We start from the raw sequence: 141,641 nt of genomic DNA on the forward strand, positions 1-141,641 counted from the left end.
TGAGCTCAGTTCAGTCACTCAGTTGCGTCCAACTCTTTGCAACCCCATGGACTACAGCACTCCAGGCCTCCCTGTCCATCACCAACTCCCAGAGCTTATCCAAACTCGTGTCCATTGAGTCAGTGATGCCATCCAACCATCTCATCCTCTGTCGTCCCCTTCTCCTGCCTTCAATCTTTCCCAGCATCAGGGTCTTTTCCAACAAGTCAGTTCTTCGCATCAAGTGGCCCAAGTATTGGAGTTTCAGCATCAGTCCTTCCAATGAATATTCAGGACTGATTTCCTTTAGGATGGAGTGGTTGGATCTTCTTGCTGTCCAAGGGACTCTCAAGAGCCTTCTCCAACACCATGGTTCAAAAGCACCAATTCTTTGGTGCTAAGCTTTCTTTATAGTCCAACTCTCACATCCATACATGACTACTGGAAAAACCACAGCTTTGACTAGATGGACCTTTGTTGGCAAAGTAATGTCTCTGCTTTTTAATATGCTGTCTAGGTTGGTCATAACTTTTCTTCCAAGGAGCAAGCGTCTTTTAATTTCATGGCTGCAATCACCATCTGCAGTGATTTTGGAGCCCCCCAAAATAAAGTCTGTCACTGTTTCCCCATCTATTTGCCATGAAGTGATGGGACCGGATGCCATGATCTTAGTTTTCTGAATGTTGAGGTTTAAGGCAACTTTTTCACTCTCCTCTTTCATTTTCATCAAGAGGCTCTTGAGTTCGTCTTCGCTTTCTGCCGTAAGTGTGGTGTCATCTGTATATGTGAGGTTATTGATATTTCTCCTGGCAATCTTGATTCCAGCTTATGCTTCATACAGCTGAGCATTTCTGATTATATACTCTACATATAAGTTAAACAAGCAGGGTGACAATATACAGCCTTGATGTACTCCTTTCCCTATTTGGAACCAGTCTGTTGTTTCAACAGATTTAGGTGAAGAGCTAAGCAATCTGGGAAAAGGGTTTATTTCAGGAACGGCAGAGTTTGGGGGAGGCAGTGGGAGGCTTTGTATCAGAATGGGGGCTCTGCTAGTACTGGAGCAGAATCAGAGAAGCGGGAAGGACTGCCTTCTTTACTCTGGGAGATGAACAGGCTGAAGGAAACGGCATCTCGTGGCTCAGGGAGAGCCCAAGGAAGCCCCCAAGGAACGACAATGATCACACGTGTCTGTGAGAAAGAAGGACTTGGAGCAAGGGAATCCATATAGTTTGGCTAGATGATAGAAAGGTAGGGACCCAAAGTGGAGGAGAACCCAGAATCAAGGAGAGGCCCAGAGGATGCTGAGCTGTCTCTGCGGGTATCAGCCTGAGGCGCCGGCAGCTGAGGACTGCATCTGAAGGATGAAGGAGGAGGCAGCAGTCCCAGACTGAGTAATGCCTGCCTCCACGTTGGCCCAGGAAAAGCCCGAGACATTCATGGTTGTCAGTGCATCCGCCTGGACGGGACTAAGTTTTACTGCATCAGCACCAAGAGGGCTCCGGAGAGAAATCAAGATTGGTCCTAGAAAAACAAAGAAGTGACATTTGTTGACACACTTGAATTTACAGCCTGTAAAGCATATACCTGTCTTATTGCCCCACCTCACACTATGAGTGGATTCCTGCTAGAACATTCAGTTCTCTGCACACCCACCCACCCTACGCATGCACGTGTGTGCACACACCCCGCCCCCCCCGAGGAGGGTCTCTTTCTTAGCTCATGTGATTGGCAGAAAATGCCCCCCCCCCCATATGTCCCTGTCCTAATTCCAAGGACCTGTGATATGTTACATGATGGGCAAAGGAAGGTTCATCTCAGCTGAGGCTGCTGGGGGCAGACGGATCCCATGGGCAGGGCAGGAACAAACCTTCACTTTCCTGGGCCTCTTCAGTCTTTTCCAAGGTGGGACCGATCCCCCACCTCCACCCCCTGGCCAGGGGTGGGGAGTGCAAGCCAGGGGCTCCTGCCTATGAAGGCTCTAATGTGGGCTGGGAGCAGGAAAAGGGGGTGGGGAGGGCCCCCGAAGTTCCCAGAGAACATCACACCTCGTAAAGCAGCGCGAGCCGGAGCGCAGAGAGGGACAGCCCGCCCAACTTTCATCTCCTGTCAATAAAGCATTATCAGCGCTGAGCTGGGTTTTTGGCTCTTAATTCCAGATGTGGCCCAAGGCCCATCCCCAGCAGGCTTCTTCCCTCCCCACCCCACCCTCCTCCCACAGAGGCCCCTCGGGGTGATGCTGCTCTGGGGAAAGGAGAGGGACAACAGGCCTTTCGGGAGCCCAGTCTGGGGGTGCAGGAGCCAGGTTAGCCAAGCCAGGCTGGCGGAAGGTCACGCACATGGAGATGCCCACTCCTGAGACAGAGAGGGCATGGTGGTGCCCACCGAGGGCCTGCCTGTCCCTGTTGAGACATGTGACGGGCACACCGTGCCCTCAGTGTTGGGACACCTGGACCCCAGCCTGGCCTTGACCTGAGCGGTGACCTTGGGCTAGTTAGTTTCCCTTTTTTGGTCTCAGTAGTCTTGGTAAAATGAGGCACTTACTCTAGTTTCTTCTGTTAATCCGTCAATAAGTATGTATTAAGCCCATGGTGCATGCTGGGTTCTCTTTAATCTTGGGAAATGTGGGGTAGACAGAGAGAAGGGCTCCTGTTCTTGTAAAGCTCCCATTCTTTTGGGAAGAAGCAGTAAATCCCAAGTAAACAAACGCAGGAGTGAAATACCTGGACTGTGACAAATGCTGTAAGAAAGGAAATAGGATGCTATGTTGGAGGAAATCTTATGTGCAGGACCTTTGTTGGGAAGGCGTGGTGATGCCTCCCTGGAGAGCAGATGTTTGAGTGAAGCTAAATGGGAAGATGAAGAGGAAAAGCATTCCAGGAAGATGGAACAGCAAATGCAAAGTCTCCGGAGGGAGCAAGCTTGGAGCACTGCAGGAACAGGAAAGTCATTGTAGCTGGCATGGAGTTGGTGAGGGAGAGAGGGCTGTTGAGGGCTGTCTGATAGTTAGGGACAGATTTCCTAGTATTAAATAGGATCAGGTCAGGTGCATGGCAAAGATGTCCAGAAGAATGTAGCTTGGGGCTGGTGTGACACTCTACAGTGTCACATCCCCAGCTCCTTCCGTGTTGCTTCTTTACATTCTCAGCATGTGCCTTCCTCCTCATGATACAAGATGACTGCCTGAGCTCCAGACATCAAGTCCAGTTTCCAGTTATCCAGAAGAAGGAAGGAAACAAAGGAAGGTAGCCTTTCTCCTGTTTGGGACTCTTCCTGTTGTTGAACACAGCATTTCTGCTTACATCTTGATAGTAGGAAGGCTAGGAAGTCCCTGTTTATTCCAGGTAGTTCTATGCCCAGCTAAGAATCAAGGGTTATATTACTAAAGAGGAAAGAGAGAGTAAGTATTGAGGTGGACACCTGACAACTCTGCTACTGCCTACAGGGTAGGGAGTTCTCATTCAGAACCTACCTCCTGGTTCCACCACTCAGAGCCACAAACGGTTAGAAACTAATCACTTACCTCATAAACCTAGTCTTCCCCATCTCAAGAATTGGCATCACTCTCTAGTCAGTTGCCCAAGTCATACATCTGACAACTCTTCCCTCATCTCCAGCAAAGAGCCACATACAACATATCACCAAAGTCTGCCGACTCGACCCCCCAAATATTCCTGAATCTCTCCTCCCTCTCCATCTCCCCAAGTCACTATCTTAACTAAAGGCCTGTCTCTTCCTTGGTCCACTGGGGTAGCCTTGAAACTGGTTTTTCTTCTTCCACATGGTCAGTTCTGCACAGAGCAGCCATCATCATCAGTCTAAAAGTCACTGCTCTGTCTAAAGTCCTTCAGTGGCTTTCTGGATAAAAATAATGAAGTCCCAGATCTATGACCAGGCTTTTATCTTATCTTGTTTCATCTCCCCTCTCTTTCTCTCTCCCTCCTTCCCTCCTTCTGTTTGACTGTCTGTCTTTCTCTCTCCTCCTGTCACACTGACTTCTCTGAAGTCATCAAACGTTCCAGGCTCCTTCCTGTCACAGGGCCTTTGCACATGCAGGTCCTTCTGCCAGGAATGCTTGCCCCGCCTCTTTTCTCACCTGATTCGATCCTGTGGAAGAGGGCTTTCCTTCTACCCAGTCCTAGACAATGTTATTTGCTCCCTCCTTGCCCTGTGTATCTCACACATGATATTTATCACAATTGCAATTAATTGTTCCATGTCTGCTCTCCTGCCAGAACATCCACTCCTGCATGGGGGGAAATGTATCAGGCTCATAAAGAGGGTGTGTAGTAAATGGTTCGATGCCTACATTGAACTTCTCCGTCAATTCCCTGCACCCCACCATGCACTAATGGACACCTCTCAACCCTGAAGAGGGATGTGCAGACATCTGGGAATTGAGAGACCGTTCATGTTAACGGTGGGGCTCATACGGGCTGCTCATTGCAAAGTAAAGCCTGTGGCTCCTTGAAGAGGCCTTAATGGTTTCACAAAGTGCTGGGTTCTCAGCCACACACACATGGTGGAGCCCATCTCTGGGTGTCAGCAACGGGCTTAAACCTCACTCGAGAACTCCAGCAGGCAGAATTCCAGCAGGGGAGAGGAGGGAAGGGGAGGGACTGGGAACTAAGGAGAAGGGGTCTCTGCAGAGTCTGAAGGAAGCCAGGGCGAAGAAGCAAGACTCTTGAACTTTTAAATTATTTTTCACTGAAGCTTTGATTTGATCAGCTGGGCTGATGGGCTGCAGACCAGGAGACCCCAGCTGAGGACTCACCCATGCAGCACTCTAATGCCTCATTGAGGCTGTTGCTCCTCCTCTCTGGACCTGTCTCAGCTTATCCATCTGTGAAAAGGGGGTGGCTGAACTAGAAGACTCTGAGAGCCCTTCCAATGAACTCTCATGTTGATAAAGCTATGAGCTCTTGCCTGTCTCTGAAACAGGTAGGGACATATTTAGATGTGAATCCTACTACTAGTCAGGATGGACCAGGCTATGTTATGGTAACTGACAGACCCACCCAGCTCAGCAGCTTGGTGGAATACCCTTCTCACCCTCACTCCCCAAAACTTTGTTGTGTGTTAGCAGAAGCTTCTGGAACAGGTGGCCTGCTAGGTTCCAAGGCGGAGGATAGAAAGATGAGGAAGTAATGCTGGTTCTAACTGCCTCTGTCTGGCAGGGATGCCCAGAGACTTTGTTCAGAGTCCACTGACCCAGGGAGTCCCGGGGGCCTGCCTCAGCTGCAAGGGATTCTGGGAGATTGGAAGGACCACTTGGAATATTTGGTGGATTCCCACCATTTCTGACACCCTCTGTGATGTGATGTCAGGGGTGAGAAAGACCTCTGTACTCTTAAGCCTGTGTTGCAACACGTGAGCATCGAGCACCTTCCTGGTTTGTGTCCTGGAGCTGGGCTTCATCTACGCCCTCCCCTTGGCTCACACTCATCTCAGCTGACACATAGAGACCCTGATCTCTCTTCTATGACAGCCCCCGCTGGCTGGGCAACTGGCTCCTCAGAAACATCTGGAATCCTTTCCCAGTGGGAGACACGGAACTGGCCACAGATGGTGTCTCGCCAATTCTGGGGCATCCTCTGTATGACAAAGAGAACATCTGTTCTCCCTTTGTCTGGAGTATGGTTAAGGTGAAGGAAAGACGAGAGTGGTCTTTCAACTGAAGAAAACATTTGGTTTATTGATCTGGCTACGTCTGTCATTCTTTCTCCTGCCACACTCTCCGTCCACCTTTCCATTTAGTTATTCAGTCATTTCACACAGACGCTGGATGAGTTTAGAATTTTGTTTTTGCTCAGTTGCTCAGTTGTGTCTGACTCTTTGAGACCTCATGGGCTGCAGCACGCCAGCCTTCCCTGTCCTTCACTATCTCCCGGAGTTTGCTCAGATTCATGGCCATTGAGTAGGTGATGCTATCTAACCATCTCATCCTCTGTCGTCCCCTTCTCCTCCGGCCTTCAATCCTTCCCAGCATCAGGGTCTTTTCCAATAAGTTGCATCTTTGCATCAAGTGGCCAAACTATAGGAGTTTCAGCTTCAGCATCAGTCCTTCCAATGAATATTCAGGACTGATTTCCTTTAGGATTGACCGGTTTGATCTCCTCGCAGTCCAAGGGACCCTCAAGAGTCTTCTCCAAAACCACAATTTGAAGGCATCCATTCTTCGGTGCTCAGCATTCTTTATGGTCCAGCTGTCATGTCTATACATGACTACTGGGAAAAAACCATAGTTTTGACTATATGGCTTTTGGTCAGCAAATTGATGTCTTTGCTTTTTAACATGCTATCAATGTTTCTCATAGCTTTCCTTCCAAGTAGCAAGCTTGAATATGACTTTAGAATATGAAGCCCCTAAGATGTGCAGAGTATTGTTGAGCACACAGGAGGACCATGCAGGGGCCTTGCCTTGGCAGCCAGTCTAACTGGCTTTACCATCACGATGACAAGGATGCTGAAGACAATGGTCGCAGCTGCTGTGTCCTGAGTGGCTCTGTCACCAGGCGCTGTGTGCCCTGCTGAGTGCCTAACAGATAGGGTTGTCATTGAGCTGCAAAGCAACCCCATAGAAGCAGGGATTACTATCCTCACTTGCTCAGTAATTGAGTGTCCCCAAACCAGTGATGGTATCTGGCGACTGTCAAGTTAGCTGAGGTCTGCTCGGGAATGATGGTGGTTTATTCCTGGGCCAGTTCCATAGTGCAACTCAGGGCATTGCTTCTCATGAGGGCATAGCATCCAAGCCTGGTTTTCTACCTGTGTCTGTGCAAAGTAGCCGCCTTTGGTTTTGGTCACTTGCCACTAGGAGCTCAGTGTTGTTGGCATCCGTCATCTGGGAAATGCCCCAGAAAATGGGAGAGGAATTCGTCAGTCCCGCAAAGGTGCCCTCTTTTCCTTCCCTCTGCCTGGGTCCAAGGCCACCTCAACTCTCCCTGCATCCTTAAGACAGTTGCCAGGGTGATCCTCCTGATTGATTGTGCGCCACATCATCCACACAGCCACCAGAGGGCGCTTTCTTTCTAATGTGGAAGTCTGAGCTCGCACCCCCACCTTCAAAGCGGGGTGAGCTCAGGACAGAGTCCCTCTTCCCGCAGCGTGCCCGGGCCCTTCAGAATCTCCCACTGCCTGCCCTTGGCCTCAGCTCCAGTCCTGCCTTCTCTTGGCCACCTCTCGGCTGTTTGCAGAACCTCGAGTCACACTGCTCTGTCCAGTAAACAGCTGTTGAGTGTTGAGCCCCGTGTTGCTCCATGTGTCTCCCTAGTGTCTAGCTTGGTGCCTCTCATACATAGAACCCCCCCAAATGGTTGTTGAATTAACTGAATTAAAGTTAGACAGGACTCTTGAGTGTTCCCCTTGTTGGGAGGTTTCAAACAGGTGGCCCCCATGGAGGATTCAGCCCGCATCTTTTAAAATTCTATGTAACTGGCTTTGAGCATTTTTAAAAGGGGAGGTTCCATGGAAGAATGAACCCCACTTTCTCTTCAATAAGCAGAAGGGTTGCCACCGCCTCCTTCCTGGGACCTAGCTCTGACAAAAAGCCCGTTGGTTAGAGCTGAAGGGTGGCCCCTTCTTACAAACAGAACAAATGTTCTCCTTTTTCCCTGAAGCTTTTTCCCCTGTCACTTCACCCATTTACACAAAATCTGTCCTGGACTCCTGTAAGCACTGACATTTTCGGCCTCTGATTTGTTTAAAACCTTATTTTGCAGGTGGACATAGATGCGTGGCTAGGGGGTTGTCCAGAATTTCATTTAGTAACAAAGTTTGGGCCAAGGCTGGGACCGAGGTCCCTGGGTCCTGCCTCCACTCTTCTGCCTGCCTCAGGCTCCCCATACGTCTTTCCCCCCACACTGGAACCAGCCCGCACACACCCCACATGTGCTTGGAATCTCCGCTTTGGATTTGCCTTAAGCTCCTTTTGCTACAAGGTTGGGATGTTTTAGAGCTTCCTAAGTCTACATCAGCTCCTCCCATTACCACCCCCAACGAGCTCCTCGGTGCCCCCGAGTGCGGCGTCCAGAGCTACATCCATCACGGACACTGGGCTGTCAGCGTGGCCACGTGCCCCTCTCAAAGGCCCAAATCCAGAATGGATTTATCCCAGGGGGAACCTTGTTATGCTTTTATGTCTTCAATTCATTAGATTCTCTGTCAGCAGCATAAATCAGGGCCGGACCCTCTTCTCACACACTCGGGAATGGGGAAGACACGCAGAGAACAGAGAGAAAATGCGCAGGGGGCTGGGTGTGCTGGACAGTGGCTTCCCCACCCCCGTATTTATTCCTTTGTTTTTTTTTAGCCAAAAATGGATCTTAGAGAGATCACCGGGGGCACCAGGGAGAGGGAGAGGCTAAATGGGGGAGACTGAGGCTAAAAGTGTTGCTTTCCCCATAATTTTATCAGATTGCCCCTAATTCCATCCCAGTTCCATAGTCGAAAGCTTTCCCCTTTTATTCCACCATGGCATGCCTAGGGGAGTTATCTTTACAAAAAACCAACCAAATCACGTTAAATTCCTCAACACCTCCCTGTTTCAATTAGTACAAGCCCCAAACCTCCTACCAGGGTCTCCTAGTTCCCCGTGGTCTGTCTCCTTCCTTCTCTCCCATCTCCCTCCACTTGATAAGTTGCAAAAACCCTTTTTATTCATTTGCTCATTTATGCAATCATTGAGCAAATGTTTCATAAGCACCTGACGGGGCTCAGATGCTTTCATAAGCCCTCAAAATGCAGTCAGGAACAGACTCACCTTCTTGTTTTCCTAGAGCTTACATTTTGGTGGGAGAGGGGCAATATCACAAATAAACAAACAAATACATAATATGTCAGACTGTGATAAGTGTTATTCACAAAAGAAAGTGGAATAAGGGTGGGGAGGCCCAGAGGACCTCTCTGAGGCCATGTCATTTGGGCAGAGACCCGAGTGAAGTGAGGGAGTGGGTCACTGGGGTGAAAGGAGAGAGAGAGGTCCAGGGAGAGAGAAGGGTGATGCAAAGGCCCTGGGGTGGGAGTGTGCCGTGTGCTCAAGCAAGTGCAAGATGGCACACACGGCAGCCAAATGGTGGGATGGGTGTGCATCTGGAAGAGGTGACCAGAAGCCAGCTCACACAGCTCATGCTGGGGAGCCGCAGCAGGGACTCGGATGTATTCTGAGTGTGCTGGAAGCTCTGAGGGCTTAGGCCTATGAGTGGCAAATTCCTCTGCTTTAAAAGGATCACTCTGCATCCGATCTTTGCATGGGATAGACCTCGGGAAGGTCTGAATGGGTGCTGGAAGCAATCCAGGTCGGGGCCTGAAGTGGGGCAAGCAGAGACTGGAGAGGGAGAGTGGGTGGAGCAGAGGCTTTGACATCAGTACAGAGGAGAATGAAGCTGTACGCCTTAGGTGTTGGCCGGGGGCACACACCGTGACATCACACCCGCACTACACGTTTATATCATGACCATTTCCATTGAGCCATCCTGCTGTGCAAAAGCCTCCATGGGCTTAAAACTCAGATCATCTGCTGATTCCACCTCCCACGTTGTTTTGCACATCTGAAAAAGTGCTAGGTTTGAGCCAGCATGAAATGGGACTAGAGGGAAGAAATGCTTTTCTAAGAATGCTGGGTGGAAAGGTGGGGATTTTATTCCTCGTATTCCCAAACTCATCCGCATGTCCGAGCCTTTAAAGCAGCCACTGCTACCAGAATGTGGTCCCCTCTCCCCAGCACCTTCCCCCTTCCCCCAAGTCCTCATCCATCCATCCTTTAGAGCAGAGGTTGTCCCCCCAGACTCAGGCTGAAGGCCTCACCTCCAAAGTGATTGTGTTTGGAGATAAGGCTTTTAGGAGGTAATTAAGGTTCACTGAGGAGCCTGGCAGGCTGCAGTCCCTAGGGCCCCGAAGAGTCAGATATGACTGAAGTGATCCAGGGCACACACACAGGTTCAGTGAAGTCGTAGGATAGGAGCCTAGTCTGATAGTCTAGGCAGCCTTAGAAGAAGAGGGAGAAAACAGGGACTCTCTCCCCACCCATGTGCAAAAATACTGGAGTGGGTTGCCATTTCCTCCTCCAGGGCATCTTCCTGACCCAGGGATCAAACCTGAGTCTCCTGCATCTCCTGCATTGTAGGTGGCTTCTTTACCGCTGAGCCACCGGGGAGCTAAGAGAAGAGGTTTTCCAACTCTTTCGATAACGTGCCTCTCCCCCAGCAGTAAGCACAGAGCGCATCCCACCACTGCATGGAGAGCTGTTTATGACTTCATGTGTATACCACATACTCTACCATCAACGCATGTGTTCAACGCCAGAAAAAATGTTTGTTTCTTGTTTTTTTTATGTTTATGGTTTATTGATTTTTGACAATGGTACCAATGCATTTCAAGGGCAAAGGAAAGTCTTGATTGCCACACATTTATTTATTCATTAGTGTAACCAGTGTTAATCACCCAGTCGGGGATGTACCCAGGGACAGTAACTGAGGGTCTTTTTTAACGGGAGCGTGGTCGCGTCACAGCGCGGTGTTAGGCTGTTGTCATTTAGTTGCTAAGTCGTGTCTGACTCTGTTGCGACCCCGTGGCCTGTAGCCGGCCAGGCTCCTCTGTCCGTGGGATTTTCCAGGCAAAAATACTGCAGTGGGTTGCCATTTCTATCTCCAGCAGAGGTTTGTGTCTTATTTATAAAACTGAGAAACAAAAGCAAATAGAATTTCTACTCTTTTCTTCATGTAATCCGGTCAAGTGAGAGTCACTCAGGACTCACCATTTGGGAGACATTATTTAAGAATTCAACCTCTGTCCTTCACAAACCCTTTTTTGATCTACAGCTCACTCCTTTATTCATTCACTCCCTGGACAAATATCCAAAAAGGACCTTCTAGGGACCCAATGTATGTGGATGCATCGGATAGACACGGTTCTGCTCTTGAAGGTGACTATCCAGTCTGGATAGACTGTCCCGTTAGGTAATCTCCCCTGTAATTAACTGCAATTAATTAAGGGTTTAATTACCTGTTTACAAGACATCGATCTTTCCTCCTAGAGGACTGAGGAGGACAGAGGTCAGCCTGTCCTCATTTACCATTGCATCTTCAGTGTCTGGCGTGTAGCGCACAGTTCATAAAAAAGTGAATGGATGAGAGACGGATGATGAAAGAATGAATGAGCCAGAAGTGAATGACAGAATTCACTTTCCCTTTTGTCCCTTTTCCTCAAGTCAGTCTTGCCATGAGAAACTGTCAAGAGTAGCTGAGGGGCAGGCGGGCTGGCCGCAGGGTGGGGGTAAGGGGGAGAGATTTGTGAGCAGGGCCAGGTTAGTGGTGGTTTTATTACATGCCATTAAGCATCTGGTCATGATTATAATAAGCACATGAGTTATGGCGAGTGACATATGTTTCTTGAACGAAAAAAAGGAGCGAGGAGGAGGAGGAAAAGGAAGACGGCAAGCCCCCAGTGGTGGCCTGGCTGGTCGACCCAGGCGTGGGCCGGGCGTGGGCCTGCACTGCCCTGTGCTTTTTAACCCTCTCACATCGTGGGTGAGGCGCTGGGGAGAGAGGGACTCCTGGGGGACAGGCAGGGTCTCGGGGCTCCCAGGGGGATCCTTCTTGCCCACTTGTCTAAGAGCCAACAGAGGATCGGGATGTGATTGGTCAGCTCAGCTTAAAGGCCCCAGTATCTGGGACAAAGCCCTGGTCCAGAGCAGACATTTGGAGTGTAAAAGGTCCGTCTGGTCAAGGCTATGGTTTTTCCAGTGGTCATGTATGGATGTGAGAGTTGGACTATAAAGAAAGCTGAACACAGAAGAATTGATGCTTTTGAACTGTGGTGTTGAAGACTCTTGAGAGTCCCTTGGACTGCAAGGAGATCAAACCAGTCCATCCTAAAGGAAATCAGTCCTGAATATTCATTGGAAGGATTGATGCTGAAGCTGAAACTCCAATACTTTGGCCAGCTGATGCGAAGAACTGACTCATTGGAAAAGACCCTGATGCTGGGCAAGATTGAAGGCAGGAGGAGAAGGGGACGACAGAGGATGAGATGTCTGGATGGCATCACTGACTCAATGGACATGAGTTTGAGTAAGCTCCAGGAGTTGGTGATGGACAGGGAGGCCTGGAGTACTGCAGTCCATGGGGTCTCAAAGAGTCGGAAACGACTGAGCGACTGAATTGAACTAAACTGAACTGAGAAGTATGTAGGAGGGCAAGGAAGGAGAAGAGAAAGGCAAGACTGAAGGAAGTAAGGAGGAAGGGAAGGAGGAGTTTAGGGCTTCTCACTGAACTTTCAATCATTCATCCAACAACCAGGGTCTTTCTATTGCACACAGCGTGGTATAGCAGGTGAGGCCTGGGCTGAGGTCAGAACACCTGTGTTGCTCCCTGGGCTGTGCCATGAACTTCCTGCCTATATAGCCTTGGATGAGTTTCTTTCCTTCTCTGTGTTCATTTGTAGAAGGAAGCAATCACTCAAGTCTCTCCCAGCTCTGGCTTCATGGGAGTTACAGACCTCTGACGGGAAGGGCACAGAGACGCCTGTCTCCTGCCTCAGCGTTGGGAAGGTCCACACCCAGCGTGCAGCTGGAAGGAGTCTCCTTCCTGCTCACCCATCTCACAGGTGTGGAAACAGAGGCCTGGATGTCCATGCTGCCTAATGTTGAACTCTCCAGTTCTCTTCCATCTCTTTTCTCCCTTCCTCCTCATCCCAAGGTCAAAGGGGATTATAGCCACTCAAAGACTTCTGTGACCAAGGACATCTCTACATCTGGGCAGCAGCAGAAGACAAGAGCTTCTGTTTGGGAAGTTCCCTCTCACCCTAGCAACCAGGCTGTGGCTCCAGCAACAGACCTTGGAGCTGATGGGGGTGTGGACACTGGGGGCCTCGGCCACCAGACCCTTGGGTGTCAGGAACTGTGAGGTCCCATTGCAATGTGCTCACGAGCCAGATCACCTAGAGATCTCGTCCATAACTTCATCACGTGGTTTCACGCCCTCTCTCCAGCTGAGAGGTGAGGTTTGCTCAGACTCTCACAGCAGTGGGTGGTGGGGCTAGGCTGGGATCCAGGTCTGCCTGACTCCAGAGTCTGTGCTATGTCTTCTTCCCTGAGGTCTCTACCTCTGCAGCGTGGAGGCCTGGCCTGGGCTCTGCCAGTGTGACTGTGGGCAAGTCAGGTCACCTCCCTAACACTCGGTGTTCTCACCCGGATAATGGGCCCACTCTCAGAGGGCTGACAGGAGGAGGTCATCTCGGCAGCATCAAGCCAGGACCTGGGGCAGGAGAGTGGGGGCGGGGCTGGACCAAATCAGAACTTCCCAGTCTTTTTTCCAAGAAAGGCAGCTCTTATCTTGTGTTTTGGAGATCTTATTTCTCAAACACATTTTGTTTTAAAGTAATACTTAATTGGGAAAGACCCCGATGCTGGGAAAGACTGAGGACAAGAGAAGAGGGAGACAGAGGATGAACTGGTTGGATGGGATCATCGAATCAACGGACATGAGTTTGAGAAAACTCCGGGAGAGTGAAGGACAGGGAAGCCTGGCGTGCTGCAGTCCACAGGGTTGCACGACTGAGCTACTGAACAGCAACAACAGTACTTAATTCCCCTCTGCCCCTCTTATACCTCAGACATGCCCATGGCCGTCTTCTGAGATGACCGCTGTGTCCACCCACATTGGGCTGTCAGAATTCTAATCACCCCCAAGACAGAACATTCTCTGCCCAGGCAGAATTCCCTGAGCAGGGCTTGTAAGGGGCTTGGAAATGCCAGGATAAAGGGATGGTATCCATTCTGTTACCTCTCTGAAGACCCCAGGTCAAGAGCCCCTGGGAGGGAGATGGTGGCAAGAAACGCAGTCATAGGCCTTCAGGGAGCTCCTGTCCTATGCCCGCATGGTTCCAGGAAGTTCCCATGTGTTACCTCCAGGTGCTGTTACTTGTCCTCATTCTGCATGGAGGAAGCCTGGTAAAGACCCAAAGACTGAACTGACTCCCAAGGTCATGAGCTGGGATACAGAGTCAGTCCTGGCCTGTGTGATTCCAGAGCCACGTTTCTGAAACCCAGCACTAATCTCCCTCCCCTTGCCTGAGTCTGTTGTTGCCGTCTGTCAGTCGCTAAGTTGTGGCTAACTCTTTGTGACCCCCGTGGGCTGCAGCACGCCAGGCTCCTCTGTCCTCCACTCTCTCCCAGAATTTGCTCAAATTCACATCTATTGAGCGGGTGATGCTATCTCACCAGGTCATCCTCTGCCTTTAATCTTTCCCAGCATCAGAGTCTTTCCCAATGAGCTGGCTCTTCACATCACGTGGCCAAAGTATTGGAGTTTCAGCATCAGTCCTTTCAATGCATCAGCCCTTTCGAAGAAAGTCAGGGTTGATTTGCTTTGGGATTGACTGGTTTGATCTCCTTGCCTGAGTCTAGAATCCTGTGATTGGAGTGAGGGTTGGAGCACAGCATGGGCCTTGCCTGGAGGACTTCCCAGTCTAGCCGAGGATACCGGACGTGAATGAATGTGCCCAAACTTGCAGAGCAGCAGCACAAAGGCCCCAGGAAGCCCTGCATGATTTGGCCAGAGTTGGTACCTGCAGCAGAGCCAGGCAGCCCAGGCGACCGGTGAGCTGAGCTGCTCCCCACTCTGTGCCTCAGTTTCCCCAGGCGGAGCGCACAGGCGCTAACGCTTCCAAGGGCTGCTGTGAGGCTGCCAAGAGATAACAGAGGCCCCAGACGCCCAGCCAGCATGGCCGGTGACTAAGACGAATCGGCCCCAGGCTTCAGGCTTTCTCCCAGAGTTGCCAGGTGGGGGCTGGAAAGGAAGCCGGAGGAGGATCGCATTCTGGGGGCGTGTCCCGAGAACCGGGGCTGCCCCGCAGAGTGATGGCCGCTGGGGGACGAACCTGAAGATAAATAAGAACAGTCCGCGTGAGCCCGGGCTCATCTTAACACTAAGCAGAGAGGCCTGGGGCTGGACTTGAAAGCGTCCGGCTGAGACGGATGGGCTGCGGCCGAGGTGGGGGCGGCTGGGCGTGGGGAATGAGTGATGGGGTGTCGGGGCGCTCAGTCACCGCCAGCCAGAGATGCCGGCCCCTGTCCAGCCGCCAGGACATGTGCGGGGGCCTGCCCCGCCCGCAGCCCGGCCTGGGGATTTATGGCTTCGTTAAGGCCTGGAGAGGGGCTGAGGCCAGGCCTGAGGTGGGAGGGTTTGATGTCAGCCTGGCAGCCCCTGCTGGATTTCTGCCCCGAGCAGTGCTGGGGAAAACAGGCCCAGCCGCACGGGGCAGAAGTGACTCAGGATCACGCAGGGAGGGGCACGGGGCCTGGCCCCCTTCCTTAAGTCAGCGGGAACCTCCCGACCTCAGCCACCTCCAGCCTCCAAGCATTTCCAGCCTCCTTACCTTTACCCAAGCCGGTCCCTCAGCCCGGGGGCCCGGGGGCCCTGGAGACACCCCAGCCGTCCTTGTAGCCTTGGCGTCTGTTCCACCTGCCGTTGGGAGGCTCGCTTTGCACCCCTCCCCCACCAGGCCCGCTCCTCGTCCTTACCAACCTCGTCCTCAATCATCTGGTATTTGTCCCCAGATGACCAGGAGCCTGCCTTTCTTCACTTGACCCCCTGGCATTTACTCCAGGATATAAACCACCGTTCACCAAGCTCTTGCTGTGTGCCAGGAGCTACGTGAAGTGTTTTTCCATTTTACTATCTATCGTATTCATCTACTTTACAGGCTCGGAAACTGAGGCTCAGAGAATTGTTAGCCAGGATTCAAACCAAGTTTATCTGATTCCGAAACACAAGTGCTGGCCTGCTGAGCTCAGCGCCAGTCTGGGGGATTAGTTGGCAAGCAGGGAATGTTTCCTTTTTCCTCCCTACCCCTGACCCAACCCCTGGTGGCGGCGGCGGTGGTTTAGTTGCTCAGTCGTGTTGGACTCTTTGTAACCCTGTTGACTATAACCTGCCAGGTTCCTCTGTCCACAGGATTTTCCAGGCAAGAATACTGGAATGGGCTGCCATTTGCTTCTCTAGGGTAACTTCCCAACCTAGGGATCGAACCCGCATCTCCTGCATGCAGGCAGATTCTTTACCAACCAAGCCACCAGGGAAGCACTGACCCAATGCCTACACTTCACCATTTGCAGGGCAATGGGGCTTCCCCCATTGATCCCCATAGCAACCCTGTGAGGTCAGCATTATGGCGATCATCCCATTATACAGAGTGAAAAAACTGAGGTCCGGAGAAGGGACATGCCTGCCAGGGTCACGGCCAGCAGGTGGCTGAGCCAGTGGTTTTGACATGGACATCCCATGCCCTCCCCACAGCCCCTTGGCTATTCCTACACCTTCTGCCTCTCAGGCCCCTCTCAGTTCAGGAGGGCAGGGCTGGGGGACGCTGAGGCTGCAGGTGGACCCCTGGCCCTTGCACTGGGCCACAGAGGAGCCTCCCTAAAGCCCAGGCCCTCCCTAACGCCTCCCACCCAGGAGGAAGTGTTCCCTCTGGTAGAGTAAAGCCCCTGACCGCCAGCCAGCTGGACTCTCCTGAGCCTGGGACACTCCCGGAAGGCCCTGCCTGCCTGCCCGCCTACAGCCCCGTGCCCACCCCGTGCTGAGCTTGCAGGTGCCCCCACCCCTTCCTGTCTGGGCCTGCTGCTCCAGGGCCAGTGCAGCTGTGAGGAAGCCGCCTTCTGTCACCACTTTAGCCGCCCTGGTGGGGGCTCCGCTTCCCACAGGTGTGTGGGTGATGGCCCATCGGGGCTGTCTGGAGCTCCGTGAGCTGGTCCCGTCTCTAGCTCTCCTTCCTCCCCCATCATATCCCCGCAGCCTTGCTGCTGGCTCCCTCAGTCACCTATTCTGGGCCCAGATGGTTAACAAGTGGGGATTCTCAGCACCTGTCCCAAAGGATCCCTCAAGCTCCCTGCTCACTTGCTTTTGGGGCGGGAAGGGGTCCTTTTTTCTTAGATTATTCAACCGACGGCATAGTTGCTTTACAATGCTGGGCTAGTCTCCACTGTACAATGATGTGAACCAGCTATATGTCTACCCATCCCTCCCACCCCACTCCCCACTATCCCAACCATCTAGGTCATCACAGAGCATAGAGCTGGGCTCCCTGCGCTATAGAGCAGGTTCCCACTAGCTAGCTATTTCACACATGGTTATGTACGTGTGTAGAAAGAAAGAAAGAAAGAATGTGAAGTCGCTCAGTCGTGTCCGACTCTTTGAGACCCTATGGACTGTAGCCCACCAGGCTCCTCCATCCATGGGATTTTCCAGGCAAGAATACTAGAGTGCTTTGCCATTGCCTTCTCCAGGGGATCTTCCTGACCCAGGGATCGAGCCTGGGTCTCCCGCGTCGCAGGCAGGCGCTTTACCGTCTGAGCCACCAGGGAAGCCCCTATGTATTACGTCAACCCCAACCCCGCAGTTCATCCCGTGCCCCCCTTTCCCCATCCCCGTGCCTACACATCTCTTCTTTACGTCTGCATCTCTACTCCTGCCCTACAAATAGGCTCATCAGTACCATTTTTCTACATTCCACCCATGTGCCTTAATGTATGATAGTTGTTTTTCACTTTCTGACTTACTTCACTTTGTGTGACAGTCTCTAGGTCCATCCGTGTCTCTACAAATGGCCCAATTTCGTTACTTTTAACGGCTGGGTAATACTCCATTGTGTAAATGTAGCACCTCTTTATCCATTCACCTGTCGGTGCCGTTTTGGTTGCTTCCACGTTCTGGCTGTTGCAAATAGTGTTGCAGTGAATACTGGGGTGTGTGTGTCTTTTCGAATTATGGTTTTCATCAGGTTATGTGACGCTCAACATCACTGATGATTACAGAAGGGAGGCTTAGAGGAGGAAACTGACAATTCTGCATCCTCTCTGGGGCAGGAGTGCGATTAGAATTTCAGTGTGCAAAGATTTTCTGCCTCTCATTCATTCATTCATCCATTCACCTGCTGTGTGCAAGGCACTGATCATTGAGCGTCTACTATACGCCAGGTCCCATTCTAAGCATTGAGATACCATCATGGACGAGACAGGAAAATGTGTGTGGTTGTTTTTTTTTTTTAATGGAGTGACAGTCAGGTAAAAAGACAGACATTAGATAGACCTTCAGAGAAGAATTCATTCATGCTGTGATAAATCGTTTCCCTACAGCTCTGCTTTGGTATCACCTCCCCAGTGAGACTTTCCCTGATCCCTGTTTCTAAAATACCATCCTGTTGATCTCCATCCCCTTTCTTGACTGTTTAAGAGCAGTATGAGTATTTGGCATTATGGATTTCTTTGTTTATTTTCCATCTTTCCCCTAGAATGTAAACAGATGATTTTGTGCTCCGTCTCCAGCACCTGGCATGTAGCAGATGCTCAATAAACTCCTGTAGGATGAGCAGCAGGTGGATGGATGAAGGCAGAGGAACCACAGCTCGTGTCGAGCCCAGGATGCCTCAGAGGACCAATAAGGTCCCTGCTGATGTTCCCATAGAGGACAGTCCTGGGCAGCTGCCGTGACATTTTCCCACAAGCCTTTGGTGGCACCACGAGGGGCTCCTTGGATTAAAATCCTGCATCTCCCACTGCCTTTGTGAGTGATCTCGGGCAAGAATTAACCTTCCTTATCCTCCATTTTCTCACCTGTAGAATGGGGATGAGTATATCATCTACTTGGTCCAGTTACTGTGGAGACTCATGGGACGACACCTGTGAGTGTACTATTTTCTCTTAATTTATCTACTTTTAGTTGGAGGATAACCACAGTATTGTGTTGGCTTCTGCCATACATCAACATGGATCAGCCTTAGGTATGCATCTGGCCTCTTCTCCCTGAGCCTCCCTCCCATCCCCCTCCCACCCCACCAGGTTGTCACAGAGTCCTAGGTTCCCTGAGTCATACAGCAGATTCCTACTGGCTGTCTATTTTGCATATGGTTCCGATCATCCCACCCTCTCCTTCCTACCCACCCCGCTGTGTCCATAAGCCTGTTCTCTATGTCTGCATCTCCACTGCTGCCCTGCAAATAGGTTCAACAGTTCCATCTTTCTAGACTCCATATATATATATATATATATATATTTATGATATTTGTTTTCTCTTTCCGACTTGCTTCACTCTGTATAATAGGCTATAGCTTCATATTTAGACAGATTCTGACCCACAGTGAGAGCTTAATAAACGCTGGCTGGCTATTGTAGCCCAGTGCTGCCTCCCATCTCCCACAGAAACTTAGGCGAAGATGCTTGCTCTTTTAAAGAAGCTGTTCCCGGTTGGCACGGATATAGGAATGATGGGGTGGAAAGTTGGAAGCACTGAGAGTTAGGTCATTCCCAGTCTCTGCCTTGAACAAATCTCTCAGCCTCAGTGTCCCCGTCGACTCCAGAGGGCGTCAGCCAGCTTCCCTCTGGGGCTGCTCCCCTCCGCCAGCCCTTTCCCAGCCAAACTCCCTGATCCCTGAGGCCTTAACTTCCTGTCAGAGCCCTCAGGGCCATGCAGAGCCGGGCCTTCACCTCCTGCATGAATATTTTGCACCTTCCCCCAGCCCAGATGTCCTGGAGTCTTGCCTCCCCAGCTCTCCCTGGGGCTGCTCTCTGTCCCCACCGCCTCCCCGCCAGAAAGCCCCCGGCCCCTCCCCATGCCCCCAAGCGCCTGTTGCTGGGGCTTGCTCAGCCCTGGAAAGCCCACCGGACCCCCAGCATCCCGCAATCCCTCACTTCCTCCCATCTATGCAGCAGGAAGTTGTGCTCACACCTAAGGGAATTACTCTTCGGGGGTTGAGTCACAGTGAGACTTGGTTGGAAGGGTCCCCAGGTAAGCGTGCTCACGCACGCACGCGCGCGCACACACACACACACACAGCCTCAGGAGGGCTGCAAAAGCTTTCTTCTCCCCCCGAGACAGAGAGTGAGTTTCAGAAACTCAGGACAGTAAGAGAGGGGTCGCAGAGGGGGCAGGCTCTGGCACTGGGCCCAGAGCTGTGGTTTCTGGAGCGGCCTCAGCCTGGGGCTTGGAGGGAAGCAGAGGGTGGGGGAGGGAGGAAGTGCTGAGTCTATAGCTGAGCATGTCTGGAGAAGTTCGCGGGGCAGAGGTGGCCCCTGGGATCAGTACCAGGACAGGGTGACCTGGCTTCTCCTGGTGTGGGGACTCTGGGGAAGTCACTCTTCCTCTCTAGGTCTGTTCCCTCCTCTGCAAAATGTCATTTCCAGACAGTGGGCCACATGGAGCCAGGCAAAGATTAGGCAGGCCTGGGTCCCCATCACAGACCAGGCCCCCCAGGACTGTGGGGCTGCAATGGAAGGTTGCACCTTGCTGGACCTTCATCTCTTCATCCACAAAATGCAGAAAACAGCCCTTACCTTGCCGTGCTGCTGTGAGGTTAACTGATGGATGGAAAGCATCTCACGCAGTGCCTGAAAACACATCCATTCCTCCGGGGGAGCCTGATCCCAAGGTGAGGTCCAGCCTCATTGACAGGACCTTTCTTTATAGCCTCTGTCCTTGACAACCCTGACTGCTTTCTGTAGTATGTATTTATGTGATGATTGGATGAACACCCTTATTCTTTACTAGGTTATACACATCTTGAAGGCAAGAACCTGAGCCTGGCACATAGTTAGGGCTTTTATTAGATCCAGTCAGGAAACCAGGACTCCTGCAGTTCTTTCCACAGAAGGAATTTAATATAGGGCACTCATTTCGAAGGGGTTGGAAGAGCCAAGCCGAAAGACTTTATGGGATGAGGGGCAACTCGAGGAGAAGTAGTAGCAGGAAGCTGCAACATCCCTGGGACTAGAGGGACCGAGGAGTAAGTGCCCAGGAACCAGGATCAGGAGAGGATGCTGGAATCGCAGTTAGGCACGGGCTGCCCATAGGAACTGGCACACAGAGGGAGCTCTTCCTGCCCCCAGGACCCGGGAGCATAGGGGTGGTACAGACTACCCAAGATGACAGCTGGAGGAGCCCTGCCTCCTGCCCTCTAATCTCTAACCAGCTCATCCCACTGGCCAAGGATAACAGGAAGCCGGTCAGCAAGGGAGCTTCAGAGATGTCCTTTGGCAGGAATCAACCCTGAGATACAGAGGATAAAGAAAGAGCAGGGGGCAGATCTGAGCTGAACAGACAGCAGAGTCAAGCCTCAACTCTTTTGTTCATTCAGGAATGCATATAGTTGATCATACACTTGCATATACGCGTGTGCTGTGCTAAGTCGTTTCAGTCGTGTCCAACTCTTTGCGACCCCACGGACGCTAGCTGGCCAGGATCCTCTGTCTGATTCTCCAGGAAAGAATACTGGAGTGGGTTGCCATTCCCTTCTCCAGGGGATCTTCCCGACCCAGGGATTAAATCCCCATCTCTTATGTCTCCCGTATTTGCAGGCAGGTTTTTAACCACTCGCGCCACCTGGGAAGCCCGTGTGCGTGTATACATATGGGAGGCTCAGCTGGTCAAGAATCCGCCTGCTATGCGGGAGACCTGGGTTTGATCCCTCGGTTGGGAAGATCCCTTGGAGAAGGGAATGGCAACCCACTCCAGTATCCTTGCCTGGAGAATCCCATGGACAGAGGAGCCCAACAAGCTCCAGTCCAAGTGGTCTCAGAGTCGGACACGACTGAGCGACTAAGCACAGCATAGCACAATGCTTGTGTATACACTGGGCACTAGTGGAAGGGTTTTCCAATGATAAACTCCTTTAATAAGCGTTTGGGTTAAGAATAAACAGTATGCCCTCGGTAAATGCTGCCTGCCCTTGTTGACCAGACTGCTTGAAAGGACTCAGGCTTGCAGCGACTCTGGGATTTTCCTGTCTGGGACTCCAAGACCTCCACTCCCCAGCCTGGACTTCCTGGGCCCAGAGAGAGGGGACCCAGGCCCCCAGGCTCTGCTTGGCTGAGAGCAGGGAGGAAGGGCAGAGGATGCGGGCCCTGGAGCCCCGAGCCCCACAGAGTCCCTCCATCTCTGCCCCGGGCTCCACGGGGAGCTGGCGCTCCCTTTCCGCGCCTGTCAGTCAAACCCGGCTGCTTGGAAGTTCAAGCGTGGCCAAAAGGAAGCAGATTTCAAAACACACCTCTGCTTGCCCCGCTTCCCTTCCCGCCCCCTCCTGGGCTGTGGCTCAAGGCTCCCCAGGGGGCTCCCTTGCCCCTGGCCTGTCCCAGGCAGAGCTGAAACCAGAAGGATCCGGGGCAGAGGTGGGGGGTGGGCTGTGGGGAGTGAGTAGGGGGCACCAGCCTCTGTCTCATGCCCACATGGAGGGGGAAGGGATTGGAGGAGGATCGGGGTTGGGGAGAGGCGGTTAAAGCTGCCTCTTCTTTAGTAAGGAAAGGGGTGGTAGGCAAGAAGGGGTCAGATCCTGAAATTCAAGGGAGCTTGCTGTTTTCCTTAATGACTCTATCCCTACACTAGCATAAGCCTTGGCTTCTAGAAGATTCTCTGCAAGCATCTGTCACATAAACGAACGGATGAATAGATTCTCACTGACAAGAAGTTGGCTCAACTTTGAAGCTGAAGGTAAAGTAGGCTGTCAGGTTGGAGGCCCCCTGCCCCAACACACACCGCCACTGACTTCCAAGAACCAAAGCCTTCCTCTCAGCAAGGGCGTTTGGGTCCGAGCTCTTGGACACCATCCTGACTCTCACCTTCGAGCTGTGTGATACAGAACAAGCCTCAGTTTTCCGAACCTGTAAAATGGGCAGAGATGTCCCCTGCTCCCTAGAGTGTGATGTGCGAAGTCGCTTCAGTCGTGTCCGACCTTTGTGACACCCCATGGACCATAGCTCACTAGGCTCTTCTGTCCATGGGATTTCCCAGTCGAGAATCCTGGAGTGGGTTGCCATTATCTCTGTCAGGGGATCTTCCCGACCCAGGGATCAAACCCGTGTCTCCTGTAGCTCTTGCATTGGCAGGCAGGTGCTTTACCACGAGCGCCACCTGGGAAGCCCCCTGAGCATGCTGGGAGGCCTGAATTGAATGAGTCCCTGAAAACAAATCCTACTGCAGGCCTCTGGGTGCAATAATAAAACTTCACAGATACGGAGGCCATTGGAAGTCAGAGAATGAGCTCGAATGTCCTCCTGAGAGTGTGTTAATGGTGTTAATAGCATGGCCAAGGGCGCTAACACGGAGACATGGCTTCTTGTAATTTCTTTGCTGCAGCAGATGGAAGTGAAGTGACGCCATGCCCAGCCACGGAGGCCGACTGTGGGATGAGCGTCTCGACGGGATGGTGGGAGTTTGCCTTTCCTGGTGGGTTTGTCAGGTTTTTCCCTCCCGCTCCGCACTCCCTCCCCGCTCAGAGCCCAGCCATGAACGTAGCGCCAGCCCGGCCCACGCTGCTAGCTTTATTGCCGTGTTGGTTTCCATTTGGAAGCTCTCTTTCTGCAGAATGTGCTTGAGATTTTGAAGAAGTGAGTTAATGTATCGATGATGTCTTTATTGTGAGGACACTTCCTGAATTAGAAATAAAAGGCTCTGCTGAACTCAATAAAGTGACATGGGGGAGAAAACATTCTTTCCCAGCATGAGCGCCCTTCTGCTACGGCTGGCTTGGGGTTGGGGGGCGAGCGTGGGGAGGCCACGTTCGGAAGCTCAGAGCTTTGCCTGAAGGTTCTTCTGATAACTCGGCTTCTCTCAAAGGCAGAGGAGAAATCCCTGCCCTTCCAGGAGCAGCGAGCAGGGCCCATGTGTGTCTGAGGTCCGGGCCTGTCTCTGACACTCTCCTGGCCTTCCTGGCCCCCTGACAGCTCCGACATGACCCTTCCCCGGGCCCCCAGTCCCATGAGCCACACAGCAGCAAGGGGCAGATCCTCCCTCTGCAGAACTGGGAGGAGACAAGCCCTGCCCTTGAACCCCTTCTCTTTTCCAGACCCCGCCAGGCTATGCTCTCTGTCCCAAGACCCCACTGCCCTGCCCGCACCTTATTGATCTTTCCAGTCTGAAGTCTGCCTATGATTCATTAGAAGAGGCAGACTTGAAAAGCAAAGCCTTAGGTCCCCACAGGTCTAGACTTGTGTCTCCTTGGCCTCTTCATTGCCGTGTGACCTTGAGCGAGTGATTTCACCACTCTGTGCTTCAGTTTCCCCTGCAGTGATGGAAACACCCAGAACAGGGCCTGGTAACTAAGACTGCTACGTATTCATTTGCCTATAATCTTGTTGGGCTTCCCGGGTAGCTCAGATGGTAAAGCATCTGCCTCCAGTGCGGGAGACCCAGGTTCAATCCCTGGATCAGGAAGATCCCCTGGAGAAGGAAATGGCAACCCACTCCAGTACTCTTGTCTGGAAAATCCCATGGACTGAGGAGCCTGGTGGGTTACAGTCCATGGGGTCACAAAGAGTCGGACACGACTGAGCAACTTCACTTCACTTCATAATCTTGTTATGGCTGAGGAAGAAGTATGCCAGGGGAGAAGGAGCCTGTTAGTGCATTGGCAATAGGAGGGGTGGGGCAGCAGAAGCCTCCTCTCAAGGGGAAACAGAAGAAGGGGGATGACCTTTTTAATGAGCACCTACCCCGGTCCGGCATACAGCAACCCTTATTCTACAAGGTTCAGAGAGGTTAGGCCATTCATCTAAGGTCATATAGCAAACAAGAGACTCAGGTTCGTCCCTGGGTCTCTCAGACTTCCAGTTCACGCTTAGCTTACTCTGTCCTTGAGAATACCTCCCCCAAAGCCATGTGTGCCTTCAAAGGTACAACGTGGGGACCCACGAGCGGGTGGAGCAGAGTCCTTGGGGGCAGAATCCTGCTGTGAAGGAGGGAGTGGCCAGGCCAGCCGTCCCCCTCCCTCTGGCAGCCCTTGCTGTGGGTGACGAGGGTGTCTGCATCTACCTACGCCAGTCATGTCCTGGGCGGTGCCCCTTTGCCTTGAGAAAACAACCGGTGGTCCTGGGAGTATTTTGTTGACTCAGACACCCAAGTGGGCTCTGCGCTTCCAATTTCATTTTTCGTTTCCTACTGGTGGGTTTGCCCTTCCATCCCAGCGCCTGCCACTTTGAGTCTCTGATGTCCTGCTTCCCGACTGCCATCTTGGTCCCCGTTAGGCCAAGTGGGAGGGGGCTTAGGACCCAGGAACAGGATGCTCGGGACAGTGGGCCATCTCCTCTGCATGGGTGGGGCTCCTGCGGTTTGGTACCCCAGGTGGGGAGGAGGCAACAGCTGGATGGGGTGGGACCCCAGGCACCCCGAGTCTGCCTAATCCTCGGAAGTGAAAGGCGCTCAGTCGTGTTGGACTCTTTGTGACCTCATGGGCTATACAGTCTGTGGAATTCTCCAGGCAGAATACTAGAGTGGGTAGCCTTTCCCTTCTCCAGAGGATCTTCCCAACCCAGGGATCAAACCCAGGTCTCCCGCATTACAGGAGGATTCTTTCCCAGCTGAGCCACAAGGGAAGTCCTAGAATACCGGAGTGGGTAGCCTTTTCCTTCTCCAAGGGATCTTCCTGACCCAGGGATGGAACCCAGGTATCTTGCACTGCAGGCGGATTCTTTACCAGCTGAGCCACCGGGGGAGCCCACCTAATTCTCAGGACCAGCTGTGGGTCAGGCTGAGGGACCTCGTCCAAGGTCGAGGGAAGGTTGCGGTCTCAGGGCTCAGCACTGTTTCTCCCATCCCAGGCACCCTGGGCAGGGACCCAGGGCCTCAGGTCCATGTGCCATAAGTTCACCCGGAGGCGGGGTCCCGTGAAGGAATGACTGGGCCTCTCGGTGCCTTGTCGCCCCGTCGACACCACCCGCCCCGTACACGCCTTTGCGACTGTCGGATCCTCTGCAGCTTCGCGCTTCCAAACTTCAACCTAAACTACGGCTACATCCCGACTCCTCTCCCCTCCGGCAACCCAGCTTTGTTTTCCAGAAACTTCCAGCTGGTCTAAGGATGCCGGCCCATGTTTAGTGCGGAGGCCCCTTCCTCCCTCCCCGGCCCTGGGACAGACCCAGCTCTACGCCTCCAGCCGGGGCGCCTCGGGCAGCTGTCTCCTGGTCCTCACGGGTGAGATAGTGATGCCCCCCCCACCCTGCCTGGTGCCCTGGGTTGTTTGGAAAATGAACCTGAGCTCCCACGGGCTGAGTCACCCCTCTCCCCGCCCGGGCGTGCCTGGGGCCAACCAAGAGTCCAGAGACCAGCCTTGGCTTTCAGACCTGGTCACCACCTTACCCTGTGGCCTCGGGGACGTGACCCTAACACGTCTCTGTGCCTTGATTTCCCCATCTGAGCAATGAACATGCCCCTCTTCCCCATTCTCCCCTCTTCTCCCATCGTCCAGCTGCTCAAAGAGCCAGTGCCCGGAGGGTCTCACTGGCTGGAGCTGCGAGGGGAACAGCTCAGTGGACCTGGTCTGGAAGCCCGGGGAGGGTGAGGAGGTGGGGTGAGGCCACAGGGGCCAAGCTCCCCCCACCCCAGAACGCCCACCATATGCACATCTGCAGCCCCATCTGGAACAGCCGGGCCCCACCCCCACACAAGGTCTGGCAGCCAGTCCTCCAGTGCCCCCCCCACTGCCTTGCCTCCCCGCCTGGCTGCCTTTCCAGCCACCCCCGGATTTGTACCCATAATCTGCATATTTAGCAGTTCACCACGTTGCAGGCCAAACCATAAATCCTTCTCCGGTGGGGCCCTGGGAAAGAATCCCCACGCTTCCGCAGAGCCCTGAGGCCTGACCTCTGAGACCCTGCTCCTCCGAGTCTTCAGGCCCCGAGGGGCATCTGCTCAGTCCTTAGGTGTCCCCTGGCCCCCAGAGGCTGAGCCATGCAGCTTGGAAATCAGAATAATCGAAATGATCGGAGGAGGAATCAAAGAGAAAGAAGAATGGTTTCATGTGACTTTCAGGTCACCGAGTGAGATGGACTGGGCAGTACTTTTCTTCCCATTCTACAGAGGGGTAAACTGAGGCTCTGGTTCTGTCCTCAGTCATTCAGGGCCAGCTCAGCGACAATGCCAGGGTGACATGTCATTTCTCAAAGGCCTGGCCAGTGCAAGTAAACTTCCATTTCTTAAGTCTGGAAGCTGCTAGGAACTGTGGGAAGCTGGTAGGAACACACAGCAGGGGGCCCATGCACTTGGCCTCTAGTCCCCACTCAGTTACGTAGTCATGGCAATGGTCTTGGGCCCTCTGAGATTCTTTCCATCACCCATTTAATCCTGAGCTCTCTCCAGTCTCCTGGTGCAGCCTCCCCAGACTCTCCAGCCCCAAACTCAAAGGGGCAGGACCTTTTAGCGTCACTGAGTCTCCTCAAAGAAATAGGAACAGACAGCTTTGGAAAGTTGCTACCAAGAAATATGCAGAGTAGACCTCTTGGTACTCCTAACCCATCAATGAACATGACCCCGCAATCCCAAAGTACCAGGCATTAGCATCTTCTGAGCTCCTTCTATGGATCCGATGCTACAGTGAGCGCTCTGGGAGGACTGTCTCATTCAATCCTGATGTCAGCCTTTTAGAGAGGCAGGAAGATGATGAAGATGATAAAGAAGGTGGTGCTGGCGAGTGGCAAGGACCAGATTCCAGGCCAGAGCCGTCAGACGCGGGCCCTGAGCTTTCACTCCCACGCTAGAGCCCACGGCCATGGACGTCCTCTGGAGGAAGGAATCCAGCAAGCTCTGCGCTCTGCTGCTCCCTGCAGCCCGGCCTGCCCCACGAAGCCCACGTTGGCTCCGGATCCCAAAGGAGCGCCCTCCTCCCCACTGCTCCTCCGGGGTAGGCTGGGGCATCTCCCACCAGAGATTTATGCCCACAGGTGTTCTCCACAGCCTGCCGCTGCCTCCCGGGGTCCGCTTCCTCTCCCCGAAGCACTGCGTGCTCATCGGGAAGGATTTGGGGTTCAGTGTGTTCTCTCCTCTCTATTCATGCGTCTAAAATGTGCCTCCTGTCAGACACTGTTCTGGTGATGGAGATACAGTCATTAAAAATGGTCCTCAGTTCTATTATCTTCAGAACAAGCCATTAATAGCCCTGGGCACCCTTTGAATGTCCACTGATGGATGGAACAAAAAATTTAGAAGGGAAATGCGAAAAGCCACACCTGAAATGGGAAGACCAGGCTATACATGTTCACCTTGCTGTTAACTTCCTCTGTGACCTTGAACGAGTAACTCAGACTCTGGGCCTCAGCCTCCCCATCTGTCAAATGGGAGGCCTGGACTCCAGCATTTGCGAGCCTCACTCACTCCTGGTCCCCCTTCCCAGCTTCTGCCACGTGTGCCTACCACCTGTAACTCTGTTAACTGAATATTATTTTTGAGATCAATGTACGCTTTCTAATTCAGCGAATTTATTTTAAAAGGGAATTTTAAATCACTTCTACAAATGGAAAATTACAGTGTTGTTTGCCATAAGAAATGAAAGGTAACCAGAAAAATAAATACCATGAAGATAAAACAGTGTTGTTAGTCTCACTGGAAACTGTCTCTGCCCAAGGCTGTGGTCCCATTGCCCCCCTCTCTCTTCTGCCCATTCAGCTGGCAACGGTCCTGGGAGTTCCTTCCACGTGCCAGCCACTGTTCTGGGGCTAGAATAAAGCAATTAGAAAGAAATGGCAGATGAAGGAAGTGGAATCCCCAATTGCAGATGAAGTGAGCATTGGGAGTGTTGGTGGGAGGGTCTCGATGTGAATTTGAGCAAAGCTTTGAAGGGAATGAGGACAGAGCCACATGGATCTTTTTTTTTTTTTTTTTTAAAGAAAAGAGCATTCCAGTTAGAACAGCATGTGCAAACGGCCTGAGGCAGGAGTGTTTTTATGTGAGCTGGGGGAGGGACCAGAGAGGTACAAACCGAACCCTATGGAGGCTGCATTTAGCGGGGGAGGTTGGGAATGTCCAAGGGGAGTTAAAGGTGGAGCAGCAGCAGCAAACTGAGGCCCTGGGCGTGATCAGAAGGAGGGAAGGTAGCAAAGGGGCTGACAGCGCCCTGGCCCTGTGACTGGGTGCTGTGTGCTGCTGGGTCTTCGTGGGCTTTTAAAGTCATCTTCTGGAACTACAGGAGCGCACGTCCTCACTGCCTGCCCATGGAGCTCACCTCGGGGCAGTTGGGGTTCTTTATTCCTCACCTGGTCCATGATTTCTTGTGTTTCCAGGCTGGACACCAAGCTCAGGAGGTCATCTGAAGTGGCCTACAGATGCCCAGCAGGCTTCCCTTCCACCTGGTATTTCTGTTTGCACATTGGATGTCCTGCCTTCCCGCTAAACCCGGAATATTCACTGGAAGGACTGATGCTGAAGCTCCAACATTTAGGCCACCTGATGCAAAGAGCTGACTCATTAGAAAAGACCCTAATGCTGGGAAAGATTGAAGGCAAGAGAAGCGGGTAGCAGAGGATGAGATGGTTAGACAGCATCACCAACTCAATGGACATGAATCTGAGCAAACTCTGGGAGATGGTGAAGGACAGGGAAGCCTGGAGTGCTGCAGTCCAGGGGGTCGCAAAGAACTGGACACAACTGAGCGGCTGAACAACAACCTTCCTGGACAGTCTGCACACATGAGGCACACATTCATTCATCCAATTAAGCCACACACATCTCTTCAGTGGTCAGAACTGCTCTAGGTGCAGATCAGTGCAAGGAGGCAGACACAGTCCTGCCTCGGGGACATACATGTGGGTGGGGAGGTGAGAGACAGGACAAAATGATTTTAGTTGGTAAGAGATGTGAGGAAAAGACACAGTGGAATGAGCCCTGGGGAGGGGCAGGGCCACCTTAGGGTCCTTAAAGGTGCCTCTTTGAGAAGCGACATTTCAGCTGAGCCCTGGGTGATGTGGTTCTCTGGAGGAAGGGGAGTCCAGGCAAGGGGAGTGGCCAGAGCAAGTGTCCTGGGGTGGGTACAAATCTCGCACTATAGAGAAGGCCGGTGCAGCTGGAGCTTGGTGAGTTATGGGGGAAGGAGTAGTTGACAAGGGGTGAGGAGAACAGGGCCCAGGGCGTGCAGGCTGAGGCTGGGTAAGGAGTTCGGCAGGCTGGAGCCAGATGGCATCTTCAGCTTCGACAGACGGCTCCGGATGCTAGCTGAGAACGGACCTGAAGGAGAGCTAGAGGGAGCAGGCGTGCAACCACGGTTGTCTGGGCCGGAGGTGGGGCAGATGGCGTGGAGGCTCTCGTCAGGTATCTGTTTGGAGGGAGGGCTGACAGAAGTTTTGAGTGGATCTGTCTGTGTGCTCTGCGGGTAGATGACCTCAGGCGCAACCCAAGGGCGTCCCTGCAAGGGCCAAGTCTAGTGAGTGCTGTAAGCAACCAGCTTGCGAGCCCTGTGGGGCCTGGGTGCTTCCTCAAACGTCCTCAAGAGGGCAGAGTGTGGCGAAAGAAAGCGTCGGGAGAAGCAAGGGCTGGATGGGGCTGGACAGTGAGCATCGCAGGCTTGGAGGCAGGGCTCATCCCAGCTCCGGGGAGTTGGGAGCTGGCTGGAGTGAGGTCCCAGCTCGAGAGCATCCTGGGAGCTATGGCAGGCCGGGCCTGGAGCTGATTAGCCACCGGGAGGGGACCGTGAAGGTGGTAACCTTCAGAGACCGGCTGGCATCCCACTGGCCCCAACACCAAGCCTGGCACCTATGGACATCCAGCCCCCTCTCCAGCAGCCTGGAAGAGGCTCTAGGGTGAGGGACAGAGGTGGGGTGCAGTTTGGTGGGGAGGACCCAGCTCAGGCCGGGAAGTCCATGGACCTGGCTTCCAGCCCCAGCTCAGCCACTCCCAGGCTCTGGAGACCTTGGACTAGTCCCTGATCGCCTCTCCATCACTTTCCCATCTACAGAAAGTGATGGATGAGGCTGGTGGCCCCTGCCAGGGGGCCATAAACCCCAAGCCTCACATGCCCTGGGCCTGAGACTGTGAGGAAAGTTCAGGGGATGGGAAGTCCCGGGGGTGGGTGAGGACAGCGGCATGGCCGGGAGAGGAGGACCTGCAGAGTCATCGAACTGCACTTGGAGGGGACCTTGGGGATGTTCAGGGTCACTGCAGGAGCCGGGTGGTCAGAGGGTTCATAGCTCCTCTCCTGGCCCCTCCAGACCCTGACAGTCTTGCTTTATCTGCTCCCACATCTGACTCCACAGGGGATGTGGCTCAATGCAGTATCTGCTGCTAAAGATCAGCTTGCGAATTCCTGACCTTTGCCCATCCCATTTCAGGAGAGAATGACCCAGAGAGGAGAAGGGATTTGCTCGAGTCCTACAGCCAAAGAGGCTGAGGGGACAGAGGTGAGAGAGGACTGTCCACTTCATGCCCTTATCCCCTTAGCCCTAGCATGGTTGCCTCTTGAGAAAGATCTTCATTCTATCCAAGTGGGTTCAAAAGAGGCACCCAAAAATGTTTCCAGCGTGTCTGTAAATGCCCCCTGTATCCCTCCAAATGTAGGGGAAATTTCAACTTAAAGACAAATAAGGAAACTATAAAGCAGATCAAATCCTTATCGACTATCCAGTAGGGCCTGCCTATGGCCAGTGGTAGCATTATTGCCCCCACTTGGCAGATGAGGAAAACTGAGGCTTAAAGGGTTGAAGGGACCCTCCTGATGTTGTTCCCTGCAAGGACCAGAACCCAGGCCTGAGGACTCCACAGTGCATGAGGCTTGCTATGGTGAGATTTTTCATGCTTCTCCCAGTGCTTTCCCCTGGATATTGAAAAACTCCCCTCCTGCCCATCCACTGAGCCCGCAGCATCTTCCCGTGTCCCCTTCCTGTGCCCTTGCCTGAGCCTGGACCAGCGCACAAAGCCATGAAGTACCCCCATTTCAGAGACAAGGGCGACACCTGGTGGCAGTTCTTAAGTATGACATGCTGCTAAATGCTCTGCGCGTATCCCTGGAAAAGAACCAGGGCAGTTTCTCTCCTCTCCACCCTCCGTCAGTGTGCATTTATGGAAGGTCTATTCTTTGCCAAGCACAGTTCAAGGTGTCAGGGACACAGAGCTAAATGTGATCTTCGCCCTTAAGAAACGTCCAGCATAAGAGAGAAGCTTCCCTCAAGAAACGTCAAGCATATAATATTCTTATGTAAGAATAATTGCAATGTAAAGTATGAAAACCAAATTTTCACAGCCTTTCCTTTTAGTCAGGGCAAACTAATCCAATACAGAAGTGCAATTTACAGTAATATATGACACTTCCTGAGCACTTACTACAGGCCAGTCACTGTCCAAAGTGCTTTATCTGAAGAAACTCATTGAAGCTTCCCAACAGCCTTAGGAGACAGGTAGAGTCATTAGCTCCATTTTCAGATAGTAAGTATATTAGTAGCAACATGGGATATCATGCATATGCTGTCACTCAGTCGTGTCCGACTCTTTGCAACCTTATGGACTGTAACCCACCAGGCTCCTCTGTCCATGGGACTCTCCAGGCTAGAATACTGGAGTGGGTTGCCATTTCCTCCTCCAGGGGATCTTTTCAAACCCACATCTTCTGCATTGGTAGTGGCTTCTTCACCATCTGGGAAGACCCTGTGATATCAAGTACATGGTAATAATATTAGCTTCATTTGTGAAATGGGTGTTCAGAGAAGCTGAGCAACCTGGCCAAGGTCACACAGATTGAGAGATGCAGAGTCAGGATTTGAACTCAGGACTTCCTCAGTGGCTCAGAGGTAAAGAATCTGCCTGTAATGCGAGAGACACAGGTTCAGTCCCAAGGTTGGGAAGATCCCCTGGAGAAGGAAATGGTGACCCACTCCAGGATTCTGGCTGGGGAAATCCTATGGACAGAGGAGCCAGGCGGGCTACAGTCCATGGGGCCGCACAGAGTCTACAGAGTAGGACACGACTGAGCAGGCGTGTACACGCACAGGTTGGCTTTATAAGCCTTGCCCTTCATCTCGGTGTCACACTGCCTCTGCGGACAGCTTATACAAGTGAGGCTTCTCTGGCTGAAAAGAAGGGGGTTGTCGTAGGAGTCATGCTTGTTCAGCCCATCCTTCACCTCCTCCGGACACCCAAGGAGTCATCGACAGCTGTTGACCTCACCGTGAACACCTGCCATGGAGATGGTGACAGATTTTAAACAGAAGAGGAAAATTAAATTTGCACGTTGCAACGATTACTCCAAGGTGGGCTGTGGACAAAAAATATTATCTGCCATTTCATGAAACGACAAATGTCGCCTGCCATCAGGGCATCGGCCACTGCCGCTGCGCCCTGTGGTACACCCTCAGGGGCATTCAGGGTGAAGAAAAACAGGTACCGGTCCTCGAGAGTTAAGACGTATAACTAAGCAATAATTTCAGTGAACTCAGACTCTTGCATCTTCCCATACATAGAAAATCACTAAGATTATTAACTTGAGATATTTTTTTATGATTAGTGATTAGTAATCTTTTAATGTTTGACTACCTTTTTTTTTCCCAGCAAAAACCACAAATACTTGATCCTCCCTTACCTCTTCAGAGCAGTTTCTCAAGGCGACCTGAGAGGCTGTCTCCCAGGCTACAGTTCTCAGTAAGGTCCCAGATGAAACATAACCTGCAACTTAGGTTGTGCATTTTTCTTCAGTTGATGGGACCCAGAGGCTCAAGACTAGAGGCTGTGATCAGAGTGAAGGGCTGAACTGGGCTAGTAGAGGACAGGAGGGAAGAGGGGAAACGTGCCTGGCCTTCGCCATGAAGATCAGATGGCTGCAAGCCTAGCTTGTGATCTACTTGGAGGTTGGGGAGGGGATATGATTCTAATTTGCCTCAGGAGCCAATCAATTCACTGAAAAGTATTTATAAATAACTGCTATGTGTCAGCCATTGTTCTAGTTGCTGAGGACACAGGAAACCAGAAGGCATTGTTAGCTTTGCATTTGTTTTCTAAGATTTTTGTGGATAATTTTTGTGTCTATGTTCGTGAGAGATTCTGGTCTGTAGTCTTCTTTTCTCATAATGCCATTTTCTGTTTTCGGTGTTAAGGTAATCCTAGCCTCATAGAGTGAGTTAGGAATTAGTCCTTCTACTTGTATCTTCTTTAATTTATGATGAAATCGAGAACAGAACAAGTGTATATGAGCATGTGTCTACTACAAAGACAATGTTAAAATCAAATGTCCAGTAACACCTTTATAAATATCTTTACTTTCTCATATATGAAAAAAAAGTATGTTCAGCGGGTGGGAGCCCACGTGTGGGCACATGAAGTCTCATTTCCTCCCTTACTGAGCTTTCCTACTAGTAGATTAGACATTCCAGGCCTCTGGACTCACCTTCTTTCTTCCCAGGCTTTTTTCCTTTCGTAGAAGGGAAATGAGTACACTTAATAATGTGTATTATTATTGTTAATAAGATGACGGTGGTGGCCCGTGGTCCATCACACGGTGTGGATGCTGGATGTAGCCCTCTGGGGACACTCGCTGAGATGATGCTCCTGCTCACACGGTCTCTGCCCTGTATTTACCGGCTGTGCAAACGTTCTCACGTCGTCCACAGAATCAGGACACAGAGTCGGTTCATTAGAGAGGGAAGTTTGGGTAAGTATTTTTTTTAGGTCATTTTGACCATGTGTGTCTGTGTGGCCCTTCGGAAAAATCTTAATCTGACATATATATTAAACAGTTGAGCGCAGAGCTGCCGGAGGAAGCGAGTGGTGGGGCGCGAACTCGTGGCACCACCCTAGGGGACCCCAGGCACGTCCACAAAGCTATGAAGATGCTCATCACCGTAAAATTTGCTTTGAAGAGCCTTGAACCGGATTATTTCCACTTTTCCAGCATTTTCCAAACCCAGCAGCTCGGGTTTGGGCTCACTTGTCGGAGCTTTTCGCAACTGGGCTTTCTACAGGTATACGTTCCCTTTCTCTTTATGATTTCCATCTTTTTGCATGTGTTGGTAATGTTTTCTGGGCTCCTCTCATTGTGACTGCCCGCTGCTCTTGGGGATATATCTAAGCCGATGAATATGCTACTGCATGCCTGCTGGGCCACCATGGTCAGTCCAGGTCATCTCCCACCTGGATTATTGCAGGAGCACCCTCTCTGGTTTCCCCTCTTCCAGCCTTGCCTCCCCGAGGTCTGTATTCAATCCAGCAGCTTGAGGGATCCCATTAAAACAGGACTCAGATCATTCCATTTCCCTGCTCTGACTAAAAGCCTAAGCCTGGAAGACCATCCAGCACCTGGCTCTGCCACCTCTCTGGCCTCATTTTCTATTACTTGCCCCTCATGCATCCTATTCCAACCTAGCCTCAGCCCCAGGGCCTTTGCACAGGCGCCTGCTCCGTCTGGGATGCTCTTCCTCCCTCACTTCATTCAGGGCTCTGCTCACGTGTTACCTCCTCACATGGGCTTCCGTGACCGGTTACATGAAATACCTTCCTTCTTCCAGAAACTCCCTACCCTTTCCCCTGCTTCAGGAGTGTCTAATCTACACACACAGACACACACATTCTCTAGGCAAGAATACTGGAGAGGGCAGGGCAACCCACTCCATACCCATCACCTGCCGTATTACATATGTTAATGTTTATCCGTCAATGGATGGTAAGATGCTCCAAGAAGGCAGGACCCATGACTGTCCTCTCGGTGCTAGAATATTGCCCGCCACATAGTCTACACTCAAACAGGTATGGAATGAAGGAATGAAAGATCATTAAATGTGAATTGGTGTTAGGTGTGATTTTTGGCATTCGGTTGCTTTGCAACTGGTTCATATGTTAACTCTGCGGCCTAGAATGCAGCTCTCAGTGCTAGGAGAGCTGGTGGTAGAGGGTACTTTTGTTCCCAATTATCCTTACTGCAAAATTCAGACTTAAATTGAAGAAAGTAGGGAAAACCACTAGGCCATTCAGGTAAGACCTAAATCATATCCCTTACAATTATACAGTGGAAGTGATAAATAGATTCAAGGGTTTAGATCTGATAGACAGTGTGCCTGAAGAACTATGGATGGAGGTTGGTGACATTGTTCAGGAGGCAGGGATCAAAACCATCCCCCAAAAAAAGAAATGGAAAAAGGCAACATGGCTGTCTGAGGAGGCCTTACAAATAGCTGAGAAGTGAAAGGCAATAGAAGAGAAGTGAAAGGCAAAGGAGAAAAGGAAAGATATATCCATCTGAATGCAGAGTTTCAAAGAATAGCAAGAAGAGATTAAAAAAAAAAAAAGCCTTCCTCAGTGATCAGTGAAAAGAAATAGAGGAAAACGATAGAATGGGAAAGACTAGAGATCTCTTCAAGAAAATTAGAGATACCAAGGGAACATTTGACGCAAGGATGGGCTCAATAAAGGACAGAAACAGTATGGACCTAACAGAAGCAGAAGATATTAAGAAGAGATGGCAAGAATACACAGAAGAACAGTACAAAAAAGATCTTCACTACCCAGATAATCATGATGGTGTGATCACTCACCTAGAGCCAGACATCCTGGAATGTGAAGTCAAGTGGGCCTTAGAAAGCATCACTACGAACAAAGCTAGTGGAGGTGATGGAATTCCAGTTAAGCTATTTCAAATCCTAAAAGATGATTCTGTGAAAGTGCTGCACTCAATATGCCAGCAAATTTGGAAAACTCAGCAGTGGCCACAGGACTGGAAAAGATCAATTTTCATTCTAATCCCAAAGAAAGGCAATGCCAAAGAATGCTCCAACTACCGCACAATTGCACTCATCTCACATGCCAGCAAAGTAATGCTCAAAATTCTCCAAGCCAGGCTTCAGCAGTACTTGAACCAAGAACTTCCAGATGTTCAAGCTGGTTTTAGAAAAGTCAGAGGATCCAGAGATTAAATTGCTGATATCCATTGGATCATAGAAAAAGTTAGAGAATTCCAGAAAAACATCTACTTCTGCTTCAACGACTATGCTAAAGACTGACTGTGTGGATCACAACAAACTGTGGAAAATTCTTCAAGAGATGGGAATACCAGACCACCTTACCTGCCTCCTGCAAAATCTGTATGCAGGTCAGGAAGCAACAGTTAGAACTGGACATGAAACAACGGGCTAGTTCAAAATTGGGAAAGGAGTACATCAAGGCTGTATATTGTCACCCTGCTCATTTAACTTATATGCAGAGTACATCATGAGAAATGCTGGACTGGATGAAGCACAAGCTGGAATCAAGATGGCCAGGAGAAATCTCAATAACCTCAGATATGCAGATGACACTATCCTTATGGCAGAAAGCGAGGAGGAACTAAAGAGCTTCTTGATGAAGGTGAAAGAGGAGAGTGAAAAAACTGGCTTAAAATTGAACATGCAAAAAACTAAGATCATGGCATCTGGTTCCATCATTTCATGGCAAATAGATGGGGAAACAATGGAAACAGTGAGAGACTTTATTTTCTTGGGCTCCAAAATCACTGCAGATGGTGACTACAGACTAGACAGTGTATTAAAAAGCAAAGACATTACTTTGCAGACAAAGATCTATACAGTCAAAGCTATGGTTTTTCCAGTAGTCATGTTTGGATGTGAGAGTTGGACTATAAAGAAAGCTGAGCGCCGAAGAATTGATACTTTTGAAATGTGGTGTTGGAGAAGACTCTTGAGAGTCCCTTGGACAGCAAGGAGATCCAACCAGTCCATCCTAAAGGAGATCAGTCCTGAATATTCATTGGAAGAACTGATGCTGAAGCTGAAATTCCAATACTTTGGCCACCTAATGCAAATAACTGACTCATTGGAAAAGACCCTGATGCTGGGCAAGATTGAAGGCGGGAGAAGGGGACGACAGAGGATGAGATGGTTGGATGGCATCACCGACTCAGTGGACATGAGTTTGAGCAAACTCTGAGAGTTGGTGATGGACAGGGAAGCCTGGTGTGCTGCAGTCTATGGGGTTGCAAAGGGTCAGACACAACTGAGTGACTCAACTGAGCTCAGCTGATCTTGACTTGTTCCTGGCTTTGCCACTTCCCAGCTGCGAGATCTTATTCATTACATTTAATTAAACACACGAGCCTTAGTTTCTGTCTCCACAAAACAGGGGTGGTAATTGTCCCTACCTCTGAGGGTGAGTGTGAGGATAAGATGGGATAATGTCCGGAGCCTGGTGTGTGGTACACCCTTCATCAGCAGGAGCTGCAGTGGACACTTGTCATGCTCACAGCCACCCTGCATCTTTTGGATAATCTTTCTATACTGGAAGAAATCCCCACGTTGCAAGCTCTGCCTCCCTGAGCGAGCATCAGAACTCTCAATTCCCAGCCTCCCTGGCACCTGCAGGCCAGTGGCCTTGGGGCCTTGGGTCTGACACTCGCCTGCAAGGCTTGCATTTGGAGGGAACAGGCTCTGCAAGGAGCTTCTGTATTTCGCTGTCATAACGGAGGTGGTGGGCTCCCAAGGGTCTGCAGTTCCTGGGGCAGAGGGGGATCAGGAGGACGATGCGATGGGGACAGTTGTCTTATTAGACCAGTGCTGCAGCATGGTTTGGGCTTCCCTGATGGCTGGGTGGGTAAAGAATTCACCTGCAGTGCAGGAGACACAGGAAATGCGGGTTAGGTCCCTGGATTGGGAAGATCTCCTGGAGGGGAACATGGCAATGCACTCCAGTAATTCTTACCTGAAAAAAAATCCGTGGACAGAGGAGCCTGTTGGGCTATGGCCCACAGGGTCACAAAGGGTCAGACACGACTGAGCGACAAAGCACGCAGAAGCATGTAGTGCAGTTTGAGGCCTTATTCCTGGAAACTGAGCTTAAGCCTGAATCTCTAGCCAATCCCAAATCCACTCAACAATTCAGGGGGCTTTGCAAGTGCTGTTTAGTAAATTTTTCTGCATTAACAGCTAGACTCGACTTCCTGTGTTTTTAATGCCTCAGTCAGTCAGTTTAGTCGCTCAGTTGTGTCCTACTCTTTGCGACCCCATGGACTGCAGCACGCCAGGCCTCCCAGTCCATCACCAACTCTCAGAGCTTGCTCGAACTCACATCCATTGAGTCGGTGATGCCATCCAACCATCTCATCCTCTGTCGTCCCCTCCTCCTCCTGCCCCCAATCTTTACCAGCATCAGGGTCTTTTCCAATGAGTCAGCTCTTTGCATCAGGTGGCCAAAGTATTGGAGTTTCAGCTTCAACATCAGACCTTCCAATGAACACCCAGGACTGATCTCCTTTAGGATGGACTGGTTGGATGTCCTTGCAGTCCAAGGGAGTCTCAAGAGTCTTCTCCAACACCACAGTTCAAAAGCATCAATTCTTCGGCACTCAGCTTTCTTTATAGTCCAACTCTCACATCCATACATGACCACTGGAAAAACCATAGCCTTGACTAGATGGACCTTTGTTGGCAAAGTAATGTCTCTGCTTTTCAATATGCTGTCTAGGTTGGTCATAACTTTCCTTCCAAGGAGTAAGCATCTTTTAATTTCATGGCTGCAGTCACCATCTGCAGTGATTTTGGAGCCCCCAAAAATAAAGTCTGACACTGTTTCCACTGTTTCCCCATCTATTTCCCATGAAGTGATGGCACCAGATGCCATGATCTCAGTTTTCTGAATGTTGAGCTTTAAGCCAACTTTTTCACTCTCCTCTCTCACTTTCATCAAGAGGCTTTTTAGTTCCTCTTCACTTTCTGCCATAAGGGTGGTGTCATCTGCATATCTGAGGTGACTGATATTTCTCCTAGCAATCTTGATTCCAGCTTGTGCTTCTTCCAGCCCAGCGTTTCTCATGATGTACTCTGCATATAAGTTAAATAAGCAGGGTGACAATATACAGCCTTGATGTACTCCTTTCCCAATTTGGAACCAGTCTGTGTTCCATGTCGTTTTAACTGTTGCTTCCTGACCTGCATAAGAGTTTCTCAAGAGGCAGGTGAGGTGGTCTGGTATTCCCATCTCTTTCAGAATTTTCCTCCACAGGAGACACTCCAACACAGTTGTGTCTCAGTCTCTGTGGGGTCCCTGGGTCCTGGTGTGCATAAGGTTTGTTTGAGCCCTCTGAGCCTCTCTGGCGGGTACGGAGTTTGATTCTAACTGTGATTTCACCCCTCCTACTGTCTTGCTGGGGCTTCTCTGCCCTTGGACGTGGGGTTATCTCCTCCATACAATGCCTACTGTAATATTATTTCATTGCCTACTTAATATCATCTCAATGCCTACTAAATATTTTTTCATCACCATTATTAAACAAGAGTCATCAATCTTCAAGGCCTTCAGACACCCAAAGGCACTGCAGGCCAACTAACACTGGCTCCCACATCCCAAGCCAAGTTTCTGTCTGCGCTGGGTAAGGACTTTGCAGCTGGAACCCCCTAAGGATACCTAATTCCACAGCTGCCCTTGCCTGGCCCTCATGTTGGGCCCGCATTCTGCTCTTGGGAGCCTGAACTGACCCGAGGCCCAGGGTGGAGGTTGGGGACCCTTGCCTCTCCCCCCAGCCTCTCCTCTCCAAGCTTCTCTTGATCGGTTGCACTGAGAGCTACAGACACCAGACGGCGCTCGATGCTCATTTCAGAGGGAAGCCAGCGAAAAGTTTTTTTAATATTTTGTTTTTGTTGTAGTTTCTACACACCTGCTAGTGAAAGCAGCGACTCAGAGACGACTGACTGGTCCACCTTAACGCCCCACTGTAGCAAATGTTGCGTGTATGTTGTCTGCAGCTTACAGACGAGGGAACAGACCCAGACAAGTGAAGATGCAAGCTTAAGGTCATCTGGCCAGAAAGTTATCCGGGCAGGGACTTGAGCTTAAACCACCTCTCACAGAGAACAGTGCTAACACTGCAGCTTTCTTAGGGAGGGTCATGGGGAGAAGGGAAGGAAGTCTGCGATGTCTGCTGGCAGAGGTCTGTGAGGCGGTGCTGCTACCCAGAGAGCTCTCAGTGTGAACGCCAGTTCAACCAGCCTGTGTTGAGCCCAGGATTTGCAAGCTCAGTTGCCCACCGCAACCAGGCAGGCTCCACAGAGATGAGGAGAGCAAGGCAGGTACGCAATAGGGAGAGGTGGGGACTGTGGTCAGCTGGGGGGTGTACATTACAGACAAAGGGGGTGTCATACTCAGGTCCACTAGCTATTGCCCTATCAGAAGGCACAGCAGGGTGTTCTGGATTTTTTGTTTCTTTCTCAGAAGTTGTACATCTAAATATTGTGAAATCCCCAATGATGAAATACTCATGACAAAAACAAAATGTTTTTTTTCTCAATTCAATTCTCTGAGTTTTGGCATCCTCAACTTTACTATGGAGGACACTGTCTACATCCTTGGCTTTTGGGGTCACGGGAGTGTTCTTTTTAGCCTTGCACCTCGTTTAGGGAAGGATCTCACGCTGGTCTTGTGCAGCTCCACCCAATGGCAGGTGTGAGAGCTGCCATTTCTGGTCCCATTTTGGTAGTAGTTCCCCATCCATCTCAGGGATGTAGGCGTATTTAAAGACACTGAAATAGGGTTGCCCAGAGGAGCCCTCTCTGTTTTCTTCTTTTCTGCTCTTCCCTGTGGGCACAGAGGCCATGAGAAACGGTCTCCAATAGGGTTTATTGTGGTTCAAGGAGAAAACAATAGGGTTGTCTACTGATTTTTATGTTTGTGCATGTTTTATGTATCTTGAATATTTTAAATGATTTTTTTATCTTGTTTTTTAAAATTTTGATTTTGCATACAATTCAAACTATGCCAAATGGGAGCAAGGTGCTGCCATTTATTTACTTATTTATAATCGAGAGGTCTACATCTTGATTTTTATTTATAACAGAAATGCTACCGTTTATTTATAACATACATAATTAAGAAGCATACATCTCCACATTTATTTATAATCAAGACACATACATCTCAATTATAAATAAATAAATGAACATTCATTGGCATGTGGGCTCATGACTGTTTGGGGTGTCCAACCCCTGCCATGGGGTTGACCTGATGCCCAAAAGCGGAAAACAACAGATGTAACAGGGAACTGAGGATGGGGAGACATCCTTTAACAAACAGTTGCCCAAGGTGTTTTTTAAAAAGCTTTACAATATGTAAAGTGAAAGTAAAAAGTGAAATTGAAGTCGCTCAGTCGTGTCTGACTCTTTGCGACCCCATGGACTGTAGCCTATCAGGCTCCTCTGTCCATGGGATTTTCCAGGCAAGAGTGCTGGAGTGGGGTGCCATTGCCTTCTCCAGGGGATCTTCCCAACCCGGGAATCGAACCCGGGTCTCCCACATTGCAGGCAGACGCTTTACCGTCTGAGCCACCTTTGTGACCCTAATAATATGTAAGGCACTACACAAACGCTAGTTATCCAGTTAGTTAAATATACTCGTAGCCATTTTTAAATCGTCTGGTGCGTGGTAAGAGCTAACTTTGAGAATGGAGGCTCTGTTGTTAATGTTGCCATCGTGCTTGGTGCTGTCATGCTGTGGGACACCCCTGCCCTGGTTTCTGGGTCAGCTTCCTAAATATACCAAAAGCCCCATGAGGCCAGGGCTGTATGGGATTAACCCTCAGACCTTCAGATGTAGTAGGGGGCAAGCAGGGGTCTAAATGATCTTTGTTAAATGGCTGAGACAGAAAATTAAAAAAAGAAAAGAAAGCAACCAATGGCTCAGTCCCTTTGGTGGGAACTTGGGGATTCCCTTGTGGCTCAGTTGGTAAAGAATCTGCCTGCAATGGGGGAGACCTGGGTTTGATACCTGGGTTGGGATGATCCCCCGGAGAAGGGAAAGGCTACCCACTTGAGTATTCTGGCCTGGAGAATTCCATGGACTGTATAGGCCATGGGGTTGCAAAGAGTTGGATACGACTGAGTGACTTTCGCTTTCACTTTGGGTCCTGTCCCAGCTCTAATCCAGCTTTTTAGATCCTCATCCAGTCCTTTGGAGAAGAAAGTGAAGGCCTTGGCCCTGCTGAGCCCATTCAAATGCAGACATTACCATGCTCAACCATAGACCCAGGCTTGAAAAATTGCTATTGACCACTTCCTGGCCCGAGACTCAGAAAGAGGACACAGCAAGGAGCAGGTGTGTGCCGAGCAAGGGTGGAACCCAGCTCCCCAGAGACCAGCATTTTTCCTGCTTCTCAGGCAGGAAGGTGGGTGTTTTTAAGACCCTGGGGGCAGCTCTTTGATTCAGTGTGAGCCTTCAGAGATAGACCTGGTGGCTTGGTGCTGGTGGTCAACATCTGGGTGTCTGTGTCCTGCCCAACTTGGGCCTTTCCCATTGGAGTCAGTTTCTTGTGACTGAAAACTGGGTTGGCTATAAACTCTCACTTCTCTTTCCTCTGTCACTTACTAATTATATGACCCTGAGCTGGTTACTTACCTTCTCAGGGCCTCCATTCCCCTATCTTAGAAATGGGAATCAATAGTGTGTGCCTCCCAGGATTGTTGTTATGAGGATCCAACGGTTGCTATTTGAGTTTAGAACGGTACAGGTTGAAGTTCTGAGGACTCTGAAGAAGGATGATCCTAAACAACCCAAACACTCAAGATTATGTGTCCGTTGCCAGAGTTCTGATTTATTTGTGCACAAATGGTTGCGTGAGCAAATATTGGGCACCTTTTTCTTTAAATCAGCTTAATTCGGACTCTCAGTTCCCACCAGAGGACTTTCTACTACAGTCATTCTGAGGTCCTGCTCAAAACAGATTGTATTTTTCAGATTGATTCTCCTGCCAACAGGAATATCTGCAACAATATTTTCTGTCCTGTAAGGGCTTCTAGGACACTGCAACCCCTCATAGAGAGAAGGAGACTATGCCCCCTCCCTTGAACCGAGTGGAACTTTGTGATTCCCTCTACTAATAGGAGGGCTTCCCAGGTGGCGCTAGTGGTAAAGAACTCGCCTGCCAATGCAGGAGATGCAAGAGACGTAGGTTCGATTCATGGATTGGGAAGATCCCCTGGAGGAGGGCATGGCAACCCACTCTAGTATTCTTGCCTGGAGAATCCCATGGACAGAGGAGCCTGGCGGGCTATACAGTCCATAGGATCTCAAAGAGTTGGACACGACTGAAGCAACTTAGCATGCACACACCACTAATAGAATACAAAGGAAGTGATGCAACATGATTTCTGAGGCTAGGCTGTTAAACATCATAAAATGTCAATGTTTCTATCTTGATCTCTGTTAGCTCTTGAAACCCAGCCATCTTGCTGTGAGGAGGCCCCAGCAGCCTGCCGGGCCTCATGGGGAGGAACAGGTCCCCAGCTCTAGCTGAGCTCCCAGCCGACAGCCGACAGCCGGTACCAACTTGCTAGCCAGCTGGGTGAGTGTGCCATCTTGAAAATGGATCCTTGACTTCCAGTTGAATAGGTTGATATCGTGTAGAACAGCGAGAAGCCTTCCCTATGGAACCAACCCCCAACGGCAGATTTGTGGGCTGAATAAATGATTGGTGGTTTGTTATACAACAATCAGAAACAGATGCACCTCTTGCCCTCCATTTTCCCCCCAGAGCTGTAAAATGTCTTGGCCACTTACCTTGGGCCAGGCATCAGTGAGACCCTGACACCCATGCTCTTGCACCACACAAGGACCTTCAGATCTCCTGCTCTGCAGCTCCTGAGCCACCTCTGGAGTGGAGAATCTTTTGAGAGGCTGAAACCCCCACAACCACACCCTTTCAAGGTCTTGCCATAACCACTGTCTCCCCTATCTCCAAGTTGGTCATCTGAAGGCTTGCCCCAAGTCTTTCTAGAGTAGTTCTTGCTCCTTTTCCTGCCTCCAGAACTCCCAGATTCATCTCTGAAATGGATTGGAGATTTCCCAAAAGACTTCTATCTGTAATCTCTCACTAGAGGTGGCTCAGCTCTCTGCCAGAAAAAATGCCTGAGGCAAGTTATGACAAAGGCTGACTCTGGCTGGAAGGAAATGCTAGAAAACCAACCCAACTTTATATTTCATTAAATGACTGAGACACGCATATACTCAATGACTGTACCTTAAGCTTCCAGTGTGTGCCTGGCACTAGGCTAGGTGCTGGGAAGACCAGGCTGAACGGCAGTGCCACTCATCACCCTGGACAGGAGGCCACCTGTGTCTCCCCAGAGCCTGCACCCCAACCCCTCCTCTATCATGCTTCAGGTATCTAAAAACCTAGATAGCGCTGCCTAAATGGCCCAAGCATAGTTTTAGGATGTATATGAGCAACTTCTCCAGGTCCATCCAGGGGGACAACATGCCCCCCCATGCACCCCTAGAGATGTGACTAGTGGTAGCTGTAGGCAAGTTGTGCAGACAGAGTTGGGCCTGTGGGCTGGGGTGTTCACAGGCCGGTGTCCTAGGTTACTTGTGACACAGGGCAGAGATGGAGCTAGGAAGCGAACTGGGGTGGGTGGCACCAAGGGCTGGGGTCAGGGCCAACATACTCCACACCGTCACATTCCCGCACAGAACTCCAAACAGTACAAGAATTCGAAATTTCAGCATGGCCTTCTTGGTCATTGTAAAGAATATTTCTCACGGCAGAAGAACAGACATGTTTTATTTTCAGTTCCGTTCAGTCGAGGAAGGGGGTAGGGAGGGATGATGGAATCCAGCTGTTTAGCCACCTGCCAATCACCATCACCAACACCCCCAGCTTGAGGGAAGGGGATCTGGAGCAGGGTAGGAAAGGAAGGTAGTGTATGGCCATTTTGCACGGATTGGCTAGGGTGGGGAGTGGGAAGCCAGCCCAAGGCAGAATAGCACCATGGTTGTCAAAGTGTGGTCCGTGGACCAGCAGAATCAATATCACCTAGGGCTTTTTAGGCTCTTGGCCCCCTGTAGGAAGACGGTGTCCTTCTAGGAAGGACAACACTATGGGGCATTTCTAGGCTTAGAGGACTCCCCAACCCCACTCCTCCAGCTTCATGTGGAGATTCTATGAAGGAGACTTTTTACTAGAAAGAGAACAGTTATTTATTGAGCAGGGAGGGTATCTAAGAGTGGCCAAACACTCAGCCACCCTCAAGATTGTTCCCATGATTTTCCCTTTCGAGGGCTCAGTCTAGAGAGGTTAATTAAGTACCTTCCTTGCTTTGCCTTGGGTCACAAGGCTCCCAAGAGCCTCCCTGGTCTTTGTGATTCTCACATCACACTAACTTCACCTTTATGCTGAACAGTGGTTCTTGAGTGTGACTCAGAATCACCCTGAAGCCTTGTTAAGGCAAACTTGCTAGGCTCACCCCCTCAGAGTTTCTTATTCAGTAGATCTGAGATGGGCCCCCAAACACATGTTCCTAACAAGTTCCCAGATGCTACCACTGCTGCTGCTGCTGGTCTGAGGACCGTGCTTCGGGAACCACCTTGCTGGGCAGGGATCCAGCTCCCCAGCCTACTCCACCCAGGCAACACCAGCATAATCATACCCTCCCCACAATGGCGTTCTTGTGAGATGTCAGTGAGATAATGGGAGCGAAAGAGCTTTGTCAGCAAGACAGGTCAATGGCTCTAGTCATTACACAGGGACCCAAGGCTGGCGATGGGATGCAAGGGGGGGGGGGTACCACAGCCATCAGGAGATCTTTTGCCACCCATCTTAACTCTGAGCCACTTCTTCTCAAGAGAGAAAGCCACCTTCACAGGGATGGACCAGCAACCCCTCCCTGCCACCCAGCTCATCAACCCACGCCTCCTCCCCTTACCTCCGGCAGCCTGCTAGAACTGTCTCAGTAGCTGGCTGGTCTGGGCTACTTCTCCAGGGGCCAGTCCAGACAAGCTGGTGCAGCATCAAGCCTTATGATTCACGGCCCTGGGGCTGGGTCTTGCTCACCACCCGTCTGAGACTCGGGAGGCCCCTGACTTCCCTTCTCTAAGCCTCAGGCTGCTCATCGGTAAAACGGACGCAACATTTGGCCAGAGTCCTGTGAATTCAACGGCCAGTCCTTGTAAAGTACTCTTCTTAAGCCAGAGTTTGGCATAGAGCCTGGCCGATGGCGAGAGTTCAATCCGTGGTGGCTGTTAGTATTTTCAAATAGTGCCTGGATCCAAGCTACATCTTGATAGAGGCCCGGACTTGGAACGCAAGCCGCTCCCACGCCGCCGTTCCCCCGTTGCACCCGGATACACCCGCCCTGGAATGCCAATGTGGGCCCCCCCCTGCTCTTCCCCCGGAGGCGTGCCTGCCCGGGGTAGGTTTCCCAAGGCGGGGCAGGATTAGACAGGCGGTGAAGCGAGGGAAGGGGCGTTCCTAGGGAGTGGCCTCTTCCTAGGAGGGCTGGTGGCGGGGGGATTTAGCTCCGGAGCGGAGGGAGGCAGAGGCGGGGATGCTGGGAGGACCTTCCAGTGGCCTGGGAGGAGCCTGGGAATGTTGAGGAAGGCTGAGGAAGGGGCGGGACCGTTAGGTAGCACTGAGACGGGGCGGGGGGTGGAGGGGGGTAGGGCGGGGTGGGGGGTGCTTCCCACCCATCCCAGGCTGGAGCTCGGCGCCTGGGCCAGAGAGAGCTTTTTATCCAGGCAAGGCCCGGGGGCTGGAGGTGGGTGGGGTAGGCCTAGGGAGGGCCCCATCCCCAGGGTGACCATGGGGGCGGGGCCGACTGGGAGTGTTTTTGAGGGGAGCCGTAAGCGGGGCGGGGCAAGGGGCACAGCTCCACTCGCCACAGGGCTCGAGGCAGGGGGAAGGCCGAGGCGAGCGGAGCCGGGTCGGGCTGGGAGGCCAGCCACGTTCCGGCAGAGCCTGGGAGCGGGGCTGGGGGCGGGACTTGGGCCCAGTCCGGAGGCCGAGGGGCGTGCCCGGAGGCGTGCCCTCCGGAGGGGGCGGGGCCAGGCCGAGGCCGTTGAGTTCCCCGTAGACCGCCGGGAGGGGGACGGACGACCCAGCGACTGAACCCGTCGCTGCGCAGTCGGACGCGGAGGACTGGGGCGCAAGCGGGCGACTCTTGAGCTTGCACCTCCGAGCAAAAAAAAAAAAAAAAAAAAAGAGAGCAGAGGCGGCAGGTGAGAAGTGGGTGGGGGAGGCCCTCCGGCAAACCACGAGCAAGGTTAGTCTTCGCCCCCAATTTCCAGAGCCCGCTCGGGGCAGCTTTCTCGGAACAAGTGACAGGTCTGGCCGCGAAGGCAAGCTGGTGGTTGACTGAGAAGGAGCTTAAGTTCGCAAGTCCTGACCGCCAGCCCCCTTCCAGTTCTCCGGCTCCGCCGCGCACCATCTGTGTGACCCCAGGCGCTTCCCCCTCCCCCCCGACCCCCGATTAGCCGGCTTTGGACCTCTCGGGTTCCAGTACAAGGAGGGGCTGGACCCAGGTGGACTCCGTGCCTCCACTGCCCTTTCTCGCTGGGAACCCTCGGAAGGTGAGGCCGGCAAGTGAGAGCGGACTGCAACAGGTATTTCAGATCGCGTCACCCAGACTACAGTCTGTTTCCCCGCAGAGTGAGGAAAGCGAACTCTCTGCGAGCTTGAAGCGCATTGCTTTAAGGGTCTCACTCGTTCCTCCGATGGGACTTGAACTCACAGGCCTGGGAAAGCTGGGGGGCGGAGGGGGCGTGGAGATCCAAGTCAGGGAAGTCTCAGCCTCCCCTTCCCCACACCTCTGAGAGCCCAGTAAGACGTGGGGTGGGAAACTCAGCGGGACTTTGCCCCCCGCCCCAGGGCTTTTCCAGGTGAGCAGGCTTGGGAGGCCCCTGGCAGAAGCCAGGGGACAAATTCTTATCTGGGTAAGTGGGGAAGACAAGGGAAAACCCCACCAAACGTTGGGCCCAATATTAAGCCTAGAGCCTGGGGCTCTTGCTGCATGCCAAGTTCCTTCTTGGGCTGGAGGTTTCTGTCCCTGGTGGCGGTGGGTGTTCTGTGTTGGGCCATAGTAGCTAGTTCGGTGGTCAGGGAGTTGGGACCACGTTGATTTGGGTTCCAGTCACTTTTCATGCTTCAGTTTCCTCATTGGTAATATGGGCATAGTGATGATAATCAATGCTAGTGATGGTGGTGGTTGTTTAGCTGCTAAGTTGTGTCCCTCTCTTTTGTGACTCTGTGGACTGTAGCCTGCCAGGCTCCTCTGTCCATGGAATTTCCCAGGCAAGAATACTGGAATGGGTTGCCATTTCCTTCTCCAGGGGATCTTCCCGACGACCCAGGAATTGAACTTGCAACTCCTGCATTGGCAGGCGGATTCTTTACCACTGAGCCACCTGGTAGGGAGGACATAATACAATAATGTGTATACAGTGCTTAGCAAGGCGCCAGGCACCCAGTGAGCCCTCCCTGTGTGACAGCTGCCCTGATGTGGACGGGCAGGTGATAGACTGGCTTCCTGCCTGGGAATGAGGCTGTTTTTGGAGGGCTGGCTGAAGCTCCTCCTGACCTTGTGAGAGCCAAAACTCGCCACCTGCCACCAGCAACACTTTGTCCATTTTGGGGTTGGGGGGAGGTGTCATCTGGACCAAAGACTAGCTGAGTTTTGGGTAATACTCTTCCAGTCGTTAGGTATCTGGCTAAATAACCCCCCAGATGTTTACTTAACATCTATTATATATCAGATGGAGCTAAGTGATAGCCTTCGGGTTCTGCACTCATTTTGAGTTGCTCCCAGTAGGGTCCCTACCCCCACCATGCCTCTGCTGGAGAAGATAACTCACACCCAGAGCTCAAGGCCAGATGAGATGTCATGGATATGGAACTGCTCTGGTGGCCAGAATCCAGCTCTCCCATTGCATGCTGGGCTCAGGGTGGAGGTGCGGGGCAGTGTGTGCACCTCTTATCTGTTTGATCAGGGTTGGGCATTGAAGGTGACTGACTCCTCGAATCTCCTGGCAAGAGGAGCCCTATACTTTGGAACCAGCTGGAAAGCACTACTGGAGAAGGAACTGGCAGCCCACTGCAGTATTGCAGCCTGGAGAAGCTCATGGACAGAGGAGCCTTACAGGCTACAGTCCATGAGGCCACAAGAGTTGGACATGACTTAAAAACCACCATGGGACAGAGTTTGATTGAGGGCTGTACTATGAATATGTGGAGGGGACAGCATGTGGAGGTATGGGAGGGGTGGTGCCCAAGAGAGGTGAGACACTAGAGAAACCAGGGCATGGGGTGAAGGGGCTTCCTGGAGTTGTCGAGACTTGAACAGAACTTTCTGCCTGTGATTCCAAGTCCTGCTTGGGCTTAGATCAACTTGGGGCCCCAGACTCCCTCTCTAAGCTTTTGAGTGGCATAAGATTAAGAGTTTGGTATGGTGGGGAGGGAGAGGGGTCAGTAGGTGTTGCCTGTGTGGGGCGCAGGGAAGAGATGTTCCTTTCCAACAGTGCTTAGTAAACATCTAGAGGAAAGTCCTCCCGCCACCCCTCCACCCCATGTGATGACTGATGGATGATGACAACTTACCCCGTCCTTAGTTGCTTACACTCTGGTAAGGAACTTGGGCAAGGGGACTCTGATAGGAGATAGACGAAGAGTCAAAGGGATCTTCAGGAAAGTTTCTGGAGCAAGTGGACTCTTGGGTGGGCCTTAAGCATTTCAAAGGTTTCAGCATCCACAGCTAAGGCAGTGTTTTGGATAGAGACAGATGCCTAGAGGAAGGTAAGGGCATCAGCGTGTTCAGGGGAAATTTTTTTCAACCTTGTTTGAAAATAGCCCACATGCTATACAGCAGATACTATAAGCACAGCTTCAGTACCACTGTGCCTCCTTTTTTGACCACCAAGACCAGGGTTCAGATTTGATGGAAAAGGGAAGAGGGGTCAGGGAATTTTGAAGAAACTGCTTGATTGATCAGTCTGGCTGAAGAGTTGAGACTCAGCAGGAATGGGAAGGGAGAATGGTAGGTTGCATCAACTCGTGGAGGACTTTGAATGCCAAGATGAAATGTTTGGATTTGCTTTATAGACCTTGAGGGCTGCTGAAGGTTTCCGAGCAGGGGAGTGACCTCGTCAGAGTGGCACTTTAGGATGGACAGTCTGCCAGATGTGCTGGGGTTCAGAACCCAGCGGTCAAGGGAGAATGAGCCAATGGCGGTAGTGATGGGGAAGGAGGGCCCACGGGGGCTTTGGGGAGGTCTGGGGCTGGGGTTGGGGGGAGGTGCTGTTGGGGGCGGGGAGAGCGAGTGTCCCAGTGTCTAATCTGCCCTGTGTGTCTTTCTAGCCCCCACCCAGCCTAGACCGAAGAGCATGGCAGACACTCAGGAAGGTGGCTGGGTTGGGTGGGTACAGGCGCTGGGGAGGGTGGCGAGTGCTGCAGAGTGATAGAGAGGGAGTCGCCCAAGAAGGCTCTGTAGGACAGGCGTCTGGGCCAGTCGTCAGGGGGCGGGGGCTGGAGAGCTGGGTGGTTGGGAAGAAGTGCCTGCAGCCCCTCCCCTCCTCGTCTAGCCCAGAGGGGCCGGGGTGAAAGGTTAGCCAGTGGGAACACACATTTCTCACATGGTGGGGGGATTTTTTTTGGTTCCTCCAGGGCTCCTTTGAAGTTTCGGCAGTGTGGGGCAGTCCCCTCTCTCTTGAGGCCTCAGAGTTTTGAACCATTGCCTGGAAGCTCTTCCCGCCTTCTTACCCCCCAACCCTGGGGACGCAGCCCCTGTCCCCCTCTGAGACTCAGACAGCCCCTCCTGGCGCAGAGGGCGGCAACCCCAAGCCCCAAGCATTCTTTTTGAGTTGTAGCATCTGGGGCCCACTGGCACCCCGTGGTTTTGGCTTGGCCTTGACCCCTGGCTCCAAATCTTTAAACCCACTTCCTCCACCCCACGGTGAACTCAGGGGGCAGTTACGATTTCACCAAGAGCATCAAATGGTCAGGAGTTGGCTGTGTGAGAGGCAGGCAGGAGGGAAAAGCCTCGGCCCCTCTCTAGGGCAGGCCAGGGCCAGGGCCGGGGTGAGGGTGGGGGGCGCTGGTTTAATCTCAGCAGGAATTGTCCTGCCCACCGGCTTCCCCTCCCTTAAGCCTGGGTCTGAGGAGCCAGGAGGGAAGCCCAGAGGTAAACATGGACTGAGTGTCCTGCTATGCTGGCTTCCCTCTTCCCCTCACCCCCTGACACTGCCTGGGAGGAGGCGGACCGCAGGCCCAGGGCCTCTGTGACGGGCCCACTTGGTGTCTGAGGGCTGCCTGGTTCCTGACTCATCCCTGGGTTTCCCCTGACACTGTGGGTTTCCTGTGAGCAGCAGATTCACTCTGGGCTGACCTGGAGAGGCAGTTGAAGGGAGGAAAGAGGCCTGCAGTCTGCGCCTTAGACTTCGTCCTGGTTCCTCTGTGTGACTTTTCAGAAGTTCCTTCTCCTCTCCGGGCTGTCTGTCCTTCCCTGCTCTGCTAATGACTTATTCTTTACTTGGCTCTCAGGAAGTTCTGTAACACTGGACACTTGCAAAGTAGGGTACATGTGAGTGTGTGTGCGCGCGCACACACACACACACACACACAGAACACAGGGTCCGTACAAAGTGGAACTGGGCAACTCCTCTCAAACACACGGTAATCGATCCCACTTCCTAGCCTTGCCTATCTCTTACCTGAAGCACCCTCGCTTCTTTCTGCCTGTCCACAAAGATTAGGAATATAGACCAGCATTGTGGTGAAGAACTGGAGCCGACGTTTTGGCCCTGCCCATCCCTAGCTAGGTGACCCTTTCTGAGCCTCAGTTTCTGAATCTGTTTATTGGGGATAATAATGCTTAATACTTCATAGGGTGACATGAGGATAAAACAAAAAAACTGCCTGTGGAGCGCTTAGCAGTTTTCTGCCTGCACATGGTGAACCCTCCCTCAATGAGAGCTGCCACTGTCCTTAGTTTCTACATCTGGCCAGTCTTTCCAGGCTGTACCAGGCTGCTCCTCAGGCCCCAGAAACATCCCCCAGAGCCCCAGCCTTGCGTACAGGCCCTCTGCGCCTCGCCAGCATTCGTGTGCGTGCCCCAAGACACTAGTCATTTCCGCCTGCGTGGTGTCCTTCCTGGGGGTCCCTGAGTTTCCCCAGAGTGACTTTAAGCTTCCTGAGGGGAAGTGGGTCTGAACGTCACTGGCAGACTTCCTTTGAAACCCTTCCTCTCCCTTCCCTTCTTCCCTCTGTGCTTGTCTACACGGAGCCCTTGCCTCCCCGCTGCTGGTGGCCCGTGGAGTGGCCCTGGGAACCCTCCCAGTCAGGGGCGGCCCTGTCCATCTCTGTGTCCCGACTCCAGGCACAAAGCCTGGCCCACAGCGGGCACTTGGGAAATGGAGTTGGAACGAGTGAATGATTCTCCTCAGAGTGGCCCAGTGGGACCCAGTTTGAGCCAGACCCTCCGTGACTCCTGGGCAAGGGTGGGGCTGGGACGCAGGGGTCTCACGCCCCTGCCTTGCCCTTCAGGACTGCCCACCCTGGGGGCCTGGAACTGGGGTTCAGGGAGGTGGGAACAGGGCGGCTGGATTGCTTCAGCCCGGGTTTCGGCTTCCCGTGTGAGGCCTGGCCTTTCCCCTCCTGAGAGGGGAAGAGCCCAACTTCCTCCAGCCCCAGCCTGGTGGGGACATCTCTGGCCTTTAGTGAACCCTGACTCAGCCAGAAAAGCCACCTTCAAGTCAGCAGTTATCTGTGCCAGGTGACCCTGTCCCGTGAGGCGCAGGCTCAGGGCTGGGGGATGGGAAGATGCCCTCCCAGACCCCCACTCCCCCCAACATCATCCCCGGAGACCACCCAGTGAGGCGCTCTGGAAGCCTGTCTGCTCTCGCCTCTGGCTTCTTTCCTGGCTTCTGTCTTTGCCTTTCTCTGGGCCCCACCCCTGGCTTTCCCTGCTGTGTTGAGGGGTGATTAAGGATGGGAGTTGCTGAGGATTCCAGACCTGGGCCCATAGGACCCGTGCAGGAAAGTGGATGAAGTGCTGGAAACGGAGCATTAGGAAGCCTGGTTCGGTTGCGGCTCCGCTGTGAAGTGGCAGTGTGAGCTGGTCCGGGGGCTGGTCCCCTAGGCCAGTTCTCTTGCTTCTCAGGCAGTAAATACTCCAGAAGCCTGCTGGAGGTCCAGCTGGCCTTGGCCCAGGACAGTGGAGAAGGAACCATAGGCAACGTTGTGGACTCTGGAATTCGACTATCATTTCTGCTTCTGCTATTTACCTGCTGGGTGTGACCTTAGGCATACCCTAAGGGTCTTAACCCCTCTGCCCATCCGTTTCAGCGTCTAAAATGTAGACAGTTAGAGTATGTCTCTCATAATGTTGTTTGAGAATGATACGAATCAATGGGTGTGAAGCCTGTGTGATACGTACCTGGCACACAGTGAGTGCTTTGTATTAATATGTGCCGGTTGTTTTGGGTAGTGTTGCTATTATTAATGTGCTTGCGCTCAGTCGCCGTAGCCCACTAGGCTCCTCTGTCCATGGAATTTTCCAGGCAGGAATACTGGAGTGAGTTGCCATGTCCTACTCTGGGGAATCTTCCTGACCCAGGGATTGAACCCGCATCTCCTGTGTCTCCTGCCTAGGCAAGTGGATCCTTTACTACTGTGCCACCTGGTAAGCTCATAGGGAGCAGGATTTCAGTCTTTGGGGGCAGTCTTGGGTGAAAGGCTTGAGTCTGGGAATCTGGAGACCTGAGTTCTGATCCCATCTCATCCTTTACTTGCCATATGACCATGGGCAAGAGATAGCCCTTCTCTGGCTGCAAAACTCTTATTATCGTATATTTGGCTGCACTTGGCTTTTGTAAGAGAAGCCCGTGCAGTATCACAGTGGGGAGCTGCAGGGTTTTGTTTAGGGAAAGGGCTTGTGGGTACCCACCCTGTTCTCCTGCCCCAAAATAGTCACTGGAGGGGGGCAGGTCCCCACAGTGTCATAGAGACACCTCAGAAACAAAATGACCGAGTGCCCCCCACCCCCATGACTGCATTCAACAAGGCTAAAAAGCAGATGAATACATTTATATACAACATAATAATGGGATTATCTTGATCAAATTACAGGCATTTAAAAAAAACTTTTCCCCATTTTCTGAATCTTCTGCAATAAACCCACATTATTTTTATGCTCAAGAAAGAAAGAATAGACACGATAAAGCTATCAAAAAACATACTATACATATTTAAACAGAAATGCATTATGTGAACTTGGGGATCACATTGAGGGTTTTGTTGTTGTTAATAAATCATATTTATTTCAAAAGGGGGTGGGGTGTTGGTTTGAAATGAATGTCAATTTGTCAAGCCTCAAAAGACTGAGGGAGTGTCTGTGGAGGAAGTCAAGTGTCAGACATATATGGGGGCCCACTCCAGCCTGCATCGTGGTGGACACGCCCCAAGTGCTGCCTGGTGTTGAGAAAGCATTTCAAAAGTCTTTCACTCCAGAGGGCTGACTTTCCTCACTTGTCAAATAGGAATGATAATAATAACAAACAATTCAGAGGGATGCTGTGAAGGTTACAGGAGCTTCACACTTTAAGTTTAGAGGGAAGCCCTCTCCTTCTGAATTTGGAACCAAGTGAAAAGCGCAGTTGACAAAGATGGAGCTGCAAAGGAAGGCAGGAAAACATGGCTTTAGATCTGTGCCTGGAGGGCTGGCTCACTCTTCCCTGGAACTGGCAGAGTTACACGTCCGGTCACAGGCGGCTCTGAACAGGAGCCAGCCTCTCCGCAAGAGCTGGTACTGTGCAGGGGAGCAGCCCAGATGGAATGCTTCCAGCAGACAGCCTGGTTCACTGAGAAAGGGAGACCCCCACTGAGCGTACTACCATCTCCCAGATGAACCAATCAGACAAGCTTCTGCTGGGGGTCCTGGCAAGAAGCGAAGAAGTGGGTGGAGCCAGTCCTCAGGTGTTCGGCCGGCACGGGTGTTTAGGGAAACAGGTGGAGAGAAGAATATGTGTTCCGCCTCATACCTACAGGGCGCTTCTAATGATACCTGGTAGGCAAACACTGATTAATGTTCATTTGACGTTGCTGACGATAATGTTAGCAATGAGTAATTCTACTCCTGAGGCTGGAAAATCACTCTCCCACACACTGTCTTAGGAGATGGAATATGAGAATGCTGTTGCAATGGGACACGGTGAGACGTCCTTATGTATAAAAGAGATAGAAACTCAGTGGGGGTGGATATGACTGCTTTGTCTGAGATCTCGCAGCAAGTGAGTGGGTAGCCAGACCCTGGGTCACTGTCGGGCACCTAGGCAGAGAGGCCTCCGTGGCCTGACCCCTGGCCTCTCTGAACTCACAGCCGCAGGAGGCCATGTCGGGGGCTCTCCGATGCCCCTCTGATCCCTTCTCTCATAACTTTCGGTGAGGATTAAATGAGATCATAGTTCTGGGTGAAACAGTGGTGGGCCCAGCACAGAGCACGCCCTCCATTCAAGCCAGAGGATGAAGAGGGTGATAGTGATGAATGAAGGCTGCCCCTGCCACCCCTTCGGGGGAAATAACAGAGTCCTTCTTCCCCAAAGACCGAGGTCCCTGATCTGGAGTGAAGGACTGTTCTGGGGCTATTTGGAAATCTGGGGTCAGGAGGGCCTTGGGCCTCTATGGGCTCAGTCCTGCATGAGACTCTCCGATACCAGCCTCCACCCGTGTGTGCTTTTGGCCGAGAGTGAGGGCAAAGCTGGGGGCTTGTGACTAAATTCACGAGATCATATAATGCTGTCCTGTGAGCAGCATTATAGTTCCCTGAGTCAACCTATCTGCCCCGTCTGATCCCTTGGACAACATTCAGCCTTTGCTCGAACACCTCAAGGCTTGGAGAACTCACTGCCTTTCATGTCCAGATGGATCAGAGTCTTAAAAAATACCGTTTAGAATTTGAACAAACCTATCCTCCCTTCCATCTGTTGGTCCTGATCGTGGTCATGGGGACCACTTGGGGACCATGCAGAGTATGAATACTCCCTGAGTGTGTGCGTGGAGGGGTGGTAACCAAGCCTCCCTTATAGCACCCTCCCTCTCTGCCCTCAGGTCAATGATTCTGATGTAGGAAAGAGACATTTCTATCAACTTTTTTGTTGTTGTTTATTTTTACTAATTTTTGTTGGAGTGTTGTTGATTTACAGTGTTAATTTCTGATGTACAGCAAAGTGAATCCATTGTATATATAATCAAATATCCATTCTTTTTAGATTCTTTTCCCATATAGGTCATTACAGAGTATTGAGTAGAGCTCCCCCTGCTACACAGTAGGTTCTTATTAGTTATCTATTTTATATATAGTAGTGTGTGTATGTCAGTCCCAATCCATTTCTGTCAATTAAAAAAAAAAAATAACAACCTTCATCTCTGCCTGAACTAATGGGCCCTTTAAAAAAAAAACACTTTCTAATTACTGAAGCAATAGTTTTGTGGAAAAAGTTTGAGGGTGAATAACAGATGCAGAGGAGGAAATAACTGCTCAGAGATAAGTCCTGAGAAGGGTTTGGTGTTCACACACACACACACACACACACGCACACACACAAGATTGGAGTCTCACATATGAACCACTTCCTGTGCTGATGCTTTCAGGGTAACACTATAGAAGCAGGATTTTTCCATGTTATTCAACATTCTTCCACAGCGTGGTTCCCAGGTCCCTAGCATCGCACCACATTGGTCTGCCGTGACCCAGTTAAACATGCCCCTGCTGTTGCACACTGAGGCCATTCTGAATTTTTCATTCGTGCCCACATTGCCATAGTGACCACCTTGTCCATATGTCTGGTTCTCAACTTGAGTGATCTTCACAGGCTGAATTCTTCAAAGTGGCTTTCCTGTCAGATGACTTTTAAACTCAAGGTCTGAAGACCAGATTCTCAGGGAAACCCCTCTCTGTGATACGTACCAGAGTGTATGTCCCCCCCTCCCCTACATTTAGCTCCAGGTCTCCTGAGGGGAGGCTTCCCTCGTAGCTCAGTTGATAAAGAATCCACCTGCAATGCATGAGACCCGGGTTCGATCCCTGCGTCGGGAAGATCCCCTGGAGAAGGAAATGGCAACCCGCTCCAGTATTCCTGCCTGGAGAATCCCATGGACAGAGGAGCCTGGCAGGCTTCAATCCATGGGGTTGCAGGAGTCGGACACAACTTAGCGACTAAACCGCCACCTCCTGAGGGGAAAGGCATCGTCTGTCCCTTGGTGCCAAGCAGGCTCATGGAGGGAAGTAGGCAGGCTCTTGGGGCATGCATGTGGAACAGTCAGTCAGAGACAAAGAGAAAGACAGATATGAAGGAGCTTTTCCTCTACGACTGCAGTCTGACTTTTGACCCTCCTGTCGGGGAGCCGGGCATGTCATTAACTAATTATGGGATCTTTACTATTTAATGACCTCTCTCCATGGTGACTCCTTCCCGACAGTCTGCTGGGAGCCAGGGAATGGGAGATGAGTCCATGGGAGGAAGTTTCTCTGGAATAGGAGGCGGGTCATGGGGCGTTGCAGTGGTTCTCAAACCCTGACATACATCAGAGTCTCCTGGAGGGTTTGTTAAAATGCAGATCGTACAGTTTCTGGTTCCGTCTGTCTGGGGTGCAGCCTAGGAATGTGTGTCGCTAATGTGTTCCCGGGACATGCTGCTGCTCTTGGTGTGGGATCCCAGTCTGAGAACAATGGAGTAGTGGGTTAGGGCAGAGGAGGCCCTGCAGTGAATTTCAGCTCCTGGGGTTGCTGCCGGTAGGAACCTTGGCTTCTTTAACAAAGGCTGGTGTGAGATCTGAACTCAGCTTGCCCCTGCCCCCAGCTCATCACCCTTCTCCAGGATGCACTATTATATAACCGTGTGCAAGAGGAGAAGATAATCACCACCATTCCCACTTTATGGAAAGGAAAACTGAGGCTCTGACAGGTGACCTGATACATCCAAGGAGAGCCACCAGGAGCTCTAATTTAGGACCGCTGACGTTGTCACCTTTCCATGCTCCTCCCGAATACCCACCCCCTCAAAAATGCTCGTGCTGTCTCTGGGCTTCCCCTGTGCAGGGGTCGTGCAGGAGCAGAGATGCAGTCCCTAAGCCCTGTGCCTGCCCTGGGGACTGACTCCATGTGAGGGGACAGGAAGCCAGGTTCCCCCACATCACCTCTGAGCCAGCGTCTTGCTCCACATCTCACCCCCACTGACCGTCCAGTAATGTGATCTCCTGCCGAGATCTCATGTCCTCCAGCCAGTTTACGTTCCCAGTTATGGTCTGGGCCGCTTTTCTGGGAGGCTGGCAACTTTTCTCTGGTTGAGCCCAGGCGCTGTCTGGCAGGCACAGCAGAGGAAAGGGAGAGAGCCCATCTGATGTGTGCCAAGCCTGGCCCTGGACACTTTGCAGCTGTGATGTCTGGTCATCCTCCCACCAGCCCCCTCCCCCCAGTAGAGGTTATCATCACACACACACCCCCCGCCGTTTACAAATGAGGAAACTGAAGCTCCAAAGGCTGGAACGACTTGTCCAAGGTCACAGCCGAAGGCAGCAGAGCTGGGCTTTCATTTCTAAACCCCAAGGTTGGGCCCCCTGGTCTGGAGTGGTAGCAGGTCCTGGAAGGAGCTGGGGTGTGGGGGACATAGCCTGTGCCCCTCCCACCACCCATGCAAAGAAGGTCAGCCCAAGTGACAGGGCTCCCTGGGGACTCGGGGTCTTGCAGTAGGAGGACTCTGGCCCGGCCACCAGGAGCCATACTTCAAACCATGCTCAGTTGCCCCCTGGCTGTGTGACCATGGCAAGTCACCCTCGGCCTTGGGGCACCCAAGTCTTCATTTCTCATAATGATACCTTATGCTTTATAGCTTTTAGCAGTGGACGTCTTCTCATGTGCTTACTCCTGCAAGCCTCCCAGCCCCTTATGAAATAGGCAGGGGGTGGCGATTACTGGACCCATTTCACAGATCATGACAGAGGCTGTGAGTGAGATGTCCAGCATCCTACAGCTAAGGAGGGCTCGAGCCAGGACTTGAACCCATGTTGTCTTTGCTTCCCATCTTGAGCCTGGTCCAGCATCTCAGCTGCCTCCTAAGTAAGAAGGGAGAACTCTGGGCTCCTTCTGTTCTCAGCTCAGGATTGGGGGTCCCAGGGCTCTTAGTTGGGCTGTTGGCTTTTGGGTGCCAGGGGCCCAGGACTCCAGGAAAGGCTGGCCAGAGATCCTCGCTCTGGGCTGGGAACCATGGAGAAGGAAGATAGGGTAGTCCAGGCTGCCCTTGTTACCAGTTCCTCCCCAGGCCCAGACATGTGAGGTCCCTGGTGGACAGAGGGTGGTCTGGCCAAGGTCCAAGGTCCTCCTCCCACTTCAACCCCTGGTCCCCCTGAGGACTGTACCTGCCCTCCAGATATACCATGCAGAATTTTCCAGATCTCAAGACTCAGCTCCCCTGCCCTCTTTTTCTGCCTGAATGCCTTCAGCTCTGCCTCTCTTGATCTGGGTCTTCTTCATTCCCTCCAGACCCAGCCCCAACCACCTTCTTCCCTGTGGCCAAGCCAGCTCAGCGGTCTCAGGTTCTGCCCTGCAGGTGAGCTGGCTCACAGGATTAGTTAGTGCTCCGAGGTGGCAAGGAGGGCAGCGACTGGCTGCTGTGGCCCCGAGCCCCCGGGGGTCTGTGTGGGCTGGGGACAGCTGAGCTACTTATGGTCAGCCTCAGACCATGAGCAAGTCACTTCTCCTCTCTGACCACCGGCTTCTTTCTGAAAATTAGCACGCCATCTTCCTCACCAGTCACTGTGAGGCTGGCGTGAGATGCAATGGATAAAACACCGGCCGCTGAGGCTCTTGGGAAACGCTGGCCACTCCCCTTTTCCTGCACTCAGCTTGGGTTTCATTCCTCTTCCACCACCCAGTCCAGGGGCTGGGTGTCTGGTTGGGCCTTGGTGTCAGGCCTGAACTCTATCTGCTCAGGTTGGGGGTGTTCTAGGCAGATAACGGGATGATTGGGCAGACAGACAGAATCCGCTCCCAACAGGCTCTGCCAGCCCCACGTTGTGGCCCTGGGCACGGGGCCTCCTGAGCCTCAGTTTCCAGGCCTGTGGAAGGGGTGCATGCCTGTGACCTGTGTTCCTAGGGTCACACGGGGCCTCCTGGGAGAGCTGGAGGAGTAGGGGTGGGCATTCAGGTGGCCTGAAGCGCTGTGTTCTCCCTCCCAGGAGCCTGGAGTCTGGCCAGTCACAGTTCATTTCCATGTCCACTTTCCTCCTGCAACACAAACAGTCCCCATTCCCTCTGGCCCCCCGGAGGCTCACCAGGCTGCTGTGTTCCTGGCTCTGGACCTGGTGTGCGGGGTTGCCAGCCCTCCAGGCTCCTTTCTTCCTGTGCAGCCCGGAGAGCTGGCCCAGGCCCAAAGCACCACCTGACGGAAGGAGGGTCCCTGTGCTGAGAACTCTCGGAACCCCATGCCTGGTCCCTGGGGCTCACGGGGGGCACAGATCCTAGCAGCAAGCCCCTTTCCTTTCCACTTTATCTGTCTGTCTGTCTGTATACCCTCCTCCTCCCAACTCCATGTGGCCCGGAACCTTCTCACGGTGATAATAATCGCCATACTTCCCTTGATTGTGCGAGAGCATTTTTATTCTCCAAGACTGTCTCCTCCCTGTAAGGTAGGAGTGAACTGTGGTTATCCGAGACAGGGGAGGGAACTTTTAAAAGCCTGCAGTGGGGGCCTCATGACCTGTCTCCCCAGCCCCATTCCCCAGCCCTCAGTGGCCGTTCTTATCTTGGCTGCATTTTGCCGCAGGCGTGCCCCTGGAGTCAGGAGTGAGAAGTGGGTTGTGAGAGGGTGAGGGTGACAGAGCCCTAGATCTCCAAGGTCAGGGTGGCAGGTTCCCTGCTTTAGGGGCTAGCAGAGGGACTACCCCCACGGCCGAGGCAGGGCAGCTGAGGGTGATGGACGAGGAATGAGAGTGTGGGGCTGCCTGGGCTTTCGTCTCTCCTCCCCAGGGCCCGAGCTGGGGAGGTTCCAGGGGGCTGTTTGGGACCTGGGTGCTCATTTTGGTGGCTTAGGTGCTGCTGCCTGAGGTCAAGTCCCTCATCCGGCTTCAGCTCCTTTAGGCCTGGGAGCAATTCTAGCACCTATCTGGTGATAAAGACCCAGTTCCTCAGGAATCAGCATGTGTGTGTGTGTGCACCTGTGTGTGTGTGTGTGTGTGTCTGTGTGTGTGCGCCTGTGTCTCTGTGTGTATGTCTCTGTGTGCGTGTGTGTGCCTGTGTCTTTATGTGTGTGTCTGTGTGTGTGTGGGCCTGTGTCTCTGTGTGTGTGTGTGCATTTGTTTCTGTGTGTGCCTCTGTGTTGTGTCTGTGTGTGTGTGTGCATGTGTTTCTATGTGTGCGTGTATTTCTGTGTGTGTGTGTGTGCCTCTGTCTGTGTGTGTGTGTTTCTGTGTGTGTCTCTGTGGTGTGTGTGTGTAGGAAGAGGGGGTGCTTGTCCAGGCACTGCTTGGCACTCCCTGAATCTGGGGGAGGCTGAGGCTGAGAAGAGCGGGCTGAGGAGGGAATGGGCCTTGGTTGAAGCTGGTGGGAGAAGGGTGGTGCTGGCTGGTCCATCCGTGAGGCCACAGGGGGAGGCAGCGCTCTCGGCTACAGAGGCAGGTGAGGGCACAGGGGTGGTCAGGGGGCAGAGCTGAGCTGGCTCCTAGGGTGGTGTCCTGCCTGGACCAGTAAGGCCTGCAGTCCTGGTCAGGGGTCGCCTCAGGGCCGCCTGGGCTCTTGCATGGAGACCGCAGGGCCTGAGGTCTGGAGCTTGAAGCCCTGGCTGCCCTGGAGGCCCTCTCCACCAGAGGTGTCTGTCCTCCGCCTATCATTCTCTCTCTCTTTCCTTATCCCTGCCTGTCTCCCTCTCCCTGCCTCTCTTTTTACCTCCCCTGCCACCAGCATCCCCATCAGTCTCCTGTGCCTCTGAAGCCAGGGCATCTCTGGAGGGCCTAGCAGGGGCTGAGGGGCCACCCTGGCCAAGCCCAGCGTAGGGGAGCTGTCCTGGCCCTGCCCCTCTGTAGTCCCGGGGGCCCTGGGTAGGGAGCCCCCTAAGGCTGCGCTGGTCTCCCCCATGACCCGCTTTCCCGCCCCAACTGCCATGTGTCTGGGCCATTTACATGTCCACTGCCCTGCCTGGGAACTGGGGGCTGGGTTCTGCCCGCCGTGTGGAGGTGCAGCCCTTCCCCCCAGCCTCGGGGGGCCTGGACCCCTGCAGCTGACCGTGGAAATGGGTCCCCTGGGCTGTTCCTCCCTGGAGCCCATGCCTGCCACGGGGAGGACTGTCTGTGCTGGAGTCTGGGGTGAGTGCCCCGGACACTCTGGGTGTTCAGAGGCCCTCGGGATGTGAGAAGAGAGACTTGAGATCTGGTCTCAAAGAAATAGGAAGAGGGGAAGGTTGGAGGAAGCCCCAGAGAGACAGACGGACAGATGCAGATGGGAAGAGACGGTGAGGAGGAAGGGCTGCAGGACAGAGCAGGGAGGCCCCAGAGGCCCCGCCCCGGCCCCTCCTCCCCTGGCTGAGCAGGGTGGAAGACCCCGCTCCATCCCGCCCCTCTCCTCCAAATTCTTAGAGTCACAGACCTGCCCCTACCCTCCTTCCTTCCCCATCTTTTCTGCATTTCCCCCCAGGACTCATGAGAGACAGCGCCCCTATACCTGTGTGTGCAGTTCTTTGCCATTCCTGTGTCTCACTCACCTCTCTCTGTCTGTGTCTCTCTGTCCATCAGATATTCCCAAGGCCAGGATAGCTCTTAGGCCTAGGAAGGTGCTGAGAACTACAGCTTGGGAAGTAGGAAGTATTAGTCCACTTTTCAGATGAGGAAACTGAGGCTCAGAAAAGTTAAGTGACACTGAGGGGTGGGCAGAGCCAAAGTTTGAAGCTCTATCTGCCCAATGCCCACCCCAGCTACTCAGACTGAGATGATCAGGGCTGCCAGATAGTGCCCTGTGTGCGTCTGTGTAGGAGAATGTTCTGGGGAGGCTGCTCGGAGGAGGTGGCGTCACAGTGGCCCCATCTCTTCCTTCCTGAGCCCAGGGCGGGGGGGTGTGTGTGCTGTGGCTGCTGCCATGTGAGGTCCCTGATTAGAGTTTCCCCTCCTTCTCCCTAATCACCTTGCTGAGGGCCCACACCCAGCTCCCAGTCTCCATTTCCGCAGCCCTGACTCAGAGGTGAACCCCTCTTTAGGCACCTGCCCCCAGCTGCCCAGGCCCCTGGGTGGGTAGGGTTTGCAAGCTGGGACCTGGCGCCTTGGCAGAATGTCTGCAATTGCCTGTGTTCAGAGGCGGGGCTGTGAAACCCTGTGAATATAGGTTGGGCCTAGGCGAGGTTACTTTAGTTTTGCATCATTAATCACTTCTTTTCTGCAGGTAGTAGGTTATGCTCAGGGCCTCTGGTCAGGCTTCGCGGTTCAACTCTCAGCCCTGTGGTCTGTGTAAACCATGGTCAAGTCCCTTTGCCACCCTGAGTCTCAGTTTCCTCAACTGTAAAAGGGGGTCAAAAGCAGCGCTTGCCCCATAGGGTCGTTGCAAGGATACACGGAGCCATGTGCAGGACTGAGCACAGTCTCTGGCAGTTAGTAACTGCAAGGGCGCTAGCTTTTGTGATTCTTGAATCCTGGGGGACATTGCTAGTGTCCAATTGCTCACTTTCCTGTCTGTCCCCTCTCCAGACTGAGCACTCCCCGAGGGCAGGGTAGGTTTCATCCATTCATTTCCTGTGTCCAGCCTGGGGCTGCCGGAGTTGGGGGTTCAATGGACTACATGGACTCAGGACGGAAACCTAACAGACGTGGCCACTTGGGGGGCTGTCTGGGAGGGCAGCCGCTCAGGCTTTCTGACCCATGAGCCGTTATTTCTTTTTGTTTTGGCTGTACTGGGTCTTCATTGCTGCGTGTGGACTTTATCTAGTTGAGGTGCTCAGCTTCTCATAGGGGTGGTTTCTCTTGCTGCAGAGCACAGGTTCTAAGACAAGCAGCCTCAGGAGTTGTGGTGCATTGACTTAGTTACCCCAGAGCCTGGGGAATCTTCCTGGACCAGGGATTGACCTATGTTCCCTGCATCGTCAGGCGGATTCTTAAACTCTGGAACACCAGGGAAGTCCCCATGAGCCATTCTGGAAGTCCCCTCTCCTTCTGGGAGGAGGAGGTTTGCTGCCCTCTTTGAGGTCGCCTCTGAGGATTAGTCCTGGGTTTACTCATGTCCTGGAGGTTCCCCCAACCCTCTGCACCCACGGCTGCCACAGTTGCCAGGTATAAGGTGAGAGTCCCACAGCACTGTGTGCTTGTCAGACCTGCAGACACCTGGCCCGGCTCCTGGATACTCTGACTCCATGGGCTTTGATGTTGGGCTTTTGTGACCCCATATGAGAAGACTTGGCAGGGGGGAGCGGTGTCACAAAGCAGGTAGGACATTGGACTCCAGAGTTGGAGGGTCTGGGACACAGTGCAGCTGGGCCACTGTCCTCCATGTGACTGGAGACGGCGCCACTGCCTTCCTGAGCCCCAGACATCCCGCGTAGAGAACAGAAGCTGTGCTCCGCACGTGGCAGGGGGTTGTGGGGTTAAAGGAGATGAGATCAGTGAAGCACCGCTCACGAGAGGATGCTGTCATAGTTGTTCGTTTCATCAGCCCTCCCTCTGCCTGGGATCTGTTTCAAGTTCTTGGGTGATGGATGGTAACTTTCCAGGGGCAGTTTGTAGGAATCTCTTTGCGCCCCACATCTCAAGGGACAATCTTTATGCATACCCTCCTCCTGCCATGCGAGGGGGGGACTCTGCCTAACACGACCTCTTCCCAGAGACTTCTGCCTCTGCCATGCTTGCTTCCTAGGGTTTGGCGAGTTGATTCCACCATCTTCCTGAACAAGCTTTGATATCCCCATTTTATAGACAAGGACAGTGAGGTTCAGGGTGGGTAGGCAGATTGCCAAAGGTTACAGGTCGCTGTGAAATGGAATTGGAATTTAAGTCTCTCTCAATTCACAGTTCATACTGTGAACTGATTTATTGTTCTGCCTCCATACCTGGGGCTGGGTAAGGGTCCTCAGAAACTGGTTGACACCCTGAGCACCCACTTGGGAATCTGGGTCTTCTTGTTAGGGCCCCTAGACTCTGGGGCTCCTGGGCATCCTCTCATATACTCCTAAAGATGGTTGGATGGCATCACCGACTCAATGGACATGAGTCTGAGCAAGTTCTGGGAGTTGGTGATGGACAGGGAAGGCTGGTGTGCTGCAGTCCATGGGGCTGCAAAGAATTGGACATGACTGAGCGACTGAACTGATCCCTTTAAATTAGCATCTCCCAAGTGATGTTCCCAAATGGCTGGTTATCTCCTCAGGCCCTGGGAGCAGAGCCCTGGCTCAGTCCTGTCTGTCCACCTCAGGGTGCTGAACAAATGTGCACTTCTCCACACGTGTCATGATGTGAAACAGGTTGGGAAGTACTGACGGCTCTAACCAACCCCCCTCCTGCTCGGTACACATACACTCCCCAGAATAGGGGGGTCCACGGTCCTCTCTGTGTCTCGGTCACTTCATCATAGAAATAAAGACTCAAGCAGGTGACGTCAAAGGCCTTCCTAGCACTGTGAATCTGAGTGTGTGAGCCTTAGCTCCCAGGGTTAGGAGGGAGCAGGGTTTGCATGGGGCCCAAGCAGCCTGCAAAAAACGTAGGAAAGGGAGTCACGGACAGGGAAAGATCAGAGGCTATGGTTCAACCTCAGCTTGAGTCTTTGGCTGCATCAGGCCTGGTGGGGAGGTTGCAAGATTTGAAGGGTCTGCTCTTCCCCAAGCTGCACCCTCTGTCAGAGCGGCCCCTTCTTCATGCCGAAGGCCCTCTGATCTCACTGCTTGGGCTTCAGAGAAAAGCAAGGAAGGGCCACATCTGTTGGCCTCATCAGCCCCTGAAGGAACAGCGTGGCCAGGATTGGTGGGGCTGATCTTTTCCTTCCTGACAGGAAGCCAAGAGTCAGGTTTTGGAGCTGGGGTGGGATAGGGGGTCAGGCAAGCAGACCGAGGTACATAAGGGTGGGGTTGGCGGGCTCCACCATCGACCTCCTTCGCTTTGGCAGCAGGTGAAGAGAGAGGAGCTCCGGTCTCAAGGCAGACCTGGAGTTCAGTCAGGGCTTAGCCACTGACGTGCGACCCGAGGCAAGTCACCGAACCCGAGTCTCAGTCTCTTTATCTGTTAAATAGGGGTGATAATATCTCAAGGGTTGTTACGGATTAAATGAGGGATGGGGGGTATGGGCTGATACGAAGACATGGTGCTGTTCCTCTGCTATTGCAGTCTGGCCAGGTAAGACAAGCAGAAGGCTTTGAGCTCTGGTTTGGGCTCTAGGAAATCAAACCAGTCCATCCTAAAGGAAATTAGTCCTGAATATTCATTGGAAGGACAGATGCTGAAGCTTCAATACTTTGGCCACCTGATGCGAAGAACTGACTCATTGGAAAAGACCCTGATGCTGGGCAAGATTGAAGGCAGGAGGAGAAGGGGACGACAGAGGATGAGATGGTTGGATGGCATCACCATGATGGACATGATGGACATGAGTTTGAGCAAGCTCTGGGAGTTGGGGACAGGGAATGGACAAGGAAGCCTGGCATGCTGCAGTTCATGGGGTTGCAAAGAGTTTGGACATGACTGAGCGACTGAACTAAACTTGGGCTCTAAAATCCTGGGATTCCTGGGAAGGTCTGATCTGGACCCGTTTCTTCCACCCCATGGTGGTGGTTTTGGGGTTTGCTCACTTGCGTTGTGAGGAGCTGATAGTGTCCTCAAAGCTCTTTACACGCCTCATCTCAGTCCTTCAACAACCCTATAAGATGGGAGGCCCTGCTAGTATCCTTGTGTTAGAGCTGAGACGTTGGGCTCAGAGAGGTTGAGTAACTTCCTCGCTGGCGGTCACACAGTAGGAAGCAGAGCTGGGATTCACACCGAAGTCCTGAAGGAAGCTGAGATCCTAATCATGCTGTTGTTTTGTCGCTCAGTCAAGTCCAACTCTTCGTGACCCCACAGACTGTAGCCCACCAGGCTCCTCTATCCATGGAATTCCCAGGCCAGAATACTCGAGAGGGTTGCCATTTCCCCTGGGGAAAGAAATGGCAACCAACTCCGAGGGCCTCCTAATTTTCCAGTTGTCCAGGGTAATAGCTTTTCCTTTTTCTGTTCTAACAAGGGGAAAAGTGCGACCAGAGAGTGAAAAGGAGGATACAGGGAGGCCAAAAAGCCAGCCCCCTGCAGGGAGTCAGCATGGGTTTCAGGAACCACATCACCTGCCACAGATGAAAACAAACACAGCCACCTGTGACCCGTCTCTTTTCTCGGGCAATCGGGACAAAGTCCAGAGAACTGCAGAGCTGGGTGGCCGAGAACCAGTGTGCAGGTGGCCTTATCTGTCGACAGGCAGGCTTCCAGAGCTGAGCAGCCAGCCAGGTTTGCTCTCTGCTCTTTCTGTCCAAGCTGCCTGTGCTCCCACGGGATCAGTTGTCCAACTCACCCAACTGGCTGGACACCCAGGTCTCAGGCAGGCTGCTGAGACACAGCCCAGAGGCTCAGAGACAGAGGCCCTGGCCCCACGGAGGGCAGAGGCCTCCTTCCTCAGGTGGCCCAGCCCCGCCCTGCTTCACCCTGCCCCCCTCGCCAGGAGCAGGGGTAGTCACTCTCTGGCACTCCCCTGTAGGTATCTAGAGGCTGGCTCGTGGCCCTGCAGAGAGGGCTTTGGACTGTTGGTCAGGAAATCAACAACTTTTGGATATTCATCATCATCATCGTAACTGGTGGCATTTATTAGACACATACTAGGTGCCAGGCGCTTTACAGATACTAAATCATGCAAGCCTCACCAGAGCCCATTATTAAGTCCATTTTACAGGTGGGAAAGTTGAGGCGTGGGGCTGAAGTGATTGCCCAAGGCCACACAGTTGGTAAGAGACGGCAGATTTGGCATCTTCGGGCAGGGATAGTGGGAGGAGGGGGCCAGGGGACCTGCATGGATCGAGCCCTACTATGTGGAGCCTGAGTCCAGTTCACCTTCACACCTGTGAGTGGTGGGTGGGTTTGGTCTCTCCATTCACTGATAAGGAGGCAGCTCTGCAGATTGTGTGGCCCGGAGGTAGCAGATGCAGGGGTGAGAACCAAGGATGACTGTGTGAAGCAGTCAGTTCTCCTTAACTCTCTATGAGGAAGGCCCAGGGAGCTGGGTCAGGGCAGCAGGTGGAAAGAGAAAAGCTCTGGACTGGGAATTTTCAAGTCCTCCATGGTGTGCTCAGCCCTGAGTTTGCTGTGGGATCTGTGCTCTCCTGCGTTCTCTGGCCCCTCTGAGAAAAGTAATGATCTCAAAAGTCTCCTCCTACACAGTGGAGGAGTGTGAATCACCCCAGGAATGTGCCTCCAGGAAGTGGAGGACAGAGCAGAGGTACAGGAAGCTTCACATGAGATTCTCCCTGGCCAGGACCTGCTGCCCCAGGGTTCCCAGGTCCGAGACATCCCCACTCAGAGCAGAGGGACCAGGCCACACTGGGTCTTGATGCATGAGAATCCCCTGGGAAGCTTAAAAAAATAAAACCCTAGTGTCCAGGAGAAGAGGAGGACAGAGGATGACATGGTTGGATGGCATCACTGACTTGATGGACTTGAGTTTGAGCAAGCTCTGGGACTTGGTGATGGACAGGGAAGCCTGGCATACTACAGTCCATGGGGTTGCAAAGAGTCGGACACGACTGAGTGACTGAAATTAACTGAGTGCCCAGGCTGCACCCTAGACCAGTTAAATCAGGATTTCAGGGGCTTGGGGGCGGGGTTAGCAGGGCAGGCACCAGCAAGGTTTAGAGCTAATTTTAAGGTTTGGCCAAGATTGGGGGCCCCTGCTTTAGCAATCGGGAGATGGGGGAAGTAAGGCCCTGGCTTTCTAGAATTAGTGACCCCATGAAACCAGAAGAAAGTGTGTGCCTGCCTGTCTTTGTGCATCTTTCTAGAGAGAGGGTTCACGGCTTCTGTCAGCCTTTTCTGACCCAGCAGAGATTAAAATTCAATCTCTCGGGAAGGGAAGTAACCCCCTCCCCACAAGCCAATGATGTTATTTTTAAGCACCAGAGACTTGCCTTTTCATACTGTTCATTCCAGTAGTCACGTATGGATGTGGGAGTTGGACCAATAAAAGGCTGACTGCCACAGAATTGATGTTTTTGAACTGTGTTGGAGGAGAAGACTCTTGAGAGTCCCTTGGACAGCAAGGAGATCAAACCAGTCAATCCTAAAGGAAATCAACCCTGAACATTCATTGGAAAGACTGATGCTGAGGCTCTAATACTTTAGCTACCTGATATGCTCAGTTGCTCAGTAGAGTCCAACTCTGCGACCCTAAGGACTGTAGCCCGCCAGGCTCCTCTGTCCAGGGGGATTCTCCAGGCGAGAATACTGGAGTGGGAGTATACTGGAGTGCCATCCCCTCCTCCAGAGGATCATCCCAACCCAGGGAAGGAACCCAGGTCTCCTGCTCTGCAGGAGGATTCTTTACCATCTGAGCCACCAGGGAAGCCCCAGCCAGTTGATGCAAAGAGCCAACTCACTGGAAAAGACCCTGATGCTGGGGAAGACTGAGGGCAGGAGGAGAAGGGAGCGACAGAGAATGAGATGGTTAGATGGCATCATCGGTTGGATGGACATGAGTTTGAGCAAGCTCCGGGAGTTGGTGATGGACAGGGAGGCCTGGTGTGCTGCTGTCCACGGGGTCGCAAAGAGTCGGACACGACCGAGTGGCGGAACAACAGCAAGAGACCCGCAGTTGCAGGATCAAAGTTGGTTTGCCTCCCTCTAACGACCTGTTCCTGACTTCCCCAGACCTTCTTTTCCTTTCCTTCTTCCTGCAGATACGCACGGAAGGCTTACGGTGTTCCAGGCACTGTCCTGGACTGTGGGTTACTGGGTAAATGAGACGGATGCAGCCCCTGCCCTGAAGGAACCATATTCTACTAGAAGCATAGAACTAACAGAACCATATTCTGTTCTAATGGGGGCTCCAGTCACGGTAGTGGAGCAGCAAGGTGGCTGCGGTGAGCAGGGCCATGTGACGGGCCCAGGTGTCCGAGCTGCATCAGGGGACTCCCCCGACCCCACACCTAAGAGCCCGATGATTTGATTGGGGCAGGGGCCAGGGGCTGCATATTAGCATATTTTGATTCCCACACGAAGCTGGAGTTGTGGCCAGCCAGCCGGCCAGCCAGCCGTGTAGATCAGGTGTTCAGAGAAGGCCTCTGGGGGAAATACCTCTGCCTGCCTAGGGGAAGGGAGGGACCCAGCCCGGGTCTTTGTGGGCAGAGTGCTCCTGGCAGAGGAACTGAGAGGGCAAAGGCACTCCGGTGGGCAGGGGCCTGGTGTACAGAACAACAGGAAGGAGTGGCCTTAGGAACGAACGTGTGATGGGGAGGACGGAGGAGGGGAGGGGCCAACCAGGCGGGGCCTCACCAGCCACGTAAGAGTCTGGATCTTACAGCGAACGCCTCGGCTCCGTCACCATTGGAGGGTTGCAGGCCAGGGAGTGACAAGATCTAGTTTGCATTTCCCAGAGTCCTCCCTGCAGTGGGCCTGATGGCCTGACGAGGGCAGGAGGGGATCCCGTGAGCAGCCAGGGAGCTGCACTGGCCCAGGTTGGAGGTGGGATGGGGAGCTGGGAGGGGCAAGGGTTGGAGGAGACCCATTCTGGCTGTGGGATGAAGGAAGGAGGAGGAGACCCGAGCGTGGCTCGGGTGTCGTGTCTGAGCCAGCTGGTGGGTCGAAGGGCCGTTCATCTCCCCGTCTCTGAATCCTGCAGCAGTTAGAGTTCAGGAGCCCCGTCCCAGGGGACCTTCAGGAGCCTTGGGCTTGGCATTTTCTGAGATGTATTCCGTGCGATGTTAGGCTGTTGAGAGATAGATGGTTTTCGGTCAGCGGTGTTTACTGCCAGGTGTCTTGGAGATGCTAATAGCCTAATGTGACCCTCTAGAAGAACTGGCACTCCATAGACTTGGTGACAGGGGAGTCTCTAGTTCCGAACGCCCTGTCTTCTAGGACTTGAATTCTGAAGAACTATCCTGGAAACTGCGTCTGCTCTGGTCCCAGCCTGTCACTTGACGGTTGAAGAGGCAGGTCTGGGGTTGGGGTGGGAAGGACAGTCACCTGTGCTGGGTCTCAAGCAGGGCAGAGCAGGGTGTCCCTTCAGAGCAGGCGCCGAGCTTAAAGCTCCAGACTCGGGGCCTGGAGGGGCCACAGCATCCCCCCCACCCCACCCCACTTGGTCTCCGCAGGGCTGTTCAGGGACATCTGGGTTCCAGTGTCAGGCTGGGGGTTCCTCCTCATCAGGTGCAGGATAAACCTACCTCCCACTCTACCAGGGTGAACTGGGGCCCAGCATGGATGAGGGGTTCTCTTAAAGAAGGGGTTCTTCCCCACGGGCTTCCCCCTACCCCCGGGGAAGGCAAGGGAGCCGTGACTGTGGGTCCTGGCATGCAGAGCTGGCGCTGAGTGCCACCCCTACACATCCCCCAGCCCACACCTTGGGACCAGACAGAAGAAGTCTGAAAAGGGAGTCTCAGCTGACTTAGGGGCAACGGATCTCAGGCCCCCTTCGAGTGACTGCACATCTGAAAAGTCCTGGTTTTCCATGTGGAAGTTCCTTCCCCTCCCCTTCACCTCTCTATCCACCTCTCTATCCATCCACCCACCCCCTCTCCGCTCACCCCTCCCTCCATCCACTCATCTGTCCATCACCCACCTATGCCTTCACCCATGTACTCATCCCTCCCTCCCTCCCTGCATCCATCTAGCCTCTCATTCAGCAAATTTTGGATGAGCCCACTTTGACCTCATAAAGGATACATCACCTTTCCCCTCAAGATATCACAGTCCATAGGGGAGATGGACAAATAAGTAGAAAGTTACTGTACAGCTTCATGAGTTATAATAGTAACCTCCATTTATTGAAAGCCTCCTTCATGCCAGGCATTTGACCCACATTATCTAGTTTAATCTCTGGGCAAATCTGCCAAGTGGGTTATATGTTTCTTCTTCTCACAGATGAGCAAGGTGAGGTTCAGAGAGGCTAAGTCACTTGTCTGAGGTCACACAGCCAGGAGGTGATAGAACAGCATTCAAACCCAGGCAGTCTGATGCCAGGGCCTGTTGTGGGGACCACTGTAGTACCCAGTGCTGCTGGAAGGAAGCAGGGCGAGGGCTCCTAACCAGCCTGTGTGTTCGTGGGGAGTGGACGGTGGTGACAAGGTTGGCCAGAGTGGCGTTCCTGGAGGAGGTGGATGTCTGGAGTGTTGAAGGATGAGCTGGAGTTAGTAAAATAGCAGTAGTATAATAATTTCATTGTACAAGCTGATTTGGTGTAGAATTTATGTATTTGGTCAATTTAAATTGAAGTTGCTTAGAAATGGTCCGTTTCCCTGCTCTAGAGTATTCCATGAAATCAGCAGCTCCTTCCTGCTGCTCACAGAGCTGTCAGCGACTGTTCCGGAATTTTGCAAAAGAGATGGGCTTGCATCTCCTTCCCTTGTTTTGTGACTGTCAAGACATCCTCGCAGGAAAGCATGGGCAGACCTCCTCGTGTTTACAGAAAGTGTGTACAGGAAAGCCTAACATCAGGAGCCTCCCTCTTTGTCTAATTTGATGTGCAAGTGAAACGCTCACCCATCGCGTCTCGGGAAAGCGCTGATGAAGACGCTTCCCCAGCTCCAGCTCATCCAGCCCTGACTGTGCCAGGCGCTGACCTCGCTTTTCTTTATAACACGGGCTTCCACTGGGCAACGAGGCCCCAGGAGTCCCTTCTCTAGCCGTGCATTGGCAGAATGAGGATTTGAACCCTTGGGGGATCCTGCATCTTCTCCTTCCTGATTATTCACTTTCTGCCACCCAGCTCACTCTCCACCAAAATCCCAAGCTATCAGCAGTCCTGGTTCTTGCCGTCTCTTCCAGACACGTGTGCGTGTACTGTCTGCTCCCCTGCGCCAGGAGCCTTCAGTCTTCTTCCATAAAAGGCCAGGCAGGGGATGTTTCAGGCTCTGCAGGCCAGTGGTCTGTGTCACAACCAGTCCACTTTGCCATTTCTTGTGATAGCTGCCATGGGCAAATACATAAAAGGGTGGGCATGGCTGGGGGCCAGGACAACTTTATTTATTTGAATTTCGTGTGTTACAAGATATTCTTTTTATTTTTTCCCACCTACTTAAAATGGTTCCCAGTCAGGGAAGGTATGATTTGGGGCTTCCCTGTGGGCTCAGCTGGTAAAGAATCCACCTGCAATGTGGGAGACCTGGGTTTGATCCCTGGGTTGGGAAGATCCCCTGGAGAAGGGAAAGGCTACCCACTCTAGTATTCTGGCTTGGAGAATTCCAGGGGTCACAAAGAGTCAGACATGACTGAGAGACTTTTCTACTTTTCTAACTACTTAAAAATGTAAAATCTGTTCTTGTGAGCCATACAGCATCTAGAGGGTGGGTTGGATTTGATGCACAGGCCCTAACTGGCCAATCCCTGCCTTACACCAACCCTTATTCTTACCTTGTGGATGAAGAGACTGAAGTTGAGACCACTAGAGTGTGACCCCAGACCCTCGGATTCTGACTTTGGGGTCTCCTCAGGGCTTGGTGGTCATTGTGATCTCACTGAGGTTGATGTCACCCTGCATCAGGGGCAACCTGGGTGTGTCCCCAGCCTGAGCTGACTTCTTGCCCTTTGTGTGGCCACCCATCTTCTGCCCAGTATGGAAGACGTGTTCATCTCCTGCTCCCAGCTTCTATAAGGGGTAGTGTCAGCACTCGCGGGGCAGAAACACTCTGTATCCCGGATCTTGGCTGACAGGTCCAGGAACAACCCATCACCCCAGGCTCTGATTCTCAGCCCCTTCTCTTCCCTTAGATGAGTCTCAGGTAGTCTCTGGGCCTCCCCTGATTGGCCAACCTACCTGTCAAACATGGGGCTGCTTGTTTCAGCATCTGAATCCACCCAGCTGCTTCCTGGAGAGGAGGAGGTGGCCTCAGGGGCCAGGAGACCTGGGTTCTGTCCTTGCTGGTCCATGTACCCTTCACCTTGGGCAAGCTCCCTCACCCTTCTTGAGCTTGTTTGCTCATAGGATGCTGAAGGGCTTACTTTGCTGAACTCCTAGTATAATTTGAGTGCATGAAGAGAGACCAGCAAGGTTGCCTGTAGTATCAGGGAATCCCAGCCGAGCAGCCTCTGCCTCCTCCTTGCCTGCAAACCAGAGCTCCTTTTAACAGTGGCCTTGGTCCTCACCACCTACTTAATGGAATCCCAGCCATTCCCAGAGACCCCTTTCTGCAGTCAGGGCCACTCCTGGGAGGCAGCACTTCACAGCCCTTGGGTCTGGAGCTATCGTGTGTGCTAAGTCGCTTCAGTTGTATCCAACTCTGCAACCGTATGGACCGAAGCCCACCAGGCTCCTCTGTCCACAGGATTCTCCAGGCAAGAATACTGAAGTGGCTTGCCATGCTTTCCTCCAGGGGATCTTGCTGACCCCAGGATCGAACCTGCACCTCTTACGTCTCCGGCACTGGCAGGCGGATTCTTTACCAGAGTGTTAGTTGCTCAGTCATGTCCGACTCTTTGCGACCCCATGGACTGTAGCCCACCAGTCTCCTCTGCCTATGGGGTTCTCTAGGCAAGAATACTGGGGTGGGTTGCCATTTCCTTCTCCAGAGGATCTTCCCGACCCAGGGATTGAACCTGGGTCTTCTGAATTGGAGGCAAATTCTTTACCATTTGAGTTACAGGGAAGACCAAAAGTGAAAGTGAAAGTCACTCAGTCTGTCCAACTCTTAGTGACCCCATGGACTATACAGTCCATGGAATTCTCCAGGCCAGAATACTGGAGTGGGTAGCCTTTCCCTTCTCCAGGGGATCTTCCCAACCCAGGGATCAATCCCAGGTCTCCCACATTGCAGGCGGATTCTTTACCAGCTGAGCCCACAGGGAAGCCCAAGAATACTGGCTGCTGCTGCTAAGTCGCTTCAGTCGTGTCCGACTCTGTGCGACCCCATAGACGGCAGCCCAGCAGGTTCCCCCGTCCCTGGGATTCTCCAGGCAAGAACACTGGAGTGGGTTGCCATTTCCTTCTCCAATGCATGAAAGTGAAAAGTGAAAGTGAAGTTGCTCAGTCGTGTCCCCATGGACTGCAGCCCACCAGGCTCCTCTGTCCATGGGATTTTCCAGGCAAGAGTACTAGAGTGGGGTGCCATTGCCTTCTCCTAAGAATACTGGAGTGGGTAGCCTAACCCTTCTCCAGTGGATCTTCCCAACTGAGGATAGGACCGGGGTCTCCTGCATTGCAGGCAGATTCTTTACGAGCTGAGCTACCAGGGAAGCCCTTCTCTACCACTAGTGCCACGTTATAAAAATCAATAAAAAGCAATACCACTCTCATCAAACAAAGTGGAATATGGTGGTTCTATGGCTCAAATACCACACCACTGCTTAAGGATCACTGTGACTCGGGCAAGTTAGTTCACTTGCCTCCACCTGCCCCCGACCCCCGCCAGAGAGGAAGACCCTCCACACTAAAGGGATGACACACTCCGACAGCTGCCCGGAGTCGGCGCTGTTCATGGGGGAGGCCAGGTGGCTGTTTTTGTTCAGTCGCTCAGTCATGTCTGACTATTCGGCGACCCTATGGACTGTCCATGGAATTTCTGGGGCAAGAATACTGGAGTAGATTTGCCCTTTTCTTCTCCAAAGGGATCTTCCCGACCCAGAGATCGAACCCAAGTCTCCTGCACTGGCAGGTGGATTCTTTACTGCTGAGCCACTGGGGAAGCGCCGGCCAGGTGGTTACGCTTGTCTAAAAATCACCCCTTTCTGAATACCTGCAACCTTGCAAGGCTGCCCTGGAGGCCCAGCCTGGACGGAGGACGTGCAGCCAGAAAAGGTAGAAACTCCTTTCCCTGTGCCCCAGCGCCGGCCAGCATCGATTGCCAAAGGAACAACCGTTTCCACACTTCTCCAGTTTCACAAGAATGCAGCCAGCGTCCCCGCTCCCCCAAGTGGTGGGGTTCTTCTCAGGAAGGGATGACTTAGCCACAGGCGGCCTGGGGCTGAGCCTGGGGCAGCCCCTCTGCCTTCACGGGGAGGAAACTCAAGCAGGGCCATGGTCAGCAAGAAAAGCATGCCTCCTTCGGCGAGAGGCTCTTTCTTCTCTTGCTGTTTTGTTCTGTGCCGGTTTACCAAGTGCCTGTGGTTGTCAGGCGCTGCACTGGGAGGGGAGACAGAAGACAATAGCTCTCCTTCATGGGGAACACCCCCAGCAGGCCTTCCTGGGGCCAGGCCTGGCTTCAGGATCTCAGATCTCTGGATCTCTTGACAAGAGGGGAACCCTTGTTTTCTGCCCCTCTGGGCCTGGAGGAGGCCCCAGGTGGAGTTGCTGAGGCTGGACTTCCCTGGCTCTGAGTCACTGCTGTTCCCACATTTCTCAGACCCAGGCCTTGGACGCTGGTAGCCTGGAGGAGTGTTCAGTCTAATCTCCCCCTGTAGCACTTGAATTCCCATAAGTCTTTATTCAGCTGTTGCTTGCACGCCGCTTGGGATAGGGCGCTCACTACCACCCAGGTCATTGTTTCCTTCCTCTGACGGCTTTGTTTCATGTTGTGCCCGAATCGCCCCCTTAAGTCCCCTACTCTGGTCCCTAGAGGTGTAGAAAATTGAAGCTGAGCTCCCATTTGGCAAAAATGATGGATTAGACCAGGGTGAGGGGACCTCCACGTGAACGGGGAGCTGCAGGCTCAGGATGGCCTTTCACCCTTGCAGGAGGAAGGGATGAAGTCCATGCCTTGGGCCCTCTGTTCCCTCTGCTCCATGGCTGCTTCTCCCCACCCTCCACGGGGCAGTGGGAACAGGGTCTGGTGCCTACTTCCCCACCCCCAGGCCAGCTCAGCCCCTGCAGCTGTCCCAGGCCAGCTGTCTCAGCCCCAGCTGCCTCTGCTGGCTCCCTTGGCCCCGTGGGGCCTGAAGGCTGGCCATTAGGCATTCTGGTTGTGTCTGACCTCAGGGAGCCTGAGGGTTCTTGTTGGTAACTTTCCTGTAGGCCCAGCCCTGGTGGAGCGGCTAAGCCAGACCCTAACTGCCACCCACACCCTCGCCCCACTGCAGTGTGGCTCTGAGTCGGTCATCTAACCTCTTGGCCTCAGGGTCCCCTGTAATAGGACCTGACGTCATTGGCACCTACCTCGTGAGGTTGTGGCGAGGGTGAGCTGGGGTGATCGAGGGTCAGTGGGTCTGGGGTGTCCATCGGCATCGGTTCCCTGTCCTCCCCCAGCCCAGGTCCTGCACAGCACTGACAGACCTGCCATCTCTCTTCTGCCCAGGGAGCTCCAGGACCGACAGGATGGGGTCAGCCTGCATCAAAGTCACCAAGTACTTCCTCTTCCTCTTCAACTTGCTCTTCTTTGTAAGTATGACCGGCACTGTCCAACTGCCTAGGAAAGAGACTGTCTTCCTGGGGACATCCCAGTCCAAGACCTTCCAGCCTGGGGCTGGTGGTGGGGTGTGGCGAGGCTGGGGCCTCAGGCAGATTGTTGGAAATGGAAGCAGGTGGTGGTGGAAGGAGATTCCCAGCGTTCCCAGCTGGCACGGAGGCAGAACACTGGGCCCCTGCCCCAGTCTTTCCCTCTCCCGGAGCTCCGCCGAGGCCACAGGGCGGTCTGGGTGGGAGGTGGGCGTGGGGAGAGTGGCATCTTCCTTGTCCGGTCCTGACTCCGCATCCTCCTCCTCCAGCCCTGAGGAATCTGCCTGCGGTGGGTCTGGGTCTCAGCTGCCCCACCACACCCCCACCCACATGGTGAGGGGTGTCCCCCACTGCTCCGAGCTCCCAGAGGGTGGGTAGAGTGAGGACACCGTCGCCCCTACCCAGCCCCACCCTCCTCTCGGGCCAGGAGCCGCCCAGCTGTTCGCTCCGTGCACATCTGGAGCTGCTTTTCCAGGGGCCTTGATTTTCCTCTCTGGTCTGGCACAGGAGGACTCCTCCTGCCTCGGAGGTGCCAGGATGATGGAATGAGTGTGTGTGTATGTGTGTGCATGTGTGTACATGCTTATGGGTGAGTATATATGTGTGTGAGTGTATGTGAGATTATATGTGAGTGTGTGTGTGTGTGCATGCATATGTGCACACACTTATGGGTGAGTATGTGTGTGAGTGAATGTCAGATTATGTGTGAATGTGTGTGGGGGTATGTGAGCGTGTGTATGTGTGAGCGAACGTGGGTGTGCATGTGTGGGTGTGTGAGTGAGTGTATGAGTAGTGTGTGAGAGTGTGAGTGTGTGATGGGGGTCGGGGTGGGTGGAGAGTGGACTAGAGAGACCGTTAAAGGAGTGGCGCTGGGGGCTGTGGCCTCTCATGCTATTGGTTCACCCGATACTGTTAAAAAAAATCAAAATGTTTATAGGATGTTTATTATGACTCAATTTTATTTTTAAAAAGGTATATATATACATGCATATTTTTGAGAGGAACAGAAAATACCTCTTAATATTCATGTTGGGATTCCTGAGATTTTTGGTTTCATTCTTTTTGCTTCTCTGCATTTTTCAAATTTTCCACAATGAATTCCTTGTGGAAAAAAAGTTTTTTTACATTACAAGTTACACAGGAGTATGCTGCTAAGTCGCGCCAGTCGTGTCCGACTCTGTGCAACCCCATAGACGGCAGCCCACCAGGCTCCCCCGTCCCTGGGATTCTCCAGGCAAGAACACTGGAGTGGGTTGCCATTTCCTTCTTCAATGCATGAAAGTGAAAAGTGAAAGTGAAGTCGCTCAGTCGTGTCCGACTCCTAGCGACCCCAGGACTATAGCCTCCCAGGCTCCTCTGTCCAAACAAAGCATCATGCTAAACTCCCTCTCATAACTTTAACCCAACACATAGATGTTTACAGGTGTATTGCTGGCACACATGCGTGCACACACACATGCCCACATGCACCCCACACACGAACATGTACACACGCACCCACATCCGTGCACACACATGTACACATACACACACACATGTACCCACACCCACACACGCACTCACATGCACACACACACATGTACCCATGTACCCACACCCGTGCACACACGTGTGCACACACATGCACGCACATGTACCCACACATGTACGCACGCACACACACGTACCCACATGCACCCCACACACATGTACACATGTGCCCACACCCGCACACACATGTGCACACACATGTACCCACACATGCACGCACACCCACACCCACATGCACCCCCACACATACATGTACCCATGTAATCACACCCGTGCACACACATGTGCGCACACATGTACCCACACACGCACCCACATGCATGCACACACATGCACACACATGTACCCACACATGCAGGCACACCCACACCCACGCACACCCACACCCACATGCACCCCCACGCATACATGTACCCATATACTCACACCCGTGCACACACATGTGCACACACATGTACCCACACATGCACCCACATGCATGCACACACATGTACCCACACATGCATGCACACACTTGCATGGACATGGACAGCCCTGGTGCTGCCTGCCCTGCAGCGGGTCCACCCTAGCTCTGGCCCACCTTCCCCGCCTCAAGGATGCTGCTGAGGCCGCCCTGCAGCGCCGGCCCTCCACTGATGGCCGCAGGGCCTGGGCACCTGAGTTTCCCAGCTTGGCACTCAGGGCCCTCCCAGTGGGGCCAGGCTTCTGGAAATCGGCTGTCCGCACAGCCCGAACCACTCCTTCCCTGGCAGGCACTGTGCTCCCGGCTGAGGCCCAGCTCTAAGGGCCAGCCAGCCAGGATGAGGGGTGGAGTGTGGGAGCCGGTGGTTCTGTCCCTGGGACTCTCAGGGCCTGAGTGGGGAGTCTGGGCTACAGGCTAGGAGGTGGCAGGGCCTGAGGACGCAGCCCCCCATGCAGCGGGAGGGAGGGAGGTGGAGAATTCATGGAGGAAGGGAGAGGGGTTGAGGGTCTGGGGCCAGGGTGTCCCTTGCACTCCCAGGCTCCCCACGGAACCAGAGCCTAGATGAGCTTCCCTAGGGCCATGCTCTGAGGGTTGGTCTCGCTTCGTCTCCTCCCAGCTGCTCCAGGACACTGGCAGGGAGCAGGTGTTCCCTCCCCGGATACCAGGGCCCAGGAGGGCTCATCAGGATATGGGTGGCGCTGTAGTGGGAGAGAGGGGGAGCTTTTTATCTCAGGAGGGTGAGAGAGACATGAGAGAATGAAAGGAGACAGTGTGTGTGTGTGTCCATTTACCCATCACTTGTCACTCATCCACCAAGGGTACACTTGACAGCCCTGTGTATTCAGACCCCATCCTGGGTGCCAGGTAGACATTCACTCGGTGGAAGAGCCATGGCTTCTGCGCTCAGGGGCCTGTGGTCCGGGGGGTGATGGGCTTCCATCAAATACTGGCTCAAGTGGACAATAGTGCTGCCGTTGTGGGAGGTGCTGGGCATGAAGGACATGGTCCCTAAGAGAGCAGATAATGAGGCAGCCGATCTCATCGGGGCAGTCAGCAAGAATGCCCTGCAGTTACGTATGCGGCTGGCAGGACCACAAGCCCAGCACCGGGGGAGTGGGTCCCAGCGAGCCTCTCTCAGCTGGGCAAGCAGCCCTTCCAGGAAGGATCTGGGTCTGTGTTTCCTGCACAGCGGGAAGCGGTTACGTGATTGAACTTGTGGTTTGGCAAAATCGCTCTGGCTGCCGTGTGTTCTCACGTATGCACACGGGTCCACGTGTACACCCTGGCCTACCCCACCTCGTGACCCCAAACTCCCCAGAAAATTACCCCGTCATCAGCTTTTCTCAGATCTAAAGAAACTTTGAGGCCACGGGTGCTGTGGCCTTTCTGCAGGTAGGATGCTGGCCTGTGAGGCACCTGGCCCCTGCCAGGAGGCTCTGGTGGGTCTGGGGAGAGGTGTTCATGAGGGGTGTGCCCCGTGGCTCCAGTCTGGGTTCACAGAGAAAGGGGGTGTCCTGGTCTCGGCCCCCTACCTGGCCTCGCTCCTGGCTGTCCCGTGGCCTGGCGCAGATCCAGCAGCACCTGGCAAGCGGTCAGACCGTAGTCCCCAGACCTGCAGAGGAACCGAAAAGATCGTGCTAGGCGCTTCGCTCGCTGGGCTCCTGGAGGCGAGCTGAGAAGCCCAGCTGGGCAGTCTGGGATTTTACTCTATTGGGGGTAAAATATTTTCCCAGAGGGAATTTTCCGCCCTGTCTTGCATTCTCTATTTGGGAGGGCAATTCTTCCTGCAGCCCTGCCCCATGAGTGCAGGTGAGCAGACCGGGGCTCCTTCACGTGGGTGTGAGTGCAGGGCAGACCCCGGGCCAGCCATGCTGGGGTGCTTGGCTGGGGTGGGGAGGGGTTCAGGAGTCTTTGGAAACCTAACTGCCAGGCCCTGCCAAGCTCACTTTCCTTCCTCCCAGCGAGCTGTGTGGTCTGAGGTGCCCCCCACTTACGGGTGGACACTCGCCCACCGCCCCCACCCCCAGGGTCCCGGAGTTTTCCTGTTTTCAGGGACTGGCTTTCTGGGCCGAGGCCCAGGACACACCCCCAGCATCCCTGACCCTGGTTTGCCACCACGTGACCAAGCTGTGCAATCAGAGCTGACGTTGAGCCCCTGATGGGTGAACTGAGTGACCTCAGGGAAGGTCAGGACCCCAGTCTCCCCATCTGTAAAGTGAGGACAATAACAGGGCCCATAGGACAGGGAGAGAGGAGGCGGCAAGTGAGTTGCGGGGGCAGATGTTGGGGGGTCATTGTTCTTTCCACTTCATGGCCGCAGCTGCTGTTGTCTTTAAGGGGTGTTGCCTCTAAGGGTGAGGCGACCAAGGTAGTTGCTTCCGGGTCGGCAATAGCCCACCACACTGGGGCCCTGGGCCTTTTCAAAAGGCAAAATCAGTTAACACCAAGCCTGTCTTTATTTAAAAGATTGATATTTTGTTCATCATGAATTTTTTTCCCCATGAGGTTTTGTTTCTTAAAAATGATCGCTATGAACTCATTTATGTTGGTTACTGAGTGGTTTTGGTATCCCCTGAGTCACAGTTTACATGTGAAGCAAATGCCCCATTCACCTTACACAGGGCCCCAGCTTTTTAATAACTGTAGAGCAAGACTGACGAAGCCCCTGGGGCCAAGGGGCTCATCCCAGGCTGAGGGCTTTATCAGCAGCTGCTGGCCTAGCCCCTGAGATTATGGGATGATGACTGAGGCTGGAGCCCAGGGCTGGTGGTAAAGGGGCATGGGGACGCATTGGGACTCTGAAGGTGGTTTATCCCCAAGGTGGACCCAGGCCAGGCCCCAGGGGAAGGCCAGTCTTGCAGGGTGATGCAGGCCTCACCACCTCCATCCCCTTACGGGAATCTGTGCTTTGGCCCAGACTGGGGGCCCCTCCCCACGTGTAGCTGGCTTGATGGGAGGGTGGATCCTGGTGGCGGTTCCACCTGGGGAGGTAGGCTCAGGTTGTGCGTCTGCCCACTGGTGCAGGGAAGGGAGGCAGGAAATCCCTGGGCCTGGGCCTACACGACCACACCCCACCACACACTCCATTCCTTTCCTTTTCTAATCTTGTATGTACACAGTCTGGTTCATGAACTCAGTCCCTTGCTGAGTCCTCTGCCCCTGGTACAGTAGGTGCCAGGCCCCATAGGCTGCATGCAACCCAGCCCTGCCCTCAGGGAACTCACAGTCCAGCCAGAGGGACATTCGGCAGAGTTAAACCCAGTGGGTTTAGTGGGTTTAAGAAGGGTCCGATGGTGGTTGCCCACAGTTGAGGCCCCCTTAGTTGCTGGGGGTCAGGAAGTCTCCCGTGAAAAGTGGTCTTGGAGCCGAGAGATCTGAGGACAGGTTGAGCTTCGATGATCAAGTCTGCGGAAGGCTCCAAGTGCCCCGGAGCCTGGCTTGTTTGGGAAGCTCCAAGCCCCCAAGCTGGGGAAGGGCCAGGAGGGTCCCTCTGGCAAGAGGCGGCACCCCCAGAGCCGGCACCCTCGGTTTGACCGCACACAGTGTAGGGTAGGGGAGAGCAGAGAGAGGAGGGACTTCCTACTCCTGGCCTGCTTTCCGGATTGCTGGAGTTGTTTGCAGTTGGGGTTCGGGGCTTGAGGCCACCCTGACATCCTGGGCTGGGCAAAGATGGATGTGGCCCCCCCCACCCGGGGGCAGCTGGGAGGGGACCCCATTAACTGCCCCTTTCTTCTTCCAGGTCCTGGGCGCGGTGATCCTGGGCTTCGGGATATGGATCCTGGTCGACAAGAACAGTTTCATCTCCATCTTACGTAAGGGTCCCCCTGTTCCCCCCGGCCCAACTGCCTCTGAACAAGGGGCGGGGCAGCAGGCGGGGCTGCTCCCAGAAGTCCTCGACCCTCCCTTTTTCAGTTGCCCTCGGGGCCTGCCTTGCCCAGGTCCTGCTGCTGACCACTCTGCACCCCACCACCCACCCCTCCCCCCGCCCCCGGGCCTCTCCGCAGGGGTTTTCAGAAGGAATTTTCTCTCCCTCTCCAAACAAAGCTGCTGTTGTCTGGAGAAGGCTGGGGGATGAGAGAGGCTTGTTCTCCATCCTGGCCCCTTCCCTCTGCCCTGACCTTGAGAAAGCCTCTTACCTCCTCCGTGCCTCCACTTGCCTGCTCAGCAACACATGGGCAGTAGTACCTCCCCTTCCCAGTTCAGAAGAAAAGCCAGGAGTGGCAGATCGGCAGGCATGCATGAAGCACCTGCTGTGTGCCTGGCCCCGGCCAGGTGGGCCAGGCAAGTGCAGTGATGAGGAGGCACCAGGCAGCGTCTGCCGTTTGTGGTCACAGTGTGCCAGGCATGGAGCCAAGCGTTTGGCATAGATAAACTGCCTTAACCTCACAGCAGCCTCGGGCAATAGGAACTTCCTGCCTTTCAAATGAAGACTCAGAGAAGTAACATCCCTGGCTCAGGTTCATCCAACCTCGGAGTGACAGGTGTGGGACTCGGACCCCCAGAGCTTTGGTCCAGATGGTAGGGGAAGCCCCTTGTCTCCCTCTTGAAGCTGCAGGGGAAGAAGCCCAAGGCTTCCCTGCCAGGACGATAGGAGGCCTTTCTGGGCTTCTTGCTGCCTCCTCCAGGAAGCCTGCCAGGCTTGCTGAGCTAGCCTCCAGCGGACGTCCTGAGGTGGGACGGAGGCAGAGAGTGGAGTCCAGCGATGCCACGCCCCTCAGTGAGCGGGTCCTTGGCTCACTTCCCCTCCCAGCAGCTGCCCGAGGCAGCAGGTTTGGACTCAGGCCCATGACAGCTGCTTGATTTGAATGAAACGGAACCAGGCTAGGATGGGTGATGGAGGGGGCCCCGGGGGGCTGTGCCTCCCCTCGGACGTGAAGGGAAGGGAGGCAAGGGTGATCCCCCCTCCACCATATCCGCTGCTGTCTGGGACTGTCAGTCCTGACTTCTGCTGGGGGCAGGGCGTGGACCGCTCCCCATCCGGGGGCTAAGGTTTGGGTTTCCTGCCACAGTCGGGTGCCCACACCCCCCACGCTCTCCCTGCAAGGAGGATGGGACACATTCTCCCTGGCCCCGCTCGCTTGGCCCAGGCTGCCTGCTTCCTGGGCCGTGGTGCACACTCAGCGGGCATTGTGCCTCGGGGCAAAGTCTCAGGGCCCAGCCAGCCCACTGCGTTCCTGCCCTCTGCGGCCCGCCTGCCCGGTGCTCCCAGGGTCCTCCCTGTTCAGGGCTCAGAATCTCAAGTTGGCCAGGCTTTGGAGGCCCCCTGGATGCCCCTGAGTGATTTTACAGATACCGAGGCCTGACCTCACCCCCAAGGGAACTGACTCCAGGGGTGTGGGTGGAGTTCCAGAGCACCCCCTGAGGCTTTTAAAAATCTTCCCAGGTGGTTTCCTGGGCAGCCAGAGTTCAGAAACACTTATTTGTTAGCCCAGTCACTATACCCTTGAGTAAACTGAGGCTCAGAGAAAGGGAGAAAAAGACTTGCTAAGAGTCTCGCAGCAAATGAGACTCAGAACCAGGAGCCCAGGGCCTGCTGTGTGCATGAGCCCAGAGCCTGCGTGACACGGCTCTCCCCTTACCTAATTGAGTCCTCACTGGGAGTACCTGGGGCTGGGCATTACCAGCCCCATCTTACAACGGAGGAAACTGAGGGGAAAGGTAGACACTTGTCCAAGGGCACAGTTAGAGGGTGGGGGAACAGGGATGGGAACCAGGGGGCATGGCTCCTGAGTGCCCCCCTTGCCCCCTACCACCGGGCCCCGCAGCACGCCCTTCATTCACACCGTCAGGAGCAGAAGCCAGCACGGCAGGTCAGGACTAGAGCACCAAGCCCGATGCCAGGGTTCCGGTCCTGGCTCTGCTATCTACCCGTTGTGTGATCCTGGGCAAGTTACTCCACCCTCTGTACCTCCTCATCTGTAATATGAAGGTAATAATAGACCACATCATGAAGTCCATCCTGAGAAATTAGACAAGTTAATGTCTGAACGAGTTTAGAAGGGTTTCTAGTAAATCGTAAACCCTGCATAAATGATTGTTAAATCAGTTTATAATACCATCTGATCCTTAGAACATCTTTAAGAAACCAGAATTACTAGTTTTATTTCACAGAGGAAAAAAAAACAAACAAGCCAGAAGCCCAGAAAATGGCTTGCCCACACCCCACAGGGGTCAGAGCCATTGGCAGCAAAGTTGGGGGTAGGTAGCAACTGACTTTGCGTGGCCCTTGGGCACTTTGGGAGGTTTGGGCTACTTCCTGCCCACTTCGCTGGTACCTCTGAGACCCAACAAGACCAGAGGATGCCAGTCTCGGTGCATAGGACCTGGGCTATATGCGTGCCCCCTTCCTACGTCATGTTGCTCAGATCAGGAGCAGCCCTGAGGCCCTGGAGGAGGACAGGGACTGACAAAATGTTCTGGGAAATAGAGACCTCGCACCTCGGCTGGTCCCCCAGGAGAAGGCCCCGAGTGGCGGTGGTGGCGGCGGCGGGCTCTCGGCCCCCAGCCTTGCCCCTTGGGCCCCGTCCGCAGCCTCCTAGCTGTTCCGGGCCCCAACAGACGGATCAGGGTGTGCAGCCACCTTCGCTGGGCCGTGGCAGAAATTCAGCAGGCTGGTTTGGATAAAGGGCCTTCTTCAGAGCTGGCACACCGTGGATTTCCAGGCAGTGCCAGTTGATGTTGGGAGGAGGAGGATTCACTGGGAGGGCTTGCTGAAACCCAAACCCAGGAAGTTTAAGAAAAAGCAACATTTGACCGCCTCTCCCTGCTCTTGTTGGTGGGTGAGAGCCCAGGCGGTGAGGGCCTGGAGTAAGAAGGAAGTCTCCTCACTCACCCCCTCGGGGCCTCTGCTCAGCTTTTCTGGGTCTCCTTTAGGGAGCTGGGTGGGGTGGCCGCCCTGCCCTGATGCCTGAGAGTGAGGTGGGCTGGCCAGGGCATTTCCTCAGCTCCAGAACCTTCTGTCTGTGCCCAGGAAGTGGGGCTGGATCACCCGCTCCTACCCACCCATGCGCCAGCTTTGTGGTATTCCTTAAGGGCCCCCACGCACCCTCTGTGGCTGAGGTGGGGACCTCAGCCCCTCTGAGGTTTGCCCCCACCCTGCCAGAGTCGCTGTCAGTCAGCCCTTTGGCAGCCCTGGGCGTGCCCAAGTCACTGGGAAAGCACAAATGAACAGGCGGATTCCGGGTCATCTCCTGCAAAGTCTGCCCAGCTGTGGTGGACCCAGGAATCTGCATCCCCGATGGCGGTCCTCCTGATCCACTCAGGCTCTCGGGGTTGTTCTGTTGCCGTCTGGAAGCTCTGCCCCCCCGCCCCCCCACAACCTGAGGGTGCTTCACCAGCTTCCCTGCAGTGCCCGGGGCTGTCAGAGGACAGCGCCCGCAGCCCCCTGCCCATGGAAGGTGCGACCCCCCTGGGCCCTCCTGGCACGTCATAGCCTCGGGGCTTGGAGTGGGCTCCACACACCCTACACCTGGGAGCTGGAGGAGGACCTGAGCTCTTCCCTGAGTGATCTGTTGGGATTCTTGGGAAATGCTGGTCGAGATTTCTGACCTCCATCTGCCCGGGGGTGCTCCGTCATTGCCATTAGGCACCAACCCCTTCCCCTGCCCCGTATATCCCCTGTCACACTCCTCTCTCTCTCACCTTATTTTCCGTCTTCCCATGCCCCGAGCTTCCTCCCGCCTCAGGCGTCTGCCGTGCTCACTTGATCTTAGCCAGCCTCAGCATCTTCATGGCCTTTCACACCCCTCACCCCACTACACGTCACTTCTGTGGGGTGGGGACCTCAGCAGGTTGACTGACCACTGCATACCTAGCATTGGCATAGCGCTTGGCACGCAGAGGTTCCTGGTAAATCTCTGTGGGCCAAACAAATAAAGGAGAGAAACGCCTGCATCAGTGCACATGGCCCGTGCAGAAGTGGAAAGAGCCTGGCGTTGGGAGTCTGTTGTTGAGTCTCTCAGTCGTGTCTGACTCTTTGCAACCCCATGGACTGCAGCATACCAGGCTTCCCTCTCCTTCACTCTCTCCTGGAGGTTGCTCAAACTCATGCCCACTGGGTCAGTGATGCCATCCAACCATCTCATCCTCCGTCGCCCTCTTCTCCTTTTGCCTTCAGTCTTTCCCAGCATCAGAGTCTTTTCCAGTGAGTCTCTCTTTGCATCAGGTGGACAAAATATTGGGTCTGCCTATTCGCAAATCCCAGCTCTGGCCCTTGCTGATGTGCCTTTCTGAGCCTCAGTTTCCTCATCTGTGAGATGGGCATGCTAGTGCCTGCCGGGCAGAGTTCTGGCAGACGTGTGAAGCCCTGAGGCATAGCGAGTGGGCAAGTGGAGCCACGTTCGTTGTTTATGGACATGGAGGAAGGTAGGCCTCCGCGTCCGTAGCCCCAGCAGAACCTGCCAGTCTGTTTCGTTAATTCAGCAATAATTACGTAATTACGTAATTCAGCGTAATTCAGCAAGTGACTCATACAGCGCTTTGCTGTGCTGGACACTGTCCCGGGGGCAGGGTTTCAGCAGGGACCGGTCCCTGCCCTCATGCAGCTTACAGGCTCCTAGGAGTCGCAGACGATGAGCGAGAGAAGTCAGTAAAACTAGAGTCTTTTCAATCCCCTAAGTGCTAAGGAGAAAAAGGAAAGCAGGGAGGGGGCGGGGCACACATCTAGGGGAGGCCACTTCCAAAGCGGGGGAGGGAGCAGGTGCCTGGCTGGATGGCTGACCCCAGTGTCCCGACCCCACGGCAGGGATGTGGCTGCAGCCCTGCCCCGATTTTGCACTCAGCAAGGGTGAGACAGGCTGAATCCAATGTCCTTCTCCCCTGGCAGAGACCTCCTCCACCTCGTTCAAGGTGGCGGCCTACGTCTTCATCAGCGTGGGGGCCCTCACCATGCTCATGGGCTTCCTGGGCTGCCTGGGTGCGGTCAAAGAGGTCCGCTGCCTGCTGGGGATGGTGAGTACGGTCCCCCCAGCACTACCCACCCAGAGCCCCCATCTCATCCTTCCCAGGGGGCCCTGGCCCAGTCTGGGTGGGGGCATCCGAGGTGAGGGGGGCATGTGGGGACCCTGCTGACTCTGTGTCTATTCTGCATCCCCAGTACTTTGCTTTCCTCCTGCTGATCCTCATCGCCCAGGTGACTGCAGGGGTCTTCTTCTACTTCAACATGGGCCAGGTGAGCACCACCCCAACCCCGTCCCCACCCTGACCTGGGCTGGACTAGCCACGTCGGTAGGGAGTAGGGGTGGGGGTGGCTTGGGGGTGGGGGACAGACAAGAGGCCTCGTGGTTGTCACGAAGAAACCCAAGTGGGGAATTCCCTGGAAGTTTGGTGGTTAAGACTCCATGCTTTCACCACCAAGGGTGTGGGTTCAATCCCTGGTCGGGGAACTAGGATCCTCCAAGCCATGCGTTTCAGGAAAAAGAAAGAAAAAAGGAAACTCGCAGGTGCCAGGTCAGCCTCCAGGGCCTCCGGTTCCCTGTGGTCGCATGGCAGGATGCTAGAGGTGGGTGGGGAGAATACGGGGGGGTGGAGTCGCTGCTGGGCCCAATATTGACTGGACCCCACCACTTTCTAGCTGTGTGGCCACTGGCACGCTGCTTGCCTCTCTGTTCCTGCTTCACCTTCTGTAACCGGGGGTCATTAATAATTTAACTCTCAGGGTTGCTGCAATGATTCAGTGAGATTATCTTAGCGAAACACTTAGCGTAATTCTCAGCATCTCGTCCGCAGATGAAGCCCAGGGAGGAGACGGCCCATGAAAACGTTATTCCCATGTCAGAGGGAAGACCTTCAGTATTAAGGAATAGAAAATCAGACATACTGGGGCTTAAACTCTAAGGACGTATGTTGTTGATTTAACCAGAAGTCAGGTTTGGAAGCTCCAGAGGCCCTGGTTCTGGCTGTCTGTTCAGCCTGCTCATCATGACATCTTTCCTCCGTCATGCCACTTGTCTCATGACCACAAGACGGCTGCCATAGCACCAGGCCCGACATCTGTGCTGCTCTGGCCAGGAGAAAGGGAGTGGGGCAGTGCCGGCCGTGGCCATCCCTTTTATCCGAAAAGCAAGCCCCTGACCAGTCTCCTCCAGACTGAGTTTTAAAGGCACTCCTAGCTTCAAGGGAGGCTGAGAAAGTGAGTAACCAGCTTTCAGCCTCTAAAGACAGAGACGCAAGAGAGAAGGGGGCTCTCTTGGCCACTGGGTGTGCAGGTGATTGTGACTGTCACGGTTAGCATGATGGAGCACCTGCTCTGTGCACTGGGTATTTTCTAGAAGCTTTACGCACATTATCTCGTCTCGTCCTCCCAGCAGCTCTGCTGTGTAAGTCTTGTGTTGATGGGCCGGGAAGCAGATGCTCAGAGAGATGATTAACAACGACAGCATCAGTAATAGTAACGATAGCCCCTTATCCCTAATCCCCACTGAGCACACACCAGATACTGGGCTCAGTGTCAGCCACTTTCCATGCCTGCGCTCCCTGAGCCTCGCCTCCGCACGCTCCAGGTGAGGGCTGAGGGCATACAGTGGCAGTAGCCAGGCCAGGTGAGGGCCCAGGCGCCACGCGGCCAGCCGGAGTTCACCCTGGGCCCAGCTGAGGCTGGATCCTGCCTTCCCTCCAGGACCACAGTTCCCATCCGCCCACAGGGCTGGCAGAGCCAGTGGCCATGTGGACTCCTACATTTTGCCACTTTGAAGGTCAAGTTGCCACAGATCCTTCTAGGAAGGAAGTTGAGAAAACATTACAGCAACGTCATCAAGTAATACTTCATAGAATTTAGAACAAGCCTGGTACTAAACGCTTTGTATATACTGCGTTTATTTGTTCCTCATAGCAAGTCTTTGAGGTCATGGGTATGAGTACCCTTTTTCAGATGTAAAACCCAAGCACAGAGAGGTTAAGTCACTGGGCCAAAGGTCACACAGCCAGTAAGTGGCAGAGCCAGGGTTTGAACCCAGGCCACCTGGCTTCCCAGTTCACACTGGTGAAATTTTCATTATAGTGGTTCCTACCTGAATCAGCTTTGCTTATTTATAATCTACCCAGTCTGTTTCCTAGGAGCATTGGAGCTAGCTTCCAATGTAGTCATAGAGCAGCTAAAATCAATATGAGGAATATCAGAAGACACACTGGGAGAGAAGAAAAACGTTATTCCTGATCTGGGGGACAAGATACTCATGGGAGCTTAGAGCTAACTTGAACACTGAGCTTCCTGGCAGCCAAAGTGAAAGGGAAAATAGCAGTTGAGTAGATGAAAGGAAGTTGGCTTGGTTACCAGACAGAAAGCCAGTGTTGAGGGAAGGGAAGCTGCTCTCCCAGTTCTTCATTCCCACTGTGGCACCTGGGGCTTCTCTGGACCCCAGTCAGGGGCACATCACCAAGAGAGTGGATGAGAGCGGGGCCGCAGTGAGCGGTTCCTGTGACTCAGAAGCTAGTCAGACGGTGTTGGGCAGTCCACCTCTTCACCCCTGTGTTGTCCCACCTCACAGTAATAAAGACGGTGTCCATCTGTGAGCACCAGTCACGTCCCAGGGGCTGAGCTGGTCGCTTGACACTCGTTTTAGTTTTACTGGCATTTTCAAGTTTAAGAAACTGAGGCCCAGGAAGGCAGTGACTTTTGGCCCTGGTTCTATGTAGTTCAAATGCGACAGGCGGACATTCCCATCCACTCCAACCCGAGGCCTGTGCTTCCCTCTCCTTCCACGCTGCCTCCGCTCTAGCTGGCATAATCTGCTTGGCTGCCAACCAGTAGCCATGCCCCAGAGGCGACACCCAGCCCCAGAGCCGGGCTGGTTTGGAGAATCAGCTCTCCTGACTCTAGTCCAGGCTGTGTGTGTCACGGTACTCCACTGTCCCCTTCTCTGCCTCCCCCAAGCCCCCAGACTCTACACTTCATGCCCCCAGCCCCAGCCCACCTCCCCCTGGCCCACCTCCTTCTCTGGAAAGCAGGGGGAAATTTCCTGGCTTCGCCGGGGAAGTTCTGGCGCCACCCGATTGCCCGAGTTGGAATGAATGATTTATTTTTTCTTCCCCAGCACATTGTAAATCCCAGTGGAAGACTAAACATGCCCTTGGTGGTGTTTATTCCTGCAGATGAGGCCCAGCTGGGGAGGTGGGACTTGGGTGAGCCTGAAGGAAAAAGGCTTTTTTGGAAGGCGACAGGCCCTGTCTTCCTCCCTCTCCAGGCCTCCTGAGCAGGTGGGAGGGACTGAGCCCCTGGGGTCTCCCTGAAGTGGTCTCCAGTGTCCTTCCTCCCAGCAGCCACCGTTCCCAGGGCAGCAGCAGGGGAGGCTGGGCGCCTTGGGCAAAGCACGGGCCTTCCAAGCTGTGGGGTCTGCTTCTGTCAACGGAGGAGGATAGACCTGGTTGGCTTCCCCTCAGCCCCAGGGTTGCTGGGAGCCCAGACTTCAAGGCTTGTAGAAAACACAGGTGTGTTGGCCCGGGGCCTGGACCCCAGAACCAAGCTGCCCATGTGGGAGCCCTGCTCTGAGACCCTTGGCAAGTTACTCAGCCCCTCTGTGCCTCAGTTTCCTCCTTTGTCAAATGGCAGTGATCCTACAGGTCCGCTCTCCCTAAGCCATAATTCCAAAGTCCAAAAAACACTTCAGAAACCCAACATACCACTCACAACTCATTTGGTGGCAAAATTGAACCCGGATGGAAATGAGCTTGTTGATGGCCTTGGCTGACCCCCTTCAGGTGCCCCCTGGGAAGTACAGAATGGAAGAGACTGTGGGGGTGACATGCCACCCTCCAGCCCTGCCTAAAATCCGACCGTTTCTCAGTGCCGGGGCGCACTGGCCCCGAAGACCACCTTATAAGTAGGGCACCAAGGGTGGAGGCGTTGACAGAGGGGAAGGGCCTAGTGTCCGCCTGGCCCAGAGCAGATGCGTGCTGGCGTCACCGCGAGAGTTGCTATTCCCGTCACCGTTGCCGGCTTCACTAACGCCTCGTAAGGGCTCAGTGAATGGGCAGCTGCTCCTGTTGTCAGCGATGCCAGTGCTCATGTTAGCAAGGGCGGTGGGAACTGGCATTTAGGCATGGAGTTAAGCTCGCTCTGGCTGTGTCCTTGTCTGATCATTACCCAGCCCCCCTTTAGTGGGAAAAACTCAGGTCTGGGTTCTTCTGCCGTTGCCTGCTATGTGGCCCTGGACATGTTACTCCGCCTCCCCGAGCCCCTGGTCACCTCTTGGGCCATTCCCAGCTCTGTCACGCTGGGATGCTGGCTTGTTCTTTCCGGGTGGTAGAGGGTGGGCAGGGGTCAGTGCAGGAGAGGGTGAACTAGTAACTGGTTCCCAGAAGGTGCTGGGTGCTAGACTGGGTGCACTCACACAGGCCGGCATGTGTGAGGCCACTGAGGCTCTGAGAATTTGCATCAGGGGGCTTCCCTGGGTGGCTCTGATGGTAAAGAATCTGCCTGCAACGTAGGTGACCCGGGTTCAGTCTCTAGGCTGGGCAGGTCCTCTGGGGAAGGGTATAGCAACCCACCCCTGCATTCTTGCCTGGAGAATTCCATGGACAGAGAAGCCTGGCAGGCGGCAGTGCATACGGTCACAAACTCAGCGACTAATACTTTCACTTTCACCTTGAGCAGAAGGCCTGAGGGCTGAGAGTGTGAGGGGACGGGCTCGCATGGTCTGGGTGGTCGCCGTGGCGGAGGCAGGGGGCTGGTGGTGGTGAAGGGGCTCAGCTGGGCTGCTGTGTGCTCTGCATAGAGGGTGGCCGGCCAGGAAAGCCATTATTCCCTTCCTTCTCCTTCCCTCTCCCACGCAAGAGGCCCACAGTAGCCAACCAGCCAGTGCCCATAGGAGGGAACACACAGGTGATTAAACGAGTTCCTTGGGGACAGCGTGTTCTGTGAGACAGCTCTCCCTGCCATGGAAACTTCCTGATTCACTAGCTTGGGTTTCCATGGCCACAGGGAGATGGCTGGAGTCGGGACGGGGGTGGAGGTGGGGGTGGTGGGGACCTTTCTCTTCTCTTTCGGGAAAGGGGAAGAAGGCACCCAGACTGTCCTTCTGGAGACCAGTGGGCAGACACTCTCAAGCACCTGCGTGTCTGACTCCAGTGCCTCACTCGGGCCCGCCCTCGGGGAGCCTATCATCATGGGGGCAGGACAGACGTACATGGCGCGGCCCCCGGCTGAATTCTTCGGTAGCTGGTTGTGTAGATTGCAGCCAGACTTTCAGGAAAGACCTAGGTGGCCACTAAGAGTGAAAATGCTACCCCCTCCACATCTTCCAGGCCAAAGAGTCCTCATTTCTTACCAGGTTCCTAGGATGAAGCCTCAAAGTGCTTGGCAACCCCTTCTGTGTACAGGGGGAGAGGCCGAGAAGGTGTGGGTCCCTTAAGTTGCACAGGGACCCCTCATTGTGAGAGGCAGTTTGGCACATAAGAGCATGGAGAGAGGGCTGAACACCATCCCAAAGAGGCTGCAGAGGAGCCTGGAGATTTACCCTGGGGAGAAAGGGGTAAAGGGAGATGAGGTTGGGTCTCAAACATCTGAATGACGTTTGTCCTGGGAGAGAACGATCTGATTTGTTCTGTGTGGTCCCAGCTGGGACTTGGGAGGGAGATGGAGGATGGAAACCAATGGATATAAGCCATTTGGGCTCAACTTAAAATGAACTGATTGTACCAAGAGCCTCCCTGCAATGTGCTACTTTGTGTGGTACTGAGTTTCCCATCATAGGGAGCATTTAAGCAGAGCCTGGAAAAGTATGAGAAGAATTCTTCGTTTTGGATGAAATGCTGTCTTCTGATTGTACCTCTCTCAGAAAAGTCGCACCACAAAGAGACATAGAAGCGTAGCCTGGGGTGGGGCAGGGGGAAAGGTGTCCCAGAGGGCGGCAGGGTCGGGGTCGCGTGGGGATGCTGGGTGGCTTGCTGTGACAGGATCTCAGGGCCCTGGAGATGCACGTGGCTGGTGATGGGTATATCTCCACAGCTTGCCCGCGGTCTGATCTTGTGAAGTTGTCCTCATTGTCTGCGCCTTGGTTTTCTCTTTGGGGAAGCAGGGAGGATGGTATTGGGCAAGAGCAGGACCAGCTTCCTAGGAGTGCACACTGAGCAGCCACACAGCATCCCACACTGAGAAGGTTTCTGTGCTTGGGCTGATGTCTTGAAATTCCTAATCATTTTGAAGTAAGGAGCCCTGCATTTTCACTTTACACTGGGCTGTAAATTATGCAGCCATTCCTAGGCAAGCCTCTTTATTGCATGTAACAGTAACCCAACTGAAACTGGCCTGACCTGGCTGCAGGCTCAGCTGGATCCAGGCTTCTAAAGGCTGCCACTGGCACTGTCTGTTTTCATCCTCAGCCCTGCTCACCTCCGTTGGCTTCCTTCTCAGGCCAGATGTCCCCAGGGGGGCTTGGGGTGGCCACTCAGGCTCTCATCCCACCAAATTAGCAGAAAGCGAGGGCCCTCGGGTCACTTGCCCATCCCTGAACCACTCACTGTGCCAGGGTGTAGAAGGTGCTAAGTGGCAGCCTGGGTTTTTGCTTGCCCCTGGCAGCGAGGGGGCAGGACTCCTCGGCCACATGGAGGGTTTGAGGGGTGCTTACTGCTAAGGAAGGGAGTTGCTGTTTCAAAGAGGGAGAGTGGACATGGGGCAGGCAGAAACCACAGAGTGCCCCTGCAAGGATGAAGTGAGATGGTGAGCTGCTTCTCCCTGCTCCTCCCTGTCTCAGTAACAGCCTGGTTGCCAGGGTAACTTCCCCGGGCTCCCGACACTGCCTCTTGGGCAATGGGGTCCCAAGGCATCAATGCCGAGCTGAATCAGACCCTGCCACCGTGGCCCCCCTGGCCCAGTGGTGTCCCTTGGCCCCATTCTGGGCTGGAGGATGGATGTGGTGTTTCCATGGAAACCACCCAGCCTCAGTGGAAACCACCCAGCTTCCATCACCTTCTCATTTCTGGGGGCTGAAACAGGGAAGTCGGGGCTGTTGTGGCAACCATGCCGGGTATAAATAGAGCCCAGGTCGGTGGGGGGAGGGCTGGTGGGAGGATGTGGGGGGAGACCGCTCTCTCTGCAAGTGCCCCTGGGGACCTCCTTCTTTCCGCGCCTCAGGGGTCACCTGCTCACTGGGGAGCAGAGGTGGAGCGGAGAGGGTCGGCAAAGAGGCTCAGATTCTGCAGGCAGACAGCCCTCGCTGTGTAACATGGGGAAACCACCGAGCTGCTCTGGTTTAAAACTGCTCATTGCAGTGACCTCAAGGGCTTTCATTCCAAACAAGAGAACTGAGGGAGCTTAAAATGATACCTCAGTTCAGTTCAGTTCAGTCGCTCAGTCGTGTCTGACTTTTTGCGACCCCATGAATCACAGCACGCCAGACCTCCCTGTCCATCACCAACTCCCGGAGTTCACTCTGACTCTTGTCCATCAAGTCAGTGATGCCATCCAGCCATCTCATCCTCTGTCGTCCCCTTCTCCTCCTGCCCCCAATCCCTCCCAGCATCAGAGTCTTTTCCAATGAGTCAACTCTTCGCATGAGGTGGCCAAAGTACTGGAGTTTCAGCTTTAGCATCATTCCTTCCAAAGAACACCCAGGGCTGATCTCCTTTAGGATGGAATGGTTGGATCTCCTTGCAGTCCAAGGGACTCTCAAGAGTCTTCTCCAACACCACAGTTCAAAATGATACCTAGGCAGCTTTTAATTATTCGTTAAGAGAATTTTAAAGTAAGTGGTCCTTGTCATCACCAGAGAAAAGACTATATTCACATCTGTGAGTTAACCTAATGTCTAACTTTACATTTTACATTCTCCGTATGGTACTGTTACAATCTATCATGTGTTGCGTTACACAGCCATATGGTCTGTAGATTTTTGTAGACTTCCATAGATTTTGACCAAATTAAACAATTAAAGATTAAGTGCTAAAGAAAAAAAAGAAAAAGAAACTGGTATGACCTATTGCAAGCGATGGCCATGTGGTTTAAATGCTGATAGAGCTCAATGGATAAAAACTTGGGTTCTGGAATCAGTCAGACATGGGTCCAAACCCCAGCTCTTCACATATTGGCTGTGAGACCTTGGGCAAGTTAATTAACCTCTCTGGGCCTTGTTTTCTGCCTCTCCATAATACCTAGGCCATCGATCTGCCTGGAGGGTTAGTCAAATAATGCATTAAAAGTCCTTCGTCCAGTACTGGTAATAACAAGCTTGATCAAAGTTGGCTGATACTGTTGTGATTAGTTATCGACAGGCTAGCTTTGCAAGTTGTAGATCTCCTCCAGTAAAACCAGAGAAATATTTGACTAAGAAATTTATGGTAAGAGAGGGACAGAGAGCGATCCTGGGGCGGGTGAACGGAGGGGGCCGGGCCCGCAGGGCGGTCTGCAGGATGTGGGTTCTTTGAGCCCTGTGTTCGTGGGGAGCTGGAGGAAGCCCCCACTCATGGAGTTCTGAGCTCGCTCACTCTGAAAGCCCCCATCTAGAGGTCCCTGTCCCACCTCCCAGATTCCTCTTTCTCAGGAACCGAGGGGCAGGCATGGGCTGTCCCCTCAGTGTTCCCACTCCTCTCAGGCCCCTTGCCCCGAGGTTCTGTGGGGACAAGAGGTGACCATGAGCAGCCTGTTCCAGCTGGGGCGCCTGGGGAGGTCCCTGAGCAAGGTCTGCAGGTGGGGCCGGTTTGGGTCTCACCTCCCGCTGCACAGTGGGCTGGTTCCTGAAAAGCTGCCATAGTGAGATCCTCTGTTCAAAGCCCAGAAAGGGGCCTTGGGGGCCGGAGCCTTTTGATCCCGGCACCTCTCACCCACCTTCTTTATAAACAAGGGTTTCCTCTGCGGGGTTAGAGAAAAGCAGGTGCTTCCCTCTTCTCCCACAGGAACCCTACATCCCCAGCCAGCCTAGGCAGATGTGAACTCTGGGGGGCCCTGGAGCTGGGCAGGTGGCAGGGTTCCTCGTGCGTTCATTCTCCATGCTCGCCACACACTTCCCCCTGGCCAGGCTGGCTCAGACTCAGTCACTGCCCCCCACACGGAGCTGATGTTCTAGTGGTGAGAGAGACTGTAAATCCTGGAAGCAGATGAGCGTGCTATGACGAGGCTACAGGGAAAAACCTGCAGCGGGCCTCCCCTCACAGGATAAGGAGGGCCTGGCAGGGGATAGGGAAGGGCTGAGATTTTCCTGGGTGGTTCAGGAAGGCCGTTCTGAGGAGGAGCCATTTGAGGAGAGCTCTAAAGAGAGCAGGAGAATGAGCCACGTTCATATTTGGGGGAAGAAGATTTTAGGCCAAGGGGACAGCAAGTCAAAGGCCCCAGGCAGGAGTGCGCCTTGCCCAAAGACCCGGTAACTGAAAAGGAAGGTGGAAGAGCAGGGAAAACGAGGTCTGGAAGCAGCAGGGCCAATTCTGTAAAGTAATTATCCTTCAATTAAAAGAGTTAATTAAAAACAAAAGGAGTTGGCCAAAAGGTGTAGGGCCTTGTGGGCAGTTGAGAAGACGGCAGCGTTTCTCCCGAGCTTGGTGAGATGCCCGCCGCTGGACAGTTTGCAGCAATGATGTGGACAGATTCTCATCCACAGGCTCACGTGCTGTTGAGTGCTGAGGAGACGGTCGGGCGGGGATGGCTGACCTGACTGCACTGGGGTCGGGGGTGCTGGCGCCCAGGGAGGACCAGGAAAGTGGTTGGAACCGGTGACAACATGCTTCTGAGCAGTGAGCGTAGCCCTGGCATTTCAGGTCATGGCGGAGAGGCAGCTTAAGCACGTGTGACCAGGGATGGGGTCGCGGGTTTCGAGTATGCTGACCGTGGTTCGTGCTCTCTCCTCTGCAGCTGAAGCAGGAGATGGGCAGCATCGTGACCAAGCTCATTCACAACTACACGGACGGCTCCGGGGACAATCTGCAGGAGGCCTGGGACTACGTGCAGGCTCAGGTAAGGGACCACGCGCACAGGCCTCTGGGTGCCTGTGGGCCCGGGCGTGCCCGACAGACGCTGGTGGTGTGAGTGTGTGTCTGCTGGGGTCAGGAGCTCCTGAGCAGCCCCTCTTCCTGCCCGACCCCTGGTTACCCCCACAGCTCTTTGCCCAGGGGCCCCGGGCCCAGAGGCTGATCCAGGATTCACAGCGCTCTCCCCACCCCTGGCCAGAGAGGTGGGGGCAGTCCTCCACCCGCTCCTCTCAAGCCAGGCTGGGCGCTCCCCCTGGAGGAAACCGCGTGTCCTGGCTGAGAAGTTACACAGGCCCACGTGAAGTCTGCCTCTGGGGAGGTGGCGTGGGAACCTTCCGGGGCGAAAGGAATGTTCTATTCAAATTTTGATCCAGGTGGCGGTTATGACAACATGGGTAGAAAAGTTCATCAAGATGCATTTGTTCACTTCAGTGTGAAGTGAAGTTGCTCAGTCGTGTCTGACTCTTTGCGATCCCGTGGACTGTAGCCCACCAGGCTCCTCTGTCCATGGGGATTATCCAGGCAAGAACACTGGAGTGGGTTGCCAGTCCCTTCTCCAGGGGATCTTCCCGACCCAGGGATCGAACCCAGGTCTCCCACACTGCGGGCAGACGCTTTACCGTCTGAGCCACCAGGGAAGCCCAACACACTTTAGTGTATTTCACCTCAATTAAAGTGGAAGAGAGAAACGGGTTGACTGACTGACTGGGTTCCCAGCCTGCCTTGATGTCCGTGTTCCTGCCTTGATGTCAAACCAGTCACCACACACAGCAAACACCCTCGGTGATAAGGTCCCAGACGCCCCCCTTGGGTGGTCCCGGATGTTGTGCGCCCTTGGCCGGGACCTGCCCTCCCCGGGCGGTAGCCTCTCCGTCTGTCACAAGAGGACCTGCTGGCCCTCCCACCCACTGCCTTCGGGGAGGCCTGTGGGTGTGAGGGGCAGGGAAGGGGCAGCACAGGAAAGCCTGACACCAGGAGACCCCGGAGACCAGAGGCGGATCTCTGCCCTGGCCACGTGGGCACATCTGGTCTCTGAGCAGTGAAGGAGGGGAGGGAGACACTTCCTGGCCGACATGTGTCACGACACGTGATTTGGTGACACGACAGGTCACACGACAGGTTTGGTGACACGAGGGGCCTGTGTCACCTGAGAGGCTCCAGGCGCACAGGAAGACATTGTCATCCCACCTTTGGTTTGATCCACAATTGCCGAGACCCTTTGCTGAGATCAGGGTGGGGGCGGGGGGGTGGGTGCCAGGATAAACAAGTGTCAGGGGAGGAGGTGGACTGACTGGGGGAATTCCTGCAGCAGGCAGGACCTCTTGGTGACTTAATGTCTATCAGATGCTGCTTGGGATGGTGGTAAGAAAACAGGCAGCGAGTCAGGCTCCCAGGGACTGAAATACAAAACTCAGCTACTTCCTGGCCAGGCCTTCTCTGACTCAGTCTCCTCATCTCTTAAATGGGACTATTGATCCACGCTCACGTGCGATGAGTTTGTAAAGCCCGAGGCACTTATCATGTGGCCTGTGAGTGGTGATGTTTAGTTATGATGCAGGGGCACTGAGACACGGGAGTGTCCTCGCAGGGTGCTCTGGTGAGCAGGGCTCTGCCTGGTGCAGTTGAACGACCAAGAGAAGCTGCCTCACTTTGCTTGGGTGTGGGAGGGGCTGTGGGTGCCCCTCAGAGGTGCCAGCCTTTCTTGATGGAGAGGAGGCAGCCAGCAAGAAAGGAGCAAGGTAGACGATAAACCCTCAACTAGAAACTGACCGGAGCGGGTGAACGCCTGAGTGTGCCTGGCACGCCCCCTGCTGGTCACCGGGCTGCTTGCAGGAACTCGTCTCTTCAGACGGGAAGGAGGCCTGCGGGGAAGTGACCACGTGCCGGGCATGATGGCACGCAGCTGACTCGTACTAGCCCTTCAGCCCTAGCAGAGTGGCCGTCATCACCCCATTCTCCAGATGAGGAAACTGGGGCTCAAAGAAGTGCAGCAAGTTGCCTGTGCATGGGGCAGGGCCAACATTTGACAGGGCCCACCCCCGACTCCGCTCTGCCTTCAGGGGCATTTTCTGGACACAGGCCTCGCCCCTGAGATCCCGGTCCCATTGGTAATTCAAGCTGCCTGTGATCTGAAGCCTCTCGGGGTCCCCTTCACGAGGTTTCTTTGCGTCAGGATCATCTTGAGCATTTTCTCCTCTAAAAAGGCAGAGGTACCACATCTCGCTTTTCGCTCTGGCAACCAGGAAGCTCAGAGCCAAACCTCAGCTCCAGCATGTGCTCAGGCCTGCAGGTGGAACCGGCCTCTCCTGGGCGACCGCTGTGCCCTCCTGACCTGAGCTGGACACCTTGCTGCCTCGTCCCATTTCATCCTCGTAACAGATCAAGTTAGGGAGTTAGTTTCCCCCATTTTCCAGATGGGAAAGTTGAGGTCAGCACGTTGACCAGAGTTGAGTAGCTAGTAGGTGGCAGAACTGAATTTGACCCTGGTAGCCTGACTCCAGCCCCCACACCCCCGTCGTATGCCATCTGCCCTCCTCAAGTCCTGCACGCCCATGTCCTTTCAACTTGACCATCCCTTCTGTTGTTTTCTATTTTTGCTGCTTCTGATTTTGTTTCCCTCTGTTTTCATAGTTTATGGTGTATCCCGAGGGCCTCTTTCAACTCCTTGTGGCTCACAAAGGCCAAAGTGAAACCTAAACGCTAATCCTGGGGGTTTGGCTGAGACCGGGGTGGGGGGTGGGAGTCGAGGGGCAGACCTGGACAGGGCAGACCTGAGCTCCTGTCCAGGAAGCCCCCAGTTGAGCGGGCGGTGGGCTCGAGCACCCTGTCCCCTCCCCCGGCCAGGTGAAGTGCTGCGGCTGGGTCAGCTACCTCAACTGGACAGAAAACACCGAGCTCATGAATCGCACCAGCATCACCTTCCCCTGTTCCTGCAAGAAGAGTGATGAGGATGACGCCCTCATGATGCCGCAGAAGGGCTTCTGCGAGGACCCCTTTGACAACAAGACCCAGAGCGGCAACAACCCCCAAGACTGGCCGGTGTACCACGAGGTGCGTGGATGGTTGTCGGCGGGGTGGGGCTGGGCTCGGGGCACGGTGGGTTCAGACCCTCCGGCCCCCAGCCTCATCTGGGCTATTGCTCCATCGACCTTTCTTCACGGAGCTGTTCCCGCCTTCCTTTGATTCATCTGTTTGCTCGTCATTTGCACCTTCATCTTTGCATTCATCAGTGGATCCATTCGAGGACCACCCAGACCCCGCTCTGCCGGATCTCCGGGCTGGGGGTGGCCCCGCCCCGTGATCCTGCGTGTCAGGGTGACGCGGCCCATCGTGGGGTGACGTGGCTGTGTTCTCTGCTCACAGGGCTGCATGGAGAAGGTGCAGGGCTGGCTGCAGGAGAATCTGGGCGTCATCCTCGGCGTGTGTGTGGGCGTCGCTGTCATCGAGGTCTGGGTCCCCTCCCCTCTACCCCCACCCCGTGCTGCCCTCCACCAGATTCAACCTGCTCTGCAGATGTTCGGGGTGGAGGGAGGGGTGAGTTGAGGCCCATCGGCTTCTAGAGGACCCGTGGCAAGCCTGGCCTGACCCCTGCCCCTCGCAGGGCCCTCTGCCACCTGAGTCACAGGTTGGTCCTGAGGCTGTAGCTGAGGATCGGCTTTGTCCAGGTCAGGCCCTGTGTGCTGACCCGGACTGCGGGATGCTCCTCTGGGGTCCTGCCTCTGACTGTTGCCCTCTCCTTCACCAGCTCCTGGGGATGTTCCTGTCCATGTTCCTATGCCGGCATGTCCATTCTGAAGACTACAGCAAGGTGCCCAAGTACTGAGGCGGCTGCTGTCCCCACCTCCCTGCCTGTCCCCCCAACCTCAGGGTTCCTAGGGGTCTCTCCTAGGCTCCCCCGCTCCAGGCCCGCCTCCCACCTCACTGCCAAGACCCCTTGTCCGTCCCGTGCTGGCTGGAAGTCGGAGGGGGGTGCTTCCTGGGGACTTGAACCCCTCTCCTTTGCTTTTCTGCCATCAGCCTTAAGCCCCAGCTATTCTGTGGCTCCTCCACGCACTCCCTGTCTGGCAGGGTTGTCTTAGCAACCCAAAGAAAATGCTCCCTGCACAGGTGGACTGGGTTTCTACCTGCCTTGGGGGCTGTATATATTGTATGGGAGAAAGTGTGTTATAAACTGGGGGGGTGGGGGTTGGATAAGGCACCCTGGGTTGTCACTGCCCACTGCGTGGGTCAGCTTTGTTTCCACTCCGATGCTCTGTCCTTGGTTTTTCCATCTTCCTTGAGGTCGTGGGAGAGGGTGGGCTTGACCTGACATGAGAAGCGGCACCCCTTCTTCAGCCTGACCCAGCCCCACCCAGCAGCTCAGGCCAGTCTGGGCCACGCTGTGGGGGCAGGGCCTGCGTGAGCTGGGCTGAAGGGGGGTGGCCTGGGCATGAAGGTCTGGACTGGCCCTGGGCCACTTAAGGAAGCAGGGGGTGAACCCTTCCAGTGTGGCACAGAGCTGGCCCTGCATTCACCAGGACCCTGAGCAGTCCAGGGAAGTGAGGATGCTTTCTCCTGTCCTCTGTCCCCCAGGGAATGGGTGGGTAAGGTTGTGCCTTGAAGGGGAGTGGGGAGGGGCCCAGGGCACAGCTCTGTAAAACACACACAACTGATTATTAAAGAGGATTTGTAACAATCCAGCCTGCCGTGGTGGAGATGCTGCTTCTGAGGGCAGGCGGGAAGGACCAAAGGGGCGAGCTGATGTGGACAGGGTGGCCGGGCCTGTGGGAAAGAGTGGGGAGCGCCTCCCTGCTATTCCCAGGACAGGGGCTCCTTTAGGGGCACCTCTGGCCCCCAGTTCAAGCTGGCACATGAGAAGTGTGATGCCTGGCTCTGATTCATTTGTCTGGCTCCCGGCGTGGCTGGGGTTTGATTTGTGTGTTCAAACAGGTGTCGATGGTACCCCTAGGGTACAGGTGACCCCAGAAAATAACCCAAAGTGGGCTGACTGTGGAGGTGGGTCAGTGAAGCCACAGAATAAAGCCTGCCTCTTTCTAGAGCATCTATTTTTTTTTTTTTTTTTACAAAGGAAGGAAATAGTTTCATATTGAAGAAATGTGATGGAGTAAGATGTGCAGAATTCAGGAGGTTTTGAAAGATGCAAGAAGCATCTTTAAAGAAAGCTCTTACTTGTACTTACTCAAGTAAGGAAGTTGAAGCCCAGCACAGACCCCTGCCCAGCATCACGAAGCTTAGGGGGCTGTGCAGACGCTCTGCCCTGGCGGCTGCTTTAGGAATATGAGCGTGGGGGGTCCCCTGGGTGGGTCTGGAAGTGTGGTTGGTCTGGAAGGCCGGGGGAAAGACCCATCTAGGAGGTCACTCCCTCCACCGTTTCCTCCTCTCTGCCTTCTCTGAGGCCCTGGAGGCAGAGGAGGGGGTGGGTGGGGGGACTCACCTCCCTAAAGTGGGGCGGGAAGAGCGGTGGGTAGGGTGTTTCAGCAGGAGCCACCAGGTGGCGCTGCTGCCCCATCCCAGGAGCCTGGTGAGACCCAGAATGGTTCCCAGCCCCGTGGGTCTCTCCCTGGGGTGCACCTGGCGAAAGTACTGATTCCAAGGCGCAGCAGATCTGGGCCAGGGAGAATGAGCCAGCATCTTGCACAGCCCTCCAAGGTGATTCCTGAATCAAGTCGCTTTCATTTCTCAGGCCCTGACAAGATGTGGCTTAGAGATGCTCCCTCCCCAAAGAGAGCGAGGCTGGAGGGTGGGCCGGGGGAGACAGTGCTTGTCTATCCAGGAAGGAGGGCGGAGACACATCTTAGGAACAGTCGAACACTTGATCTGAACCTAATTAAATTCTTGCCAGAGGCTTTTTGTGGCTAAAACCCTAGGCAAACCGAGTTGGGGCCTGTGGGGTGTATCAGACACAGCCCTGGGCTGAAGAAACCTTTAACTCCAAGGTGCTGTTTACTTAATCAGGGATTCCCCTGGAGCTCTTACCCAGCTCAGAGGGCTGAGGGCTCCCAGTGAAGCCATTCCAGCTGATTTTATTTATTTATTTTTTTTTATAATCTGCCTCATTCCACAAAGGAAGTACATATAATAAAATATAAAACAATAGAGAAAATAATAAATTTATGAAGAAGCTCCAATGCTTTGGCCAACTGATGCGAAGAGCCAACTCATTAGAAAAGACCCTGATGCTGGGAAAGATTGAGGGGAAGAGGAGAAGGGAGAGACAGAGGATGGCATGGTTGGATGGCATCATCAGCTCAATGGACATGAGTCTGAGCAAATCCTGGGAGACAGTGAAGGGCAGGGAAGCCTGGCGCGCTGCAGTCCATGGGGTTGCAGAGGCAGACGCGACTGAGTGACTAAACAACAGCCACCACAGTGAAGAAGCATAGACTTGAATGAAATAAACACAAGTTTGAGTTGGCCAGCCTGGTGATGGCAAATGCATGGTGTGCACAGAGTGTGTTCCCCATGGCTGCGCTCACAACAGACATCGCTAATTGATCACGGTTCTCATTTTCTGAGCCCAGATGTACTCGGGCTGTGCTTCCAGCTGATCTCCCTCAGTGCAGCCTCTGAATCCTTCTCAGCTCAGCACAGTTGATCAGTCTGGCTGGAATGCAGAGTGAAAGCAGTTGCCAACCTTGAGCTCTAGTTGTTTAGTTGAACCCTATATAATTTTACCTCTGAGCTTCCTGGTGGTAAAGGCAATAAAGGGAAAATTTTCAGATATATAGCTTTAATTTCTCAAGGTTTCCTTAGCTTAGCCACTAGGAAGACTGCAATAGGCCAGAATCTAGAATTCAAGACGGCTCAGTTCAGTCAGTTCAGTCACTCAGTCGTGTCCGATTCTTCATGACCCCATGGACTGCGGCACACCAGGCCTTCCTGTCCATGGCCAACTCCTGGAGCTTACTCAAACTCATGTCCATTGAGTTGGTGCTGCCATCCAACCATCTCATCCTTTGTCCTCCCCTTCTCCTCCGGTCCTCAATCTTTCCCAGCATCAGGGTCTTTTCAAATGAGTCAGTTTTTTGCATCAGGTGGCCAAAGTATTGGAGTTTCAGCTTCAACATCAGTCCTTCCAATGAATATTAAGAACCGATTTCCTTTAGGATGGACTGGTTGGATCTGCTTGCAGTCCAAGAGACTCTCAAGAGTCTTCTCCAATACCACATTTCAAAAGCATCAATTCTTCGGCTCTCAGCTTTCTTTATAGTCCAACTCTCACATCCAAACATGACTACTGGAACCTCCTGCATTGCAGGCAGATTCTTTACAACTGAGCTATCAGGAAAGTCCCCAAGATAGCTCTCAGACCCACAAACTTTGAAATCCCTTCATGGCAGGAGCAGAAAGTTTAAGTGGACCTACTGGGCCTGACCTGAAGCTGGTTATTGGCAATGGGGACAGGAGCTGTGCTATCTGTCAAGGAGGACCCAGGAAGATCTAGTGAAGGTGCTCGGACCCACCGGGTGACATTCTGCATAGCTGGTGCTTGGCCAGCCCTGACTCTGTACTGGTCCCACTGAAATGTTAACTGATTTGCTCACTACAGTCCAGTGAGGTGCATGGTCATGATTACCCCCAGTTTACAGATAAGGACAACGAAGAACAAGAGCTTAACTAGTTCCCTCAACATTCTGCTATTGCTAAGAGGAGCGGGAGGGACTTCCCTGGTGGTCCAGTGGTTAAGATCCTGCCTTCTAACGCAGGAGACGTGGGTTCTGTCCCCAGTCAGGAAACTACGACCCCACTTGCCTTGGGGCAACTGAGTCCTCCAGCTGCAACTACAGAAAGCCTGTGTGCTACCATGAAGACCCAGCACAGTCGAAATAAAAAAGTAATTTTAAAAATAAAAGGAGTGGGAGCCATATCCTGTCCATTGGATGGCACAGTCTGCAGGTGAGAGTGTGGGCCTACTGCCAAGGCAGCTGGGAGCTGACCCCACTGAGAAGGCAATGGCACCCCACTCCAATAGTCTTGCCTGGGAAACCCCATGGACAGAGGAGCCTGGTGGGCTGCAGTCCACGGGGTCGCTGAGGGTCGGACACGACTGAGCGACTAAACAAACCACCATCACTCTGCCCTGCAAAGGGACCCAGGAGCTACCCCTCTCCCATGGTGGGCTTACAGGGGGAGAGAGGCTAAGAAAAGAGACAAGGCTTGGTGTTTGGCTGAGGGCTGTGGTTCCTGGCCAGATAAGGAAAATCTGGTACTTCAGCTGGACTCAGAGCCATACGGGGGCATGGATGGGGTCTGGTTCAGCTTAGTGGTCCCTCGGCACCCAGGCAGCAATTCCACCGCACAAGGTTGGGGATGGGGGACACCCATCCCCTGGCCTGAGAAGGGCTCAGTCCGTGGGTCAGGCAGATCTGGGCTCAAACAGGAAGCTTAGGGGCTCAGGAGCCACGCGAGCCCTGGCAGACCTCATCACCCATTGGTGCCTCACCTTTCTCATCTGAATGTTGGGAGGATGACAGGGTCACGCCAGGCTCAGGTCACATGAAGGATGTGGAACCTGTGGGCACCTGGGCCCCCAGGAACCCTGAACCAGAGCGAACAACTGTCTCCCTGGGCTTTGCCCATCTCCTAGTGCGCCCAGCTGAGCAGACGTCTGTCCTGTCTGTCTGAGACCAGGGTGGCAGAGGGTGTGGGGCCCATATGGAGGGTGAGGGGCTGCAGGAGGTGGGGCCAGAGGAGCCTGGGGCCCTGTGAGGCGATGGGGGGAGAGTCTAGGTGGTCATAGGGCAGAACTTCCCTGCCCTTCAGTAATGCCCGTGGGGGTGGGGGAGGGCCCAGCGGGATGCCTGGGACAAGTAGGCAGGAGGGTGTCAGACCCCGGGGATCTCTGCCTGGGGTCCATCTCAGGTCTCTCAGGCCCCTGGAGTTGGGGCTGACACCAGTGTGGGGCCAGCAGTCAGGTGAGCACTAGGAAACCTCCAACTCCTTCCGCACGCGCCTCTCTCCTCCTCAATCCCCCTGGGCCTGGGTGGCAGAATAGGACAGCCAGGATGGTCCAGAAAGCCCAGAGCGCCCTCCCCACAGAACAGCAGCGGAACAGCGTTATCTGGCTGAGAACACGATGTGAAACCCGGGTGGGCCGGGCTCTGATGCCCGGGGCCCTGGGGCTGAGGCTGGGAGTCTCGAGAAGCTGGTGTGGGGGTGCAAGGGAGCCCTGAGGTAGCTCCTGTCCCCCAGCCGCTTGCTGACCAGCGACCTCAGTGGGTCCTCGGCCACCTCCCAAGGGGGGTGAAGGGGATGGGAGGCGGAGTGCTGAAGGTTCTACCGGGCCCGTCCTCACGGGCCCTGTGCCACAGGGAGTGGGGGCGGGCTCAAAACCGCGTCTGCGAATACCTTAGAGAGGACAGACGATGGCAGAGAGATGCGGGCCGGGCCGCTTCCTGGGGCATGCCCACCTCGTGAGGCACGTGCGGGCCTGGCAGCTGGAGGGTGCCAGAGCCTGGCCTGGACTGGCAGGGAGCTGACTCTGAGGACATCCCCCTGCCTCCGAGGACATCCCCCTGCCTCCACAGCTGCTCTCCACCCCCCAATTTCCCGGGACGACCCCAGGGTGGTGTTACAAAACCCAGTCACGTAGCACTGAGCCTCACTCCTGCTTCCTGGAACGATCCAGTTTCTCCACCTCCTTCCCCTCCCCCTGCCCCCAGGCCCATGAAGTTCCATGAGGAAGGACCATAAACCGGCTTCTCTAATGCCCAGCTGGCCCCGAGGGCCAGTCATCTGTCTGCAGGGACCCTGGGCTCTGGCCTCCTGCCTCCCTCCCCAGGAGCTGGGCCAGCTGAGGGGCTGCCAGACCTTCTGTGGGGGCAGGGCCACCCCCAGGCTGCCATCTCCCCCACTGATGCCCAGGCCGGGGGGCATGCTATGCAGGGGACTGGCCACAAAGGGCCCCCACAGTGCCTGGGTGCTGAGCCCTTGGGCAGTGCCTGCTCACGGCTCCCGGGGGCCAGGTAGGAGGCCTAGGTGGGCACCAGTTTGCTCTCTGGGTTTTGGGGGAGCCAACGGTGGTTCCCAGGAAGTGTTCAGGAGGCTGGATGCTGTGTGACATGGACACTGACCATCACTTGGGTCAGAATAGGGCTCTTCTGCGTGGATTGGCAGGCAGTGCAGGGTCTCCTGGGAGCAGGCCTGGGGGCCTGACTGCCTCCACCGGTAGAGAAATATTTCAATGTTTTAGTAACTAGCATGGCTGTATAGGTGAGAACCTCTGAATGTCAGCCCTGTGCACACACACACACACACACAGGCCCTGAAACCTCCTGAGCTCAGTCCATTCCTGGATGGCAGGACCTCCAGCTCTCCTCTCAGCTGCAGGTGGCTGGTGGTAGCAGGAAAGGCCGAACGCTGCCAGCCTGGAATGTTCCAGGCCTGTGTGGCGGAGCCTCCCTCCACCGACCCCAATCGTGCCTGTTCCAGGGCAGAGACTCCTCCAGCCCCTGCTCTGGGGTCTTCCAGGTGAGCAAGTTCCCCAGGCCGAGGAGCCATCAGCGAAGTGAGTCATCGTGATGCTGGCGTGGCCATCACCAGCGCCTCTCCTAGGCCAGGACTGCCACCACCTCCGCCCCCTGCAGAGGGACAGAGACCTAAGTTGTCACACTGCCTCCGGGTGAAGACCCACTGCTCCCTGGGAACCTATGGGCTCATTCATTCATTCACTCATCCCATGAACATTTAATGGGCACCTGTTATGAGCCAAGCCCTGTTCTAGACCCTTGAGAGCACAGCCTTGAGAACACAGCTGCAAAGACACCTCCATGGCACTTGTATTCTGGTGAATGCAGGGGAGTCTTGCACACTCACCTGTACACACCTACACGCACACGCACACGCACACAACTGCCAGCTGCCTACAGCACGGTCCATGCTGAGTGTTGCTGGGGACCCCTGGGGCCCATCCAAGGCCTCTGGCATCCTGTGGAAGGAAGTAGCATAATGAACAGCCAGTGGAACAAACAGGAAAGCGGGTGGGAGGCTCATCACTCAGCCCCCGCCCCTCCAGCCACACTCTGCAGGACTCAGTCCTCCCCCGACCCCTGGCACCCCGCTTCCTGGCCCAAACCAAATAAATTCAGAACACCTGCTGGTCCTGGGGGGCGGGGGGCGAGAGGCCCAGTGACATCACCTCTGTTAGTCTCATCTGTGAAATGGGGACTACAGTTCCTGACTCCCAGGGTTATTGTGGGAATCAAATGACCTAAAGCACTTCCTGAGCTACTTCCTGTTAGTGGATTCCCAGGGCGGTCCTAGGCCTCAGGGAGGTCCCCATCTCCTTGGGGTGGGCCTCCCTGGATGTGAACGTGCAGGTTGGAGGACTCCGGTGCCTCCAGACCAGGAACTGCTGGTTGGTCTATGAGGCTGTGGCCGGGCAGGAAGGAATGTGTGTCCAGCCCCCTGCCCCATGAGGGAAGATGCAGAGGGGTAGGAGGGGCTGCCAGAAGGCAGTGAGCCATGCACGCCCCCCCATCCCCCAGAAGCCCCTCTGAAGTCACTTCCCCAGCACCTGCCTTCTGGGCCGGGGGAATGTCAGGCCCAGAGCCAAGCTCCCCTCTCACGCCCTAACGTTACCGCAGATGCCTCCAGCAGCGCCTCTGGGAACGGGAGTGGGCTTCCTGCAGGATGCTGGGGGTGTGGGGGCACCAGCAGGAAGAGCCAGAAGTACAGGGGGGCTGGGGGGGAGGGGAGGATGGAAGGTGGGAGCCGGAGAGACCCAGCAGCCTCAGGGTGGGGGTGCAGTGCGGGCAGGAAGGCACTGATGGAGGTTGACCAGTGTGGAGGGGTCTGCCCCCTGCCCTGCATCACACACCTAGGAGAGCCACTTTGGGGCTTTCAGGGTGACCCCCTCTTCCTGCCGGTTCATGGAGGACTCGGCGTCTCGGGGGACTGGAGGGGTCCCAGTCCTGGGTCTGATAGGATGGGGGGAGAGGCTCAGGCTCACCCGCCAAGCTGCAGGGAGGAGAGAGGGAGGGCAAGTGTGGGAAGCAGGCTCTGAACAGGACCGAGCCTGGAGGAGGAGCTGGGAATAAGGGCTGGGCCAGCTCTGCAGGGCAAGGCATGACTCCCCTGTGCCAGGCGGTAAGAAGAGCGCAGGCGGGCAGCTAGCAGTCACGCAGGCTGGGCGCGTCTCCCTGGCACCTGCCTCCTTCCCTGTCATCATGCCCATTGTCATCACCATCGCAGCGGCCGCCGTGCCCTGAGTGTCAACCTTTGCCCCTCATACCCCAGCACCTTGGATGCCCCCTATGTTTGCGGAAACTGAGACTTGGAGAAGCTAAGGCACTCGCTGTGACTGCCCCACTACACTAGCCCCGGAGGAGTCAGTCACATTGTAGTCTGAAGAAACGACTCCCCCGGAGGCGGCAGTGGGCAACCTGTGCCGCTGCACATGGCCGCCTCCCATGACGGTCACCCTGGCCGCCAGGCCAGTGGCTCTGTGCTCAGGCCCTTTCTGATAGACCTCAAAGCCAAGGGGCTTCCTTGACAGTTCTGTTGGTAAAGAATCCGCCTGCAATGCAGGAGACCCTGGTTTGATTGCTGGGTCAGGATGATCCACCTGGAGAAGGGATAGGCTACCCACTCCAGTATTCTTGGGCTTCCCTTGTGGCTCAGCTGGTAAAGAATCCCCCTGCAGTGTGGGAGACCTGGGTTCTATCCCTGGATTGGGAAGATCCCCTGGAGAAGGAAAAGACTACCCACTCCAGTATTCTGGCCTGGAGAATTCCATGGACTGTATAATCCATGGGGTCGCAAAGAGTTAAACAGGACTGAGCCATTTTCACTTTCAAGGCCAATAGGAATAAAGACTCCTGGTTCAGAAAAGGAGAGAGGAAGTAAGCCCTTTGTGAAGAGACTCAATGCAGTCAAATCCAACTTTTCATCCGTCCATCTGTGCAGTAGCTATTGGGCACCCACTATGTGCCAGGGTCTGTAGAAGGAACTGGGGTTCGCCACAGTCCCTGACATCATGGAGCTCACAGTCTATGGTGGGGCACGGGCCATAAACAGAAACTGGAAAATGTGCCCCATGTTGGGGACACGACCAAGACCCTGTCTCTCCCAGCCAGTAAAGGCATAGCGGATGGAAGAAGCCTGTCCAGACTGGTCATTGTCGCCTGATGTCCTCATTGCCTGGAGCACTGCAGGGGTTGCCGCCCCCACCCCCCTCCCCACCAAGAGGCTGGTGACCCGAGAAGAGGCACAGGAACCAGGCACCCCTACCAAGGGGAATGGACACGGCCTCCTGTTCACTGGATGTGGGCAGCAGAAGCTATCGCTAGCTCGTGATGGTCTAAACCAGCTCCCAGAGATAGCTCAATGAGCTTATTTGGTGGACAGCTGGGGCGACCATATGGGGAGGGGCAGAGGACCTCCGCGTGTCCAGGGGTGCTGTGTGTATTTCCTTCCTCTGAGGCCTGAGGGGGCAGGGACTCCGTGGGGTTTTCTTGGTGGATGCAGGTCACCGGGTTCCATGAATGGGATTCATGCAGCTGGCCTGTGTGGGGTCTGGTCTCCATCTCCTAAGGGTACAGTGATTTGAAGAGGGCAGCCCGGCTCCGACTGCGGTTGGAGTATGGAGCCATGAAGTATCTGAGAAAGCCACGGGCTTTGCTGATGCCGTCACAGGGCAGAGCGGGCAGCTGAGGGAGGGTCACTGCACTGCGAATCGAGAGACCGGGTTCCTGTCCTGGACATCTGTTGACTGTGGCCAACCTCAGACACAAGAGGAGAGCCAAAGGACCACCTAGCTGAGCCCAGCCTGAATTGTCAGCTTGCTAAACAGAACTGTGAGCTAACTAAACGGTGACTGTTTTAGGCCCCTAAATTTGGGGATGGGCATTACACAGCAGCGGCTAACTGACACAGCGATGAGCTCAGCTAATAACAGTGATGGCTACCATTTGCTGAGCCTACTGGACCAAACCCTCCACATGAAAGTAGCCAAAGTGGAGTCGCTCAGTCGTGTCCGGCTCTTTGCGACCCTGTGGACTGTAGCCCACCAGGCCCCTCTGTCCATGGCATTCTCCAGACCAGAATACTGGAGTGGGCTGCCATTTCCTTCTCCAGGGGATCTTCCTGACCCAGGGATCGAACCCAGGCCTCCCGCGTTGTAGGCAGACGCTGTACCTTCTGAGCCACCAGGGAAGCCCATGTAACCCTCCCGGCAGCTCTGAACATTGGTAACTGGGTCTTCACTTTACAGACAAGAAAACTGAGGCCGGGGGAAGGCACAGGCCTTGTCCAAACTGCCCTGAATGGCTGGAGGCAGAAGCAAGATGGGAACCTAAAATCTATCTCCGTGGACTCAGTTCTGAATCTCCTTCCCAGATAAGCCTCAATGTCAGAACAAGCCAGCAGCACTTGAGGTCATAATGTATTCTGCACACGGGAGCTGACGTCATTAAGAATGTTCTCAGCCTCCCGTTCCCCAAGAGTTATGCCATGTCTCACCCTGCTCCTCTCTCACCCCATCCAATGCCTCTAATTCCCGTGTGCTTTTAAGATGACAAAAGCACAGATGTCGGGATAATTTATTTCCTTTTTATTCAGTCTTCTATTTAATCAGAAAATATCTGTCGAGGGTCTGTGGTGTGCCTATTCCCACAGCGTTCTTTCTTTGCTGACGTTTCCTGGACCCCGACTGAGCGGCAGGCCCTCACTCAGGGTGTGTAACCCTGACAGCAACACTGGGGGGGCGAAGGTCATCCCTACTTTACAGATGGGAAGACTGAGGTTCCAGAGAAGTGACGTGGCCACCTGAGGCCACCTCACGAGTGAGTGGCCGGGACATGATTTTATTCCAGGTTTGATTGAATTCAGGTCGAGCCTCTTCTTACTCTATTACCATAGCTGTGGCTTTAAAAAAAAAAAAAGACTTTTTTTTGAAATTTCCCCTGGGCTTTGAAAATGGCAGATAGGAGACTGGGAGGTTGAGAAGAGAAAGAAAGTGTAGCGGGGTGTTGGGAAATGTTCCCCAACTCCAAGAACTGTTGGATTCTCTGCCGTGATGCTCAGGTAATGCTGCAAGTGGCAGCAGGTAAGGGAGGAGGGAGCATGTGCCCCCAGAGCCAACAAGTCCTGCCCATCCTTCATCCCCACCCGCCGGCCCCACCCCTCCGCTTAGCCGCTGGACCACAGCCATCTTCCAGCACCAGGCACCAGGCACAGTGCCCTGCCCTTCCTGGCTGAACTGTTTACAAATGGGGAACTCAGGGATGGTCTCAGCTGTCTCCTCCTCCCAGGGTGATTATACTTCTGGGCTGGGGGCTGAGCTGCAGGCCTTCAAAGGTTCCCAGAGTCCCATTCCCTCCAAGGCTGCCTCCTCTAGGCTGGCATCAGGCCCCACCCAGGTGTCCTGGCCGATCAGAGTCTAACTGCAAGGAGCCCTCCTGTGGTCCAGGAGTGCCAGGGGGTGTGTCTGGGGGAGCGGGAGAGTAAGGAGGTACTAGGCTAGGAGGCCTGAGGGAGGCCTCCTTCTTGGCAATGCGGGAATTTCACATCCCACAACCACACAGGGCTCTCTTCCCCTGGGGGGCCTTGGGTACTGGGAAGACCCCTACACTGGGTGCCCTCACTGACCTTTGACAAGTTACTCTAAGTCTCTGGACCTCCGTCTCTTCATCTTTAAACTGGATGGAAAATGCTCAGAGCCACATATGCACAGACACTAAAAAACAGCGCTTAGTAGGTGCTCAGAACTTCATACACATTCTCTTAGTTATTTTTCCAACCAACCCAAAGACCTAAGAACTTTTACCATCACCCCATTTACAGGTGGGAAAACTGAGGGGGCTTGGCGAGGTTAAGTGGCTCACCCAGAGTCACACAGCTGGCAAGTGGGTGGTGGCCACAGGTCATTTGAACCGAGCCACCCCGACTCCCAGCCGGGGGGCTTGGCCTCCTTTCTGGGGGAGGTACCATTTGCACATGTGTGGACACGCTGCCAGATTCACCAGCTGCTGGGCAGGTGGACCTCCCACACTCGCCTGCCTGGTGTTCTGGACTAAGCTGCCAGCCCTGCACTCCAGGACTGCCCTGAGCGCTTCTGTTGTGCTAGCGCACTTGGAAACGTCCTCCGCTTGGGTCTGGAACCATCTCCCTCTGGTCTCCTGTCTAACCCCGCTCCTCCTTCAGATCAGCCATCAGGGGGACCCCTGACCACACCCCCAAGTGACGCTGGTGCCTTGCTGTGCTCTCCCATGGCCCTCTCCTCCCAAGGCAAGATAGCACTGAACACACGGGCCACGGGTTCAAATCCAGAACCTCCCAAGCTGTATGGCCCTCAGCAAATGGGTTAACCTTCTAGTTAACCCTCTGAGAAAAGGGCGTAATCACCGTCCCACCAGGTAGGGCTGATGGAAGGACTGAATGAGTGGGCGCGTGTGTAAAGCTGCCAGCAGACGCAGAGCAGGCTCTCAGTGCCTGATACCAGGCACTGTTTTCCCACTGGGGCTCTGGAGACAGTAATTGTAATTGTTGGTTATGGTTTCTATATTCTGTTGAACTCCAGGTTCCCTGAGGGCAGGGAGGGCTTCTAACTTATTCTTTGTCACACCTCCTGCTTGGAACACAATGCCTGGCACACACTGGCATTTCATACATACTTGTTGAATGAACGGGCTTCCCAGGTGGTGCTAATGGTAAAGAACTCGCTTGCCAGTACAGGAGACAGAGACTTAAGAGATGTGAGTTCAATCCCTGGGTTGGAAAGATCCCCTGGAGCCCATGGCTCCAGATCCCATGGCTACCCATGCCATCATTCTTGGGCTTCCCTGGTGGCTCAGACAGTAAAGAATCAGCCTATAATGCAAAAGACCCTGTTTTGATCCCTGGGTCAGGAAGATCCCCTGGAGAAGGGAATGGCTACCCACTCCCATATTCTTGTCTGGAAAATCCCATGGACAGAGGAACCTGGCAGGTTACAGTCCTTGGGTTGCAAAGAGTAGGAGACGACTGAGTGACTAACACTTTCACTTTCTTTCTTTGCTAAATGAATGAATGTGATTTCCATGCCAGAAAGAAGTAAGGTGATGCAGAGAAGAAGTCAGGCAACAGTCCGTTGAGCATTGCCCCACGCTTGCATGATTTAACAATCGCTTGAGCCTCTCCTTAGCAGTGGAAATTCCCAGCTTCCATGGGCTGGGGCAGAAGGTACAGAGCTGGTGAGAGGAGAGAGGATGGAGGAGAGGTGAGTGGAGAGCAAGTGAGTGAGGATTTGGGTGGGGGGTGTTAGAGGAGGGCGACATAACAACATTGGCCTCCTGAAGAATAACTCTGGTTGCTGTGTGGAGAGCAGTTTGGAAGGGCTTGAACTGGGGCAGGGAGACTAGTTGTCTGAACAAGAGGTGCCGGCAGCCTGGATCATTTGGAGCAGGGGAGACAGAGGAGGGTGGCCAGCCATCCTGGTCTGCCTAGGGCTGAGGGAATCTCTGGGATGCGAGGCTGTCAAGGCTAAAGACTGGGAAGTCCCAGGCAAATGGGATGGGTTGGTCACTCCAGGATGGGTGAAGCCCCAGAGCAAGGGGGCTGATTTGGGTCAGAGAGGAAGGGTCAAAGAAAGTTCCCAGATTCCAACATGGACAACTGAGTATGATGAAGGGCCATTTACAAGCTTGGGAGCCTGGAGGGGGAACATGACCGGGAACAGATAAGGGGTTGTAGTTTGGCAGGAGCCGTAGTGGAAGCTTGGGCAGAAAACAGGTTCACAGTATGCCATGTTGAGGGTGTAAATGGGTCAGGCACCTAGAGAGGAGGAGAGAGATGTTTTCGGAAGGACTTCTCTGGAGGGAGATCTAGGGGGGCTTGGATTCTGGCCCCTGTGAAGGGGGGGAGGTGGGACTATCCGCCCCCTCCCTCGGGCTTGGTGAGAAGCTTCGCTTGGTCACACATGTGTCCAGTGGTCAGGCACACAGTGGCCCAGATGCAGCTGGCTCCCACCAGGGAAATCTGAAAGGGCCAGAAAAGGGATGAGCCAAGGGAGGGGTGTCTAGGGTGGAATGGGCCAGGACCCTAGAGCATGTACAGGACACACGTGTGTTTTCTGTGGTCCAGACATGGGCCTGGTCTGCTGAGGTGTTTTACAAGATACAGGACATCAACACCATCATCGCCGTCATCATCACCATCTTGCGGTCTAGTAAGTTTGAGAAACAATAAACAGAGTCTGTGTGGCCCTGGAGAACCTGAGGTTGACTGGGTAGCAGCCACGTGGAGAAGGCACACGCCCACATCGTGGGAGGTGGAAAGCGGTCCTGAGGACCCCTAGAGTCAGCGCTGTCCTCTGCAGGGCCCCGGGAGCAGAAGCCAGCTCAGGAGGGAACGAGTGAAATAGAACCTTTCCTTCCCTCGACTTCGGCTTCTTCCTCTCTCGGCTCTGGCAGCCTCTGAAACTCAAATATTCAACACAAGATGAGGGAAGAGGGTGGGGGAGCAAGGGCGTGTGCGGGGTGAAGGAAGGTCTGGCCTTCTCCAGCTCACAGCCTGTGGGGGACAGCAGGGCAGGAGAAGTAACTCTAAGCCAAGTTCAAAGGTGTGACGCTTAGCGCGGACCAGACGCTTTGAGTTATTAGCTTGACTTCATGTTTGCCACTTAAAGTGACCTAAGAATTTTTGTCCCCTCGCAGAAGACAGAAAACTAGTGGAACTGCCCGAGTTTTCATCCAGAAACGGGGGGTGAACTGTCTCCCACAAATGGCTCGTAAAGAGACGTGAGAAGACAAGAGTAAAGAGGCTCTCCACTCCACTCCGTGAGTGGGCTTGTCCAAAGCGCCGGCTGGGGTCTGTCTTCATGCATATAAATTGCCCTCCCCTCCCAGAATGCAAGCCGTCATGGGCAGGTCCTTGTCAGATTCAGCTCTGGCACCTGGCCACCCTTGGATGTTAATTTCCTCCCTTCCTTCAACCTGACCCTGGGTGCTCAGAGAGGGTGACACGTGGGCCCTGCGAGAGACTAGCCCCAGGCTTCATAGAAGTGGATGGAGGCTCAGCCCATCCTTTCCGCCGTCTCCAAGGGCCAGGCACGTAAGTCAGACAGGCCATCCCACACTGCGGAGGATGAACGCTCAGGCCGTCAGATAGTAGAGCATCGATCAGCGGACGTCTGGCTGCCAGCCGTGCCAGACAGACAGACCAATGCGCCACACTCCCTCTGATGTGCATACTCCTTCCAGAGTCCCCTCCCAGGACTCTAGGGATGCATCTCTTTTCCTGGAGACCCCCCTGCCCAGGAGGCCTGGTCCCGGCTGCTCCTGGCAGGGTGCCCATTCCTGATCTCCGACTTGGCAGCCTCCTTGCCACAGGCTCCAGGGCCGCCCCTCCTCCCCCCCTCCCTCCCAAGGTGGGAGCTTTGGGCTCTGCCAAAGCATTACTAAGAGGGAGGTGACGTCACCCTCCCGAGTCCCACCCTGCCTCCGGCCAGCTTACCCTTTACCCTTGGCTGCCCCTGAGAATATGACACATCCTGGGTGGGGGAAGGAGTCGTCCCCTGGGGCCCTCAGCCCCAACCAAGCTCAGGGGGCTCAGGCTGCCCTGTTCCCCACCACTGCCCCCCGCCCCAGGCTGGAGGCTGCTCTGTCTTGTTGGAGCAGTATGGTCCTGGAGGCCGTGCCAAGGGATCCGAATACACCACAGGCTTCTCCATCCACCAGCTGGGTGGCCCCGGATGAGTAACTTTAGCCCCTTAAGCCTCATCTCTAAAACAAGGATAGTAACCAGATTGGCCTCACCAGGGGAGTGTGAGGCTTACATGAGATCACGTTCCTCGGGGCCCTGCCCTGGGGAAGGGGAATGTCAGGCCATCTTGCTGGGCAGTGGGATGCTCATGACTAAGTCCTCAAGGTCCATTTCAAAGTTAGATGTCTGGTCCTTTGCCATTGTGGCCAGCTAGGGGACAAGGACCTCCCACCCACGCTCTCAGCACCCACCTCCCGGCACCACGGCGGCCGTCCCCAGCGCGAGGCCCTGCCGTGTGTGCACATTCCCAGCTCAGGTCTTACTCTGTCTGCACGAACTCCTGCTCCTCCGTCAGAGCCAGGGCTGCAGCCCCAGCGCCCAGCACTAGATCTTCATCCTTCCTGCCAAGGCCCTTGTGCCGCACAAGCAAATACCCAGATGGAGGTTTTATTCAGGAACAACCTCACACCATGAGGCTGTTAATCCCCACCTCCTGCCACTTGGGACCCAGAATCTGAAGTATAGAGGGCAGCAGCTATCTTGGTGTTGGGAGATGGGAGAGCCTCCCAGACCCTCCACCTGGGAGACTGTTCTCCCTGCATCCTCTGTCTGGAGAAAACTCTTGAGGGTCCCTTGGACTGGAAGGAGATCAAACCAGTCCATCCTAAAGGAAATCAACTCTGAATATTCATTGGAAGGAGTGATGCTGCAGCTGAAGTTCCAATCCTTTGGCCACTTGATGTGAAGAGCTGACTCATTGGAAAAGACCCTGATGTTGAGAAGGACTGAAGGCAAGAGGAGAAGAGGGTGACAGAGGATGAGATGGTTGGATGGCATCGTCAACTCAATGGACATGAGTTTGAGCAAGCTACAGGAGATAGTGAAGGACAGGGAAGAGTAGCGTGCTGCAGTCCATGGGGTCGCAGAGTCGGACACGGCTGTGCCACTGAACAACAGCAACAACAGCGTCATCTGCCTGCCCTGAGGCCCACAGGGAGGAGGTCCCCGAGGCTGCCCCAGGAGGCGCCTCCCAGCTGTGGTCCCCCAGGCTGCCAGTCCTGCACGGGCTTCATCAGAGACCACCTGCACCGCCGCCACCACCGGTAAAAATAATAGCAGTGTAGTTGAATCAGTTTAGGAAGCAGTGCAAAAACACCCTCCTCACCTACCTCCCACCTACCCAACCTCATCTTAGCTTTTCGTGAACGCTTCACGTTTCTGTTATAAAAATAACACACAGTTACAGTTAAAAGGTCACACCGTGGAGACAAATAGAAACTGAAGATGAAGTTCCTCCACTCATGCGGGGCTCAGCTCACGTTCCCTATTCTGACGCCCTCCCCGGCTGGCCTAATTAGATCTCCCCCACCCCGACGTGATGCCCTGCTCGCCTCGCCCAGCCCCCTTTCCCTTCAGCACACAGCGCCGTCCGACACTGTGCTATGGGCTCTGTAGCATAACGGTTGGCCTCTGTGCCTCCCTAGACTGGCAGCTCCAGAAGAGCAAGGATTTCCATCTGCTTTGCTCTTCTTCACTGGGTCCCCAGCGCCTAAAATGGTATTAAAAATGGCACACCATTCTAAATCAACTGTGCTTGGATTTTTATTTTTAAAATGGGCTTACCTTTTGTTCATTCTACTCTGGTGTTTGTCAAACTTCTCTGACATCCGTATTACTAATCCTGTAGAAGCGGTGAGTTTCAGAGTATACTCTGGGAACCGGTGCACACTCAAATCCCACATCCAGCTCCCCTCTCCCCATGCAAACATCCGGAGCCTTGGCTTTCCTAGAGAGGAGGTGATATGCAGGCAGTGGTGGTTCTGTGCGTTACCAGCTGGCGCTCTGGTTTATGCAGCATCCTTTGGGAATGATGTGAATCATTCACACTAAGTGTGAATCAGCTTCCATGAACCTGATCAACTCTGGGTCATTGAGAAGTTGCATTGCGGCTTGTGGATATTAGCAAAGAGCATGTCATCCGATGGCAGCCACTGTGGGTGACCTTCACTGTGACTCAAATCATCTCCATTGGATCCTTTTCATCTGGAGGCCGCCGGCGGCTTCATCTTCTGCTGCACTTAGAGGCAGCTGGCCCATAGTGGCTGAGTGCGTGGTTCGAGTCAGAGTCCCTGGGCTAGAATCTCCACTTCAGCAACACTGGCCGTGTAGTGCTGAAATGACTCAGTTTCCCTCCACCTCAGTTTTCTCTTCTGTAAATGGGGGGAAATAATAGTACCCATATACAGGGCTGTTAAGAATACTAAGTGAGTCTGTACATGTAAAATGCTTAGGCTCTTTAAGTCATATGATGACTGAGCTGCTCTGACTTTCCCTCCTAAATACATCAACTAAAACAAGCCAGATAAAATATTAAAAGACAAAAACTTGCAGAGGCCAAAAATGATTTTCAATTCAGGATATCTGGGATGTAAATCAATACAATGCCAGCTTTCACCTGCTGATCCCAAGCAAAATAAATCAAGAAGACCTAAGTAAATGGGAAGAGATATCCTGTTCATGGATTTGGAGATTTAATATTGTTGAGAAGGCAATACATTGCAAATTGATTTATAAATTCAATGCAACCTCTTTCAAAATCTCAGCTGGCTATTTCCCTCTCCACCCCCAGCAAAATGACAAGCAGATCCTAAAATTCATATGGAAATTCAAGAGACCAAGAATAGCTAAAACTTGGAAAAGAACAAAGGTGGGAGACATACTTACTAATTTTAAAACTTATAAAACTGTAGTAATCAAGACAGTGTGGTACTGGCATAAGGATAGACTTAAAGATCAATGGAACAACACTGAGAATAGAGAAATAAGCTAGTGCATTTATAGAAATGGGTGCCAAGACAATTCAACCAGGAAAGAATAGTCTTTTCAACAAATGTGCTAGGACAAGTAGACATCCACATACAAAAGAGTGAAGTTGGAGCCTTCCTTACATCACACATGAAAATCAGCTTAAAATGCATCATAAACCAAAATGCAAACGCTTAAACTGTACAACTCTTAGAAGGAAACATTTGTGTAAATATTAGTGACTTTGCTGTAAATCTTAGATCCTTTTTGGGTACAACACCAAAAACACAAGCAAGAAGAGAAAAAATAGGTACATTAGGCTTCATCAAAATGGAAAACTTTCATGCTTCAAAGAATACCACCAAGGAAATGAAAAGACAAACAAAAAATGGGAGAATATATTTGCAAATCCTATATTTGATAAAGAACTATCTGTAATATATAAAGAACTCTTACAACTCAATAGTAAAAAGACCAATTACTCAGCTGAAAATAGGCACAAGATTTAGAAATAGATATCTCTCCAAAGAATACATGCAAATGGACAATTAGTGCATGGAAACAGAAGTACAGGCTGAACACTATTAGTCATCCCAGAAATGCAAATCAAAGCTACAATGAGATATCACTTTATATTCACAATAAAATATCAAGCACTGGTGAGGATGTGGGGAAATTAGAACCCTCATATGTTGCCGATGGAAATGTAAAATAGTGCAGTCATTTTGAAAAACAGTTTGGCAGTTCCTCAAAATATTAAGCATAGAGTTATCATATGAATCAGAAATTTCACTCCTAGATATATACCTAATGGAAATGAAAACATACATCCATACAAAATAAAATCATACACAAACGTTCAGAGCAGCATTACTGGAAACAACTCAATAAAAAGCAGAAGCAACCCCAATATCCTTTGGCTGATGAATGGATAAAGAAAGTGTGATATATTCATGCAGTGGAACATTATTTGGCAATAAAGAGGAATGAAGTACCAATGCATGCTACAGTTTGATAAATTTTGAAAATGCTATGCTAAATGAAAGAAGCCAGCCAATCACAAAAGACCATATATTGCATGGTTCCATTCATGCGAAACATCCAAAATAAGCAAATATACAACCGATTGGTTCAAAATTGGGAAAGGAGTGCAACAAGGCTGTATACTGTCACCCTGGTTATTTAACTTATTTAACAGAATACATCTTGTGAGATGTCAGGTTGGATGAATCACAAGCTGGAATCAAGATTGCTGGGAGAAATATCAACATCCTCAGATACTCAGATGATACCAGTCTAATGGCAGAAAGTGAAGAACTAGAGAGCCTCTTAATGAAGCTGAAAGAGGAGAGTGAAAAAGCTGGCTTGAAACTCAACATTCAAAAAACTAAGAGCATGGCATCTGGTCCCCTCACTTCATGACAAATAGATGAGGGAAAAGTGGAAACAGTGACAGACTTTATTTTTCTGGGCTCCAGAATCACTGTGGATGGTGACTGTAGCCATGAAATTAAAAGTCGCTTGCTCCTTGGAAGGAAAGCTATGATAAACCTAGCAGCGCTTTAGAAAGCAGAGACGAGATGTCACTTCACCGACAAAGGTCCATATGGTCAAAGCTATGTTTTTTCCAGTAGTCATCTACGGATGTGCGAGTTGAACCATAAATGAAGGCTGAATGCTGAAGAACTGATACTTTTGAATTACGGTGCTGGAGAAAAAGACTCTTGAGAGTCCCTTGGACTAGAAGGAGATCAAATCAGTCAATTCTAAAGGAAATCAACCCTGAATATTCATTAAAGGACTGATGCTGAAGCTAAAGCTCCAATACTTTGGTCATGTGATGCGAAGAGCTGACTCACTGGAAAAGACCCTGATGCTGGGAAAGATTGAAGGGAAAAAGAGAAGGGGGCGGCAGAGGATGAGATGGTTAGATAGCATCAAAATTCAATGGACGTGAATTTTAGCAAACACCAAGAGACAGTGGAGGAAAGAGGAGCCTGGCATGCTACAGTCCATGGGGTTGCAAAGAGTCAGACATGACTTAGTGACTGAACAACAACACCAGAGCCAGAAAATAGTTCAGTGGTTTTCTAGGGCCGCGGGATTTGTGGGGGAGTGTGGAATGACTGTAACTGTTATTGTTATGGATAGCCATGCTGGGTGATGAAAAGTTGACTGGGTGGTGCTTGAACAATTGTGAATATATTAAAAGTCACTGAATTGTACTAAATGGATAAATTATATGGTATGTGAATTGTAGCTCGATGAAACCGTTTTTTTTTTTTTTTTTAATGTACTCTAGGCAGAAAAGCAAATATCTCAGAGTTGATAGGACTAACAGTGAAAGAAAGAATGGTGAGCAGATGATGGTAAACATGTGGTTAAATTCAAAACACAATGTCTGTATCACACAAGGCAAATAATGTCTAATTAGGGGGAGTCCAACATATTAAAGTAGAACTACCCACTCCAGTGTTCTTGCCTGGAGAATCCCAGGGACGGGAGAGCCTGGTGGGCTGCCGTCTATGGGGTCGCACAGAGTCGGACACAACTGAAGCGACTTCGCAGCAGCAGCAGCAGAGCTTTGTTTTGCTAAGTAAGAATTTGAAACTACTAAAGGTAACAACGAAAAGAATAGATAGAAAATAAAGCTGCCGAACTAGTTGGGGGAGTGGAATTCAACATGCATGAAAATCTGGACCTCGCCTTATTCCTGGGTATATAAGCAGATCACAGAGCAGCTGGCCCTATGGGCAGAATGCCACAGAGAAGCTAAAGCTCACCTCAAAATAGACTGACCTTTCTGGGGGCGGATCTGGGGGCATTGGCGGATATCATTACTTTCTGTCCCTCCTGTTAGTTTTCCTCCAGTTAATGAGTTCTTCAGTGAGGACTAAATCTGTTTAATTCAAAGTGAGGCATAAAAGAAAAGAAACAAAAAAAGCTGTACAAATAAAAAGCACAAAATAAGACGGTGGGAATAAGCCCAATACTCCAGTAATCACAATCAATACAAATGAACTAAATGTTCTCATTAAAGGACAAAATTTTCAGACTCAATTAAAAGTTAAATTCTAGCTCTAAGCTAGTTATTTTTCAGTCTGAGCCAATGTTTGCTTGTATGCTTCTGTCTTTCTTCTTTTAAACAGCAGCTTTATTAAGATATAATTCATATGCCACACAATTCACCAATTTAAAATGTGAAATTTAATGGTTTTTAGTATGTTCACAGGGTTGTGCAATCATCCGTCTTAGAATATTTTCATCACACCAAAAAGATGCGCCATGCCCATCAGCAGTCATTCCCCACTTCTCTCAAAATCGCCAGTCCTAAGTTGCCACTGTGTTCTACTTCTGGTCTCTTCTGGTCTCTATAGATCTGTCTGTTCTGGACTTTTCAGATGTCAGGTGTGTGCTGAATGGAACCACACACTATGCGGTATTTTGTGACTGGGTTCTTTCACTCAGCATAACCCTTCTAAGGTTGACCCATGTGTAGCATGTCTCAGTATTGGATTGGCCAAAAAGTTCCTTTGGATTTTTGTAACATCTTACAGAAAACCCAAACAAACTTTTTGGTCAACCCAATACTTTATGCCTTTTTATTGCCAAATAATACCCCATTGTCTGATAGCCATTTTATCCATCCATTCATTAGCCAAAGGACTTTTGAGTTGTTTCTACTTTTTTCGAGTATGAATGAAGCTGCTATGAACAAGTGTGTACAAGTTTTTGTGTGGACATTTGTTTACTAGGACTGGGATTGCTCAGTCATATAGCGACTCTCCTCTTTCTCAAGGTGGCGGAGTAGAAGGACATGTGCTCATCTTCTCCTGTGAGAACTCCAAAATTACAACTCACTGCTGAACAACCATTGACAGAAGAATGTTGGATCCCACCAAAAAAAGGTACCCCACGTCCAAGGGCACAGGAGAAGCCCCTACAAGATGGTAGAAGGTGCGAAATTCCATTTAGAAACAAACCCCGTACCTGCCAGAGATGCTTAGAGGGCTCAAACAAAACCTTATGCACACCAGGACCCAGAGACCCCGCAGAGACTGAGCCAGACCTGCCTTTGTGTTTGTCTCCTGCAGAGGCTGGGTCAGCAGTGGCCTGCCACCGGGACAGGGGCTCTGGCTGCAGCAGACCTGGGAGGCGCAGCATGTGGCATAAATCCACAGAGCCACCAAGCAGATGACCCACAGACTGGACAACAATTATATCAAAGACGTTCTCACACGGTTGCAAAAGTTCTAGGACCCACAACAGATTCCCCAACTCGGGAATCTGGCAAAGGGACTGATTTAGAAAACGGAGAGGAACCAGAGATCAAATTGCCATCATCCATTGGACCATAGAAAAAGCAAGACAATTCCAGAAAAACATCTATCTCTGCCTCGTGGTCTCTGCTAAAGTCTTTGACTGTGTGGATCACAACGAACTGTGGGAAATTCTTCAAGAGATGGGAATACCAGACCACCTTACCTGCCTCCTGAGAAATCTGTATGCAGGTCAAGAAGCAACAGAACTGAACATGGAACAAGGAACTGGTTCCAAATTGGGAAAGGAGTACGTCAAGGCTGTATACTGTCACCCTGCTTATTTAACTTATATGCACAGTAAATCATGTGAAATGCCAGGCTGGATGAAGCACAAGCTGGAATCAAGATTGCTGAGAGAAATATAGATAACCTCAGATACGCAGATGACACCACTCTTAGGGCAGAAAGCGAGGAGGAACTAAAGAGCCTCTTGACGAAAGTGAAAAAGGAGAGTTAAAAAGTTGGCTTAAAACTCAACATTCAAAAAACCAAGATCATGGTATCCGGTCCTATCACTTAATGGCAAATAGATGGGGAAACAATGGAAACAGTGACAGACTTTATTTTCTTGGGCTCCAAAATCACTCCAGATGGTGACTATAGCCATGAAATTAAAAGATGCTTGTTCCTTAGAAGGAAAACTATGACCAACCTAGACAACATTTATTAAAAAGTAGAGACATTACTTTACCTTACCGACAAAGGTCCATATAGTCAAAGTTATGGTTTTTCCAGTAGTTATGTATGGATGTGAGAGTTGGACCATAAAGAAAGTTGAGCACTGAAGAATTGATGGTTTTGAACTGTGGTGTTGGAGAAGACTCTTGAGAGTTCCTTGGACTGCAAGGAGATCCAACCAGTCAATCCTAAAGGAAATCAGTCCTGGGTGTTCATTGGAAGGACTGATGCTGAAGCTGAAATTCCAATACTTTGGCTAACTAATGTGAAAAACTGACTCATTAGAAAAGACCCTGGTGCTGGGAAAGATTGAAGGCAGGAGGAGAAGGGGACAACAGAGGAAGAGATGGCTGGATGGCATCACTGACTCAATGGACCTGAGTCTGAGTAAACTCCGGGAGTTGGTGATGGACAGGGAGGCCTGGCATGCTGTTGTCCATGGGGTCGCAAAGAGTCAGACACAACTGAGAGATTGAACTGAACTGAACTGATAGTAACTCTATATTTGGGCTTTCCTGGTGGCTTAGATGGTAAAGAATCCACTTGCAGTGTGGGAGACCTAGGAATTACCAAGAGGCATGAGCAAATCTGGGGGGACAAGAGATATATTCACTATTTTGAAAGCAGTGATGGTTTCACAAGTGTATATCTGTCAAAACTCATCCAATTGTATGCTTTGTATGTGAAAAGTTAATGGAGCTTATACCTCAATTAAGTTGCCCAAATTATCAGAAGATATTGTGAACTTTCTTCAAATACATTTTTAAAATTATGTGACATGAGTGAATTCTTAGAAAAATAAAACTTAAAAAATTGGAACCTGAAGAAATGCAAGGTAAAACGATATCTCTAAAATTGTAAACACAGGATCCCCACCCCATCCCCCTATCTGAATAGTTTTAGAGCCACAGAAGACATGGAATCTGAAGTTTCAGACTTTCCAAATGGGAAACACCAGGCTAAGGCAACTTTATAGGCAAGTTCTACCAAACAATCATTTCAGATAATTCTAATTCCACACAAAATATTCCAGAGGACAGGAAAAAAGAAGATAATTTCCAGTTTGTTTCTATAAGGCAAGTTAAATCATGATACCCAGGCCAGACACAGCACTATGGAAAAGGAAGCTACTTCATTAGTGAACACAGAGATAAAATCCTGGACCAAATGTTAACAAACCGAATCTTCTAAAGAATAAAAATGACAACACATCATGACTTGTTCAATTTATCCAGGAATGCAAAGTTGGTTTGACTTTAGAAAACAGATTAATGTAATTTGCTGCATCAGACAAGTCAAAGGACAGATGCTATATAATAATCAACAGATGCAGAAAAAGTGCAGTAAATATCTGTATATGACAAAAACTCTTAGAAACCTGGAAATAGAAGAAATATTTCTTTAGCCTAATAAGTAGTATCTCAGAAACTCTAGTGCAGACTTCATAAAACATGAGAAGTGATGGAAAACATTCCCTTTAAAATTGGGTATAAGACAAACATACGTGCTAATGCCACTTTGAGAGCTTCCCTGATGGCTCAGCAGGTGAAGAATCTTCCTGCAAAGCAGGAGACAGAGATGTGGGTTCAAGCCCTGGGTCAGGAAGATGCCCTGAAGGAGGAAATGGCAACCCATTCCTGTATTCCTGCCTCAAAAATCCCATGGACATAGGAGCCTGGTGGGCTATAGTCCAAAGGGTTGCGAAGAATTGGATACGACTGAACAACTCAGCACACAATGCCACTCCTAGTTGTATTGTATTGGAAGTTCCACTCAGCCCAGTAAGACAGATAATAAGACAAAGTTAAGCTTCTCAAAGATTAAAGGATATAAAGATTAGAAAGAAAAAAATAATAACTCTTTGCAAACAATGTGATTATTTCATGGACAACCCAAAAGCATGCATGGATATAGTATTAGGTTTAACAAGAGAACTTAGCAAGCCTGCCAGATACAAAATCAACACGGAAAAGCATCTATCCTGCTTGTGTGCCCCAGTGCATTGGAAAATGTAAATAATAAAAAAAAATAGTTTTTACAATAGCTGCCATATCTGTAAAATGTGGATGGCAGTATCCACCGCACCATGTTTGTGTGGGGCTCATTGAGAAAAGTAAGAAGTGCCAGCAAGTGAAAAGTTACTAGGTTAAGAAGTGTCAGCTCCTCTTGTTCATCTCCAAGGCAGTGGATTAGGCACCCGCTGGGGACTCCAAGGCAGGACTCAGCTCACATTTGGTCTCAAGAGTTGCAGGAAGGCAGGGATGACCTTCACCCAAATAGCTATCAGATATGACAGAAAATGACCAGAGCCACAGAGGCAAGGTCGGAGAAGGCAATGGCACCCCACTCCAGTACTCTTGCCTGGAAAATCCCATGGACGGAGGAGCCTGGTAGGGTGCAATCCATGGGGTCACTAAGAGTCGGACACGACTGAGCGACTTCCCTTTCACTTTTCACTTTCATGCATTGGAGAAGGAAATGGCAACCCACTCCAGTGTTCTTGCCTGGAGAATCCCAGGGACGGGGGAGCCTGGTGGGCTGCCGTCTATCGGGTCGCACAGAGTCAGAAACGACTGAAGTGACTTAGCATGACTTAGCATGACAGAGACAAGGTACCGTGGGGTCAGAGGATGGAGAGAGGTGCTTCCTACCTGGAAGCACTTTATTGGGGGACTTGAAAGTAGACAGAATTTAGATACTCAGAGAAGAGCCTGAAGGAGAGGACAGTGTGGTCAAAGCTAGAGGCGGGAGCGAAGAGACACAGGGGTCAGTGGGCTGCAACAAAGGATGGGTGGAGAGGAATTCTGTGCACTGAGATGGATCCATCACCAATGGTGGAAGCTGTGGCATCATGTGAATGTCCGTGGGAGAATGGGCAAAAGGCAAGAAGACCTGGGTGCAGCCGACCCTCGGGGTCACTCAGCTCCTCCACTGCCCTTTCCTGCACCCACTGCCGAGCTCAGCATGGCCCTCTGTCCCATTCCTGGGGCAGCTGCCCTGAGCTGGTGGCCTTCCGGCCCCAGGAGGAAATCTCTGCCGGGTGTTTACTGCAGGGACCCAGGGTGACCGTGAGTCAGGTCGAGTGCTGACCAGGGACACTGGAAGGAAGACGGAAGGGGGTTTGGATGTTTGAACAGCTGGGGCGGATCAGGGGATGCCAGCCCTGGCCCCCTTTCCCCCGCCCTGGTTTCCCAGGTTCAGGCACCTTCCTAGCTGGGGTCTGGCTGGCACAGTCCGCTAATGGGGCTTTGTGGCTGGAAGGTGCTCTCTGCTCTCAAAGAGACAGACTGTTGGGGGAAAGGAGTTTGTGCTTGGGTAGTGGGTAGGTAGTAGGACTCACCAACATACGGGTAGAATTGTTTGTGGGGTTCCACAGAGCTTTTGATTGGGTTGGAGACCCAATCAAAAGCAATCACACAAATATGTAAATTTGTCAGGGGTTACAGCAAACCTGGGCTCCATGGACGATACCTTTCAGCAAAGTATACGGGAGCTATCAGGCCCCCTATCTCTCCAGTTCCTCATGGAGACGGGCCTGAAAGGGTGGTGATGGGGCTGGAGCTTATGGGGCGCCCTGGAGAGAGCTTCCCCAGCCCTGATCTCCTTTCATACTTCCCCCCAAAGCCGGCATGAATCCCTTGTACAGCTGCAAGAACAGACTTCTACCAGGCAGATCTCTGGACTCTGACATCCACTGCCTGGCACTTTTCATCTTGCACGTCCTTCGTAGGGTATATCATCAGGACTGGGCATCCCCATGGAAGGTCACTCTGCAGCCACGGTCGGTGACCACAGGCCCTGAGTTCTCTCCCATGTGACCAAGCCTGGGAGGGCTGTGACCATTGCAGGAGACGAAAGGGTCCCACTGAATGGTCAGTTCCCTTTCGCCCCTGTCCCACCCCCACCCCACCCCCACCCCCCCCTCCCTGCACAGCTTTCAGTGAAGAAGCAGCTTTGGAGATTCCCATGCTTGGTCCTGGCCCAGGAGCTGGGTTTTACTGCCTCCCAGTCAATGGCATCCTTGCCACTATTTTTCCAGGGCTTTCCAGCTTGGTAGCTGCCCTGGGGCGTGGGGAGGGGAAGGGTGGCTGGGGGCCCAGGCGGGTGAGTTGGGGGGTGGATTTCGCGACTTTGCCTTTCTCCTCCAGCCAGCCGGGAAGGGATCAAAGTGGGAGGAGGCTCCAGAGGAAGGAAAAGGGCCTCCTTCCCAGCCGGTCTAGCTTCCTCTCTCTTCACCTGCCAGAGGCAGCGGGATCCCAGGGACAGAAAACCGCTCAGAGGTGGAGGCCTTGAAACTGGATATATGGGAGCAGGCGGGTGGCACCCCTCCCACCCAGATCAAGTTTCTGGTCCCCCAAAGAAGAAACTTTAAAAAGCTGGGCTCTGAATTGTTTTTCTCTGTGGCTGCTTTCCGTCCCATCACCCTGTCCCCCTTCGCTCCCCTCTTCCCCATTCACTCTGCAGAGGGGCACCACCAGCGGGGAGGGCGGCCTATTTTCCCATACTCATTCTGCATAGGCCCTGGGCACACGATGCTGGTGAGGCTGGGGGTTCCGACTCCCTTCTGCCCGCCTGCTGAAGGCGCCACTGAAATGGGTGTCACTTTCATCAGGCGAGTTGGGACCCAAAGCTGGGGAGGGACTCCCACTTGGAAGCTTGGATAAGGAGGTCCCAGGGCAGGGGCTCCCGTGAAGCCAGGGTGTCTCCTACGGGCCTTTAAGGCCCAGGAAGTGGTGGTCCTCATCTCTGTGGAAGCCCTCTGTTTCTCCTCTATGCTGTCTGACCCAGCACAGCCCTCCTGGCCAGTGCCCTGGGGCCCAGACCTTATCCCATGATGGTTGAACTGTGCCTGTGGAGGCCGGGCACTGTCATTCACGCAAGAACCTGAGAGGGACAGTGAAGGGAGCCACACAGCTGGGGCTGGCCTCGGCCTGACCACTGCCCCAGATGTACCATCTGGGACAAAGCGGTTAGCCTCTCTGGGCCTCAGTTGTCTCATCTGTCAAACAGCCCTGAAAATAGCTAGTGAAGTGAGAGCTCAGGTGTTTGTGCAGTGAGCCTCACGGCATGGCACCGAGGGAGCGGCCCTCATCCTGGGTGTCCCAGGCACTGGGGAGAGGGGATCTGAGGAAGCACTGCCAGGGAGAGCGCCCCAGGCTGGCCAGGCTGTGGTTGATCCTGGCTGCTGCTTATACATGGCCCGTCTTTTGGCCAATGAGGGACCTGCAGTATGCTTAGCCAAGACACCTGTGCTGACGGGCCATGTGAGCCAAAGAGGGGACCTCGGCTGTGGCAGAAGCCCACCCGCACTCCCACCCCCCTCCATGCCCAGCCTGGATACCCAGGTACAGGCCGGGGCCAGAGGAACGAGGGGACTAAGGTGATTGCCTGCAACAGACCGGGCAAGTGCCTGTCACGCCCTCCCAATCAGCCTGCGATGTAAATATTATGGCACCTATTTTATGGATAAAAGCTAAGAGTTCAATGACACCTCCTTGATCCCGCAAATTGCCTTGCCATGCTGGTGGCAAAGCCAGGCTTGCATCAGAGCTGGCGCAGGAGGCCCTGCCAGCACACAGCAGCCTCTTTTCCAGATGGTCCTTGCAGGCTCAGCTCCCACAAATGAGACAACCGGGGGCGAATGGCACAGGCCTGGTGACCCAGCTCCAACCTTCTTCTTGTCCAAAAGGGCCCCACCTGCCACCTACGCCCAGGCTCCCTCTTGGCCCACTCCATGCCAGGGTAGGGGAGCGGGTCATTTGGATGGCTCTGAGCCCTGGCTGTCCCACTGTTTGAATTCCTCCCCTGGCCATGTGCTTACTAGCTGGGAAGTCTTGGGGGAAATCATCTCATCTTCTTGATGTTTATTTATTTGTTTGGCTGCACCGGGTCTTAGGTGCGGCACCTGAGAGCTTCATTGCATCACGAAGGGTCTTTGTTGGGGTGCATGGACCCTCTAGTTGGACTCGCTAGCTGTGGCATGCAGCTTCAGCAGTTGGCAGCAGGCAGGCTTAGTTGCTCTGCAACTTGTGGGATCTTAGTTCCCCAACCAGGGATTGAACCCATGTCCTCTGCTTTGCAAGGAAGCTTCTTAACCACTGGATCACCAGGGAAGTCTCTCATCTCATCTTCTTGAGCTTCACTTTTCCATCTGCAAAATGAGGATAAGTAAGGTGTGCCCCTGAGAGAGTGGTTTGGGTTAAATGAGACGGGGCATGTCAAGTTTCAGCCCCCAGAGCATGTTACATGTTCGCTCTAATTATCTGATTCCCAGATTCTCCTCCTCCCTTCCCAGATGCTCTATGGCCTGGACAGGGCTGGTCTAGGGCCGGGAAGGCAAAATAAGGAGGCGTCCAGTGTGGCCTCCTTGGGCCTGGGCTCCCCAAGCTCACAGCTGGGGTCCTCCAGCCTTCCCAGAGGCTGACCATCTCTTGGCCTCTCTCTTGTTCTGAAGTAGAGATCAGGCCAGGAGGGGCTGAGTGAAAGCCTGAAGCTCTTCAGAAACGATAGACAAGGACAATGCCCTGTTGGTTCTCAGCTTTCTGATGGGTCGGTGTCCACACTCTGATGGTTGGCAAGTATTCTTCCTATCAGCCCTGGTAATAAATCTGGTCCAGCTACGTATATTGCTTTCCCATTGTGTGTGTTCTGGTGTTAGGTTCTGTGTGGGGATAAGAGGCGGGGGGAACGACCAAGGTAACTCAGATAGCAGGCCCCTCACCCCACTAGAGGAGCCTAGAGGAAGATGATGGACAGACTTGCAACCCTCTCCCTCAACACATCTTCAGACAAGGCAGAGTATGTGATATGTAAATGGGGAGCAAACACAGTTTTGTGGGAACAAAGGAAATGATGTCTTCTCGCTGAAGGTGGTGGAGGTGGAGGTAATCTCAGAAGACCTCCAGAGGGAGGCATTCATGGAGATCAGTGTTGGCAAGTAGGCAGGATTTCTTCCGGTGGAAAAGAAGACAGGGATATTCCAGACTGAGGGAACAAACAGGAGTAAGTAAATCAGCCTTGAGGTGGAGGCTGTGTTTGGTGGAATGCTGGATGTGCCGGAGGAGGAATTTACAGGGAAACCAGAAAAGACACCACCATCTGATCCCCCGAGTGGAGCTAACAGCAGGGCAGAGACTCATTTCCTTCCCATGCCAGGGCCTCTGGCCCAGTTCCTCACTCATGCATAAAATGGGGGTAAATCACATTTGCCTCACAGCACTGCTGCTAGGAGCTAAAAAGAGAGAGAATAAGTAAGGCTCCTGGCTCACCGTAGGTATGCAGGAAAGCTGAATCCTTCCAAGGTTTCTCTTCTGTCCACCTGCTCTGCAAGCACAGACTTAGTCCTGACCACCGACTTAAGAGAATCAGAGTTAGTTATGGAGTTCATTCTCAGGCTAGGGTAAACTCCAGAAGGCAGGAGCACCATTAGGTCCTGTCAACAAACATTGAGAGAGTGTCAAATCCTAACCTAGACCACTAGGGAACGAACATTTCTTGAAAGACTACAGCATGCAGCATGCTGGCCCCCTGAGGGAATACGGCGGTAATGCCTGGTTCATGGAGAGCTCTCCAAAGCTGGAGAGATGGGTGGAGAAATGGACAAATGGAAGGAGAGGTGGAGGAGGGCTGGAGAGGAAGAAGGGGGGTGGAGAGAAGGCTGATGGTTATAGAAAGGGTCAAGAGGGGCAGGGATTGGTGGAGGGAGGAGGGAAGAATAGAAGGAGAGGGGTAAAGGGATGAGTGGAGGACTGGAGGAGGTGATGAAGGGATGGAAGGGTGGGAAGTAGATGGACGAACGGAGGGGTGGAGGGGGAGGGGTTAAGAGGTCGATGGATGGATGGGTGACTCGATGGGTGGGTGGGTGGGTGGATGCTTGGATGGATGGATGGTTGATAGGATGGAGAGAGAGAGAGAGGGAAAGATGATTGATTGACTGGAAGAAGGAATGGAAGTCTGAGTGCAGGAATCTGGGAGGGGTGAAGAGAAGGATGCAGAAAGAGAGAAACTGATAGATGGAGAGATAGAATGGTAGAAGGGACTGAGGAAGGAATCGAGAGGTAGAGAGAAAAATGAATGGAGAGAAGGATGGAGAAAGGGAAGGAGGGAATGAACGGAGAAATGGGGAGATGGATGTGTGGATGCATGATGGCATGGAGAACGGATGGAGAGATGGAGGGCTGGTCATCCCCTAAGGAGCTCACCTTTACCTGTCTCTGCAGACCCTGGCACTAGCTAGGCATCTGTTTGATTCCAGGCTCTGTAGATTTGTAACTGAAACCAATGCAGCTGACCATGCTTTGGAAAGTACGCAGACCCTGTAAACACTGAAACTTCCCATTTTGTCTCCTTGGTCAGCAGTGGGAGGTCCTTCAAGGAACGAAAAGGGAAGAGAGGCAGGGAAGTCTGCTGGGGGAAGGAGGAGGAGGAGAGGGCAGCTCAGCTGTTCAGTGGAAACGACCCATCCTGGTGGCATATGGGGAACATGTGGCCCCCCTCCCTCCTGGCACCGGAGACGCGTCATGCCAGGAGAGCTGGCAGCCAAGGGCACGGAGCGTTCCCAGAGGGAACTGCTGGCAGCCAGGCAGGAAGCAAAACTTGAAGCTACAGCCTGGAGCGGGTGCTAGAGTGGGTCTCGGGGGACCGTGGGAGGTTGGGAGGGGTGGGGTCCAGGCTGCCTGTCCCCTGGGGCTCTGAGTACAGTCGTCCTGCCCAGCCTCCAGCGGGGAGCAGATCCCCACCCGTGCAGGCCATCAGAGCCCACGCAGCTCCCAGGAACCTGTGCTATGGAATGAGCCCTGCACTCGGGGTCTGCTCTGCCCCTCACTCACCATGGGATCCCAAACACATCCTTCTTTCTAGCCCTCGACATCCACGTTGTTCCAAACACCGTCCTGCTCACAGCAGCGAGTCAGTGAGGAGGTTTTTATCCCCAAGGAAGAAATAAAAACACTACATATTGAGATTTCCAATAAGCCCAGCATTTTCTGTATGAAGGACCGTCCATCATCTTGAAATCACACCCGCCCTTCCTCCTACATTTTGGAGGTTAAGTATTGCCATTTCTTTTGTAAAATAAGGTCTGGTAATGGTAATTTTGTCAGACAACTCTCGTTTATTTTTGTAATTTTTAACAGGGTACACAAAAATCCCAGATTGTGAACCACTGGACAAGATCATTCCTAAAGGGCCTTCCAGAGTGGACTAGATTCTGTCTCAGATGTACCCTCTCCTGTGCCACCGCCCCCACTCCCCTCCCCCCACCCCCACCTTCTGCTTCCTTCTCCCACCAGGGCCTGAGTTTGGAACCTCAATGCCTACAGTTTCGTTCCTGAACCTTCCACCTGCCCCTGGGGGCAGCAGTGTCCTTGGGGTTCTGATGTAAGAAAGGGATGCTCTCTGGGGCCAGAACAGGGCCTCACCTTCAACAAGCTAGCTCAGCTCCATTGGATGCTCAGTTCACTGGCCACCACCCACCCCCAACTCTATAGCAGACACCCAGCTGAACTGGGACCAGTCCATTCCTCCAGTGATCCTGAGGGCAGACTCCTTAGAGGCACCCCAGGACAACTCCACACAGGACACATGTGGGCTGACCAAGGCTCCCTGTGAACCGCAGTGCATCTGGAGAGAGTCAAGTTCAAGTTCAGCAGGGGAGCAGCCAGTTAGGCTGGGTGGACCAGACCACAGAAGACATATTTGAGGGCTCGTGAGCCTCAGCACATGTGGACTGGCTGGTCCGCACCCTCTGTGCTCATGGGCCCTGCCAGACGTGGGGGTGGGGAATTCCTCAGAGGCGGTGGGTGTGCGGGATTCAGAGACATTCCCAGGCCAGGCCAGAGCCTTGCTTCCAGAAGCCCTTCCTAGGACACAGCACCCCTTTCATCTTCTCTTCCTCCCGAGGTGCCCCCCACCAGTGCCAGCTCTCCCAGTCTCAAAAATTACGAAAGAAGCATTCAGGCCAGCCTCCGTGGGACAGCCCAGCTCAGCGGTTTCTCCCTCTGAGCCGACTGCAGGCAGCTTGGAAGCCAGCGGACTGCAGACAGGCAGGGCCCAGCCGGCTCTCTGGTTTCCTGGATCTGAGAGCTTGTGCTCATTTATTATTTAGCAAATATGTCTTAATCACTGACTAAGGGGTGGGTAAAGCACCCAGAGGGTGCTGGTTGTACGTGTGTCTGCGTGTATATCTGTGTGCGTCTGCGTGTCTGTGTGTGTCGGGGTGTCAGGGTAGGGGATGGGTGGAGAGGGGGTTTCCCAGATGAACCAACTGGGCTTCGGTGCCCAGGGGCCCGACTCTAGCAGGTGTGCCCCTGGGGAGGGCGGCACACCCACATTCGCAGGGACAAGTGCAGAGGGTGTTGGTTGAAGCTCCTGCTGCAACGGGTCCTGAGATGTTGCGCCACCAGCCAGGTGGCCCCAAGGTCAAGTCAGGAGGCTGTACTTTCCTAAACAGACTGGCTCCTGGAAGAGGAGGAAACGTATTGCTAGAAAGGCTTACATTTAAAGTTCATTTTTTTTTGTTGTTGTTGTTGTTGTTCTTTTAATTGGTAATACACACACCAATCTCATTTTGAAAATTGAGATACTTTGAAAGGATGTTGAACTTTGAACGGATGTCACAGGTTCCCCCTGAATCAGCAGGAGAGGCTGTCACGTGCCTGTCCCGGTGTGGTCCATGTAAGAGCATCCCGTGCAGAGGAAACTGAACTGTGGACCCTGCAGAGCCTCAGGGGTCATCTCAACCCAACTCCTTGCTTCCACTGATGAGGAGAGAGACAGAGAGAGTGGGAAAGGCACCTCAAATTTGCAAGGCAGGTGAGGCCAGGGCAGGCCTGGAATCCTTTTACTTCCATCCAGCACTCTTTCTCTGAGCCCGCTGCTTCCCCAGCTGTGACCAGTGCCAGGTGGGACCCCCAGGAGGACTGACCACATGAGCCACACACTTAGCAAGGCCTCTGATCCCTGAAGGCCTCCGGAGTCTGAGCCAAAGCAGGAGCTGACGGCTTGAGGGTGGAGACTGGGGCGCGGCCCCGTTCCGACTGGCTAGTCAACACTGGCCAGTGTGGCACCCGCTCTGGGGGCCTCTGTGTGGTCACTTCTGACATCAGGATAATCTCAGAACTGACTCACAGACCTGGAGCTGGGCTCAGATGCTCCTCTCAGCATTAAAAGGAGGAGGAACAGCATGGCCCCTACAGTAGTTCCTATACCTACACCCGGGCCGTGTTTTCTCCACGACACTGTTGGAATCTGACGGTCGGTGTAGTTTACTCATTTCTTTATCATCTCCATCCACATGATGTGCCACGAAGACAGAGATTTTTAATTGTTTTTGTTCCCTGCAAATTCCAGCACCCAGGGGTTGCCTGGCACAGAGGAGATGCCCCATAGAGATTTGTGGAGTGAATGAAAGAATGAATGAATGAGCCAAGGAATGAAGTCTTTTGGCTCAGAACTTGAACACCCCATCACGTCTCAGTGAAGGGTTGTGAGAGGACTCCCCTGGTGGTCCAGAGGCTAAGACTCCCCGCTCACAGTGCGAGGGGCCTGGGTTCGATCCCCAGGGAGGGAACTAGATCCCAAATGCTGCAGCTAAGAGTTTGCCTGCCTCAACTAAAAGTCCTATACGCCACAACTGAAAACAAAAAGAGGTGTGCATTGAATGAGCGAGTGAGCAGGAGGGAGGGAAGCGAGCTATCCCTGAGACCCTGAGAAGGTCAGGGTCCAACCGCTCATCAGGAAGGTCTCTGGCTCCATCAAGGATGACAGGGACCCATCTGAGTGGAGGAGCCAGGGGAGGGCCTCCTGGTGTCCAATTAGGTGTCCAGGCACTGAGAAGGTGGCAGCCCCCAGGTCACTGCCAGGAGGTGGGGACAAGCCCCAGTGTGCCCCTGCGGCAGGACCCTGGCTCCCACATGGTGGGGCAACCCTGGGAAGGCTTTGGGCCCTAAGCCCCCTGGGCCTCCTCGTGTTCCCAAACCCCCTGTGCTTCCCGCTGCCACCAAGATCACTGCAGAGCACCTAGCTCCAGGTCTCCCCCATTACCTGAGGGCAGGTTCCAGGGATGATTGGCTCTTATTTATCCAGCCCTTAGCATGGAGCTGGGCTTCCCTGGTGGCTCAGATGGTAAAGAGGCTGCCTGCAATGTAGTAGACCTGAGTTCGATCCCTGGGTCAAGAAGATCCCCTGGAGAAGGAAATGGCAACCCGCTCCAGTATTCTTGCCTGGAGAGGCACATGGACAGGGGCGCCTGGCGGGCTGCAGTCCATGGGGTTGCAAAGAGTCGGACATGACTGACTAACACACACGCACACACACACACAGCATGGAGTCAAGGTGTCATCAGTACCCAAGGGGTGTTGAAGGTGTGAGTGAAGGAGGGTGGGAATAAGTCCCACCCATCCCCACACTTCCGTCCCCCACCCATCCCCCAACCAAGATGGCTGCCTCCACACCAGTGCCAAGATGGCTGCCTCTAGTATCTCACCCACTCACTTGATGCGCAGCCTTCAGGAAGCTCAAATAGACCCTTGTGTGAACACAGACCCTGCATCTTTTCGCCTCTCTCCCTCCTCTTCACCCTTTAGGGTTGGTTTCAGCCCTTCTCCCTTCAGCTTCATTAAAATAAACATCCATTTGACGGGATTTCCTTAGGGCACCTCCTCCTCCCAGGGAAGCCCCAATCCTGGGCTTGGAAAGCTGGTTTCCCCACTCTGGGTTTCCTTATAATTGTCCTTTCCCCTTTACTTGCTGAGGGGTGTTGAGGCTGGAGCTACAGCTGGGCCATTCCAGCTGTTTACCCAGCAGCTTGAAATGAGGTGACAGTCAGCCCGCCCCCACCCCCCACCCCCTGCAGGCAGGCAAGGATTAGGTTAACAGGCTGCCAAATGTTCTGGGGCAGCCACCCCTGACCCCTGGTCTGGGGTGCTTCCTGCAGCCAGCTGGTGAAGGGAGGGAGATGTGGCAGGGGCGTGGTCTCCCCCAATCCAGAGAAGTGCTGAAACACTGCAGAGCAGGGATTTGGGGGCTTCCTCCAGCTGTTTCCCACCACCACTTCGCCCTTGATCTTGTTTCTGCTGCAGCTTCAACCGCCCAGGGCTGTTCTGCTGGGTGACCTGAGCAGACCTCTAACTTCTCTGGCTTCCCATTTACCTTCTGGAAGGTGGGGCAGAAATAATGAGGCTGAGAGGGTGTTGGACTTCCTCCATTGTCAAAGTCCATTTGGACTCTGAGTTCCATCCATCAGTCCTGCCTTCAGGCGTTGATTCACTTAGCAAACATTTTCTGGGCTTCAGCGTGTGCCAGGCCAGGTGCTGGGGATGCAGGGGTGAATGAAACACAGAGCCAGTCTTCAGGGAGGCAGAGGGGGAGAAAACAAAGAGAATTCAGGGTGATCAGAGCTCTTGACAAAGGGGAGGCCGAGCCCCATGGGACACAGAGAAGGGTATCTGCTCCTGGTGCTCAGACCAGGGAAGGCTGACTCCTGAAAGACAATCAGCAGTAGCCAGGAGGAGAAAGTCCTCATCAGACTGAAAGCTGCCTTTGGCCAGCGCTGCTCTGGCATCTCTCAGTGGAGGCCCAGGCTTCCTGGTCTCCATTTTGCTGGATAATGGTTGTACTTCTGTGACAACCATCTGTAACCTTCACTGGGGTCTTGAATGTCCTGACTCCTAGTCGGGGTTCTCTGGAGAAACAGAACTAGTAAAAGATAGACAGATAGAGAGATGTTAGATTTATAAGAAACTGGTTTGTGCGATTATTGGGGCTGAGAAGTCCCACAATATGTCATCAGCAACCTGGAGACCCGAGGAAGCCAATGTTCATTCAGTCCAGGTTTGAGGGCCTGAGAACCGGAAGCACTGAAGTCAGGAAAGGATGGGCGTTCCAACTGAGCAATCAGGTAGGAAAGGCTGAATTAATCCTTCCTTTGCCTTTTTGCTCCATTCAGGCCCTCAGTGACCTGGATGTTGCCACCCACATTGGGGAGGGCCAACTGCTTTAATGAATCTCCTGATTTAAATGTTTATTCCATCCAGAAACACCCTCACAGACACACTCAGACATAATGTTTAGCCAAATATCTGGGAACCCTGTAATCCAGTCAAGTTGACACATAAAATGAACCATTATATCCTGGTATGTACTTCCTTTCTGTCAACCACCTTCTACCCTCCCTTTCTTCCACATCCGACTTGGGATCCATGGTGATCTACCACATCAATGATCCTCTGGCCAGTTACTGAATCATCCTTTTCCATCTACATTTTGCACCCACCTACAAAACTCCAACCCTAGACAAGTTGATGCTCATCTTTCTCTTTACCCGTACTAGGACAGGAGAAAATCGCCACAATGCCCCAGTCCCTGACTAGGGTGGGCTGTTCCCATGAAAATGCAAGAGCCTCCTAATATCCACAATGCTTAGTGTATCTCTGGACCACTCATCTCCCAAGCTCTGCAGTATCTAGCTCAGTTCCTACTGCTGCATAACAAAACACCCCAAAACTCATTGGTTTAAAACAACATTTATTTAACTCACAAGTCTGTGATTTGGGGCAAGGCTTGACTCCAACTCCATTTGGCCTCAGATGCGGCAGCTCAGTCGAGACTGGAGAACATACTTCCAAGGCCGCTAAGCTGGTACCATTCTCAGTTGAGAACTTGGGGAAAATTGTGTGTGTGTGCGTGTTGGGGTCAGGAGGTTGTGGGAGGGAAGTGCGTACATGCTAAGCTGTTTCAGTTGTGTTCGACTTTTTGTAACCCAGACTCCTCTGTCCATGGGATTCTCGAGGCAAGAATACTGGAGTAGGTTGCCATGCCCTCCTCCAGGGGATTTTACTCACCCAGGGATCGGACCAGCTTCTCTTGTGTCTCCTGCATTGGCAGGACGGTTCTTTACCATTAGCACCACCTGGAATCCCAGGTTTGGGTGAAGAATATATAAATGTTCTTTGTACTATTTTTGTAAATTTGACATTACTTCTAAATAAAAGGTTAAGAAAATAGAAGTGTATTACATAACTTCTAAACATTTAAAAATTTTGTGGTTATTATCATAATTGATTTCACAATGGTCAAAGACCAGCCTGTACTCTGTATTATTTCAATCTTTGGAAATTTTCTGAAACTTATTTTATGGCCCCAATAGAATGCTTTTGGCAAATTCCATGTCCCTTGAAAATAATTGTCATTATTTGATACATTTCTCTGTATATGTCAGGCATTACTTGTTAATTAAGTTATTCATATCATCTATGCACTTGATTTTTTGCCACCTTGCTCTAAAGTTACTGAGGGAGATGTG

General features: G+C 53.2%; 1 protein-coding gene and 1 non-coding gene across 6 annotated transcripts; one reads left to right on the top strand and one right to left on the bottom strand.

The window, feature by feature from the left end:
• The first annotated feature begins 47,562 nt into the window (after nt 1-47,562).
• On the top strand, nt 47,563-103,549 carry CD82 (CD82 molecule). Of its 5 annotated transcripts, none has more exons than XM_055546932.1 (9): nt 47,563-47,663; nt 77,835-77,917; nt 83,707-83,779; nt 88,792-88,916; nt 89,062-89,136; nt 98,740-98,841; nt 101,700-101,906; nt 102,219-102,302; nt 102,601-103,549. In XM_055546932.1, exons 2-9 carry the CDS (start codon nt 77,855-77,857, stop codon nt 102,676-102,678), a joined length of 807 nt encoding a protein of 268 aa, XP_055402907.1. In that variant the 5' UTR covers nt 47,563-47,663; nt 77,835-77,854; the 3' UTR covers nt 102,679-103,549. The 5 variants fall into 5 exon arrangements, with proteins under 5 accessions (XP_055402907.1, XP_055402906.1, XP_055402910.1 ...); XM_055546931.1 differs by lacking the exon at nt 47,563-47,663 and adding an exon at nt 47,672-48,047; XM_055546935.1 differs by lacking the exon at nt 47,563-47,663 and adding an exon at nt 47,672-48,014.
• On the bottom strand, nt 50,271-50,393 carry LOC129629360 (small nucleolar RNA SNORA61). Its single transcript, XR_008703193.1, has one exon. It is a non-coding gene; the product is annotated as a small nucleolar RNA SNORA61 (small nucleolar RNA).
• Nucleotides 103,550-141,641: the final 38,092 nt, after the last annotated feature.

The sequence above is a fragment of the Bubalus kerabau genome, chromosome 15 (assembly GCF_029407905.1).
Source record: "Bubalus kerabau isolate K-KA32 ecotype Philippines breed swamp buffalo chromosome 15, PCC_UOA_SB_1v2, whole genome shotgun sequence".
NCBI lineage: Eukaryota > Metazoa > Chordata > Mammalia > Artiodactyla > Bovidae > Bubalus > Bubalus kerabau.

Excerpts from the sequence above, each read along its gene's own strand:
- CD82 (XM_055546932.1), top strand. The coding sequence starts at position 77,855 with ATGGGGTCAGCCTGCATCAAAGTCACCAAGTACTTCCTCTTCCTCTTC. Across the intron at positions 88,917-89,061 it reads TCCGCTGCCTGCTGGGGATG|TACTTTGCTTTCCTCCTGCT; the intron begins GTGAGTACGGTC and ends CTGCATCCCCAG. Across the intron at positions 98,842-101,699 it reads GGGACTACGTGCAGGCTCAG|GTGAAGTGCTGCGGCTGGGT; the intron begins GTAAGGGACCAC and ends TCCCCCGGCCAG.